Raw genomic sequence first — 144179 nt, forward strand, 5'->3', positions numbered from 1 at the left:
CTACTGTGAATGTGTTTCTTCTCAGGACAGCAGGAAACAACCAAGCAAGCCCTGAAAAAACTATTGGTAATTTTTGTAATATCTAACTGATAATCCAATACAGCAGTGTTGTATTCTTTCAGACAGATTCTTTTTTCATATTATATGAAACTACATGTTACCACTATGAACAAATGACCTTTTAATAGAGAGAACAAAACTAGGAGGAATTATTTATCTATGCAAGATGTTCCATCATTTAAAAACTACACAGATAGGTAAAAATGGAGAAAGGTCATAGCTGCTACATAACTTATCTGACCAAACACGGAAGTATGTAGCCTGATAATCAGACTGAATTGTTTCATTTCATTATTTGGATCACCAGAAAAATCAGAGATGTGCGTAGCAATTTAGAGATCTGGAACCACACCTGGAGGGATGATGTATCTTGGCATTGTGTTGTGGATTTTAAAAAATCCCTGACAGACTTTAAGAGAGTGTTGTCAAAATAAAGTAGGTTACAGAGTTTCTATATTCTAATGCCGTGTGCACCATTTCATTGGCCAAACATTTCCTGACTTATAAATCTTTGAACAGTGCTTATATGGTATTTGTAAGCAACAAATTACATGAAGTCATAGTACACATTGGGGACATTTGTTCAACTCTGGTGCTAATTTATTTTAAAAAATATGTTGAATTATATCTGCACATGCAGACTTTTTTAAATATAACAAACCCAACATAAACATTGCATTTTGAACCAAAAAATATTTGGGCATCAACCCAAAATTGACTGCATCCTGTGACGGAGATTGCATGTTTATTGTTCACTAACTTTTGCAACTGTGCTGATTAGACCTCTCAGATGGGGGGCTAAATTTTGGTCTCACACCTAAAACAGTTTTTTTTTTTTTTTTTTAATCATCTCTTGACAGAGCACCCTTGACAGTTATGACGTCCCCAACCCATGGCACTTACTTAAGATTACAGACCACTGTTAAAATTCATGGCCGGTGTAGCGGCACCAACCCAAAGTTATGTAATTTACTTATATCAACAACCCATCCATGTCCCTTTGCCTCTTAAAAGATCCTACAGTCCCAAAGTGTACACACACACACAAACACACACACACACACTCACACATACCTCACATGCTCCCTCAGAGAGATGGATGGCATGCATTCCCATCGCTCTCCTAGGCCAACATCCAGGTGCGCAACAGCTGGGGAAGCCAGGGGGAGGGTGTTGGATAAGGAGGGATGGGAGAGATGAGAGAAGTGGGGCCAAGGGGTGTAAAGGATGCACAGGAATAAGCTATAAATTTCCTCAGGAGTGCTCTGGGTGTCTTCTTCTCTGTCCGGACAGCAGTGCTAATCTATGGTGTTGCTGTTGAGGTGAGCCCAGTTGTATCCTGCTGTCACATCCAGCCTGATCAGGCACACATGGTCACTGTTACTCTTTTTACATCTGCTCAGAAATTCTACTCTGTCTTTTTACTGTCTCTTGATAGACAGGAATAGATGTTAGGGTGAAGAAAGAAAGCAGGATGTCAGCTGTAGACAGAAGAGAGAATAAAAAAGAACAAAAAGCTGGAGATTTAGAGAGTGTTGGGTTAAGAAAAAAGTAACTACTGAAGTAACTACGTGCCTGCCTTGGTGTTTCATTTAGGTTTGGAAACGATACAGGTACTAAATGCTCAGATACTCTCTGCATGTTCAATGTGGTGAACAGTGAGTGACGTTCACTTTTTGATATATGACTGTGATTTTGCCCAAAGTATGCAACTTATGTTTGATAGTGTATTCTATGTGCCTCCAACGCCGTGAAGAATGAGTTATTGGCTCAAAGGCCCATTTTCAAAGAAACACAACACCATCCTTTTTGTGTTACATAAATGGACAGGTTTATTTATTGCTGTTCAGAATGCAGACAGAAAGATTAAATGTAGTGAATAATGTCTAGAGCAAAAGAAAATACTTCTAGAGGTCACAGACAGTGAAAACAACCCACAACTGAACTTTCTTAATCTTTATCATGGCATATATTGATTATTTTCTGGACACAACTGATAATTCTGTAATAATAATAATAGTATTCACTCCAATTTATGTAGGGCATCTGAACAATATCATAATAATTTATGTTTGTGTACAATACAAAGTTTATCACTTGTACGTTTGACATCATGCACAAATATCTCAGTCAAGGTTAGGCTGCAAATACGTACTCATTAATCACTGATCAAACTAACCTGGAAGATAAAATACAATTTCCCGTCCATCCATATGTTGCTGGGTTTATACGAGGCCTCATGCAGTGTCTATAGGAGAAGTCTGCTTGATATTTGAATGGTATGGGATGGATCCACTGTGCAGGAAACAGTGGGGTTCGAGATGACTGATGGAGTGTGATGTCCCACTGCGTGTCATGGTAAACTGTTTTTGGATGTGATTTGGCTCGGTGGGTTTAAAGTGGAACAGAATGGCTTGTGAGAGAAAATACAACATGAGAGAAAAGCTCTAAAGTTACTGTAAGGATTGTAAAGAAAGCAGGCTAACGTCAGCGGTTTCCACGGTCAGAGTAAAATGTATTACCTGGTAAATGAAGGACATACTCATACACATATAAAGCAGTAATACCCGAAATATTTCCATATCAATATGCACGTCTTACACTAACACTTTCCACACATAGCAGTACATCCACATACTTATACTTGGAACACTATCATGTGTATGTGTTGGTCCGGTATCTCAGCGTGTCATCCATCATGTGGTAAAGCCACAGTAGGCAGTATGCAGTGTGTTTGGCCCCAACTCCTCATTCAGCCCTCATTAGCCATCAATCATCTCCTCTCCACTGGCTGCCTGCATGGGAAGAGACCTCCTGACTTCACGTCCTACCAAGATGTTCACCCACACCCAAACACACACACACACACACACACACACAGAGGTGAAAACATATACTTGCCCGTGCCATGAATTCAATGTCAAATACGGAGGTTGAGAGAAATACTTACTTACAGAGAGGTTAGTCGCTGTGAGATGCAGCACTGATTATTTGTGATTTGATGGTCTGCCAGTTCTTGTTTATCGTGTACAGTTTGATGAGAATTTGAAAATGTCAAGGGGAGTCCTTAGTCACCGCTATAAGCACCGCAAAAGGGCAGCATTTTCCGTTTTAAAATCATTTCAGAGCTGTAGTTCATCGTGAAATCTATCTGAGTTCAGAGGAGCAGGATTTATTGTTTGCTTTGTATGGGAAATTCTTCATATAATTTATGCCATATCTCTGAGAAAATGTACTTACATGTGAAAGTATGTTTGAGATCCAAATGTGATCTTAACTCACAGCCCTGTTGGAGGATTATTCCTCCAAATTGAACAAGCATGTGTGCGTGTGTGACCGTGTATGCTTGAATGTGCATTTCCATCAGTCTGAAACAACTGTGGCTGTTTCAACTAGAACAACTGCACGGTGGATTACAGGATGCCGCCAAGGCTAAGGGTGAGATTGGAGGAGGTGGGAGGGAGGGAGTGGAGTTTAAAAGAAAAAGGAAAGATTCCCCCCCCCCCCCCTGTTGAATCCTCTCGGTGAGTTTTCACTGTTCCCCAGGGGTGTAAGGAAATGTTGTGTATTTTTCTCTCCACTCACCTGCTGGGCCGTGTATGGAGGCCATTACTTGACATTGATAGCTGCATGGGATTTTGTCCTTGGCCTGTATATGTCAAAGCTGAATACAATGTGCAGTTGAGGAGACGTGAGGTTAGGGCATTTCCTCACATAGCAAGCTACAGAGTGTGTGTGTGTGTGCAGTAATTGAATGCTGTTATTGCATGGTATCCCATTCTGTTGATCTCTGCTGTATATTGACAAATAATGAAGATCTAACTAACTAACTACCCCTAATGCAACCTTCTTCAGATGAGTAGGGAATCAAAGTGGTTTAGTAGGTCACAATTCTCCATAAACAAGTGTTTGTCATGTGCTTTCACCTACTCATAAATCATTTTGAACTTTGATATTTGCGGCATTTTTTAACAAATGCTACTGCTACTGAAAAAAAGCATATATCCTTTACCCCTGACTTCTTCACTCTTTCGCTCCGTCTCCCCTTCCTTGCTGTCTCTCTCTCTCTCAGCCTGGTACTTATCTCTTCCTTCAGCTCTCCTCATCCATCTCTGCCCCCTCCCTGTGTCTTTTGCTGTTTTTCTTTTCCTCTCTACTGTTCCCTCTATGCGTGTGAGAGAGAGACGGATAGAGAGAGACAGAGAGAGGCCTGACACATGGGCCCAGTTCCTTAATAATGTCATTCGGTGTGAACGCTATTAGCAGATTACCCTTGGCCCAGGGCAGCCTAGCCATGTGCAGGAACTAGATAACCTTGTGTTCGGTAATTTAATATCAACACTTCCCCTCTTTTCTTACCACGCTTTACAACACACAAATAGGCTACCCTGCTTGTCCCCTCCGGTCCTATTTCTTGAAGAGAGAGAGGAAGAGAGAGAGAGAGAAAGAGAGAGAGAAAGAGAGAGTGAGAGAGAACGGATTACAAGATAGTGACTTCTTGAAGATTCCTTTCCTCCGCTGAGAAGTGTGGCAAATCGCCCCTTGTCCATGGATGTGAGAAAATACATAAACAGGCTTATAGTGAAAATTCCATCAGATTTAATGCAGTGAATTTAGCTCAGCGCAACATCAAAGGAGCCGCCCATCTTTTAAAAAGCTCTAGATGGGGTAATGTCATTTTCCCCCTCCTTCTAGTTTTCCTCCTTGCGGGCTATCATAGGCCTAACATTTACCACATATCAGGCCAATGTGAAAAGCGCAGAGGAAATTTTCCTGTCACACAGTTTGAGTTTGTAAGAGTGGATGGGAGAGAGAGAGAGAGAGAGAGAGAGAGAGAAAGAGAGAGAGAGAGATAGAGAGAGAGAGATCTACCACTTAAAGGAGCAAGCCGTTATGGAATCAGATCCCACGCTTTATCCCCCACAAGCTGAATCACAATCCTGCATTAGCTGCTATATCACACTTAGTCCTGCTGCTGCTCTTTCTCCCGTCGCCCGTGAGCCAAGCGGGAGCGAGAGGGCCAGACGGCACGGCCCTATCACTCACCGGCACTCTCTCACACCGGCATTACCACGCCTTTATCTCATCTCCTGCAGCCCGGCACGGCCGGCCGCCTCTCGGCCCTCCAGGCTACTTTACTAATAACCTATTCCTTATCAGTCACCGTGCACCTCTGCCTGTGATCAAAGAGCCAATTAATGGAGCGGGGAAAGGTGAAGCATTCAAATAATGGAGACAGCTGTTTTTCTCTGTTTGAGAAAATCCATTTTGTATTGTTATCGGCTCCAAGCAGCTCCCCCCCGACCAGCGCTTAATTCAAGTCGCTGTCTGCTTCTGCCTGGCTTGATAAGAGAGAGTGAGAAAAGACAGGGGAAGAGAGAGGGAGATGAGGGGGAGAAGAAAAGAGACCTGGTCACAATGAACTTTATGTAGAAGAATGTGGCAGGAATATCACAGCAGTCCAACTCATCCCTGAGCTTTATCAACTCCAAAGTGGTTCAACACAAAGATAAAGATGGGGGGAGGGGGTTATAAAAAGGCAGAGCTTCCAGAGCTGACAAGCTGCTTTATGGCTTCACTGTCATTCATTTTGAAAGGGGGCAGCTGATTGCAGCTCTTTGAGGTCCAACACAATCTTGTCAGGCAAAAACCTGAGGTTAGTTAGGAGGTTAATTGTACTGGTGTTGGAGCAGCATATAAATAGCTCCATCAGATGCTCACATCTGAACAGCTTTATTGTAATGTACTGTATATCACTCTCCTTCATTTTAACAATGCCTTTAACCTCGTCACTGTGCTTTGTGACATTTTAAGACATAGGGTAAGGTTGTTGCCCTAATCATCTTTCTAGGATTCTACTTGGAAATACAGTAGACTATCTCACATACTGCAGTCAGTAATGTTGAGTTGAGCTCATAGGACTTGGTTTTACAATCCCGTATTGTAATCAGCAATCATCTCTTGAGTGGGGGTAAGGGTAAACGCTTCACTGGGGTCATCAGGTGGGCACCCTCCTTCCTTGGTGTTTCACTGATAAGCCCACGCAGCAACAGAACTTCAAGACCATTTGTCAAGTCTGGGTTTCTTCTGTCAATGATTCAGTCTAGTTTATGCAGACTGTAAATCATCATCAGCAGCAACAGGTCTTCAGGAGGATCCATCAGGTCCAGGTTTCTTCTGTCAATGACTCAGTCTTGTTTATGCAGACTGTAAATCATAATCAGCAGCAACAGAACTTCAGGAGGATTCATCGAGTCCAGGTTTCTTCTGTCAATGATTCAGTCCTGTTTATGTGGACTGTAAATCATCACCAGTAGCAACAGAACTTCAGGAGGATCAGTCAAGTTCAGGTTTCTGCTGTCAATGATTCAGTCCTGTTTATGTGGACTGCAAATCATCACCAGTAGCAACTGAACTTCAGGAGGATCAGATGATTCGGCTTATTTGGTTCTGATATTAGTGAATTTATTAGTCATGCTTCTCCTGGAAACATATTAATGAAAAGACAATCACTGGCTACCTGTTGTTATTGTGCTGACCAGTTCAATACATCCCCACATCACTGTTGGGTCATGAGCCCACTCAGAGATGGACATACTATTTTAGAGACTAATGCATGTGACTTTAAATGGTCAATCAGACATGGTCATGAAGTTTAAAGATGTTCTGAAATGTGCTACTGTCTTATGCCACATTTATGTAACTCAAGAGTTAACCTAATTACCATTTTCCCACCATTTCACATCAACATTTAAGTCATAATTACAACTGGAAAATATAGACTTTTCTGAGAGCTCTGATTTATCTGACATTGCACTTAATAATACAGAAATACCTGAAAAAGCTAACACATATGAAGTCTTTGAGTCACCCATTCAAGGTAAATATGCCCAAACGTAACGGATATAGTGCTGTATTGTCAATGCACACTATTCTGAACCCTCACACAACCAACTCTGTAATATGAATACTCTCATGTTGTAAACACAGGAATCTTCTCCACTGCTACCTTTCACCTCACATGACTGATCTGTTTTTTATTATCTCTGAGGCTGATCTTTTTTATAAAATTTTAATAACTCAAAGTCCTTCCCTTATTCTTTTAGTATTTTCACATCTGTTTGGCAGGCTCACTTTTAACATTTTCCAAACTGGACCTTATCTTATAAATATGGCAAAGAATCAGTTTGTATAATGTCATCTCTGTCGGGATCAGTTCTGTGGACAGTGTGTGACAGGATGAGAGAAACAGGCAGTCTGTCACAGGGATTCAAGGAGTCATGGGAAGGAGAGAGAAGAAGTACATTTAAAGTCCACAATTATCCTGTTACAGTTTCACAGATTAAAAGCTCCTCTGTAACTACTGATGCATTTCAGATATTCTTCTTCGTCTACTTTTGACTGCTCCCATTAGGGGTCACCACAGCGGATCATCTGTGTCCATCTCTTCCTGTCCTCTGTGTCTTCCTCTGGTGTGCCATCGACCTGCATGTCTTCCCTCACCATATCCATAAACCTCCTCTTTGACCTTCCTCTCTTCCTCTTGCCTGGCAGCTCCATCCTTCTCCCAATATAACCAACATCTTGCCTCTGCACATGTCCAAACCATCTCAATCTCTCCTCTCTCACTTTGTCTCCAAACCGTCCACCCTGAGCTGTCCCTCAAATATACTCATTCTTATACTCATTCTTATACTAAATCTTAGCATCTTCAACTCTGCCACCTCCAGCCCTGCCTCCTGTCTTTTTGTCGGTGCCACTGCCACCAAACCATCCAACATAGCTGGTCCCACTACCTTCTTGTGAACCTTCCCTTTCACTCTTGCTGGTACCCTTCTGTTGCGAATCACTTCTGACACTCTTCTCCACCCCATCCACGCTGACTGCACTCTCTTCTTCACCTCTATTTTGCACTCTCCATTACTTTGAACAGTTTACCCCAAGTATTTAAACTCATCCACCTTTGCCACCTCTGTTCCTTGCATCCTCACAATACTGCTGTCCTCCCTCCCATCCATGCACATGTATTCCATCTTGCCCCTACTGACTTTCATTCCTCTTCACTCCAGTGCAGACCTCCACCTCTCCAGCCTCTCCTCAGTCTGCTCACCACTCTCACTACAGATCACAATGTCATCTGCAAACATCATAGTCCACGGAGACTCCTGCCTGATCTCGTCTGTCAACCTGTCCATCACCATTGCAAACAAGAAAGGGCTCAGAGCCGATCCTTGATGTAATCCCACCTCCACCTCGAACCCATCTGTCACTCCAACCTCACACCTCACCCCTGTCACACTGCCCTCATACATACCCTGCACCACTCTTACATATTTCTCTGCCACTCCTGACTTCCTCATTCAATACTACACCTCCTCTCTCGGCACCCTGTCAAATGCTTTCTCCAGATCCACAAACACACAATGCAACTCCTTCTGACCTTGTCTATACTTCTCCATCAACATTCTTAAAGCAAACATCGCATCTGTAGTACTCTTTCCTGACATGAAACCATTCTGCTGCTCACTAATCATCACCTCTCCTCTTAACCTAGCTTCCTCTACTCTTTCCCATAACTTCATGCTGTGGCTGACCAACTTTATACCTCTGTAGTTACTACAGCTCTGCAGATTATTCTTGAAAATTGGTACCAGTACACTTCTTCTCCACTCCTCAGGCATCCTCACACTTTCCAAGGTTGTGTTAAACAATCTAGTTAAGAACTCCACTGCCATCTCTCCTTAACATCCATGCCTCCGCAGGTGTGTCATCTGGACCAACCACCTTTCCACTCTTCATCTTCGTCATAGCTGCGCTCATTTCATCCTTGCTAATCTACCGCATTTCCTGATTCACTATCCCCACATCATCCAACCTTCTCTCTTTCTCATTTTCTTCATTCATCAGCCCCTCAAAGTACTCTTTCCACCTTCTTAACACACGCTCCTCGCTAGTCAGCACATTTCCATCTCTATCCTTCATCACCCTTACCTGCTGCATGTCCTTTCTAGCTCAATCCCTCTGTTTAGCCAATCAGTACAAGTCCTTTTCTTTCATCACCTCTCTCTTCGCCTTACACTGCACCTCCTTGTGCTCCTGTTTACTTTCTTCATCTCTCTGGCTATCCCACTTCTTCTTCACCAACCTCTTCCTCCCTATACTTTCCTGTACTTCCTCATTCCACCACCAAGTCTTCTTGTCTTCCTTCCTCTGTCGGGATGACACACCAAGTACGTTCCTAGCTGTCTCCCTCACCACTTCTGCAGTAGTTACCCAGCCAACTCCTCACTACCACCCATTGCCTGTTTTCCTACCTGAACTCCACACAACAGTCTTCCTTCTTCAACTTCCACCATTTGACCCTTGGCTCTACCTTCATTCTCTTCATCTTCTTGGTCTCCAACATCATCCTACAGACCACCATTGGATGCTATTGCAATCTCCAATCTCTTTCAGATTGCACCTCCTGCTGCATAGTCTGTTCACCTTCCTCCACTCTTATATGTTACCCTGTGCTCCTCCCTCTTCTTGAAATACATATTCACCACAGCCATTTCCATCCTCTTCATAAAATCCATCTCACACCCAACATACGGGGCAGATGCGCTGAAAACATTCATCATCACACCTTCAGTTTCCAGCTTCATACTCATCACTCTGTCTGACACTCTCTTCACCTCAAGCACACTCTTGACACACTCTTCCTTCAGGATAACCCCTATATCCTCCCATCCACACCATGGTAGTGCAGTTTAAACCCACCTCCGATGCTCTTGGCCTTACTTCCCTTCTACCTGGTCTCTTGCACACAGTATATCTACCTTTCTTCTCTCCATCATATCAGCCAGCTCTCTCCCTTTACCAGTCATAGTGCCGACATTCATAGTTCCAACTCTTACCTCCACACACCGGACATGCCTTCCCCATCTCCTTCTCCTTTACCCAACAGTAGCATAGTTCCCACTGGTACCCTGCTGGTCAACAGCACTGATGGCGGCTGTTGGTAACCCAGACCTCGACTGATCCGGTATGGAAATCTGATTTATGATCCATATTTGATTTGACATAGGTTTTCAATCAATCAATCAATCAATTTTTATTTATATAGCGCCATATCACAACAGAAGTCATCTCAAGGCACTTTTCACATAGAGCAGGTCAAGACCGTACTCTTTAATATACAGAGACCCAACAATTCCCCCGGAATTACGCTGGATGCCCTTCCTGATGCAGCCCTCTCCATTTATCCAGGCTTGGGACCGGCACTAAGAATGCATTGGCTTGTGCACCCCCAGTGGTTGGATTCACATATCCTACATCTATGTATTTGTTTTTTTAGATGTATGCTCTTACTTCCAAGCTATCAACAAAAAAACATAGCAGGTGCACATGTCCAAACTTAAACTGAAAGATGGACGACCAGCCATAACAGTTTCTTAAGATACTGCAACAGTAGGCAGGTAATTACATTTTTGCCCTGATTAAAAGTTACTGTACAAATAGCACCGTCCCTCAGTGAAAAAAAAAGTGAGGTCCAAAGCATGGAAACAGGAAGAATAGCCAACAATATGGAAAAATGAAAAAGCTGTGTATGTACTTAGCAGTCATACTTTGGGTTTCACTTATACAGCCTTCATCAGTGTCAACTGATTTTCCGCTTCTTACTGTCTGGATGTTCACTCTATTAAAGGAGCAGCTGAACCAATTCAACATCTGGCACATGTGTGTACAGTACCTATATGTTGCATTAGCTAACGGAGTGGACAGAAAGTCGGAAGCTCTGAAAAACAGCAGGGACAGATATGCGCTGGCATACGGTTTCCTCCTAAACCTTTTATTTCTTGGAGCAACTTCAGCTTTATAATTACACCCTTGACCACTTCAATCCACCTTTTGCCCTACCTTTGAAGGAATCAGCTCTAAAAAAAAGTGCTTTTTCAACATGGGTCCAAGACCTCATTTGACCTTCCTCTTTTAGAGTATATATCTAGCTTAAGCCACAAGGACATGGATGTTAATTTTGGCTGTGTCGATACTCATCTGGATACTGTTGCCAATCTCGGATACTGCTGCTGTAATGAAAGAACATCAGTCTCAAGTCTCCGAGGCAGGTATTAACATATTTATTACACCGTAAAGAGAACAACAATACCAGAATTATACTGCAAAGTTTCACAGACTGACAGACCATAGTTTACAGCCCCAAAAGAATTAAAAATAAAGAAATAAAAGAAATAAAATCAACAAGAAACCACAGTTCTGACATAGTAGACTGGAAAGCTCTCTAGAGGACACTGACTCTAAGCGATGGAAAGACCGCCCAGTGTCAGCCTACCACTAACCTGTGGTTTTCATGTCTCAATTAAGTATTGCACAACAACTTCAAATCATTTGAGCTCTTTTTTTCACAATAAATTTTCTCAAGAGAACGCAAAAAAACCCCTCCCACCCCCGAAGATCAACTCACTCCCCCAGAATAATGCTACGGCCTTTGCTATTCACTGTTGGCCCCACATACCTCCCCAATGTTTGTTGATAAGTAGGAAATTGAAATAACATTTCCCCCTATTGTGAAAAACAGGCATGCCTAAATTCATAGCCTTAAGTGTTTTTAGTTTTTTACAAGCTTTGCCTTTTGTATATCCACCCTTTTGAATTGATCCCAGCTGACAAGTCGACAAGCACTTTAGCATGTCTTCACAACAGAGAAGAGAAGACGAGAAAAAGGTTGAGGGGGAACAAGGGAGAAAAAAGAGCAAGAGAGAAACAACATTTCTTTATCTGTGACCTTAGCTTGTATCATCGAAAGAGGAATCGACAACACTTTTCTTTAAAATTAGCACAATTTTTAAAATCTGTTCAAACAATTCAAACTCTTGATGCACTCTAGAAACGCCACAGGCATAAAGGAACATAACAAAAGTTTTTTTCAGTTTTTTTTTTCTCATTTCTATTCATTTATGTTTCATTTATTTATGAGGTCTGCATTGTTACCAAGTAGTGATATGGTTTTGCAGCTGTATGAGCTTCGACTTTGGATTTTTTATTTTCCTGTTCTCTTGTGCCCATTTGGTTTCGACTAGACCAGTATCAGCGCCGCGACTGATGCTCTTATCGTGCTGTAAGAGGTAGAGTGAGACTTGTTTGCCACCGAGGAATTTGTAGCAAAACACACATAGAGGAGGGAAGAAAGAAAAAAATAGAGCTTCTCAAAGAATTATTGAGCGATAATGTTTGTCTTAGTATTTTTTTTCTTTTTTTTTAAGCCAGGTTTGCCCTGATAATGATGAACACACATGTTATTTGTTGTATACTTTCAAATACACTAAAAACAGCTTGGCTGTTTCTTCACAGCTTCTGAGGAGTCGCTAGTAGGGTGTCAGACACCTTTTTGGATTGTTTAACCCTTTAGAGTCAAGAATGCAGGTGTGTTTTTTTATTTAGACAAGAGGGATGAGGAAGTACAGAGGGAGCAAACTGCCCAGAACCTTTGTGGGCCTCCACTCGTTCCTTGAGGTCAGAATTTGTAACGCGCTTCTGTGTAGCACCAAGGTGTTTGGGTGTTTGGGGTGAAGAGCCTTTGTGTGCGTCAGGGTAAGTGCTCTCTTACTGCGAATGAGAGGTTTGTTTGATTTACATTGAAGGTTTACAACAAAGCTGCGACTGATTTATTTGTGCCAAAAGAAAAAAAATGACATACACTGATATAAATAAATATAAAACAACTGCAAAATGGCATTGGTGTGAAAGCCCAGTCTCACATTCACCTCTTTAAGAATCAAAAACTTAACTGCTTAAAGCTGAAATGGGCACTAAATCCAACATTGGTGTAATGAGAAAATGCGCAAACAAGAATAAAATCTTTGAAAATATCTCAAAAATTTCTTTGAAAATGCTTACAGAAGTTATCAGTGTTCATGTCTCATTGGTTATTATTGCTCCAGTTCAAATGTAACACTGCTGTGAAATGTTCGTTGTGTTTAATTCACACCTTCTCATTTCACAATGCAAGATGAGTGCCACTGGTTTTGCTCCTTCCAGAACAGATTAAAATAAATGACTTTTATGACATTTAAATTGGTTTGTTCCATGAATGCGTGAACAAAACCACAGAAATAAATAACCAAATGTTTGTGAGAATAAACCTCTTTTGAAAATTGTTTAAATCAGGATTTTGGTCCTTGGTGTCAGTCTTTGGCTGTTTTTGGTGTTTTTTTGTTTATCACTTGTGTTAATACTGTGTGTTACCTGGTGCTTTGCAGTGTTAAAGCTGTCAATCGGAGTCTACACCTCTGCATTTGGAAAGTTAGTTTGTTAGAATATTTTCTTTTTTTTTTTTTTTAGTTTTTTTTTGGTTGTTTTTCAGTTTTTCTAAAAAATAACAAATATTTAACAAACGTTCAGTAATGTGCATGCACTGTCTGCAACTACTAAAAAAATGTTATGGCCGCTTTTGCTAGCATGTTGAAAAGAAAAAAAAAAGTAAGTGGGTTTGGTGATTTTACATTTTTCCAACCCCCCCACCCCCAAAAATGTTAAAACAGATAATGCTATCACTACATACAAAATGGTTGATGAATTATGGCTCTATACTGACAACACAAGTATGCTGAAAAGAAGCATGCCGAAATAACCTCTGTGACAGTGCAAATACATTTATGTATGTCCCTTGTACAAAACATTTAGGTTAGCATTCCGCGCAACATGCTAGTTCTCAGAAAAGATCTGGGTCGGACTCAAGTAGCAGCTCTGAGATATAGCTTGTGTCTTTTCTTGAGGACGAAGGGAAGTAAAACTTATAGAACTACGGGTGATCTACCACTTACACACAGAATAGAAAAGCAGCTTGGAAAAATGATAACTTCTTTTTTTTTTATCTCTTTTTGCACCAGCTAGAGAGAGAAAGAGAGAGAGAGAGAGTTATGAAGGACTTAGAGTTGTGACTGGTTGAAGTACTATGCATTGTCACAATTGTCCAACACATATACAATAAATAACCATTGGTGACATCACAGGACAGAAGTCTTTAACACCATGACATCTACAGAAAAAGAATAAGAACATGAAGAAAGATGAAAATGTTTGTCAGAGTTGAGACAGGATGGGGCGCTGAATGAGCTTCCTACTGAGTTCTCCATACTGTAGGTTTCAGCTCTGAGTGACCCAACGGCTGCTGTCCTGGTGATTTGACAGTCTCACCAGTGGGGATGATGACTTCACTTCCTGTTTGATAGCTTCTGTGACCCACCAAGCATGCATGTGTGAATTGTAGCCAGTACATACTCCACATGTGCAGTGGGCAAAGTTTTGTATCTTGTCCAAGAATTCTTCCTTTATCATCCTTCAGGGAGACGGATTTGTATTTCCCAGCCCACTGACCTGGATATTATTACAAGTGAGAGGGAAATAACATTGGTTGAACAGCTGGCTCTGCTTGCAATCTGCTGCACATCTGCCCATTTCATGGCAGTCGGTCTGTGGGCCAGAGATTCAGTCCATTCCTCTCCCCTCTCCAGGCAGAAAACTTATTTATCTATCCATCCGTCATCTCGTTCAGGGTATTTAAATCTGATATCTTTCTTTACAAAGAATATTGATGATGTCAGTCTTTCTGCTAGCTAGTTATGTTCCCTTGGTATGTTGTTTGGTAAAATGTTTTCTTGAGGTCAACTAGTCTCGTGTCCAAGGTACAGGAAGGAAATAAGCATTAATTCAAGGATGGGAAATAAAAACGTTTTAAAAAGGGGAGGTCAGATATACTTGTCTCGAGTTCACGGCTATCTCTGCTCAGTCTCTTTATATTTACAAGAAAAAATAAGATAAGCTACAATGACAACAACATTAACAACAACAGGCACAACGACAAACGGACAACGAGAATAGCAAGTGTAACGATAAAAGGATGTCAATATTTAAATTCATTCATTCAAAACAAAGAATATCTTTGTGTTTCTTTAAAGTCATGGCAAGTCAATATGACCTGATTATGGACCTCCTCCTCCTCTTTCTATGACTACGCTGCAAGATAGACAGAAGCATTGCCATCTCTTTCTGTTAGCCACGTTAGCTTAGTATCTTTGCAAGGCAATGTAGACAGTCATGCTGTTTGTGGGGTCGAGGGCTGGCTGTTACGCCCCGGAGGCCTTTGCCCTCATCCTCCATGTTAGTCTCTTAGCGCGGTGTGCCATCCAGGGCAGAGGAGGACGGGGTGCTTGGGGTGGATGAGCGAGGGGTAGCAGCAGGCGGGGTAGCAGCCGGACTCCCAGTCCCGCTGCTTGGGGTGCAGGCGGAGGAACTGATGGGAGCAGGGGTCTCTGACCCTGGTACGCCTCCCTGCTGCTGACTGGCCTGCTGCTGCTGGGCCTGGAGGGTCTGACCGCAAACATGGTGGTGCTTCTCCCAGTCCTTATGCTGGCAGAAGGAGCCGCAGTAGCGTGCCGTGTTGCAACCGCTGCAGGTCTCACTGGCCTTGCGACCACAGTTCCAGCAGCTCTGACAGACAGAAAGAGACAAAGTTAACTAATACAAATCAATAATGCAGTAACAGGATTCACAATCAGATGGACAATTTGCCAGTTAAGCTGATGAACTTCTTATAATTGATAAAACTGTTTGGACCCTTTGTTTTATTTTATGCGTCTATTGACACAAAAGATAATCATGTATTTGATGACTGAATCAAACAGAGAACTACAGTAGCAAACACAGCGTGAAGATTAGCAACAGATATCAGTGCACCAGTCTGCACATTAACTGAACAAGCCTCTGCTTTTACAACACTTCAGCTGAAAACAAATCACAGACAGATCAAAAACCCATCTTTTATTACACTTAGGGCCTCTTATATATCTTGGAAACCGCAGGGAGAGAATGTCAGGGCAGCTGCATATCCACAGGAAACAGAAGAACAAGGTTACAAACAGCTTTTGAAAATTCTCCTCCGGGGTGATTCTCTCTCATAAACATCACCCCTGCAATTAATGTCAGATGTGAGCCATATTTCTCTCTCACTTAACTGATTAAACGCCAAGGTCTCCAATGGTGATTAGCAAATGAAAGCTCCTTCCCTTATTTCCGCTCAGCTGAATTGGTAACACCTTTCTAAACATGGTAGCTACTCTGTCGGAAAAGAAGAGGAAGGAGGAAAGCAAGGCTAATAGATACTTTGCTTTATTTTGCTCTCCATCCTGACTATAACGTCACTTCTAGTTAGAGGACCATGTTCTTTGTAGGAGCTGGCAACAAAAGTGACAGCAAGGCAAGATACAATACCATAACTACCAAACAAAGCAATGAAGATGACAGTGTGTGTCTATGTTCCTACCTCGCTGGAGTCCTCCTGTTGGTTGATTATGGAGAGTGCGTCCTCGGCTGCCTGCCGTTTGGCCTCAGCTACCGTACGCTCCATCTTGGCCCGTTCACTGCTGATCATCTCATGAGCCTTACGCTCTGCCTCCGACACGGCTTTCTGCAGCTCTGACATGGCCTGTCGCTTCACCTCATTTACTGCCTCCTCTGGAAAGAGTGTGGAGACAGAGGAAGTCAAGCCTCCCGTACCTGCAATGTAGTTTGCAATATGTTATCCTGCCTTTGGGGATTTATTTTCAAAGACAATACTGGTAAGTTCCTTCATGTTTTCACTTTTGTTGTTACTATTCAGAGAAAATCTTGATATTTCAATGTTGGCTCTTTCTCTTTAATATTTACATCGCAATAGAATTCAAAACCCTTTATTCTTTTTTAAAACTACTGTATCATTAAAAATGTGCAGTTGCCATTCTAAACACTTTAAGAACTTTTCTTTTCTGAAAAAAACAAAAAATTTCCAAACGACAACAGCAGAAGCTAAGAATGTTTTTCCCTAAAGATTCATTTTAAAGGCTGTTGCTTTCACTCAGTTTTAGAGACACAAGCTAAAAAAATATCCTCTCTAGTTCTGGAGATAATGAGAAGTATTTCACATGGCAAAGAAGTCAGACAGACATCAGATCTAAATGTTGTAAAGAGTATACTTGGTACATCAACACAAGACTCTCAAGCTGCTTTCGTTAAATTATTTGGGAGGAAATATTTATCAACCCATCACGTTTGTGAACCACACTCTTTTGATAGTAATTGTGGCATGTTTAATTAGTAAGATCCTCTAATGGGTCAATGTGTGATGTTCTCATTTAAAAAAAAATCTGAATTGATCTTATCTGAAGATGAGCAAACAAAATATATCTTTTTAATTTAAAAAAAATATCCTCGAGACAACAGTGTGAGCCAATTAATCCCAGGTAATCACCCAGAAAATGTGCTTTTGAGATGTGTTATTTTATACTTGTTTTGTGGAATGAATAACCTTGCAGTGCGGGTGTTAAGCGGTGGAATTCCAAGCGAACGTCAAAGCAAAAGGAGGGCTTTTTGTTTGCTCCCATCAAGCCTGTAACTTGACTAATTGTGTATGCAAATCAGGCAATTTATATTTAAATTATGCATTTCCATTGTGATCCCAGAGGCCCACGCGGTGAGGGGGAAGTGGGAAACCGGTAGGACACCGTGCAAGGTGCTTGAATATTTATCACCAACTGTAAACATTTTGCCCATTTCAAACAGATGTATTCACCGCCGCACTCCATTGTGTTAAAAATCCTATTTTGCAATCCTCCCTGGGTCACATTTAAATCAGTCTCTCCTCAGCCAGAATATATGCGACTGAAGTGAAAAGGATAGTGAATATATGGAGAAGAATGCAAAATAGCTGGCACCATTTATCCTACAGACAAAAGATAAATACAGCTTTATATTCGGAAAATATGCTTCACTTTACTTCATTTCTTTTGTACACATTACACTTGTATTACAAATGTAAAATTGTGATTTCAATGTCAGAAAGAATGTGTGCATTTCTAAAGACAGAGACATTTTCTCTCTGTTGTGATTGAGCTAAATTTTTAAACCAGGGTGGTTTTGTCTTTAACCTACTGTGCTGTTGAAGTCATGGAAATTGCCCTGGTGCCGTGTGATACACGCCTTGTGCATGGAATTGTGATTACACACCAAATGCCTCAGATGGAAGATCGATCAAAGCTGGTGAGGGGAGGAGAATAGTGGAGAGCAGGCAGTGTCCCGATGGTGATACTCAATTCAATTTAAATGCATATTACTTGTTCTGAGTATCTCACACATCATGCTTGGTCAAGCAAGGGGACCATTTCTTTTCTCCAAGGGGTTTAAAAAGCAGATATACTGTATCACTGACGGTGAATACAAAGTGGATTCCTCGAGCACTGAACCCTCAATGGAAAATTCTTTCAGTTTTTCAGGGCAGCGATAATGGTGATTGCAGTTGTGCTCATGACTTTAAAGAATGCTCTTTGTGTACACTAAAAAATGTAATAGCAGCTAATGAAAACTGTTAAAGCAGCAAATTAGTTTCAATACTTGATCTTAACTGGTTCTACAAATTTCCACGACAGTTTTACTACAGTTTCGTTAAATGGAATATCTGCAATTTCTGTTGCTCTGTTGGATTACAAAAGTGCCAAAAGCAAAGAGATATCAAATGTTGCTACTGTACTTTTAACAGCAGAACCACTGAAGCAGCTGTAAAAGCTACTTATGTCCCTTATTTGACTGGTGCAATAAAATTATTTTATGATCTGACATCATATTTGGAGCGTGCACAATGTTGTGGTGACACTCATATTTTTTAAACTTCCTACTGTATCGAATAAGACACATTAATTCAAATCTAAAAGGGAAGAAGGATGCAGACAGTAGACTATATTGGAAGGAGAGGGGGGAATGCGGTTTAAAGGAGCGTTTCTTATCCACTTCCAGCTCTGAGTCATCTGGGTGAGAAAGATGGCCTTGACTTTTACAAAGCAAAATGGCTTAAAAAACTGCAGAGAGATCATGAGAAAGAGAGAAAAGATTTGTGTGTGTGTGTGTGAAGATGGCAGGCGTGGAAGTGCCGCTCACCAGCTTTCTTCCAGATCTCTTCTGGGACGTAGCCAGAGACAGGCCGGTGCAGCAGCTCCCTGTGAATTTCTGGGGAAACACAAAGACACAGCCTCAGCAATCAGAGATCAACTAATGTTTTGTATGACAACGGTGCAGAAGACTGCAGAGCAAATCAACATGTTGTTAAACCTGTTGGTTTCTCTGACGATTCTTCAAAATGGTTGAAGAAATTAAAGCAAAGTATGCAGTTTATTTGGCACTAATACAGTGACTTAACATGGCTCAGGGTTCCAGGTATACAACTGACTGTCATTAGTATAATTATGATAACATATATTGTGTCTCTAGATGATATGTCCTTGTGGCAGCATATACAAACATAGCAGCAGGAGACCAAGAATTAACCCCTGGGGGACTCCACATTCAATACCTGCCTTTCTAGACTTGCTGACAGAGAGAAACACCGTCACTTTCATGTAGGATTCATCATAGGGTTGAAAAATGACAGATTGTATTTACAGTAGTTAAAAATGTGGTGGGAAGAGGATCAAAGAAGTAGGTGGAATTAATATTTCAAACAAAGTTTGACAGATGTTCAATTTAATATGTAAAACCATCAAGAAAGACTAAAAGTAGTGGAAATCCCAGTGGAGAATTGTAAAACAATTTTCTTGAAAAGGCTTGAAATGAAAGTCTTTACTAAGTTTGACAAAACTCAATATTATTTATATATATTTGTTGAAATCACCATAAGTCTGTCACTGAAACATATGGGATTGTGACCATTAAGCAGCCTTGTAAACACACAGATGCCAATTTCTTTGCCACTATGACTTATAATATGTGTTATACTCTACCTGGTGTTGCGTTGTCCTGTGCTGCAGGGCTCTGTTGCCTTGACTGCCCACTAGCGGCACCCTTTTTCAACTCTTCAGCGTCACTGTATCGTCGGATCCAGTAGTTGAGCTCCTCACGATCGGCCTCCTGGCACCGCCGCAGTACCGTCAGCGAGCGCCTTGTCTTCTCCACCATGTCCATGATACAGTTCAGCAGCTGGAGGAGACAGGGAGCGGACAAGGCGCTGAGTTTACACATAGACATTGATGGATCGATAAATGAAATTCAGCGAGGTTATAGTGGTGGAGGGAGGGATTCTGAATTGAAGTCATTTGTATTTATCATTGGGTGATGGAATTTAATAATCAAACACAAGGTGTATTTACACTCTCTGGTTTGTCAAGTCGCACCTATCATGGATGATGCTAGTGCCTCTGACTTCATCATTTCAATCAAAAGTATATTTGTGTTCACATTACATCATCGCTTGATCGATCTTCACTGCATACCAACAACACTGAGGTGAAATAGCATCACAAACTTGACACTAAAGAGTGCAGGTTTGAAGGGACAAATAAAGCCAAATTTATTTTAGTAACAGTTATCTCCTTCAAAATGTCACCTCTACTCACTCATCTAGATGAAACAAATGGAGGCTGAGTACACATATAACAATTTATGTTGTATTTATATTATACTTGCAAGCATGCGCACACACATCTCCACTCTATAACTGTATGAACAACCTATTATTGTTTTTTATTATTGACCATTAGTGTTGTATGCATTATCTCATTTTTAAAGGTTATGTCCACAAAACCACTAAACTTATTTTGTATACAGAAATGAATAAAAACAAAGTTTCTGTTAACAGTAGATCTATAGTGTAACAAAGAATTTTAGTACAAAGTTAGATATTACAATTTAATAGAACTAAAATTAAAATTCATCCAATCTCTATTATTTACAGACAGAACTGAGGGGTATAGTAATATAAAAATGTTATTACTTTTCTTACATGGTCAAGGTGCTTCCACTCCTCAGCCCACTCTCTGTCTGTCAGCCTGTGGTCAATCACTTCTTCCTGCCTGGTCCCTGCATGCATACCTAATGAAAGAAAGAAAGAGAGGAAGAAAGACAGATAGATAGACAGACAGATAGAAAGATAAACAAAGGGCAAGTCAGTATGACAAAGAGGATCAATGTAACATTACTCCATCATTCCCTTACTCTCCTCTTCATCTATCCTTTATTTGGTCTTTGTTTGACACTCTCTCCCCATCCATTTCTTTCTCCTCCTCCCTCACTCCCCCTTTTTCTTTGCTCTCTCCCATCCTGAGGGCAGGACTCAAATGACTGAGCTTCTGGTCCAATAAACATCCATCACAAGGCGAGACATGGTAAATGTCTCTCCTATTTTTAGAACAGAGCAAAGTCGTCATTATACAGCTTTATCAAGGCTTAGTCCTGAGGTCTCAACTTCAGTTTGTGCTCTCTGGGGCAGCAGGATGGTTGAATGTGCTCTGAAAGACGGTCTGTCAACTTGCTGTACCAACAAGCATCTACCAGGCTGAAGTTGACACTGTTTGATGATCATTATTATTAAAATTACTGATCTTAGTGGTATATAAAGAGCTCAGAAGCCTGAGAAGTGATGTAAAAATGATGTAACTGTTGTAACTGTTTACTTTTTATATGAAATCCTCTTGATGTTTCTCTTAGTACTACTGCAGAGTAAAAGCTCTGACAGTATGCCATTTAGTGGGATGGGTTTGTGTGTCAGTATCCAAATGTATGCACACACACATGCCCATATACTGCCAATGTCCTCACCAATGGGTCTGGCTCTCTCGCGGATCTCCCGATGATTGGAGGCGGGGTGTCTGTAGGTGTCCCGGTAGTGATGGGCGATGGCCATGTCATCCAGCCTGTAGTGCTGCGGAGGGAGCGGGCCCGGGTGAGGCAGGCCGTTGGGTTGGTAGGAGAGCCCATTGGATGGGCTGAAGCGCTGGGCGGGGCTTATGGTGCAGGGCCGCTTATTGGGGTGAACATCTGGGTGCAGGGCACCATCTCGCTCAAAGCCGTTCTCTTTGGTTCTGGGTGGAAACAGAGAGAGAGAGTTTGTAGTTCATTGTCACTGCATCTAGCACTGTATGTTAAAAGGTTCTTTTTCCAGTGAGGTGAGATAGTTTTCATCTGTTTTTAATGGAAATCAACTGTTTGCAAGGATCTCAAGTGACAAAACATTATGAACAAAGGTGAACTATTTCACACTTCTGAATTCAGGCCAATCATCCAAATGTTTTTTTTTTTTTTTTTTGTAGTGTTGTTACCAGACTTGACCACATTCTTGTTACAGTTACAGCAGATAACAATGGGACTGGTGAGGCACAAAGAGTGGATCAGGAAAAAAGAGACAAGGAAATAAGTGGCGGAGAAAGGAGAGAGTACACAAGCTCAAATCACTATGATGGCAACATCAAGGTTCACTTCTTGGAACCCAGTTATTTTGTAAAAATACCTGAATCCAAAACTGTTTGTAGCAGTTGTTACATACAAGCCAAACTTGAAATATATCATCACAACAATAGTTCCCCCCTTTCATGAAGTAAAGGCTTGAGTTGACCTGCTAACAGACAAAGGAACTGCCATGAAAGACTGTTTTGCCGGGAATCATCTTGAAATTCTTTCATTATAAACATACAAATGCGCACAAACAGTAAAGCTTGAGCGCGTGTGCTCATACAAATTACAGACACACACATACAGTACTCACACAAGTAGCTTCCAGGGGATCATGTGGATTTTTGTTAGCCTGCTTCTGAAGATTAATGTAGCCAGGTGTGTCTGTGTGTGCGCATGCTTGCACATGTGTGTCTGTGTGTGTGTTCTGAGCTTTGTCAGTTCACAGTTAAATCTTGCCAACCTCCCCCCTTCAGTTTCCTCTCTCTCTCTCTCTCTCTCTCTCTCTCTCTCTCTCTCTCTCTCTCTCTCTCTCTCTCTCTCTCTCTCTCCCCATCTCTCTTTCCGATGAACAGATTGAACTTCTTAATGAGCTGTTTTTATGGGCTCCTAATGCTCATCTACAGCTCTCCATATGCTCTATCCCTCCATCCGTCCGTCTCTCCCTGCCTCCCTCGACTCATCCATCCATTCTTGTCCCCCCCCCCCCCCCCCCTCCCCAACCACAGTCTTATCTCCCCAGCCTTCCTGCTGCAACAATGTTTATATCTACAGGCACTGGAGTACACACATGCACACATGTTCACAGTCACTTATACAACACACTGATGTGAACACACATATTGTAATTTATCAACTGTAGATACAAATATGCCCAATTTGCATCCACATTCCAGCCCATGCCCTCAAATTTGAATACATTTTTATTCACATATAGTGGCAAACATAAATACTGAATTATGAAAACTTTGTCTGGACCCCTGCTCTGTCATTATAAACACACACACACACTATGTCAAGATTTCAGAAAGTGGGTTCATATCTGTGTTTGGTAATGTGATAACAACATGACTGCAGGAGCATCTCACAATGAAGAACATTTGTATACAAATAAAGTAATTTCTCAAAGAGTGAATGGGAACTTTTTATTTTTTTCCGCTTAACTGAGAAAGGAATCAGGTCTTTATTTGAGACTGGCTGTTATATGAGGCCGACATTTTATTCCTTATATCTCTTGTTTTACAAGTAAATTTGATCAAATTTTAGTAGAAAGCCTCCCCGTTTCCCTGTTTTTGTGTCCTGCTTCCCTTTTCTGATTTATATACTCATTTTCTCTATCTGTTTCACAGTAAAAGCCTTCCAGCAGGTCAAGGGTCAACTTTCATTTCCTTGGAAGAATTTCATTGTGAAACATCTGCAATTGTTGACAAATGCTGACTTTCATTTCAAATAGCTTAACATCAAGACAGAATGACAGAGTGGAATTGATTGGAATTAAATTAGTGAGAGAGAAGAGTTTTTAAGAAAGGGTTAACAGAGCTTTGAGTATGATGTGATTATGTTGTTGCATGTAAGAAAATATTTAATGGCTTAATTTGCCATGCGAGCCATTACAGTACCGATACTGATAATTTTGCACCTCTGGTTATTATTTAAATATTAGCTTTTGTGAGAGAATTAGTGGTTTACATTTGTTTTTTCTCTTGTGCCTTTTGTACTTTGATATTCCTGGTCTGACTCCTGCAAACCATGGTATTAATCAGGACCAATTTATAGCGTATCGTTTGTAATTAAGGATTCCCATTCAAATTCCAATATTCTGACATAGAGCTCCAATAAGAGGAAATGCAGAGCAGAGGTAAGCAGAAACGAGAGGTGCTTAGCCAGCCGTATAGGTGCTGGAGCCTCATCTGTATGTGTTATCAGCCCATCTCCCTAGACACACACACACACACACACACACGCACGCTTTCACACTGGATAGAGGATCATGTCTACACACATGCACACACACACACATTCACACAAACATACTACATTTTCTCATTGAATACAGATGCCTACTTACTTTTTCTTTCTCTCCACATACTCTCTCCCTCTCTCACACATTTACACACACACACACAGACACGCACACACCTTTTCCCCTAAGCTCACTCCCCTATGCACCAGACAGCCTGCAAATATGCAGGTATTACAGAAAAAAGTCTGCCTATCTGACTGTTGGGGGAAAAGAGAGGTGAGAATTATTAATATTGCATTTGGCATTTTTGTCCCTCAGCAAATATAAAAAGTACATTTTCCACCCTCCCCTGCCTGTATTAAAAATTTCTGACCCTTAGGAATTACTCTTTATTTCAAAGGACCACATTGTACTCGAAGCACAGGCACAAACTCACAACAAAGCACAAACAAAAAACACTCCCAAATTTCTTTCCAATAAGTTAAAAATGCTTAATGATGTGTAATGACAGATTGTTTGCATGGATCTGTGAGTATTTACTCCAACTCTACTATTTAAAATGTACTTTATTGAGTTAGGAATCAACCGCAGACTCAAACATGCACGCGCTTGCTGTCGGCCTAGACGGGTTTCATTCTTGTTTCCGTTTCTGCTGCTTTGGGCTGAGACTCTTGGAAAGAGAGGCTTTTACAGTGCTGTGTGTTCGTGGACAGCACGTCTCAGTGCTTGTCCATTAGAGCAGGGAACATTGAGTCATTACCGAAGTCTGTGACAACAAATGGATGTAATGATTTGGCTGGCTGTGGTGGGGGAGTTGTACTGATGCAGAGAGAGAGACACACACACACTCAGAGACATACTGTGTACTACTTACACACCCAATCAAGCATGGAGGTAAATAATAACCCACGCATCAAAAACATACACAGCAGAAGTATTTGAACACATTCATCGACACTTTTCATGAAGGCACAGCTTTCTTCCTTCTTTTTTTCTATCTTCAGGATATGTGTGTGTGTTTATGTGTGTGTGTCTGAGTGTAGCCAGGTCTACTTTTCCCATCAGTTCCTCTCCTCAATTCTGGCCCATTAAAAGCCGGGAACTGAGATGTCCAATGGAGCACGTCACGAGGCCTGGTGGCGCACTGACAGACACTTCCCCATACATATATTAACACATCACACTATTGCCTTGCATTGGCTCAGCTTGTGTCTGTGGAGTAGTGTATGAGTTCATGGGGATGCCGGCAGACTCAAAGGGATTTATGCATGAGATCAGATAATAGAGGAGTAAAAAGCCTCAGCTGCTTTAATGTTTGGAGCTGGTAAATGTATAAACTCAACATTTCCGCCCCGTAATCATGTAATGATCCAAACTCAATTTAAGACTCACAAAATATTAAAGTCCTAATTTCAATTTGGTCCCCACTTTCTGATTGATGTACCTGTCTGGCGTCCTTCTCTTGCCGTTCTCGTTGACATCCAGCAGGAGTTCGGAGGAGTCCACTGGGGAGGTGGTGCTGGTGTCCAGGAGCAGCTGCTCATGCTGGGCCAGGTACTGTGCTGGGTTCTGCTTCGCCAGCCTTGCACAGTGAAGGAGTTCCCTCTGAAGGAGTGGCAGGTTGGCCTACAGAAGGAAACAGCGAAGGAATTTTAACAAATGTGTGCTTTAGACAACACTGACAACCATTTGTTGTATCCTGGGAAGAAAAGCAAGAATATAAATATTTCATCCCCCTTTTTGCATTTCAAAAAAATGTAAAACAATAAAAGTCACTTGCTTAGTCACTCACTCCTCTTTCTAAGAAGCTCTTAGCATTTTTGCTAATTTGAGAAACAGTGACAATAATCTGTCAGATTCTGAGCTGAGCTGTTTATATTAAAATGTTTTAAACATGTGTCTTGAAGTGGAGCTTTGGAAGTGCAAAAAACAGAAAAATGCAAAAGCAGTTGTGTCTGAGCTGCATTAAAGGTAATCTTTATATATAGATATCTGCATATGAATGCAGAATCTGTAGATTCTGCATTCATTACAAGATTTTGGTACCGGAAGTGTTCTGGTTTCCGTTTGTAGTCCAGGTAGTATTGACCAATCATGTTTGAGCAGGCTTTGATTGCATGCAGGTACACAGTCTGTGTGGAGAGCAAAAGAGGTGGAACGCATTGGCCAAAACCAATCTTGGAACCCATCGGCTATTTTCTGATGACGATTTAACTTTTCTTAAGCTTGTTATAAAAAAAATTTATCTGCATTCATTCTGTTTATAGACATTAGCTGAAATGTCCTCTGGACTGTCTCAAGTTGCTAATTTGACTGTAAATGTCGACCGGCGCACGGAAGAGGAAGTCTTGGCCTGGACATCCATTATCCGGATATCTACTTGCTACATTGGAACTGTGACTCCCTACGTCCTGCGTCACACAGAGCGTTGTGTGCCTGATGCGTGTTCTCGTCAGCTCGCATTGTGTTGTCTCGTCACTTTTTGGATAAGCTAGCAAAACCGTAACTTAAAAAGTTGTTTATTAGCCCAATCTTTGCCTTAACCGCAACATCACCGCAAGATGTCACTAAATCTTACACACTGGTCCTTTAAAGGTAATCAGAGTCAATTTAGGCTCTAAAAAAATGATATATGCAATTGCCATATACAAATTATACTCTCTCTATCTCTGTGATTTGGAACAAAATGTAAATCTCAATAAATTTGGACTGACATCAAGCTTGTTATATAGATATATCTCATAACACATAAACATTTACTATCCTTCAGAGAGAACAGAAAGCCTCAAACTCAAAAATAAAAATGTAATGTTATAATGAAAGTTTCTTCTCACTGCCTTAGATTTCCAAAAACACCAATTTGAGGTAACAAGAGATCCATTTCTTCCTCCGTTTGCTCATTACCACTGAACCACTGCCACTTCCTGTGACCCAGAGTGCATTAACACCCAAAAGAATTTCTCTGTGGCATATACATTTTACATATTTTTTAAAGAAACAACAGCTATTTTGAATCTCTTTGACATAACAAGGGGGTCTGCTTTCTTGTGCAGAGTTACAGGGTCATGCAGGTATGTGAGGATCGACTTCAAAGACATCTGATGGGTTGCATTTTGAAGCAAGAAGATGAAAGTGTTGCGTCAGTAAGGTTCAGAATGAGAGTGGGGGCTATTTTGGCGAGGTACATCACAGGAGCCTTTGGAGGGGCCATCTTTGCAAGTTTTCAGTCTCTTAATCTTTGTTTTGTCCTCAACTTAATCTCTCTCTAAGTCTCTTGCTTTGTTTTTTCTTTCCTAATTTCTTTCCATTCTTATAATCTTCTTCATGATTTTATTCACTCCATCCTTTTTTTCCTCTCCCTGTACTGCATAAGTTGTCGGATTTGCTTCTTTTTCTTTGACCATTCGATCTTGTCTTTGCCAACTGCATAAAGACTTAATACCCGTAAAACACAACTATGAGTTTTTAAGGAGTATTTATGTTTCATAATCATATGAATATCCCTCTCCAGTAGCTGGCTGTAGTAAAAGAAATGCCAAGCGCTGGCCTTCAATTTACCTGCCCGAGTTAATGGTCCGTTAATAGTTTATGATCGTAATTACCCTCTGAAAAAAGAGCATTAAATAGATTGCTTTGACCCTGGTGAACTCATCTTTCATTTATTAGAGGTCATCCTAATTGCTGGAGATGTGGGATGCATTAACAAAAAGACTGAGTCAAGAAATGCCGACCACTGAAGAGACTGGATCATTTTTCATATGATAAAGTGTGGCGATTTGCCTCTGTGTAGTTACGGTAACCAACATCTGCACTTGCATAAAAGGAAAATTTCAAGTAGTTTTTCAGCAGCCACAGCTAAAATCCAGCCAGGATGATTTATTATGAAAATACTGGATCTGTCATTTTGTCAAACAGTGCCAAAAAACAATTCACAATGTGCCACGTTCAGGATATGCTGCACTTCATCAACTTTCTGTTTCTGTGTAATTTTCCGTTGGTGGAGAATCTAGGTGACTTATTTTTTGCACGTCTGTATTGTCCTATTTCAATTATTTCCTATCACAACTCTCTGTCTGCTTAGCTAAATGTGTTTATTCCTGTGGCTGCGACTCGCAACACGCCTGTCACTTCAGCACAACACAAGAAAAACAAAACACTTGACAGCTAAGAGGAGAGCAAACTTAAAAAAAGCACACCTTTAACTTGAAACCAGAGAAACATTGTTACTTTGTAAGCCTGTTGTCTCGTGTGGCGGGCGTCCTGCCAACACATCACGTCACTGGCGCTGTGTGGTTTATGATTGCCTCCTTCCAGTAAAGAGTCCCAACCAATTTGCGGTTTAGTATTAAGAGAAGGGGAAAGGAGTTGAGTGGGTTTGGGTAGGGGTGGGGGTGGGGGTTTGAAGGGGTCGGCTTGATCTAACATTAGCGTAATGAAAAACTCTGAGCCCTGACGCGCATTGTTGCAGCTGCGCTTCTACGCACCTATAAAAGCTCCCCCACACCTCCAACAGCTCTCTGCTACCATATGGTAGCTGGCATTAAAGGCCCCGCAGTGGGAAGACACTAAAATTAGACTGGGGAGAGCGAGAGGCAGAGAAGTAGCGATGGAGGGAGAAAAAAAAAAACAAAACAGTTGCATCTTTGATTCCGCAGCCATCCCGGTGATACACTAACCATCTGGCGAGGAGAGGAGAAGGGAAGGAGGGACTGGAGGATGGATGGATGAATGGAGAATGGTAGATAAACAGAGACAGGAAAGGGATAAAGATATGAAGGGAGATCAAATGAAAAGAGAGAAAGAGGAAGAATACTTAAGAATAAAGGAGGGGTGTAAGGAAAAAAAGAGGGAGGACACAAAATCCCTGTTTGTGTTGTTAACAGCCATTTACGGCTGTTCTAGTGGGACCAATTTCTACCGCCCACATCCACGCAGGACATCAGTGGATTGGATAGGCTTGTGAATGTCAGTTCACACATGCAAACATCTGCAAATGCACACATGCATGCGCACACAGACAGAGTAAAGTGAGATGATATCGTGTTCAGGGAGAACCAACTGTCTTGTTTTCATAAATAACATTTAGCCTACCTCATACCTGTCACTCAGATTCAAATAGAAGACGTAGAGAGAGAAATAGATGAGGACTGAGGGGGGAAAGAGGAAAAAAAAACGGGTGGAAAGAAAGTGAAAAAGTGAAAGAGAGTCTTTCCAGAGGTGTGTAATAGAAACAAATGAGCTTTGTGTTAAATGTTAGGCTCGTCTCTGCTCTTTCAATACAGTGCTGATATTGATCTCAGCTTCACCAAGACCCCATAACATGATCTGAACTGCAAGCGGGCAGTACATCCCTCAATATAAACCCAAGTCCCATTTGTCATCTTTGACTAGCAAAACAAATCATAACACCACCACCACTACTCTCACTATGAGACTGCTTTAACTCACCAAATCCTGCAGACATTCAGAATATGCACCTATCTAACACAAACAGTCCAAATGCACATAAATGGATACTGTTTCATGTGGAGTTACAAACAGAAAAAAACGCCATCCCTCTTCATTTTTATCTCCCAGACTGGAATAAAGAGACGTAAGGTACGCTGTTGTGACTGAAACAAGATGACCGGTGACAAATGGGCTGAAGCAAAGGCACGGCTGGGTGCTTAAGAGAGCGCTCCTTCCACTAGTAATACCATGCTAATAGCTGAAAATGGGAAATACTTGCTGAAGATGTGGCTTTGCGGGATGAACAATCAATGACAAAACAAGCCTAAGAGAAGAAAGAGGAGGAGGCTGGAAAGGAGTGTATGAAAGGGGACGTTGTTCATGTAGAGAGGCACAAAACCACACTCATTTTGCTCTGTTCCAGCACACGTTAAGCAAGTTTCTTAAAAAAAAAACAACAAAAAAAACTTTTTTCCAGTTCAAATATTACAAAGACACATATTCTGTACAAGGTTGCTGGTTAAAAAGAGTGAACTAAAAAGAGGAAGATCAACCTCAGCACTGAAATGACTTATGCTCTGTTTAATTTGTCGGAGGGAGAAACAGACATATTGAGCAAGAGAGAGGGAAAAAACAGATGATGTGAGAGACAGAATGAGAGCGACAATGTGTTGTGAAACTGCAGAAAAACTGAGTGAGGAGCAAGAAAGAAACAGGTGAAGATTAGATACAAGACAGAGATGCAAAGAGACTGTACAAAAATAGGGAGAAATATCATGAACATAAGTATGCACATCTGGGTCTGGGCTTGCTAAATGTTTTCCAGATTTGGTCAGATCAGACAGGCAGGCAGGCAAACCTTATGTTGTAATTGCATATACACAAATATCTACCTTCAGAAAGGGTATGACAAAAGGTCGCAGAGGGAAGTTGGTGGCTTCTTGGAGCTTGGAGTGAAATTCTTCGATGGTTAGTGTGGAATTCTGGAGGAGAGGGAGAGACAGAGAGAAAACACATGAATCCATGTGGAAGGCATTAAGTGATAATATTACTTATTGGAAGCTAAGCTATATCCTGGCCTGGAGTGAATGTTTCGGGTTTTGTAATAGGAAGCATATGGTGCAGGCCACAGTGAAAGACCCACAGAAAACAAAGACACACATCTCCCTCAATTAACAAAACAAATACACATGCAGGAGTTTGAGTCACATCATCAAGGAAAAAAAAAATGCTGCGTGAGGGACAAATGTGTTTAATATTTTACCAGGTGTGCTCTTTTTGAACATGGTTGTGAATATGAGTGTCAGTGGACATTAATACATGAATATGATGATTATTGGATTATTTTAATAACCAGCTACCCACATATGTATCTAAACAGTTGAGTTGTTTGAAGACATTTCAGTCTATTTTTTATACAAACATACATAGAAGTCTGCTTATTTGTTATTCTCAGTAGTGGCTGAAAAAACTCAAGATTGGTGAATTTTTGCTGTGTTAATTCATTTCCAGTAATATAATACATGTTTTGCACATGATATTGAGAAATTTCTCCCGAAACTCCTGTTTGTGTAACTGAACTTTGTTTGGAAGGATCAAAGGGACCAAAATACATTACAGTAGCATGTGGTGGACCAGGCAAATATGCAGTAGACAGGAAGTGGGGAGTATATTTACTGTGAGTGGGTATTTGTATGTTTTCTATGGTTGCAAACAGAAGGTGTGTATGAGTGTGTGGTTGGAGCTGTGGGGGGTCAAAAGTGGGTTATGTATTCCAGTTTATCAACCTTCCACACCCAAAACCAAGTCTAGTTTCTGTCTCTCCTTCTTCTAACTCGCATTGATGACATGACAAGACACCAGTGACACTATTTTTAATTTTCAACATGAAGTATTCCCAAGATGCAGAGAAGAGCGAAAGAGTGAAAAACAGGGAGAAAGAGGTGAGAGGTGCACATGGGAGAAGGATCTGCTATATAACAAGCAAAAATACAAACAAGAAAAAAAAAAAAAAAAATCAAGCGAGACGGAGAACATAAAAAAAACAGAAGATATTATTTTTCCTCCCCACACTCTCTGTGTTATTTCCCAGACCTGAATTTTGTTACATTCAGCCTTACATCTGTTCGCCCAGATTGCGTAGGGGCTGTTCTTGACAGCTAGTGAAACCTCCTGAGTCTCCCTCTGTCCCTCTCCCCAGCACACAACTAGCTAATTAACGGTGTCACTCTTTTCAATAAGGCAGGGGGAGGGACAGAGAGACAGTGAGCGAGAGAGGAGAGGAAGGGGGGGGAGGGTGGGGGGATGTGGGAGGGAGGTATGCAAGCCAAAAGGACACAGGAGAGGCATGTGCATATGCAGACGGTGAGAAAAATAAACATAGTGAAGCCAAAAGGAGGCTATGCTCTGTGTGGCTAATTAAAAAAATTCCTCCCTCCATCTCCTCCGCCTCCTCCTCCTCCTTGCTGCACAACATTCAATCACTATTTCTGTATTCCCCTGCTTGTTATGCTCAAAATTTCTCTGATCACATAGACGTGTGGTAAATCTTTAGATTTGCACATGTATTTTATACCAAATGCTCTCGATGATATAGCCTTGATATAACCATGTCAGCTAAGCTGGAGAAACGCATCTGTCTTATCAAATCTCTCTTGGATGAATGTATTTTGATGTTTGTGGGCTTGATTTGTATTTTGCAGTATTAGTAATGCTGAATCTCAGGTGAAGAAAATGTTTTTTTTTTCTCACTTTTTTATAGTTTCAGTTTTGTTGTGTTGTATGTTATGTTGTTTATGTAAAACAAATCATAACATGAGTCTGGTGTTAAAATAAGAGGTCTAATCCTTATTGCTCCGTGCCTCTAGTTTTCCATGTTGCTGCATACACTATGTGTTATTTTATATAAATAAATGTAATGTAATTAAATCTATAGTGGATCAGGTGCATAAAGACAGTAGTCTCCTGGTTTGAACATAATACCATGGTTTCATTAGGCACTGTGTTACACTCAGTAATGGGCCGTAAAGTACTGATGGATGTCAATCTAGAGGCAGAGATTTGAAAATCTCTCTAAGTGTTTATTTTACACTAATGTCTAAAGGACCAGGTGGGTGAGGTTTCTGACATAAGGAAATAAAAGGCTTAAAAAATCCCCAAGGAGGTTTCATAATCGGTGATACTTCAAAGTCGTGCTTCCCTGTGACTGACAACTAACCTGACACTATTTAAACTTCTGTGATTCAGTAAACCTCTTCCATCTGGCACTGCAGGCATGCTGAACACATTTTTCTCAAATAACCTGCTAATTGATTCACTTACTGTATTGCTGCTAACTTAAGGCCTGGTGTCAACTTTCACTCTATGAGCCCTTTGATCTAAAGCTCACATACAGAGCAGCTACTCACCACTAGTCCCAGCACTAGCGTGCGGACCCGCTCGCCGATTTCAGGTGAGATGTCGTTGCCAAACTGTTGTAGGGTTGTGAGGAAACGCTTGAGCTTACTAAGCTGCCGGGCGCCGCAGGCTGGTGGCAGCTGCTGGTTGGCCAGCGAGGATGAGGAGGAGGAGCTTGGACCGTTACTGTAGCCGTTGGGAGGTGACGGAGCGCCGTTGAGCGCCGTAGGAGAGTGGCTACTGCCATTGGTTACTGGTTGAGAGAAAGACAAAGAATACAGCAAAATGAAAAATATTGATACTTTAAAAGTTGTTCAAAATCATAAGTTGGTGAATATCATTTCCATAGAAACACAGTGTTGTGCAGAAGTAATACTGCCTTCTCTCTCTTTTGCTATATATAAATAACCAAAAATAACATAAAATCCAGAATGTGCCTTTAACACCAACAAAGGAAACAACATAGGTCAGCTTCATGGAGACCTAACCACTGATTTGAAATGATTTACATTCCCCCGAAAACATTTGCAATCCTCAACATTTGTTTCCAATCATCGCAGTGTGTTTGATCCTTTGCGGCATCCTCCCATAAAAAAACATATTTCTGCATTTGGAGACATGTTGCCTCTCTGCACCTCCTCACTTTCCCTCCCTCCCTGCAGTCTAAACAAGCAGGGACAGTGTGACCCCCGTCGTGCCAGAGCACAGGAGCTCTGTGTGTGTGTGTGTGTCTGTGCGTCTATGTGTGTGTTGGGGGAGTTGGTGTACAAAGAGATACAAGGCGGCATAAAGCTTTCTCTCTAATGAGATTAGGTTTTGACTAGCGATCCACTCACTCCCCTTCTGGCCGCCGTCCAAAGCCGCCACTGTAAAGAGAGGAGAGAGACGAGATACTCAAACTGCATCTGGTAACAATTACGTCGGGTGGAAATCAAAGCATACTGCTTTGTTAAAACCTTCGGCATGTGTAATGAGAGAGCTGGGCCTTTCCTCCCTCATCGCACGGAAGCCCCGACGTTAATTGTGGAGTGTGAGTGTTTGCAAGAAAGAGAGAGAGAGAGAGACAGATACAAAGAGAAATGGAGAAAGTAAATACTAGAGACTAAGAAAGGGAGAGCAAGTGATTGAACGAGAACAAAATGATGCCTCTGTTGAAGAGAACCCGCACTACTAACACAGACTTGAGGGCTCTGAGTATTTTGAACGGCAGGGCCTTTGATTATTTGATTCTAGTGCTCTCCATGCAAGTGGTTAAGTATGCACTTCTAAGTGAATACTAGGGTGTAATTTGCTCGTCACAGACTATGTGCACGTCATGGCAAAGCTCCAATGGTTTGTTAGCGTGGGTGTTAATGAATTTGTTGGGGGGAGTTGTTGGGAATGACTGCAATTTGAAAAGGCTCAATGCAACTTGTTAAGCAGGTCTTGTGATGCTAATGGTGCTTTTTTTTTAGGTTAGTGTTTACTAATGTGTCTTCCCATGTGGGAGCGCAGGTGTATCTGATCAGTTTTAGTGTGTGCTGCTGTATGTTTTCCATGTGTGATTTAAGGTGGAGTTTATGCAGTCTGATATACAGCATCCCACCTTCACCTTAGAATTGATTTATGGTTCAGCCTCACATGGCACCTGCTGACTACCACCGTTGTATTATATGTAGGGATGCACATACAGTATCTTTAACTTTTTCTCTCCTGATACAGATTCCAATACCACAGTGCAGTGTCTACTGATACTGAGCATCAATCAATACTCGTGCTCTCTCTTCCCACATTTAAAATGTGTATTATTTACTGAGTGGAACTCCAAGGAATGATTATATAAGGTAACCTAAGGTCAGGGATGCTGAGTTGGTGGTCTGTTTTTAGTAAATCAGTGTAACTATTAGTGGAAACACTGACGTTTATGTTGTTGTTGAACACAGAAACTGTATTTAATGGTTGGTTTAATGATTGGTTATGTCATCCACTTTATAAAGTCAGATCAGTCTGTCCCTAATTACCGTATATGGATGCATAGTACATTATCAGTTCATATCATGTTTTAATTACATGATGTGTGTTACTGTATGCAGAAGATTACTGTGCCTTTCCACAACTTGTTTGATGTTGCTTTCACCAATGGAGACTTTTACTGTAGGAGACGACATGAGTAACCCAAGCTGACTAATCACAGTTTTTCCAGCCTTCCAGGATGTCTCTGTTGCTGCCATAACCTCTTAATGCAGAGCTGTAAATCTTGCTTTACTCACATGTGGTGGGGGTGTAGGAGCTGTTGCGGGGTGCTCCTTGTGTGCTGGGTGGGGGCGGCATGGTAGGGGGGGTCAACCTGGACTGTGTCTTGACGTCCGCAGGTGAGTCGGGCATGGTGGAGCGCTTCCCAGTGCGATCTGAAAGGAAGACAAAGAAGACAAGGGGAAGATTATAGCAACATAACAAACATAACACGCTCGTATAGCTTAACACAGGAAATGAACTGCAGTTCAGGGAAACACATTCCAAATCTGTGAGCCTAGAAAGGAACGATGTCATAATTTGCACGTTAACAGCAGCAGGATTTAATTTGATAACAAAGCGCCTGTGAGGTACAACAGACAGACTAGATCTGGAAATAGATGGCTCAGGCTCACCACATCATATGTCTGCGTGTCTGGCCACATTGACACTGATGCATATGCTCAGACTGTCAAATGAGAAATGAGAAGAGAGAAAGGAGAGATTCACAGACAAACAGGAGCATAAATCTGCAGCGAGTACGGGTCTCATTCCACCACCATCTGTGCCATCCTGCATGCCCGCTGTACAGAACGGCAACACAGCAAACCCCCCTCCCCTGCTAACGACTGCAGTGCTCATTACACACACACACACACTCACATTCTCCCAATGCTTGTATTCCTGGATACTATACTCACATCTGTTGAGGACGGTAACAGCAGACAACCAACTAGTCAATGAGCTAATTTGAGATTGCAGAAACACAAGCTAACATGCAACTCTTGTTTTATTCGTAACTTCTTAACTTCAAATTAATCCACGCTTGAAAATTAAAGCACCACGGATCATGAGAAATTTAAAACATTATCAAAACATAATATTTATTTTATGATATGCCTGTTTGGACCTAATTCAGTTGCTTTGTGTTCAGCAGATAACTGACCATATCAAATGTCTGTTAACAACAACAAAGACGTTATCAGAGTCTTGCACTGGTGCGAGGGCTGAGCCCATAGAGTGCAGGATAAGATACACAGCTTCTCTCAGCAACAGTAGAAACAAACCAACAGTATCGCAGAGTCAACAGACTGTCATCGACTGTCTCTGTGGCACATTGTGAAGGATTATAAAAAAAAAGGGCAAAGAGGGGAAAGAGGGTGCAGACAAGAGAGAGGAGGGAAGGGAGGAGCCGCTAGAGAAACAAAAGCACTGTCTGTGACACTGGGAACACGTAGCTGTATCATGGAGTGAATCCATGTGCCTTGACTCAAAGCACAGTAAAAGCACATATTCTCTGTAATCAGGGTTTTAAGGGTACATGTATCAGAAACGCACATTCTTCTCATGATAGAGACACCAAACACCCTAATGTGTTTGTGTGAGTGTGTGTGCATTTTTGCATGATGAATATGCATGCTGTTACGTAATCTTATATTTTACATGCATCTACGTCTATTTGCATATTTTCCCTCAGTGTTTGTGTATTAAATGTGTAAATTATATGCACTAGAAAGCACATAAATATTAAATGTTACTCTGTGCCGACTGTTTGGATCCATAGTGTTAAGTTTAGGTGAAATGAAAGAGAAATACTGATGTGAAAGAGACAGGATGGCCTAAGCCTGTTAGCTAGGCCTGAGCCTCAGTAACACTCTGCCTCGCTGCTGCCGAGGTGCACTGTGACTAAGTATTTTAGTCACGCTAGCTTGGCTTTAGTAGGCAGGCGAGTGAGAGATGGAAATGTCACTGAAATTCTAAATACAGGGCGCCCCATAACTCTATTTCCAGAACGTTTGGGTCACTTTTGTTTATTCTACATTTTGACCCTTTAAGAAATAAGCAGAAAGAATATGGTGTAACTGAATGAAACAATCAGTCTTGTCACAGGAAGTATACAAGATATAAATACACAGTGATTACACCGTGAAACTTCATGGCTATGACATTCTCTAAGCTTTAAAGGTTTACTGTGAGGTACTGAGACATGCAACAAAGTGAGGATTAATTTCTTGAAACTATTTTCTGAGAAAACACTAGTTGCCTCTTGAGGCTTTACTGCTCTTTCCATAACCAATTTGAGGTGATTTGAACTAGTTTGAGCACCAGTATGCTATTACCAGGATACTTCCTTGTTGTGAAATGGTGATAAATAGTGAAATTTGGAGTCTGGGCAAAAATGCGCCCTCCCCAGACAGAAGTCACACTTCTCCCTACAAACCATTGAAGACTGTCCCTAACTAACATGCACTCTTTGGAGTTGTTTTAGCAGGAGTCGACTGATACAGTCACTGGGAAGATTGGATTTATCTGGCTCCCAGTACGCTGGCACAAAAATGAAAGGACTGGTAGGATGAACTGGGAGATGTAGACCAGGACTAGGAATCAAGATGCAACAAGGCTCGAAGCTAGACCCTTTTAGACTTAATTGATAGATCCAGTTTCGACTAAACTTCTCAAATTTGTTTGATTTGTTTGGTTTGACTGCAAGAATTGATCAATTTAAGTTTATCATCACCATACAATAAAATAAGCTTTTGCTTGGCAAGAGAGGATTGAACTAAAATGCAGAGAAAAACTGGATAAATTGCAGGAGAGCAGCATGAATGGATACACAGTAGAGACTAGTGGAAAAAAGCTGAGTGATTAGGAAAGCAGAGAATGGAGGAATGGAGGTGAAAGAAGAGTCAATATGAAAAGAAGACAGAGAGAACAGAGAGACTGTCCAAACCTTTAACTGTCTATTCATTGTGGCTAATCTTTTGGTAACTTGCTCTTTCCCTCTCTACCTATTTCCTCACACACACAAACACCCCCCCCCCCCACTCCCCCCCTCCTCACCCCCACCCCCAACCTGGCCAGAAAAAGAAAGGTTTACTACTCTAATTTCACCACAGTAAAAAGTCTGGATTGGACTATTTATTTTATAAACTCAGGATATAGCAGAGTAGCTTGTGGAAACATATAGTCTTACCTCTGCCTGCCAGCTATCATATCCTGTATGCCTGCCTAAAATATGATGTATGAAAATACAAGGTCATTAAAAAAAAGACGGCCGAGTGACAGGACCCAAGGTAATTCATCATTTTCCAGTCAAACACAAAGACCTTACATGTATATAGTTAACGAGCCCAAGTTAAATAGAGAGAAGTCACCATATCACACATGGTTGTACTTAAATTGTTTCACTCTTTCCAAATTTTTGTATATTGGCTTTTCTAATTGTGTGGTAATTTTTGGCGCAGTTCACTTAATCTATTGTTAGATACTTGGACACCAAATTAGGACCCAAATCATCTTATAATTACCTTCATCTTTGTGACTAGGTAAGGAAATGGGTAGAGTAAATGACTCACATCACCACAATGTAATTTGGAATCAGATACTGACCTCTAGCAGCCCCCAGAGTGCAAGGAATACAATGTAATTCTTTTTTTTCAATTTACATCAAAGTGGGGTGTTTTAATGGGAGGCTGGAGCGTCACTTATTAGGCTACATCGCATTTTAAAAGGAACTAAAACATTTGTTCACAATAAGAACTTAAAAAGTCTATTTTAAGCATAATGTAAAACATGTAAAGTGGGGGAAAAAAAGCACAAAAGTCTGGACTCAATATCCACCTTTACGTCTGCATGGTATTGAAGGCCCTACAGCGGTGTGAAAAGATGAGTTTGGTTATAGGCTTGTAATTGGGGATTAACACCTGGGTCAGTGCTATGATTGGATGGTAGTTGTCGGGTGGAGATGAGGGAAACATAAACCCTGGAAGCATCTGAAACTCATCCGCAGTCCCTCAGGTGAAGAAGATGAAGGATAAATAATTAATTAGTGTGAAATCCATGCACACAGTAAATACACACGCATCATGGCCTTTCTCTCTCTGTCTCTCTCACACACACACACACACAAATACACACACACTTTTGTGATTTCTAAGCAACATCTTCTCTGTTTTGGATTTGATTGAGAGCCCTGTAAAGCATATAAGCAGAATGAAATCAATGGCTTCATACTAACCAACAAGGGCTGCACCCAGCCATTCACTCAGCAATTACTATGCCACTTGAATCAATAGCAATACTCCCTCCACAAGGTAATTTACCCTGTCTTTGGGAAAAATAAAAATACATCTTACAACTGAAGCACATTATTGAAAACAGCTCACAGCATATGACTGCGTGCCATCCATCTTCATGAGCGGATACGGCATGTATATTTTCAAATAAGAAATGCATGTGCAGACAGCAGTCAGACAAGCCCTCATTTTATTACAGCAATAGAGCAAGACTGAACAATAGCAAGCTACTTCATGCATAATTCAATTCAAAAAGCACCACCTGAACAAGCATCCTTAAACAACCTTGAAAACAAAGTTGAGCCTCTCCTCCAGCCTAATACATCTGTTAAAACTTAATGGCTGAACTTAATGCACATGTATTGTCCATTTATTAGCCCTGTTACTGCCCCGCCAGTTGCGTATTGTGGGCAAAGCAGTGGATGGACGATATTCCAGGACTGGACAGGTATTGATGTGCGGAGCTTTAATGGAAAGGAGTGATGAGTGCTCTGACTTTCCCTAACTCACTTTATGACTTCTCAGAAGTGCTGTTGTCCAGGATATAATGGATTGAAGAGGATGAGGACGGTTGTTGAAGAGCCCAGCCATTAGCTATAAAGGAAGAGAGGAGCCTCTCAAATGTGTGTTGATTCACTCGTGCACTCCATGCAGGCAGAGGTGCCAAAACTATTGATGATCATGCTCATGAATGACAGTGATTAACATCTCACAACAGCCACTTGGTGTGCGGTTTTATCTAAAGCATCATACAGAGCTCTCAGTGCAAATATTTGTAATACGGATGGCCTGAAACCCATGAGAGAATCAGAGCTGTAGTGGTACTTCATTAAATGTATTGGGTGTATTGTTACCCAGACATCATATCATTCTGTATGTGTCAGAGGTAATTACACTGATATCTGAGTGAATTATAAGCTCCCTGGAGAGGCGAGGTTGTATTTGCTTTGACTACATAAAGTCAGGATTACACTAACAGCAGCAACTCTGTGCAGAGAGAAATCTTTTGCTATAAACCACCAAATTCTAGGCTTTACTCCATGTACTTTTTGTTAATATTTGAGACTAAAACATTAGAATTTGAACACACTAACCTCTCTCACATCTCCAAACAGACGTTCAAAAGCTCCCTGTTAAAATAACAAAGCGAAAGTTGAATTGCAGTTGTTTGTAACGCCTTTAATCTCTAAACAATCTATCTCTCAGACTCAGAATGCAATCCTAGAAATGAGACAGAAGCCCAGACAACTACCTGCCACTCACAAAGATGTCTTCACACTTACATCAGCCGTTTGCATCGTCCGTGATTACGTGATCCTCAATGTTTGCAAAATCTCTTTTTTTTTTCCTTCGCCTTTCTCTCTCTCCCGCTCTTGCTTATATACCTTCTTTCAGCCAAGCTCAAAGAAAGGAGATTTTTATCCCCCCGCTGACTTGTGATACACGCCTTTTCTAAGGTTACATGCAAGTTACATCACTCGCCTAAAACAAGGTTGTTGCAATGAATGATATCTAGAAGGGAACGTGGTCCCTGAGAAACAGTTCAATATGTTACAGAAAAGGACTTTGCTAACCCACAACTCAAGGCAAAAAAATACAATGATATATCAAAAGCATATACATTTCATCATCACACAAAAACCATGGGGTCATTTGACATTCAAATCACAGGGAAACGGGGACAACACCGCCTAACCTTGATATTTTAGATTATTCACAGAGGCTACAATGACTTCAAAGTCTATCATCAGGAGACAGAGTCAAACAATCTCTATTACACACTTCATAAGCTAGAATTGCCTCTGTGCGTACGCGTGTGTTTGCATGCGTGTATGTATGCGCTGTGATCGTACAGTTGGAGACCCAGAAAATGATGTGATAACAGTGGCAGTAATATGCCACTCGAGAGTACTTCACACAGGCAAATCCCATTCTTCAAAACGACAATGGATTTCAATCACGCTGGGTGAATTTTCGAGAGTTGGCGGCTGTGACATAAACAATTTACGGTGTGCTGGCGCCTGTGTGAGCACAAGATTGTATTAGTCAGACATAAGATATCATCATTATGGAGTTAAATGGAAAAATGCATATAGACTGACCCACTTATGCCCTGCACACACACAGGCAAACATATAATCTAGACAGCACACACATTGATATGTAGGTGGTGAAGTGAAAACCGTGAGGCGCAGAAGCCGTGGGAAGCCTGTGAATCGAGCACTAATGTCCACAACATGCCAATGTCTGTGCAAAATGGTGCCTCTGGGTGTGTTATACTAACACACACACACACACACACACACACACAGTACACAATAATGTGTGAGGAGAGGGAGCGGGACAGATAGGTAATGGAATAGATGAAGCGATACAGAGATGGTGTGATAGTGGCTTGTGGTGATTGCTCTGTGTGCTGGGTACAAATGTTGGAGAGAGGGAGCAGGGGACAGACATGAGAGAGAGATTAAAATGGAGAGAACGAGAGGACCGATGTGTTGAGGGACAGGTGAAAAGATTGAGATTCAGGCCGAGTACACAGAGAAACAAGAGAAATCTATCGGTATGCAAGTGAAGTAACCCCTCTTCTCTTTCCATCATCCCCCTCCTATGGACCCTGCATACACACACAAACACACACAAACACACACACACACACAGAGTCATCGGCAGCCAGATGGAGCAGTATGCAGAGCATGTCCCATCAAACTCCACCCGCTTGTCAAGAAGATGTATGGATGCAACGCCCTACCGCAAGCCCACAAACACACAAATACACACACAAACACACAGCTGCAAGGACAACACAACTCTCTCTCTCACACACTCACACTCTCTCTATCAGACACACACACACACACAGATCTGATTTCCATCATCTTATTTTTTTTCCCCCTCCCCAGCAGATGCAGGATGCAGAGGAGAGCAGTACCACCATCATGTGTCTCTTTGGACTTCTCTCTCTCCTTCTCATTACTGCTCTTCCTTACTACATTCCTCCCATCTCTCTCTTTCTCTATCTTTCTCTCTCATTTTCTCCATGTCTGTCCCGCCCTTTTTCTTTTTTTCCCTCTCAGTTTCTTCACTTATTCCTTCCATGAACACACATTCTTCCAGTATAGGTTCCTGTTCACTGGTGGCTGCTGCCTCATCTCGTCTCCCAGCAACATTAAATGATGCGAGGACTTTGGGCACAGTGTGGTTTTCCCTTGCCAGTAATGGTCTTGTTATACAAGAAGTCAGCATATACAGCACAGTAGCTATTACTCATTACGCATTCAATACTAATATCATTACTTTACATGTTGCTCCATGGGATCAGTATTTTGCTCAACTAGTTATCTGTTTGTTTGTTTTTTTTAATCACACATCAAATGGTCTCCATCCTTCAAAATTTAGCTCTCTCTGTTGTATTCCATTCTAGTTCCTGTTGTCCTAATGGTCTATTAAATCAAAGTGGCTAAAAATGAATTCTACTGGGAAAAAATAAACAAAGTTTGCCATTTTTAAAACTTATCTAGGACGGGGACATATGGAAAGCTTTTGTACTAGCAAAACATTTTTTTTGTGATTTGTGATATTGACAAAGTAATTTGTCACATTACGGGGGAAAAAAAAAAAAAAAAAAACATTTCCTGAACTGGTACCACCTGATGTTGTCTTGACTGGCCAGCTGGCAGAGTGGTTCAAGATTTAAAATGCTGACAATCTGAATTAAGTTACATTTTCCTCTCCAGCCATATTGTCATATTGTAGAAATCTGGGAATTTGATTATCTGAAAAATGCTTGCTAGCAGTTTCCAACTTGAGACCAATTAAGAGCAGAGGAATGTTGGGGTTAAAGGTCACTGTGATAGCTTGAGATGGATTTTTTTTTTATCATGACAAAAAGGCATAAGTCAGCATGTAACATCTTTGATTAAACAACTCTGCATAACAATAACAATATAACAACACAAAAAACATAAATATATTCAGGGAAACTGCAGTATCCAGAAAAGGCGTTTCCCCTTACTAAATGTTGTGAGTTTGAAGTTGTAGTTTGCTGTTACTCCAGCTAATTATGACACTATCTTGCCCTAATATCATAAATACATAGACTGTATTGTATGTATATGATGAGTAAACTAGTGAAAAAGTGATGATACAATACAGCACTAGAGCATTGAAAACAGATCTGCTCCTGATCTGTGCTGACAGTCCTTTGCATCTTCCACCATATCTGCATTTTTCTCTCAGTGTAACATCGTGTGTTTACACTTTTTCAAGCCAGCAAAGACATAAGGAGATTTCTCAATCGCACACAAAGGTCTGAACACCATCTGTTCCATCACACAAACATTAACACACGCATGCAAACACAAAAATTACACCAACGAAACACACCTCAGACTACACACACACACACACATATGTACACACCGGACAATAAAACATATGCCGTGTATAACATTAGAAGTCCTTCACTCTTTTTCAAAAAGATAGATTTATAGTAATGTCTGTTTTACCCATCTGTTGAAATAAAGTCTCTCTTGCAGAGAGAAGGGGGAAGAAAGTGTTAAGGAACAATAAAAATGATTCACAGTGCCCGTTACGCGTCCCCTCAAATCGAACCGATTCCTGCCACATCTTGTTGCCAGGCAAAAGTGAACTGTGGGGTCTTGTGAAAGGAAGAGTGGAGGAGGGAAAGAAGAGGGTTCAGGGAGAAGTAAAGGTAGAGAAAACTTGAGGATATGTACAGTTTTTTCATCACTATAAGACTACAGTGGGAACATGTATCAACCAAATATTTTTCCATCGCTGGGCTCAGTGCTGCTCAACATGTTGTAATAGAAAACACTATCGAAAGCATTGTATTAATGTAAAACTGGCCTGTCATTGCCATCCGTTAACATGACGTCAATATCATGATATAAATGTTGCGTTTTGGGGAAAAAATAGAGCAATATAAATCAGACGTAAGCCTTGGTGAGCTCTGTTTGGCCATTTGATGGAAGCCAGCCTACTGAAAATTGCTTTCTGTATACAGTTTGGTTCATTTCTGATGCCACGCTGACACAGGGCCAAGTGAACCCAATGGATCTGGGTGTTTTCCCAGGCAGGACTCTACGCCAGCAGAGAAAGACTCACACAAAACACTCGACACACATCCTCATGCTGTGGATACTGACGACACATGGCTTTATTTTCCTACACTTCACACACAGCCAGTGGGTTACCGTTTTTTGATGCAGTTCAAAATAAATGCGTTACATGTCTGATGATTCATACTGCTGCAGCACATTTAAGATAAAATTGTACAGTAAGCAACAACAACCTCACTATGGGAGTCTCATTGTAAGACATGTACTGTATCTTTGTATCTGTGGGTTTTATAAAACACAAAGCTGTCTTTTTGCTGTCTGTGCCAGCATACAGTATACTGTGCAGACACATGCACAAACACTCTATGAACTGCTTGACCTTTGTAGCACAAGTACAATTTAAAATCAGTGATGCATCCACTGCATCTCTAAACACAAACACATTGATACACACTGGTACACACACAGCCAAGTGGCAATTTGTATCTTTTTGCCTTTACTGTATGTCCCCCCCAAGCTAGATGGAAACCTCTCTCTGCAGCCAATTTGTATGTGTGAGTGTGTGTGTGTGTGTCCATGCTAAAAGGAATCATATCCCTGTCTTCGGGAGCAAAATCAATTTTCAACAGACAGTAAAGGCTCTCATGTTTTACATGACAGTTATCTTTTACTATGTGTAGAGACAGAGAGGCACAGAGAGAGAGAAGGATGGAGGAAGGGTGGGTGGATGGAGTGATATATAATGCTGGCTAAGTGAGAGTGCAGTACTATGTGTGTGATGGGTAGGAAAACAGACAGGGTGAAAGCTTAAGGAAACATATGTGGAAAACAGAGTTTTAAGAGAGGAGGAGAAAGAAGAAAAGGATAAGAAAGGAGAGGTGGAGATACGGAGAAAGAAAGATGGATGACCACAGACAACAAGAGACTGAGAACCAGAGATAACATTAAGCGCCTATGAGAGACAGATGGGGAAATCAAACGCGAGAGGCAGAGGACGAGCGCAGAAAAAAAAAAGAGGGTAGAGGCTAACAGTAAGGGAGGGGGGTTCCTGGGGGGACAGTGGGGGAGGGAACCAGTCCGTCAGCCTGGTGTTTTCAAAATATCACATGACGGCCGCCATGTGTTGGAAATTACTGCCGGTTAACTATCTTCCCCAAAACCGCTCCGAAAAAATATGTCTGCAATTTATGAAATGTGTTCCAGGGCCTGCTAAGTAGAACCAGATTTGCAAAACAGAAAAAAACCCCTTTACCCCTTACCTCCCCTTCTCTGAAAACCGCTACTCTCTTTTCTCTTTACGCTCCCTCTCCCTCCTCTCCACCCCTCCCTCTCCTCTCCCCTGCAGGAGAAGATGTTTAAAACGGGGTCTTAGTCACATCTGGTGAGCAGGGAGCCAGAGAATGGTGGTTGGTGTGACCTCGTATCAGGGCATTTCCAGGCTTACGTAGTGTGTGTGTGTGTGTGTGTGTGTGTGTGTGTGTGTGTGTGTGTGTGTGGGTGTGTGTGTGTGTGTGTGTGTGTGTGTGTGTGTGTACCTGTGCGTTTGTGTGTGATATGGTGACCGTGGTTTGCTAATGGCTTTGAGAGGCTGAGTATGGCTGGAGGTGAAAGAGGCACACACACACGCACACACACATGCGGTACCACCACGACCACTCCAGGTCAGCAATGTGTATTTGTCTCCTTTCATCTAACCATTACACGCTTTCTCTTCAGCTCTTTCCTCTGATCGTTTCACCTCTCACTGTCTCACCTCCCTGTCAGCCGACCGACAGCCATCTGAGTCACTGTCAAATAAGAAGAGAGGATCTCAAAATGGGCAAGAATACCAGTTCACAACAAAGCTTTGACATACACTGACCTCTGAAACATCAGTGACAGACAAGTTGACAACAGAGTTGCTGCCTGGGTTCAAGAGTTCTGTGCACTACATACAGTATAGGTGGTATATAGGACTCATCTGTTTTATTTCTAAAATTTAAATATGAAAATACCTGAGAACATCAGATACAACATTGATAATTCAAAAAACAGGGTGAAAATCAGGTTTTAGACACACAACTTGCTGCTCAAATATCGTAGTTTAACAATTTACCTGTATTACTTTCAGGTGCTCTGATATATTGTAATATCAGCAGCTCATTTGGATTTTCCTGTCATTTTTTCTCTTCACTCTCTATCAGCTAAAGTACTTACTGAGCCATCATACTGGCAGCAGGACCTCCTTTACTGTAAAGTGCGGAGAAAGTGTTGTCTGCCAGCAGGAAATACAACAGCTTTTGAAACATAACATTAACATTTTCAACACAAAATCCAGAGAAAAACTGATCTGGTCCTTTTAAATACTACAGGTATTTTTCAGTGAAAATCAGTTCACACTGAAACAGATGAGCCTTTTGTATACAGCATGATGTATACAGGAAATGATCTCAACAATTATTTACATCTCAAATTTGTTAACAAACTAAGAGATTGCATATCACTAATGGTACCATCATTTATCTAATTTGTGTAAAACCAGTTGTTTTTCTTGTCTGGTTTCTAATTAGCCACAATCCTCAACAATGAACAGTAAAACTTTGCTCAAAACTAATGAAAGTTAACTCTGTCTTACAGGAAACATGTTGCAGTCTTTGTTCTGCAGGAGGCGCATCAGATTACTGTCCTTCCCACATCCACCTCCACAAACAGCAGCAGCTTTTTAACCAGCACAACTCTGAACTCTGTCCCCACACCCACCACTGACACCACTATTAGCATCATCACGACAATCCCACTGTTTTTTGTTTTTTCTGTGGCATAAACACGAATTCATGCGCACACACACACACAAACTCACACAGACTCAGACACACAGCCTAACCGCTCTCCAGTGCTACAGATGGATGCCACCACTCTCTCTGGAGCGTTGCCAGCGCCAGCTAGTGAACAGCTTGCCTGGCACAGTGCTCTGTGTGTGTGTGTGACTGATTGTGTGTGTGCCCGCAGAAACAGTAGCGAAATAGCCTAGCACAGATGGGTGGCCAAAATACACCCCCCCCCACACACACACGTACATCCCCCCAGCCCCAGCATACACACAAACACGCAACAACACGGACACACACACATGCACACACATATGCTCCAGAATAGAGACGCGCACACACACAGTGTCTCGGTTCTGCTTAAGTGTTCCCGACCTGGCACAAGCTGCCGCTTGCACAGCTGCTTCCTCAGAGGCACGCACACTTATAGGCACTCACACACACAGTGTACACACAGCGGAGGATTGCAGTTACACACGCAAATACATCTGTGCTTAGTTTACACTTCCTGTTTAAGGCATGGGAAGTATAAAGTCCACACTCCACACCCACACACACACACACATGCAGCGCCACCACCACCACTCCCACATCACCACACACACAAGCCCACACACAGACAGACATAAGCATTCCTGTGCATCTGCCACACGCACACACACACACACACACACACTATTATGGCGCTTTATCCTCGGTAGCTATTCAACCTTGTATGTATCTGCTTGTTTTCTCGACACACAGAGAGAAAACATCAAGGCGTCGAGTTGGAAACCCTCCAGTGTTGGCAACCTGCCAGCAGAGGCCTATAGATCAGCATGATCATAGGAATGTGTTAAGACACATCACTCTTTAATGATTTGACAATAAAATTAAGACATGAAAGCTTTTGCTGGAACAATAGAATCAACAGAGTGTAATTAGAATGCAGCTGTGCACAGTTGAAACCGTTTAAAATGCTCAAGGTGTGATGTGAATTCTTGTGACAGGCAATCTGATGTTGCTTCATGCCTTGACTCTGTTCTTTCGTGAGATGCAGCTGTAACAGATTCATGAAGTGCTGCTTCTGAACAATGAGTTCCTGGAAGCAGGAGGTTTCGTATTCATTTAAGGTGAAAGGATGCTCTCTTAGGATCAAACAAAGACAGAGAAACTTCACCAACATGAATAAGTCAGTCGGTAGACAGCCTGCCAGTCAGTCAATGAGCTTATGCGGCTGGCAGCAGGTACCCTCGCCCCGGTACATAGGGGAGAGCATGGTGGCTGGCGGTGCCAACTGTGCACTGGGTAGCTGTGCCAACTCTGCCAGCCTTGCAGTGTCTGTTTGCCAGTGCCATCTGGGAAGAACAGCTATGCGCACATACAGTACCTCTTCCCCTGCTCAGAGGGCACAGACACACACACACACACACACACATGCATGGATGCACACAAGAAAGCAAGGGCAGACATGAGCTCCACATACATGGCAGCACACACAAATATGCATGGTATGAATACCGCACACACACATAAAGGCACACACACACACACACACACACGCACGCACGCACGCAGTCGGACACTGACAGCTCACCATCTGTGCGCTGCCTCTGACTTCTCCCTCTGCTTCATTCTCTGCCCTTGTTTTTGCTTTCATAAACTCTCAGTCCCTCTCCTCCCCTTCCACACATTCTCTCATCATGTCTCATCTTATTTGATGAGTTTCCAAGCTACGGATTCCTGCGTTATGTCATGACCACCTGTGTATTGATGCTTTATATACATTTTTTATATCTTGGCGTATCAGATTAAGATGTGTCATTATTTGACAAGTCTTTTTTCTTTTTTGAACAAGACAGACACAGAGCCCACAGAGTCTTTCCTCTAAACCTCCTCTCCTCTTTCGCTCGGTCTCTCTATCCCATGTACAGCTGTGTTCTTAAGTGATATATTGTGCATGCACGAATATGCAGTACTTAAGCTTGCACATGCACACAAACACATCAGCTGAGCTGGAATATGTCACACAAAACTGAGTGAAACTAAAAAGAAAGATGAAAAAAATATGGAACAAAAGATAGAAAAACAGTGAAGAGAGAAGAAAAAAAAATATCCCTCCATCTCAGTCATCTGACACACTGAGAGCGAAAATGGGAACAAGAGTGAGAAGCCAATATAGAGAGAAGAACAGAGTGACAACAGCAGTTTGAATTTATGAAAGTAAAGAGGAGAGGAGACGAGAGGAGAGGAGATAGGAAAATAAAAAGGAGGAGGAGAAGAGAAGTGGGAAGGTAATATGAGTTCAGAACCGTGGAATTCACATCAAAGAAAAGCTAAAACAGGTCACTGTCTTTACCCGAGTTTAGCCTTGGGTGAAGCTCTCTTGCATATGTTTCTCATTTAAACCCTCTGAACCACTGTTTGAAAAGGAAGGCCAAGGAAAGACACAAGTACTATACATGCAGCCAGTATCCTTTTTTTTTTTTTGTAGTGCTTGAGTATGTTCGAATGCAATTAGCTCATTTGCTAAGCGTATGCATTGAAAAAGGATAAGACATGGCTATTCTTTTCCATATGCTGTTCCATTTATCCTAGTATTTTTATTTCGACATCGCTGTGTAAAAGCCTGAGTTTTTGAATACCACCAAGCTATTACTTTGCTCCTCTACAACACAACAGCTGTATTATTTTCAATCACAAATCTCCCCTCTCTTCCTATTCCTCGCTCCATTTATTTCCTTTCCCTCTCACTGGCCACCACTACCTGCAATAAATGATTGTTTCTCCCACCATCTATCCTTTCCTCCTCCTCCTCCTCCTCCTCCTCCCATTCTCCCTCGCTCATCCCTCCTCCCTCTGCGTAACACCATCAGAAAGATCTACGATTTAACACTATTCCACTCCTATTATTATTACTCTCCACAGCCTCTTTCTCACTCGTCTTTTTTCATTCAGTCGCCTACCTCCTCCCAGCGCTCCCCTCTTCCTGCTTTCTCTTTACCACTTCCAACTGTTTTCACCTCTCAACTTCCTCTATCTCTCTACTCTTCTCTGTCCTTCTCCCCATCCCACCCCCTCACCCCCACCACCACCACCCCACACCGCATACTATGGCAGCAGCAGAAGAAGTAGCCTCATTACAAACAAGGAAAATCCATTTGGAGCAGCCGTCTGCTGCTTCTCTGGCCCCCTCTGAACCCTCTTGAGTAGCAATGCCCCACATCTCTCCTCTTTCCAGCACTGTTCTTCTCTCCTCTCCCTCATGGATTTCCCCTCTTTCTAATTATTTCTATCTATTTTTCTTTTTTGCTGTCTTATCTTTTTTTCGCTTTTTTTTTCTTCCCCGCCTCTGTACTTCTTTCAAATTTGTTCTCTCTATCATTAAGGCCTAATATCACAATACACCTGGCACCTACATGGGAAATCATGTAATTTTATGCCAAATTATCATGAAACATAATCATGGATTACATCAGAAATGCATAATCTATCTTAATAATAGATTTATAGTAATTATAATAATAAATCTTATCTTTTTTTAAGAATTTAATTACAGTTTGCTTGTAATCATTGATTTAGACACCATAATTTTGTAAAATGATAAGACAATATCATCACAATACATTTTCACTGAAAGTTGATAAATATTGAATAAGGTTAATATATATGATACTTATATCATATAAGATTTTGCTCTCAGGCTAAAACAAGGTACCAAAGTCATAAAAATTTGAAATACCTACTTTTATCCATACCCTGTGTATGGATAATGTATCCTGTACCTATAGGAAACGTTTATCATTTTTGCTCAGTGACCTCAAACTTATAGTGTAGATCCATTCAGTTAAACTAATGGATTGGATCAATTCTCAGCAGTGGTTTTTGCAGTTATAAAATGAATCACCACACCACTTCCTGTCATTTTCTCTGTTCTCCTCCTCATTTCTTCCCTCCACATCCCTCTCCTCTTCATCCTCCGCGGTTGCCTTTTCTCTCTCTCTCTCTCTCTCCCTCTCTCTCTCATTTAAAAGCTCCTCGTTTCTTTTCACCCCTCATTCCTCCCTCCACTGCTCTCTCTGCCTCTCTCACTCTCTCCTTCTGCTCTGCCATCATCACAACATCTGATTAACATATGTCTGGGCTTTCACTCCTTGTCAGCTTGCAGGCATCTGCACACATGCACACCCACACAAGCGCACACATTCACACAATCTCATGCGCCATGTCTCAGGTTCAGGAGGGTAGAGGACAAAAAAAAAAAAAAAAAAAAGGCACAGAAATCCCTCCGATTCTCCTTTTAAATGCATTTACCTCCCTTTATGTTTATGCGCCTGTGTTTGTGTGTGTGCCCATAACAGTGATGATGAGAGACAAAGCATCTTAACATTATTGCAAGCCAACAAGCCACATGTTCCCTAGTGAGCTGCTTAAAATGCCAATAATGGAGGAGAGAGAGAAAGGGATAAAGAAATATAATAAGACAGAGAGAGACAGAGAGCGAGGGAGAGAGACAAGATAGAGACAGATGAGAGAGAGAATATGTGTGTGGTGTGCTGATAAACAACAGCAGTAGCTCAACCAGCTCCCCTGAGACTTGTGGCCCCTAAAATTACTCACATACACATAGTCTCTCTTTAAGCTCATATTTCCTTTCAGAAGCAGACATTGATACAATGGATTTAGTTTATTCAATAAACATCAGTCGGGAGCTTAACTTCATATCCCACCTTCCAGTTAATGTAATCAGAGATCTGTTATTGATTATTTTCAACACTGGTGCCAGGAAGGCCTGCCATGCTAACCAGTACCAGCCGACACAGTCAAGCTATACGCCATCAGTGGTGGAAGCTTTTTTACCTGATATGGATTTATTGGCTCGCAGCACCAATGAAATCATTTCATATGTGTGGAAAGCACAGTGTTTCTGGATGCTCAAGCCTCTTTTCAAGTCATTTGTTCTCACTCCTCTGTCCCAGATTGCCTGGAATCAGTCCCACTTTCACCATCTCATCCGCAACAAAAACATGTAATAACAGCAACAGACGTCAGGAAACCAAACAAATACTTTAGCGAGCGTCTTGCCAAAACACATAATCCAACTTACAGCAACAAAAGCTTCGCAAAACTCTGCGGCCAAATAGTGATGATTGTTTGCATTGGTTTATGTTTTGTAATACCTATAATTTTTTACCTGTTTGTTATAATGGCATTCAATGCCATTTGAACACTTTTGTTAAAAAGGGGAGCAGTAACAGGACAAATACATCTGAAGCACTCGCACTGCAAATACCACATTTACAATTGTGCGGGATATGAGTCTTGCTGTGTTAAATTACTCTCTCTCTGTGTGAGTGAGTCTGTGAATGAGCATCAAGGGCTTACTTTATTCAAATATTAAACAAGTCAACTTGTCAAGATGCTGCAAACACTGTGGCTTTAAGCAAGCTTGCTGCATCCCAAACATAGATCTCCCTCTTCTCGTCTCCTCTCCTGCCTCCTAAACCCCCCACCCCGCCTCCTATTCAGGCTATTAAAGAGTCATTCTCAATATATAGGTTAATATATGTGCTTAAATTCAAAACAGTCAAATAAAAGGCTTTCTTCATACAGGCGCATTAACAAACTGAATAGTCACACAATGCTGATGAGGAGAAAACGTTTTGCTAAGGGGATTTCAATGGAGCACAGAGGCTGTTTTGTGTGGGACGGAGCCATCTCGTGTGTGTCAGTGCATGTGTGTGTACGGGGGGTAGATGGCTTCACTAAAAAAAGAATGGGAGTGACTTTTTTTGTGGAAGACTTGATAAACTCAATAGGGCTTTGGAGAGCCCACTCAATGATGAGTCAATGAGGTGGACTTGAATAGTGGGGGTGATGGAGTGAGACACACAAAATGCACACACACACACACACACACACACACACACACTGGAGTCCCAGGAGACAGCCTCTGGCCATTTGACATGTGTAGGTTTTAATGGCACCGAGGGATGTGTGTGTGAGAGAGAAACAAGGAATGGAAGCAGGACGAGAGTTAGCTATATGCAAAAAGAGGAGATGCAAAAGGATGTAAATACAGGGTTATGTTTGGTCTCACACGGCAGCACACCACCTCACCACACACCCAAACATGTCTGCCTCCTTCCCTCTACTCCCTTTCTTGTCTCTTTGCCCACTAACCCCTGCTTGTGTGCTGTCTAAAATTGATGTGTGGGTGTCTGTGTGTGTGTGTGTGTGTGTGCGCGCAGCCTACAGAATACACAACCCCACACAGTTTACACCCCAGTGGAGACCATTAGTGATTTTCTACCAGACACACAGGGAAGACATCGTCTGAGAGAGACACAGGAAAAGAGGCAGAAGTGCATAGAGGAGAGCGAGAGGGGGAGAGGGATGGATAGGGAGACAGAATCAGAGAAGAAGGATGAAAAACAGAGTTAGTGACTGACTGACAGACTGATTTACAGACACACACAGATGGGAAGATACATTAACAGATATTCTGGCAGCACCCCACAATACTGAGAGAAAAGGAAAGGGAACATCGGGGCAAATGTCAGTACACTTCCTCTCTGTGACTTTCTCTCTCTCTCTCTCTCTCTCTTTCTCCTCTTTCTCAGTCAAAGGATCGACCAAAGATGGCCTCAGCTTTAGTGCAATCTGATGTAACTTGCCAGAAACAGAGTCTCAACACTGCATATCAAACGTAGTCATAGCCCAGCCATCAAACTGAAGAAGGAGGCTATTTGAAATCTGTCCAAAGTGTGTCAAACTTTATGGTGGACAGTTAGTATATCCAACAAACTCCAGTACAGGTAAGTCATTGATTAAGGGTGGTATCACTTCAGTGATTGTATGATTCATAGTAAGAGAGGAGAAGAGGAGGAAAACGGGGCTTAAAAGTGGCAGCGATAGAAAAAGGAGGGTCAAACGACAAGGTGGAAGGTAGAAGGATGGATGAAGAGACAGGAGGAGTTGGTTAAAAGAGACACATAGGAAGACAGAAAGAAACCAGCTTGTGTGAAAGTGCAATGGGCCACATCAGGCGCTTCACCGGGCTGCACTCAACTGCTCTCTGCCTCCTGGTCACACATTGCCTGCAAGGCTATATGTGTGTGGGTGTGCGCATGTGCACAAGGGCTGCATGTGAACAACAACTCCTGAAGAAGGGAGGTTACATATGGGCTTGGCCTTTGTGTGTGTGTGTGTGTGTGTGTGTCTGTGTTGATGGAAGTGAGAAAAAGAGGGAGCTGCAGAAAGAGAGCAAGTGAAAGTGAGTGTAGTCGAAACGGTGCAATCAGCGGAGGAAAAAAAAAAAAAGAGCGAGAGACTCCCCCCATGTGCGGCAGGTCCCCAGCCATCTGGACACTCTCCCCCCCCCCCCCTCCGCTCTCCTCCCACCTCCTTCTCCTCTCCTCTCCTCTGCCGACTGGTGTGCTATTCATGGCGGACCCATTTCACCTTTCAGTGTGTTACGCCCGCTCACCACAATACATGCTAATGAGGTAGAACAAATGACTTTTTTGCGAGGGGTGCATGCATGTGTGCGGGCCTCTGTGTGTGTGTGTGTGTGTGTGTGTGTGTGTGTGTGTGTGCATTTGTGTGTGTGTGTGTGTCTGTATGTGAGTGGGTGGATGGGTTGCTGAATTCTTCCAATCTCAGCGGCTCACTACCAAACCACTCGCTTAACTGCTGTAAGATGTGTTAATGATTATGCAGAAACCATTTTTGTTTTCTCACCTGAAGGCACTAAATAGCTGCAGATTACTGGCACATGATCTGATATCTCTTCACACAGATGCTTGATTCCTGTGGCGCTAAAAACAGTAAACTCTCTGCAATATCAATATGTCCAGTAACCCTTTTTATACAACAACTAGGGAACTATAATTTGAATGCACTTACCCTGTTCTCTAAAGGATCTATGGCAAATAAACCATATAATCACAATAGGACACTACCTTATTTCATTTCAGCTTGGGCAACCTCAACTAGCTCTATAAATCCTCACTCATGGCCACCTTCCATTTCCAATCTGATCTGCTCGGCAATGATAAAGTGGAGAGGTGGCTGTCAGTGGAGACAGAGGAGAGGGGAGAGCGCACATCTCCAGTCCTCTGTAACACAGATGACACGAGAAGAATGGAGCGTTTGATTTGTCGCAACAGTACACAAGACAGCACAACTGACATTGGCAAGAAAAGTGGCGACAGCAAGGGAAAAAAAAACAAAAAAAAAACAACAAAAAAAAAAACAAGCAGGCAAGAAAGGGGAGTGCCAGGGTGTTGAAAGATTGAGGTGCAAGATTGAAACCGGAGAGAAGGGGAGGAAAGCAGAAAGGAAACATTTGAGAGGAATAGATAGAGGTGGTTGAGAACAAGAAAAGGAGGAGAAAGGCAGCAAGAAAAATGTGTAGCAATACAGACAGAATGACATACAGTTTGTCAAAATCAACTCCCCTTCAAGTCTATCTTAAGGAGGAGTTACTATTCTTTTCCTTCTGTCTCACTAGGTGGCGCTAATGATACATCTGTACACCTGCCAACTCTCTCTCCTTCCCCTCTTCCTCTCTCTCTCTCTCTTTCTCGCTATCTCCTTTCATAGTGAATCACTGTGACAGCCTGACTTGGCACTCATAATTAACAGAGTACACTAGCACTCCATGCAACACATCACAGTGAGCCAGTAGTCTAAAAGGGAGAAACTCACAAGGCACAAAGTGGACTGAACTCCCAGTTAGAGTTGCCGCAAGGTAAGATGGTCTTGTGTGTGTGTTCCTTTATACCAGATGCTGCACACTCGGTGCAGACATCTGAAGGACACATGCATGCACTAAATTCTGTGTGTTCATCAGATTGTGTACTCAGTGACTCAGTGGCGGCTGCTGTATTTTGAGAGTAGTATTATCTTTTAAAAAAATTGAAAAAACATCTGACATTGCTAGATTTGTATGAAAATGTACCTGCTTCTCTGTTGATCTATATTCCCTGTCTGTCATTGCAGGACAGAAGAAAGCCATCCATTTTTGGGCCATATTTTCTACATGTAAAACACTTTTTTTTTTCTTGCAACATATGTGAAACCAAATGTGTTATTAAGATATTTAAACACCCAAGGCATCCGATTAAACGGTACTCCAAAAGCAAAGGAAACAACTTACTTATGGATGTAGCTGTTTCCACAAAAATAGCCCTAAAATCAGTATCAAAGCAGTTATGATGGACTAATGGAAATGGTGCCACAGTTCCTTTAACTAGTACAGCAACAGGAACCAGGCCATTCCTGGCTCCCCTCCCGGCCCCCGGGGCCCAGGGCCCAGCCCAACTCGCCACACAATGGGCCGGCAGAATGAGAGGAACCGCTGGCCATCCAGAGATAGCCCTGCTGGTCAGGAACCAGAAAGGGAACCAGAAGGAACCTCGGGGGTTGAGGGGGGTGGGGGTGTGCGTGTGACACAAGAGGATGGGAGCGAGGGAGAAGAGAAGGGCGGGGATGGTTGGCTGGTCGGGGTCAGGATGTGTGTGAAGGGGACAGTTTTGTGTGTCTCATGCAAACAAACGCTCCAACACAGCAGCACACACACACATTATAGACTAATTCACTAGTCCTCTCTCTCCGGGGCCAGGATGTTTTTGCTTGTTTTCATGTAACTAAAGTTGGAACAGCAATTGTGAGATGGCAGATGGAGGATAGTTGATGGAGGAGGGAAGGGAGGTTGGAAGGTGGCAGTGGGACCGTTAGCCCTGGGCTTGACCCCACAGTCCTGGCTCCCGCCCTGGGTAAGCGGACTGTCCTATCTGGCTTCCTCAGACACTGCCTAGGGCATCAAACAGTGAGTCAAAACACAGTCTCTGAATGGAGTCCCTTATTAATAGGAGGGAGAGGGAGACAGACACTAAAAAATGGAAGAAGTGAATTAAGCAAGAGACAGACAGATTGTGGCCCTGCACGGTCCTCCTGACCAAACCTGCTCCCTGCTCTATTTTGGGGGTCTCCAGTGAAACACACATACATACACACAGTGCCCCCTGTTTCCATGACAACAAGTGCAGCAGACATGGTCTCCAAACTGTCAAAGGACACACACAGGTATGCGCACAGAGTGCATAGCGAGGGTGAGAACTAAAAAAGTGCTAAAAAAGCCTGCTGTCATCGCTGGAGTGATGGAGAGAGAAAAAAAGAGAAACAGAAAGAAACAAGGTTGTTATGATTGCAGGGACCGTTATCTCTTGAAGAAAATCGGAGTTACCTTTTAATAAGATGTATGTGCCTCCATTATTTAAGCATCTCCCCTCTCAGTAACTTTTGTTCTTCACCTCTCTTGCCCTGAACCAGACTAGTCATGACAGTATCGGGCTGGTAAAAAAAAACACTGTGTCCTTGCCTTTTCCTCTGGCATAAGTGCACCATTACTGCTGCTCTCAGACACTGGAGAGAGAGAGAGAGAGAGAGAGAGACTGTACGACCGTTCCTGAATCAAAACCACTTAGCAGTATCAGAATTGATGATTTTCGGGGCGCGCAGGGATGTTAGATTGTGTATGTGCTTGTGCATATGAATTTATCTTGTACAGGCATTACCTGTGTATTATGTAGGGATTTGAAATATCAACGCTGTCTTTTCTGAATTAGATTTAGTTCTGTATTAGTATAGCAGCATATACATTCAGGGAAATTGATCAAATTACGAATCTCATTTCATTTTCTGTAAATTTACTATTTAAGCACTGTGAATTCATGAATTGAATATAGCTTACCTACTGTAAAGTGCCACATTTATATTCCAGTCCATATTCTGATTTAATTTGCAGGGTGTGAATGAAAACACTGGCGCATTTCAAATGAGAAGAAGGAATACATTGAAAATTGCTCCCCTTGCAGCACACACACACATGCAGGAGTTGCTTTGTCTTTGCTGTCTTATTTTAAAAAAAAAAAACAACTGTATGCCTCTCTATCCATCTTCATGAAATGAGAAAGCCTCACACCAGCAATCAACTGAAAAGCAAGAAGTTCTTGTAGCTGCAGGCTATGTCACATATTACAAGCTTTCTTCCACATACCATGAATACAGCATTTTTCCCAACCTCTTAATCCTCAGTTGCACTATAATTTTCTATTACAGTAGAGCAACTATATATAGTGTATACTGTGGCTGGCATGTAGCTGTGGTTAAGACTCGCTGTGTGAACTCCTTGACATGGACTAGTTAAATATAGGTTGACTGATTTCATATGTTATTTTTCCCCAAATGCTGAAATGCCTCCAGCTAAGAAGCAGTTTAGCATTAGTGGCTGGATAAAAGAGAGACAGAAAATCTCAAAAATACATTAGAGGTCTGAAAGCTGAAGCTTGTATCCGAGCTCAGAAATTTGGAAAGTCATAAATGTTGTTTAACATCTTGTACGAGGTATGTCCCTCTCTTTTTTTCTGTTGTCTGTCACTACCTCCGTCTCTGTTGCTCGACTCTGTGGCTTCTGGCGTTGGTCTCCAGTGGTTTTTAGTCTCTCACAAATGTGTCCCACTTGCTTTTTCTCTCTGTATCCCACTTTCTCTATTTTGCAGGCTCTTGTTCTCCAACTGGCACAGGCAAACTGGCTTACATCAGAGCCACAAACACACAACCTCACTCACCCGGCCTAATAATCTGGCTTTCATTCCAAAACACAAGAATCTCATTTTGGACAGTTCCCACGGGTCTCACTCAAAACTGGTTCCTAAAGTCTGACAGTCTGTTCAGTCTACAAGAATTAAATGTCAAATCAATAGCAGACCCGCATCATCTAATGTTAAACCGATCTCCAGATTATCGCTCGAAAATCTATATTAAATATTTCATACATGCAGATAGTATGTCAAACAAGTTGACAATGCAATATAGATAGATATAGAAGTTTGGATTTTTGTTCAGTGACTTTGGCAATGTCTGCATCCTTTACCAACATGATGGATCTCTTAATTTTGTACCAATCTTCATCTCCTCCCTCATCTCCCTTTGTAATCACAATCTAATCCTTTGCAATCAATTCAAATCAATTGGCATAAACATGAATCGATGTACACACACACACACACACACACACACACACACACACACACACACACACACACACACACACACACACACTCAATGCAGTGAGTAAATGTAGGTCTACAAAACACAAAAGCAGCCAACATCAGGGTCAGTCCTCACCTCAACACACTAATATTACCCACAAAGAAACTTCCCTTCTGATTTTTGGTAACATGGTGGTTACACACATATAGATACACTGAACACTTGAACAAAAACCACTTAAATTAATGACATATTCAAACATTTCAGGCTGAAATAGAGAGATCTATGGAAACAGACAACAGGTAAATGTGTCCTTTCAGGGGGCTGTACTCAATTATTAAAACCAACTGAATAGATTTAGCCACAAGTGTAATCCTTTTCATATGGTAATGGTAAACAAACATGGGATCAGGATAAACACACACAGACACACACACATGTGCTCAGACCAGCGTGTGTGTGTGTGTGCGTGTCCTGCACCCTTGATCAGCTGGTGACTTGGTCTTGTTATTGTCCTACCAGGCAAAAGCCCGGGGGCAGTGCACGACTAATGCATTAGTGTCTTTGGCAGTTAGGGGCATCTGTCACGTGTGGGTACATGTTTTTGTGTGATTGTGTCTTGTAGCCTTGGGCAAAGAGGCAAAACCAAAGACTCTTGTTTTATCCAAAGAGCCTGTGTGTGTATGTGTGTGTAGTATAACTGAAACACAGGTTCGTCTCCAAACATTTTGTGCACAGTTTTGTCTGCTTAGGTATGATGAAAACCATATCCTAACATTAACTTTTAGTTTAGTCGTCTGATGTAAATGTAGTTGCATATAGCGCAATTTTTACTTGCTTAAACTTAATGTTTAACCATTCACATTGATGAACTGGTGAAAACTGTACATGCTGTTTTCTTAAAATGTATTTGACGTTGCATTTTAGTGTTAAAACAAGATTCTATGAGACTGTGTTGTATTACAGTGATTTAATAGAACATAAGTAGTGAGAATAAGATCAGCATGCCTTTGTAAAGTGGCTAAATGAAAAAAACGTAGGACAAGGGTATGTGGTGGAATGATGATGAATGTTGTTTCCGTGCATATAAGGAACAGACACAGAAATCAAGGGAATATTTTGTGTGTGTATGTGCATATCTGTGTTAATGCAACATGCTATATAAATGCTGTTCTCTCTATCAAACACACACACCAGGAACATTGTACACCATCTTACATGGCACACTCAAAGCACACTCGGCATGCTTTCATTTTAGACCGACAACCCTGCCATATGGTGCTGAGCTGCGTGTCTTTGTCTGCATATTCAACTTCTTACTGTAATGTCTGTGAGCATGTGAGAGAGCAATTTGGTGAGCGCACACCTGTGTGTTTGTGTGTGTGAGCGTGTTTGTAGATGTGTGTGTGTGTACGTGCAGTTCAGCTCTGTGTGTGAGATGGTTGAATTCGCAAACATAAAGTTGCAGCTGCGCCACAATACGCAATCCCTGTGCAGCTGTGAATTATTATGTGGACAATTTAATACTGCCAAAGAGGAAATGGCAAATTAAGATCTTAGTTTTGCTGTACAGCTAAAGTGTGCAACGAAATGTTTTTGTGTATTCATTTCAAAGACAGAATCCCAAATAAACGTGTCCCCGTCCAACGAGTGAATTGATGCGACGTGTCTCTGATTCTAGCCCGAGTAGCAGCTTTATGTTCTTCACTCCTCAATGGGTTGTAGAGGTGCAGACAGTGACCCAAGGGTCCAACTCAAATGGTTAAAGGGAAGGGGCTTTCCTCTCACTAAAGCATCCTCAAACTAACATCTAGGCAGTAATTTGTCCTCTCACAGGGGAGGCATAAAAACCAGAACCCAAAAATTCTTTGCAGTTATGGAAAAAGTGAAGAGAGAACAAAAAAGCAAAATACTTTATCTCCCCCTCTAACTGAAAGTTATTACATTTTCTGAATGGTATGACTTTCTAATGGTTAGCATATGTGAATATGTGTGCACAGAGAGAGAGCAGTAGTTGAGGCTAAGTTAATAGCACAAGCAGAGGGGGAACTGGGAACCCTTGGCTTATAAAGGATACTTGTTTCCCTGCCGCACCGAAAACCAGATGTTGATAAAGAGACATAGGGGGAGGAGAGAAGACAGATGGGCAAGAAATTACCATCACTTGGGCCAAACATCTTGAAACATCAGCTTGAAAAAAATTTTGGACCTTACAAGGGGAGATGGATTTATGCTCTCTCCTGGATTTTTATTGCTCCGTGAGAGCCATTCTCCCTCGTCTGTTCTAACCTACTCTCAGTGTTACCAGGACTAAAGAGTTTGCCGCAATCTGGAGCTGTTTAAATCCTGGAAAAAGCCTGGATTCTTCCACAAATGGCTTTATCATGTAGAGAAGACAAACACATCCATACACTGTTGGAACCATAAAACTTCAGAGAGTGCCGCAGTATCGAGTCTGCATGAGTTCACTATCACGCCGACCGACTCGATATGAAACACTATAAATGTCAAGGTACATTGCAATACAGACACCAGGGTGTGTAGACATCCTTGTATGTGTGGGACCAAAACAATTATTCATATCATATTTCTAAAAGAGGAGTTTGGTTACCATGGAGACACATCATCTACGCTACTATGAAACGCGCAGTTGAGGATGACATGTCCATATGGTGAGAGTACGACAGAGGGGAAGAACAGATGCTTTGATGAAAGGGCTGTCAATCGCAAATCCATAAGAGCAGCTGGGGTCATGAATGTATATAAGATGACACTACAGATACAGACAGATAGATAGATAGATAGATAGATAGATAGATAGATAGATAGATAGATAGATAGATAGATAGATAGAAACACACACACATATACACATCTGAGGAGAGGCCCCTCTTGAGATCTCTATCTATTCATTGATTCTGGGCGGGGGGTTTGTGAGGAGGGAAATACTAGGGGACAGGATGCACCAGAAGTTAAACAAAATAGGGCTTTTACTTGGCCCCATTTCCAGAAAATGGACCATCTCCCTCCATTTCTTTATGTAACCCCCACTGTCTCCTCTGCCACTCTCCCTCTCTCTCTCTCTCTTTCTCTTTGAACCAATTTCAATAATGGCCCTTCCTCGAAATAATTGACACTTGGCGTTTATCATTTGAGGCACCTGCTGTCGGTTTGACAACAAGACAATCGGACGGAGCGAGCGACCGTCGTCCCATTGTGCCATCCCCCTGTTTGTCTGTGACACTAACTGACAACAGCTGGAAGCCCTCTCTTCCTACAACACCCATCATGCAAGTCAAATTCAGCCACAAAAGAAAAGGGCCCTCATTATTTGGCTGTAGTGGTGTGATTTTAACCAGCAAAGAGAGGAAACAATGATTTGGTTGTATGGATAAAAGGCTTGAAGCAACTGGAAATCCTAAAACAACAGTGCATGTGTCTGTTCTGCACTTGTCGGCTGTATTTTATTAGGAATTATTAAAGAAACACATCTTAAACGCAGATGTGTGTTGGCTGTTTGCACCTCCTCACACATATACACGCACACATAGTGACACGTAGGGTGTAGACGCTCACAGTATGTGAACACACGCATGTGCCCATCTTTTAACACACATATATGAACACACAGCCTCCTACATCCCCATCTCTTCTTTTCTCTCCTTCTTCTCTCTCTAGCTGTAATTGACTGAACACGTCAATACTCTGAGAGAAAAAAAACAGAGGGTCCACTGTCTGCATCTATTGATCCGTGCCTCTCTCTTTCTCTCTCTCCCTGTCTGCTGATCTTAATTACACTTCTTTTTACCAGGCTAGCCGGGGCTCCACTCCAGCGGCTGCCCTTTTCATAAAGTGTACCTTCCAAATCCATACATCAAAATTAATGAGAGAGAACGGAGCTGTAAATCAAATATTGGGGGTATCCAAGCTGATAAGTTGGGATGGAGATCGTAAATTATGTCCTTTTAAAAAAAAAACCACACACACACACAGAGAAAGAGAAGGGTAGAAAGAGAATTATTTTCACATGCTCATACAGGTCAGCGTTGGCAATGTAGAATTTTTATGGAGGAAACAATCTCGGTTTAGGTGATTAAAACTGCTAAAGCGTGACAGGGCTGAGGTGAGGTTTCTCCCAGCCCTCACCCTCCCTCCTTCTCATCTACTTCCTCTTTCTTTGTGTCTTTCTTTGTCAATTTGTCTGATTTTCTGCCTGCCTGTTTGTTTGTTTTTAAGAGCTGTCTGTCTGTGCCCACCCCTTCACCTCTTTCTCTCTCTCTCTCTCTCTCTCTCTCTCTCACGCACACACACACACACACACACACACACAAAGGACAAAAATAAATTTTATGGTCGGGTTTTATGGACTGGTATCAAAGCAAGTTAGTCTATTCTTCATCAATTGTCCTCTCATGAACTAGCGAGAAAAAAAAAGCCTCCTAATCGCACAGTTTCACAGCTCATACTCGCCATCAATCAAACCTGTCTGCGTGTCTTCGGCATTTGTGTGAGCGTGTGTGTGAGCGTGTGTGTGTGTGTGTGTGCAAAACCTCTCCTGAATCACAAAACAAAAGCTATAAGATATGGCAGTGCAGTAATCTCCTTTCACGTGTGCCCACACACGTACACACTTTTCCTTTTGGTACCAACCTTCACAAAAGACATGTAAATACATGTATATATACACACATCCACACACATCCACACACACACACACACACACACACACACATCCCCTACCATCCCTGAATTCCCTTCCCTTCCTCTGTCTAATCTTTAAATGTAAATTGGGTGACAGGTGAATATCGAGGAGGTGAGCGATAACGGCTAACATCTTCACTTGGCCACACTATCGCTTCTCCACATCACTAAGAAGCGCCTATTCAATATCTTTACCTTTGGCAAAGTGCAGGGAGAAACACACTTTTGTGTGTGTTCTTTTGTATTCATTAGACATACTGTATAGACACCTGCATGTGCACTTACACTCACACACACACAGCCACAGAATCACATCCAGTGGCTTATCTTTTGGAATAAGAAAAGGGGCTTGTCAGGATGGCACATTGTATGTATGTGTGTTTGTGTGTGTGAGTGTGTGTGTGTGTGTGTGTGTGTGTGTGTGAGAGAGAGAGAGAGAGAGGGAAAGGCAATGTGCATTAGGGCGATTACAATATCAGCAGACTCCAGATGGAGGCAGGAAAATAAACAGTGGGAGAGAGAGAGAGAAAGAGAGAGAGAGAGCAAGGGGACAGATATCATGAGTAGGAGCCTAAGAGAGAGATTCTGTATGTGTGTGTGTGTGTGTGTGTGTGTGTTTGTGTGTGTGTGTGTGTGTGTGTGTGTGTGTGTGTGTGTGTGTGTGGCAGACTGCCTGTGTGCGATACAGTTAGAGAAAGTGAAGTTAATTAGCAACTCAATCCCAGTCTATATGAGGATAGGCAGAGCAGTGTATGTGTGAAAGTGTGTGTGTGTTTTGTCCTGAATGTCTATAAGTGTTTGCTTTAACCCAAGAGCACTGAACTATGTGGTAGATACAGTTAACCCTCTATCTAAACAACTGACAAACTACATCACCCAGCTGCCTGTCTTTAATATGGACATATTTATATTAGAAGAAGTTGGATTCGGTCATATTCAGGAACCGATAAATTATCAATATGATTTCCCATTTGTATCCTAAATGGCTTGAAATATTGGGATAAAAACCTATGAAGAATTAACTGCAACCATGAAACTTGATGAATTGTCAGACTCTGCCCTACTGGCCTCTTCTTCACTTGTCCTATAAATCTCATATTATCTGAAGTAAAAGCACGAACAAGGCCAATAAAATCAGTTTGCAGTGCTCACTGTTGACTCTGACATTAAATAAGCTGGTGTAAAGGCCAACTTGCAACTACAATAAAACAAAGACGTCTTGCTTTTGTGAGCATACACACACACAACACAAACAAATGCAGAAAGTCACACACATACCTGCCTTTTATACCACTGCTGCTCTTTCATGAGTGATGAAATTCAATAAGCAGTGAAGAGAACTGCCCTCTCGCTGATAACCATCAATGGGCCTATCGATCGACAAGGGCATGTGTGTGTATGTATGTAAGTGTGCGCGAACACACGCCCTGATTCCATCTATAATTCACTCTGAGACTAGGTAACAGACGGCTCTGAATAATCAGAACAGATCTATACATCTTGAAGGAGTGCATGGAACAGTGGTTTTAGTATCCAATTCTACATCTGACATTTGCCCCCCTGACAGCCCCTTAAATTAAATTTGAAAAAAATGAAGTTTTCCTTGCTCGTCCTTGAAGAGGATAGCAACAAACCACTCTAGACTGGATTCAACTCCTGGACATTAGCCACCTGAAACACTTTTAAAGCTCACCTTTTCCAAGTGCTGAAGTAAATAAACAAACAACAAAAAGTGGTCCAACCATTGAGAAGAATCATTTTGTGCCATGAGCACTTTCTAATTACCTTTGCTAAAAACGAAATGGGCACACTGAAACAATACAGATGATGCAACTTTTCTGGTTATCAGGGAAATTTTCCTGCTGCATCATCCAGCCTAACAGGCTCGAGCAGGAGAATATTTCACATATACAGTATGTATACTGTAGCTAAAAGAGAGTAAAGCCTTACAGCTGAGGTGGAAATACACAAGGGGGCTTCATGATGTAGCCAGCATATTAACTCTGTTGAGTCATCATCACTTATTCACCGTATAGCAAACCTGGATCGCATCCAAGCGTCTGTGTGTCATACTTAAAAGAAGTGCTTTGTAATTACATCACAGCACTAGAGCCTCAATATGACTCCGATGCTAAAGGGGAAATCAGAGTTTTTCTCCCTCTCTGAAATAATAGTAATTCATTGTTTGAGTCTGTGATCTAAAAGCTGTGTTTGGATGCAATATAAACCACTAAAAAGCCATTAGCTGTGGTTAGCATAAAACAACACCTTGGCTGCATAAAGGAAAGACTGCAAATAATCAAACCAAATTGAGTCTGTTAGTGTGCATGTTTGTGTCACTGTGCAGATGGCACACCTACAAAGTCTTTTTCTGTATCAGTTGTTCAACCTGCCAACCAGAGGTATATAAGTGTTTGTGTGTGTTTCTGTATCTGTGTGTATGTGTGTGTGTGTGTGTGTGTGTGAAGGCGAGAATAAAATGGCTGCCATCATTTTTGCAAGGCCACGTCCGTGTCTGTGAGCAGCGGTCTGATGCATTTGACCCTGTAGCCTGAGAGCTGGGAGGAGGAGGAGGAGGTGGGAGAGGGGGGTGAGGGAGGGTGGGAGAACAGGTGTGAGGCAGGCTGGTGGCTGGGCAGATGGCCCCTGGAAGTGCTAGCTGATGCTGTGGAGCCTGGACCACAGAGAGTTAGCAACTAACATTAATACAAGCCTGTTTATACAGTGTGCACAGACGTGCATGCGGATGCACCAAAAACACACACACACACACACACAAACAGAGTGATAACCTGCAAACAGCACTTATCATTTACCCTCCCCTCATCACCAGCTTTGTTTACCTTTCATTTACTCCTTCTCTCTCTCTGTCTCTCTCTCTCTCTTTATCTCTGTAAACACACACACTCCAGGTAATGGTCTTTTCAGTCAAGTCACTACTTTAATGGAAGTCCCAGTGGTTAAAGAATGGAAAGAAAACAACAGATGACACAGAAAATGACAGTCGGGGTAACCAATCGGACCAGTATGATCACTGCAATCAATAATACAACTATAGATAATGATGATATTAAAAAACTCTTGACAATACTGAATCTTAATTTTGATTTCTTATATTGGCCTATTGTTATACAAATATAGGTTAGATAGGCATAATTACATCCTTAATGAAAATAAGGTCTTTGATTTACAGAAGATAATATATATATTTTTAAATACTCTTCTTTTCTTTTTGGTATACATTGCACATATCAATGTAATATACGCATATTTTATTACTTTTTACTCACTCAGCAAATGTTACATCTGCAGTGGGTCACGCTTTTACAGTAAGAGGACTTAACAATCACCCTCTTGGATGTCTACAAAGCTTTGCATGGGACTATTTGGCATGCGTAAAAAATGTCCAAAACCCTGTGGGTTTCCAGGAGATATTTTCCTTCCTCTCTAATCCGAGCCGTGAGAACAGTCGGGCATCGACAGCAGGTTGTGCCCCAGCAGCCTCCCTCCCAAACCCGCATGTCTCCTCTTTTCCCAGTCGGTGGAAAAGATTCCCACTTGGAGTAAAATATAGCCCGAACCCTTTAATTTAAACCCTACGGAACTCCATTAAAAAAAAAGAATCAGTTTTTTGTTTTTTGTGTTTTTCGGTTATGTTATGATGACAAAGTCGCAGCGGGTGGAGATGGAAAGTTCTCATGGATTTGAGGAGATGCGTTTGACAGTTGTGACAGGGCTCTGGAGAATGTTTTCAAATGCAAACTCTGAAATGCAAAGTCTCTCTAAATGCTTTCCAGGACGCCCGAGCAGAGGAGAGGAGAGGAGAGAAGAGAGGAGAGGAGAGGAGAGGAGAGGAAAGGAAAGGAGAGGAGAGGCGAGGAGTGGAGAGGAGAGGAGAGGAGAAGCGAGGAGAGGAGAGGAGAGGAGAGGCAGGGGCGGATTCCAAAGTAGCTGCATCCAAAAATCTTTCCACCAAAACTGAAAACATCCACAACCACAGTTTCTTGGAACAGAATGAATTATGACAAAATAATATTTTGTTGAGCTGCTTTAATAATGTGTTAACCTTGGTCAGGAAATTTTGGAATATTGGTTCTGTTCATTCAGCGAGAAGGGACTAGTAATTAGTGAAATCATGTGTGATTTTGATTTTTTTTTTTTTTTTTTTTAAACCTGCCTCAGCAGGGGCACAACATTGTCTGACCCGGGCTGAGGAGTGGCGACATACGCCTTCCTACATATAACTGATAATGTCTGTGCCTTCTGGGGTTTGTCAGCTGATGTGAGGTCTAATTCACTTAGAAATGGGTCGTAACAAGTCGACAGGGAGTCACTAAACTTGATCCGTGAACTTAAGTTGCCTGTTGCCCAAGAACAACTCTCCATCCAGGGCTCAATCCCATGAATTCATATCTGTTTTTATGGAGACAGCGACAGCTGCAAGTTGGTGTCCATATTCAAACAAACTGAGCCGGTAATTTCTACGAAGGCAAATGTTCTTTTTATAATATAAACATGAATAGTTCCTCTTAAAAAGTGTCCTTAGACACAATGATTAGTATTAGTTGATTTTGTTATTGCTGTTTTAAGCAAGAGGATGTTAGTTGCGTAATGTTATAGAGCCAATATGCAACTTAAATTTCTTTAATGGCAGTAAATTCATAAAACAAAAATTAATTTTCACTGGTTTTCCTGAATCTCCCACTAGAATAGAATGTGTTTGTAACCATAACATACACATTATATATATTATGCAAACAGTGGCACGCATTGTTCGCTTGTGCGATAGATTTGTCATCGCAGGTCATAAAAACAAAATAAAAATATTTGATTAAATATTTCATGAGATGAGAATGTGATTGTTGGAAATATGACTCGTGTGTTTTTATACCGATAACTCCACATCTGGAGCGCCACAAATGCTTACTTCACATTAAAATATATGAAAGAAAAGCACAAATCGAAAGTGTGAAATTCTTGTAAAGCCCAGCGGACATTTCATGTATTTTTATTATTTTTAGCACACACATGTCTATATGCGGTCACAAAACACTCAGCCAAGACGAAATTGGTAGATATAGTCAATATGGCAAGAGGGCAGTTAAAAAAGACCACTTACACTGAAAGGAGTCAGAAATTCCCACCATGCGGTATGTTGATGTGAGAGGGATAAATAATTTCCAGTCTTTTTGACTCCGCGCAAGGTCCCCTCGATGATCCGCTTGTGTCGGGAACACGAAAGCTACAGAGTCCAGCCAGCTCTCAGGGGCTCTGGCGGTATACTTCCAGCAGCTCGGAAATGTGGTTCAAACTCCGACAAAAGAAAAAGGGCAGCTCACGGCTTGCAATAAGTGATCAGTCACTGGGGAAATTCAGGATGAGGGAGCCAGGAGTCTTGTAAAAGCGCAGAGGCAGAGAAGGAGGAAAGATGAGAAAGAGATGGAGAGGGGAGGATGCTGTAGCGCGCAGGACAGCCGTCTGATTTCTACCCGTCTTTCACACTTTCCTCCAGAATCCTTTAAGCGTCGAGTCGATCTAGATTGTAGAAATCATTTTTTTTTAATATGAGAAGATTCACGCACACACCCTCGGTCTCAGCTCCTTGTTTTCTGCTTCTCCGTTGGCGTGGGGAAGAGGAGTAGCGGCACTCTGCCTCCAGTCGGCGATGCGCAGCAGAGCCAGGTGGCGGTGGGCGGGACTGAAGCGCTGCTGAGGAGGAGGAGGAGGAGGAGGAGGCGACTGGGCAGCAGCCAGCATCTGTATGTCCTAAAACAGGTTGGAAAAAGCAGGGTCAGGTCAAGTCGAAGTGTTTTCTGCTGTACCAGCGGCTAACGAAGCTTTTCGCGTCAAGGCCTTCCAGGGATTTTTTTTTTTACCAAAGGGCACAAGCGTATCATAACATATGATTTCGTTAAGAATTAGTATATTTTTGCTTTATCTGTTGAGTCATTAGTCGTTGGACCGCGCTTTGAAAGCCACTCACATAGACAGCAGTGGAGTGTCATGGACAAGAACCAACCGAGTGCTTGAGGACCTGTTTGGCTGTTGTGTGTATGTGTGCAAAAAAAAAAAAAAAGGACTGCGTGATGCATGTCTGCACTTACACACACACACACACTCACACTGTATCTCTATCTCTCTCTCAGCTGAAAAAGGCACAGGCAGGCTGGCCTGCAGTAACCTAAGGCAAACACTTTCCCTGGACCATCTGGAAGTCATCTCGCCTGCAGAGCCAGTGAAAGCACAGAGCAGAAGCTACGTTTACAACTCGGTGATAACAACCGGTCCACTTGAACTGCATGGTTGAACAATTCATGCACCATAGCTTGTTCATAACATCTCATAAATGAAAAAAAAAAACGATTCTATTTTTCTCTGCAATACCCATATACATGTTGACCCTTTGGCTAAAGCAAATTAACATTATGGTGGTGGTAGCAGCTATGACTAAACTTCACTTAAAAACACACAGAATGAGATGATTTTCACGTGTGCCCTCTGTGAAGCCTGGAAATTAACTGCTAATATCAGCGGTTGGTTATTTTCATGAAAATGTGTCATCAAATCAGAAATGTTCATCGAAAACACATTATGCAATCAATGAAAAAAATGAATTCGTTTTTAAATGCACTTCATACCGCTTATGGAGAATTGTCAAAACTCAAGTAGCATCTACTGCTTCTGTCTGTCATGTACTGTATGTAAAACATTCAGTGAATTATCAGCGTACCATCACCGTAGAGCTCATTGTTCCCCCAGTATGATCTCTGTGGGGAAAAGATGATGCCATTAATGGCAATTGTTTGCAACAGTGCCATTGTGCATTTCTCTCTTTCACTTCATCTTTCTCTCTCTATATCTCTCCCTTGTCATCTGGAGTGCTTCAGCGGTGGGTTGCATTGTATTCTCAAAGGGAATATGGATGGATACAGTCTCTGGCACTCTCGCAAGCATAGAGCAAGGACTCTGTGCTCTACCTCCATTTTCCAGTCTGGATCCTTTTGTCAATCTCTGACAAAGGCAGTGGGCTACCCAGGATGTGTGAATAGATATGGGGAGAAAGGGTGAGGGATGGAAAGGCAGGGAGCAAACGCTGAATGATAAGAAGAGAGGAAAATGAGGCATGACCAGATTAAAAGTTTTTAGTGTATGTGAGTCAGAGGAAGGTCTGAATCAGTCATGAGAAAGGTCAGGATGGGTGCAGATGTAAAGAGACCACTCTTAACTCTCAGCAATCCAAGGTGGTTGAAAAAAGCAGCGTGGCTGTGAGGTTGCAGTCACTCCTCGCCTATTTGTGTCCTTTGGTTTGTTCCCGGAGAGCAAGTTCTCTCATGACAATCACAGCGAAACATCTTGACGGCCGGAGGCACAAGGATAGGCGTTGAGGAAACCTGCAAGGGAAAAGAGAATAGGGCAATGATCCGTGTATGTGTGTGTGTGTCCTGTGATAACGGTGCGTGAGAGCAGGAAACACACAGTGCCTGTTTTTGCTGCAGGGGTTCCTGGAAGTCAGCCGCCCAGTGTGATCGGCGACATACATACACACTCACATGTGAGGACACACACACACACAGGATACCTCGCCTCTGAAAGGGAAAAACATGCTGCGTCTGATACATGTGCACACAGACAAGCAGACTTCCTGCATTTTCCCACCTACTGGGCGGCCACCTGTAACACGGTCACACACAAACGCACACACGCACACGCACACACTCATATTATATTCATGGGGACAAAGACAGAATGAGACAAATATAAGTTGGGAGTTGACAGTAAACAAGTGCCATTCGAACCCCCGTAATTATCTGGCATTGGATCAACGTTGCCTAAGGCCATGTAGCTACTATCAACATCATCAATACCACTGACAAAAGGAAAGAGGATAAGAAGAGAAACAAAGTAGAGCTACTTAGTACTGCATTTTCTGATTTGTATGGACAGTTAAGATAAACAGGTCAAGATTGAAGGAAAGGATTTTAAAGTGATAAATGTTTGCATGGCCTTGTTCTTCCCAATTGAATCCCTTTTAAATCTTTTGAACTTTTGGAGCTAGAGATTCTTGGGTCACCAGTTTGTAAATATAATGATCTCTGAATGAATTTTACAATATCTGTAGCGCTTTGGTCTCCAAAATGGCCAGCGAAGCAAAGTGTTTGTCTTGTCTGTTTATTATAATAGCATTTATATTTTAATGGGGAAGTATAATGCACATTTTCAGGTCCATATTTATATTCTGGTGCTCTACTGGGATATCTTTGCATGATTTACATTTACCTTATTTATCTTATAATGGCTCTTCATGCAACCCCTCAGTTCAGCCTCTGTCTGAAACAGGCTGTTTTAGTTCCTGTTTTTTTAAAGCCCCCTTCCTGATGAGCCCATTGTGTTCTGATTGGTTAGCTTCTGGAAACCTCTCAAATTCATCCGTACATGTTCAAGGCCGAATCCAATCTGAGATATGCCAGTGGACAAGGGGGTAGGGATGGTTGGATGGGTGTGTGGCCAATTCTTCTTTAACATAGGAGCCCAGATTTTGCACCCATTACCACAAATGACGACCTTCCAGTTCCTTATGAGACTGAAAACACCCCGTCAATTAGTCTGCATTGTGTAAATGTCATGTTTTTGGAATAGAGGACATTCATTTCTGAATGGTAAAATTCCTCTGCAGACTGAAATGTGGTGGACAACTAATTAATAAGAGAAAATTGGGGTGCAACAGCAAGTATCATGTTCAAGGTAGCAGTAACTTTTGGAGTTGTCCTCAAGTGATTCAGCAGGGACTGAATACTTGATGAATCTGTGATAGAAAAAAAAAATGAAAGTAGCATTGATGGAGACAGGGAGTGCCAGTCTGTCAAGGGAAAAACGTGGCTTTTATTGAATGCCCTCAAAAGGTTAATTGGTTAGTATGTGCACTTTGAAAGAGGCAGGGAATTTTTTTTAACTGCCTCAAATTTAATATCTGAAATATTGGGGGGGATTTTTGTTTAACCTTAGATATTTCTGCCACATGGCATGACTCCTTGATTCTATCATCAACATGCCATTAAATTTATATATATGTTAAATTATGGCTCAATATTCTACAACTCATGAAGGAAGGAAGTGTTAGTAGAAAAAATTAAACAAATCAAACAAAATCCCAAACCGCCCTTTGATAGAGATAGAAAGAGATTGTGGGAGGGAGGAATAGAGACAGAGCTGCATGATGGGATAGCAGCTGCAGTGCAGCATCTTATGCAGGTATAGTGTCTGGAGAGGGATCTTACTCACTCACTGGGGGATTTTGGAATTCAACCCACCGTCTGGCTCTTAGCAAAGGAGAAGAACTAAGTGGGCGAAAACTGACAACCTTGCCTTCTTCCACAAGAATGTAAATTAGTCTCTCCAACTTCTGCAGAAGACTGGCTAAATTTCCTGACAGCATGCAGACATGCAAGACAATAACTTTTAAATCACAGTGCAGACTAGTGATATCTTATTATGTCATGGTAAATTAAAGGACAAACTCCATATCTACTTAACAAACAGATAGGTTGTCATATTAACTAATATTAAAATTTGATGTAGGGAATGTTTTCATATGTGAATAAAAAGTGTGCGGATGAAAGAAAAGATAGGGATATCCCCACTGTATTGTCTTTTGGTACATCAAACCCCAAAATGGCAGATATATACGTCTGTCATTGCTCCTCTACTGGAGCCTGGAGGGTATCCCACAGTCCTTTGAGGTGCTATAGTTTTCCATGTGCATTTGATGTGAACACGTGAAAAATACATCTCCCCGCTTGCCACCTCACCGCCTCTCCCTTCCCTTCTCATCATTCCTGTGCTCCCTCTGGTCGTAGAATGAGAAAAAAGAAAGAAAAATTGACAAGATGCAAGAAGTGTTCTGTTGCTTTCCTCGTCAGTCGGTCTGACAGAAAGTCTGTTTTTTTTTTTTCGAAGTGAGCGGAACCTCTGAAAGTTGAGTCCTGATTTTACACCAGGGATGATGGAATGAATTAATTTGCCAGGACGGGACCATGTTTTAACAACTGGAAGTGTACTCAGTCAATGAGACCTTTACAACACATCTCGGGAGGGTTTTCCAATTGCGTGGGCAAATTAAGAAGCCAGATATACTTTACATTACATATCCTTGGGATTTTTATACACACAGAAACTCAGTACAACTCATGCACACAAATATGTGGGCATGAAATATTAACTGTTCATAGACATAGCCTACTTAGACATGTACCGAAGCTCCCATCTTACCCATATTGTTCATCCAATACGCAGTATCTCATTTATGGATATGCAATATAGGTATTTCCTTTTCTGTGAAGGTTTTGCCCTTTGTAATTCCTACCCTCATAGCTTCCTTTCGACAGCTGTGCTAATCCCTTTGTTATAATGTCACTCGGTTGATGAATCATCTTGTGAGCCTCTTGATGTTGGCGAAACAAATGTACAGTGGAATTCAATTGATGAAACTACTCGTCAGCTCAGAAAGTAATTAACCACCTAACATTACTCCTTTGTCTTGGGAAACAGAAGTGTGTTCTTGACGCGGTTTTCCACAGACTCAAGAACACACTTTCACTGTTTATGCACAAGGACACATTTAATGCCTTTAGGTGTATGAGCAATATAATGAAAAACATTACATTCATTAACATTTCACAAGATTGCCACGGCAGTGGTGACAGAAATGTTTTTCTTTTCACGATTGATTCATTTCTTTTATTTTTGTCGGTGATACTGATAACTGCATTATATATGATTCCACAATAGGTAGCAGCACAGGTCCACAGTATATGCAAATTGTCTACTATGAGTCTTTGTACTATCTAGGTTCAAATTAAAATTGACAGTGACTCACTTTACTGAGGCATTGCTTCCTTCGCTATTAGCTAATGGACAAAAAGTCAGTGTCCTGATTGTTGCTACTGTCTCCTCACTCTGTCTAACCAAATAAGACTTCTTCTGTGGGAGCCTGTATTTATCAAACTTCATGTCAAGTTGTCGAGGGAATAAGCGCACCCCAGGTATTGAATCTACAATGTTGTACCGCAGAATGCGATTTTGTATTCTTTTGCTTGGATTGAGAACAACAAATGCACTGTGCAGACAGGATGAAATGGATGAAAGGATGAAATGTGATAGGAAAGATAAAGGGCAGAAAGGGGGAAAAGGATGATTGTGAGGAGAAAAGAGAGGAGATGACTGACTCAGAGAGGGGGTGAGGAATGTGTACACACAAATAAATATTAAGACAGTGCACCAAACAGCATGTGTCTACAGTAGTCATGCCTGCATACTTATGTGGTTGTGAGGCAGTTCCTCTACACATGTATGTATAATAGCTGCCAAAGGTTGCTGTGATTGGCAGCGATGCCCCTGGCCCCATCCATCATCATCACCCACCTTGCTATACCTCGCTTGCGGACCCGACTTCCCAACTTCCCCCAAATCATTGACCAGATGGCCCTCGCCGATGCTTGCCCGCTTTACACACCTGATATGAAGCTATCCGTCATCTGATAATGACCAAGCTTTGGCGGTCCCCCAGCTGGGGCCTCTGTTGCAGCACTGGGCACTGGCGGGTATCGGGGATGGGTGGTGGTGGTGCACAGCCTGACTGCCCCTCTGATGGATTAGTGCCAGGTAGTGTGGCTGGGGAGGGGCTGGGGGTGCTGAGGGGTGTCCCCTAATAGGATTCACAGTCATCCAGTGGACCATGGAACAGGTGGAAGCAGAGAGAAGGACAATGGAGAGAAACAGAGGTGTGTATGGTAGGACGCAGTACAAAGAGATGGACGTTAATCAGAGGAACGGCAGAAATGTAAAGAGGAGGAAATGGAGGTTGAACCACTGCAATACACCAAAACCTGAGGAAAGACAAAAGGGGACCATCCTTCAAAGAAAAATGACAGCATCAGTCATTTCAGCAGATGCCCCAAAATGACATGTTTACATTCAAGTGACAAAGACATCCAGCAGCTGTAGGAGTTATGACTGTTGTAAGTTATGTGGACTAACTTGTCTCCAGTACACCATTTGTGCACTCCATTTCCAATTGGTGACAATATAAGAAGCATATTATTATTACATAGTAATAAATTCTGTCATTTAAATACTTTTTTAAAGGATCTTGTCCTTATGTCTGGCATGATAACTTGATTAAACTGTTCAATGGATGTAAAAATAGATCAACTAAGATATAATTAATTATTTTTGAAGCTGGAAGTTTGATTGTATGATGGAAGTATGATTGACAAAAATGTGCAGGACTGTGATTGTCTCCATATTCAGGTCAATCACACAGTAACCAAAACAGACAGAGAACTTCCCAATTTTAATAGCTTGTGGTATGGATGTACATCCCAAGCAAACATCAGTCCCATATTGTGCCTAACTATAGATTATGTAAAACATATTCAGTATTATACCAGCCTGTTATCCCATACAGTATGTTTCCAAATATTCACTAAAGTTAATGGGTATAAAATTCACATATAAGTCAAAACTGTTATACTAGCCCAACCTAGCTGTGGATGAGATATTTGCCAGCAAGAATATTTCTGTTAGCACTGAAGTCATTTTTATGCCTTAACCATAGTGGTGTCAGGTCAGAAAACAGTTTCAATTTTGCAATAGTTATTTGTAAAAGTTTTGGAAGGCACTGATACCACCGGTATTAGATTAGATAATGCATGTGTTGTTCTGGAGGTCAGTTACAAACAAGGTATTTTGTGGTTTGATTTTGAAGACTTGATGGATCCTGTACATGTTTGCATGACTGAAACAAAGCGATTGAATGTGAATGAAGATGCAATGAGAGGACAGAGAAGAGGGGTAATTTCCTATATGATGACAACCACACTAAAGCTGACGCAGTAAAATAATTTTACCTGCTGTGCAAATGAGGCCAAAATACCTTCAGTTTGCTAAAATGATTGTTGTCCAGACATAGTAAGGATTGTGTTTGGCTGTAAATAATGGCTTTTCAAACAGTCACATACAATAGTTTACTTGTTAACAATATCTCGGTGTTGGGGTGATTGACAGGAGAAAAATGCCTTAATGGCTTATGTTGAGCCTAATGTAGCAGTGTTTCCGTCTTTACACATGCCAGTGCACAGTGAGGGAGGCTAGCAGCATAAATACAGTATACACACATGCACACATACAGTACACATACTACTGCTCACACACACAGACACACACACACACACACTCAAAGACCGGCAGTTCTCATTAGTGGAGTCAGTGTGCTCTAGGCAGGCAGGGTCCCTGCAGCAGTCTTCGGGAGTCAGAGGAGCTATTTGTCAGTGGAAAACAATTAGCGGGGAATGATCCGTTCCATTGGTTTTAATGAGTACAGCCGGGTCACTCTGCTCACAGCAGCAACACGCAAAGGTCATCAAAGGCTGAGAGCGACGCACACCCAAGTCACATTTATACGTAGGCACACAAACACACAGGGCCCACACACATACATACACACTTCTATTCATTTTCACCTCTTTCGGCTGCTTCCAATGTGCAACATGCACATACTTGTGCTCACACAGTGATGCAACCATAAACTGACAAATGGACACACCTAGCCACCTCACCCCACACCCATCTATTTCCCATCCATATCAAGTAATCCATTTCCCTTCACATCGCTGCTGGCAATGAAAAGTCATTATGGTATGTGAAGTCTTGTAGGTGGTTATTGTGCATATATGTGACCTTGGACAGTACCAATGCCTTAATGATATATGTAATGCATACACAATGTTAGTGTGGATGGTTAGCTGCAATATGGTAGCTATAGTAACATATGGAAGAGCTATACACCTTTATTTTCCATTTCAAAGGAGAAAAACAGCATATGATAAAAGCATGTCAGTAATGTGCAACACAACCTCATAATGAAACGACCAGATAGGTTGATTGTACTTGTACTCCAGAACCACCCATAGTAGTGTTTTTTAATATGATGTCTCTATTGGCAGTAATCATGAAAAATAATTATGTTTTATGATATGACAATGCTGTGGTTATGGTCTGGTTAGGTTTAGGCACAATAACCACTTGGTTAGGGAAAGATCATGGTTTGGGTTAAAATGATCCCTGGAAACATGGTGTGGGTTAAAGTTACTTCCTTAAAGTTACGCAACCTTTGTCATCATGGCAACAGTAAACACCATGATGATCGAAGTTACATGTTTTTACAAAAACTGTCCCGACTCACAATGGAAACATGACACTCACGGTTGGAAATGGGAAGCAAACAGCAGTAATAATAATTAAATTTTGTCACCTTATACAGTACTGACGTCATCTGAACAGCATCACTTTGCTGGATCATAATTACTACAGCTGCTAGATGGCGCAAACGTAACTATAGGTCGTTTCTGACAGCCGAACTTTTGACCTATACTGTTGTTTTTCTTGTGAGAATGGGCTGTAATGGGAATGCATGAATGTCGACTAGCCAACTGCTGACAATATAGAATACACTACGCTCTGGTCTATGAATAAAGGTTATCTGTTGTATATCTAAAGTTTGTACCACTATACAGGGGCAATGGGGTAACAAGTTAAGATGTATGTTGGAGACTTTATTAAAGACTAACCTTGAAATATAATTTACAAATTAATTTGATTTAACTGTTTCATGGCTGTTAAAGACAGACTAACAGAGATAATTAGTTACTTTGGAAAAATTGAATCTGTTTGTCTGCAGGTCAAACATGACTGATCACAACATGCAGGACTGACTCCACATTTAGGTCAATCATACATGACCACAGGCACATGAACCAAAACAGAGAGAGGACTGCCTCGTTTTTAAGACATTGATTAGCCAAACCACACATTTTAATTATAATTTAACACACATAAACCAAACTGGCTTTTGCATTTTGAAAGCTAAACACACACAAATGCAATAAAATCCCCCTCCACTCAAATGTTTGACCTTAACTGTGCAGAATGATGTATTTGCAGAGTTTGACACTAGAAGGCTGTTTTCACAGTCATCTGTTGATAGGGGAGAGTCTTTCTGTGCTCACCTTAAATCTAAGTTCAAGGCATGTGCTTACGAGCACAATTTGTGACATCACAACGATTGTGGTCTAGTATGCAACTTACACAAGTGTGTTGTGGAGACTTGTAATCTCATGTGCACAAACACTGAGAATGGACTTTTCATTGAAGTAGGAGGCATCTTACATCCAGCAGTTAAACTTTTAAATTGAAAAATATAGTATTTGCATATTTATATAGTAGATTCTGGATTTCTCAATGAGGGAGACGGAGTAGATGTAATTTTAAGAATTACAAACCAGGCAATATGACTGTTTTATGGAAAAACTACATCAGACATAAATTATTATTCAAAGCAGAATATTATATATGTCTTATAACATCTCTGGAGGGGATGCTTAAGATTTAAATACTATAAATATTAAACTAACTTAATATACACATGCAGTGTATTTCAATAACACATATTTTAACATCCTTAATTGAGGAGATCTATAACAGGCTATAGTGTCAATTCAGTTGTTGAACTGGGCTGATATAGACCCATTTGAAGACAGGCTTTGTTTAATGCAACCATGTATTAATTTTACATGAGGTGCATTACTTAGCATTTAGCTTACATATTAAATCACTCTAAGTGCTCTGAGGCACTGACCTTCAATTTTGCCCACACAAAACATGAAAAGACCGTTCTTTCTGTCTGCTGATTTTCTGCTCCTCCTGATTTCCCTCTCAATACAAAATACTCAAACCCTCATTTAGGTTTTTTCCATCTGCCCCCTTCCCACCACGCACAGATGTATATGTGTATGTGTGTGTGTACATACTGTATAGTGTGTATATTCTACTTTAAAACATCCCTTAAAGTGTCACAAAGATTTTTTTTTCATTTAATATATGATCTTAAATGCCTCCATCTCCTCTGCGCACCACTACATAAAACAACCACAGTTTGCTCTGTAATGGCATTTCAGACACTGGGGAAATGCAAAATGTTGAAGAGTTATGTACATTACAGTATAACAGGACTCTCACAGTCAGTGTGTATTAGCTTTGGTTTGAAGAGGAAAAGAGACAGAAAGAGCAGCAGAGTAAAAGAAATGGATACCACCAATGGAAACACACCAGGGTTCATACAGTGTTCACACAGGAAAGGGTTGTCCATCAATATTGCCACTTCACTGCATTTAATGGGCACATTAAATGAGCAACGGCCATTTAGCAAAGAGCCCACCTGATGGAACCGCAGTCCCGAGCCCTTCCCCCCATCCCACACTGAAACCAGTGGAAAAGACCTCATAATGGCTTGTGAACGCTGTGACAAGTAAAATGGGGTGGTGGTGGGATTTGGGGTGTTTAAAAGGGAAAGATCAGCCCAAGCTTTTTGTAGTTATTTCTTAATACAGTGAAGCTCAGTTTCATTTTTTGAATGTTAATGTCTCACCTTAAGCTAAACAGTAAAAAACACACAGAGTGCAGTGATGTCATGGAGAGAAATCCTGGAGCTTGTTTGTAGACAGTAATTAATAATAATTCATAAAAAACAAATTTAAATAGGAGAGGAGGATAATGCCACCTGTTTTTTATTATTAATGTAGCAAAAACATATTTATGTTATTTATATTCTCTGCCAACTCATAAAATTAATATTGATCATTTCCTTTGTTTTCCTACAATATCCATTCCTTGTAGTTATTTTTGTGGTGCGGCAACTCAAAACACAAATTAAGGGAAACACTTTCCACATGATAGAGAGAGTGTACTGTACTGTAAATCCCTGATTCCAAAAAGTACAGTTCAGCAATTGCCAGGTGGAACGTGAAAAGATTGTGGAGCAGCTCAGCCCACATACTTGTGTTGTAGGAGAAATTACAGGGAAATAAACATAGAAATAGGCTCACAAATTGGTGTGAGGCAAATCTTCAATACATTTATTGTCACTGTAATTAATTAACTACCACCAACCTGAGTCACTAGTAACACCTTAACACCATGTACTGCCATTGAGAGTGTGTGAAAACTAGTAGATAAATAGCGCTATCTAAAAGTACTGGATAAATGGTTAAGATGTGCAGAGTCTGATAAGTGGTAATAGTAGAATTACAACCTGACCAAACCTACTGAAAAAAATCTAAACATCCACATTTCCTGGATCACTATGTTTTGTGTGTATAATATTGTAACAATACATACTTTTATATAATTAAGAGTGTTAAATATAATCCAGTTTGAAGTCCATTCAAAAGAACAAAATTGAAACATGACGTGTTAATGAAGGGTGTACTTTCATCATCCATCTGACATAGCTGCAATGGCAAGTCAGACAAAAAAGGTTAAGAACCACCGGCGTAATATTACGTTTAAGGTTAGGCAGTTTTGGATAAAAATGATGGTATTGATTAAATACCAAAAAAATTCACCATGAGACAGGATGCTATTGGTTTGCTAAGGACATGACACTATATACTGGATCAGAATTATGTTAATAATATGACCAGCATTATATTACCTTTAAAAGATATTCATTGCTACAAATTATACAGATTCAAAGCAAAGCTTGAAAAGTTCCTTGCCAGCATTGATGCTGCTACTTTGGTAACGCTAGCGGACATTTGCTAACATCCTAAAGCTACATTAATGTTCAGTTCTAGCTACATAAAGTAGCCATCTTGAACTTGAAAACATGCATTTGGACAACTGTGTTGCCTTACAATAACAGCAAAGCAACTGCAAGCTAAATACACAACACATTAAATGTTTACCATTGTTATCTACAGCATCCTCAAGTACAATTAAACCCACCTGGATCATGGGAAAGCTTACACCGTCGTCATCTTAAAAATCAACTAGACTGTTCAGGACCGTAAATGTTGCATCAGAGGGACCAAATCAGCCAGAGGGACCAACTCTCACAAGTGCAGTTAGGGTTAAGGTTAGGATTAGGGTTAGGCATACAATGAAGAAACACAATGCCTACAAATCTTGAGTTTCGCAAATCGTCCCTCCAGCTGATCCAATCTACAGTAGTACCAACCATTCAGGACCTGCATGGAGAATGAACACAGGACAACCACCTGCCCTCTGATTGGACAGTTTGACTCTACGTTTGACCAATCGGATTCAGCTGTAAAAACAGGGTCAAAATCTGTACTCGTAACTTCAGTGTCACACACAGTGTAGGAACTTTGAGCACTGAGTTTCACACACAGTTCTTTGCTTTGAATCTGTAGGGAGGTGTAGACAAAAGCACTTTGATTTTCATAATGTCTTTGTGGAACCTCACCACGGATATAATTTGTTCAAAGATTTTTTTTTTTTACAAAAAATAATCAAACATATTGACAAACTTGAATTTCTCATGCAGATTTTTTTCACAGGTTTAAAGGTTGATTTATAGCTACAAACTTTGGAATTGTGTGTGAGCATCACTTTACAAGCTCAAATTCTTATCGACCTTGATTTGATCCCATATCTACAGAGTCACTATTTCACAGTAGTAGTAAGACCATTTCCAGACGTAAGCTGCTCACTTCAGCTATTGTCGCTTTAATTCTTTGTTTGTTGATACTCTTTTATGATGAATGTGTGTCTGATGGCATCAGTGGTTTTGTGGTGCTGTCCTCTTTCTTTCTTGCTCTTTCTCTACTTTTTTTCTTGCTCACATACACATACACCCGCAAAGTGCATCAGTGAATGAAAGGATGTGTCACGGCAATTGGAACAATATAATTAGAAGTGCTAGAGAGGTGGAAAGTGCTTTATGGTGATAATGTGGCACAGTAATTAAGGGGAAATATCATGACCCTAGTGCCCACGGCATTTTAAAAAAGAGTCATTTAAGCCCGAGATTACACAGTGATTGTCAAATCAATGGAGGAGAAGGAGGGGGGAAAGAAAGTGGAAAATGAACCTGTCGTGATGGGGTGCATCGGTGATGAAAGAGGCAGGTTCAGTATGCATGTACACATTTGCATGTGTGTGTGAACGTGACAGTAAATGGACTTGCTGATATGTGTGCAGGTACATGGATTTATATCATTGATTGTATTTTTCTTGCACTTTATAACTGAATACAATAATCATAAATGACCAGATTTTCTGCACTTCTGCTCAAGTTTTGTTTTACTATATGAGGAAATGTTGGACTGTATTTAAAAAAAAACTACAGCACAGATGCAGAGTGAGATTACTTACAGACTTGCAAATATATTTTTTTCCATATCATTTAATATTTTAAAACAAATGACAGTTTACTGTATATGTGTTGTGTTATTGCACTAATATTTTGACATGCCAAGCTGCAATTGCAGAACAACCACAACTAGCAGACAAAGGAGAGAGGGGAAAGAGTTAGACAAAGGGAACAAGGGAAAATAGAAGGGGAGAGATCTTGGTAATGACAAGCACTTCACAGTTAGATCCGACCTCCCTCCACCCACGCACCCCGATGAGATAATTCTTCCTCCAAATTGCAATCAAAGCTCAGAAAAACACTTGAGGAGCAGGAGCCCTTTCAGCCATTAACTCGCCAGGTCCTGGGGTGCTGCTTTTTAAATATTACATTTCTTTGAATGTGTTTTGTGAATATTGTTTTTTTTTCTTCTTAATTAGTATTCCTTTTTCTTTTTCTCCTCACCTCATCATCAGTGCTGTTTGGGAATTATTAATATTCAAGCTGAGCAACTGCATTGACAAAAGAATAATAAAAAGTTTATGCACTTAATCACCCTTTTTTCCCCCCAATCCCTTTGCATGACCTCACTTGGCAATGTTAGACAAAAGACCACATTCACAAGAAGGCTGCTACTTTGGTCATTTTCTTCTGGTTACTGTCTCACACTGAAAAGGACACTGTGAACAACAACAAATGATGTATGTTCATTAGACTGTAGGAAATACAAGTGGGACCAAATACAACCAGCCCAGACAGCTAATGTCATTAAGGACACACCTTAAAGGAGTCACCACTGTTGTATGCAACAGTGGGAAATCATATCCAGTCAAAGAAATGGCTTAGTTTACAACCATCTTCTGTATTATTTCATACATCCTGGCTCCAATTTGAGAGCTTAGCAAGACTCTGGCAACATAATATAACCGATGTCCATTAACCAGTGTGGTCATCCAGCTCTTCAGGACATGTAGGCGTGCTGATGAGGAACATCATGAACATCAAGCATAATCTGTCCAGAGGAAATGGTGGTGTTTCAGTGAAAACACTGTGTGTGGTTACATGGAGGAGATGTCTGATATAATGTTTTCATGTATAGGTAAAATGTGAACAACAGGTCAGTGCCTTTAAATCGCTGCAGAAATAAACAGTATTCGTTCAGGATAATGCAGTGACCCATTTTGACGTTTTCATGACTCACGCATTGATCCCCAAACAGGACTTGAAAGACCCTGAATGGCAGACAAAAGAAAGCTCAGACCTCTGCTTTAGATTTGGTGTCAAGTGGCTCTATTTGTCATAATTATGTGGTTGTAAAAGGAAAGTCTAGAAAGGTCTAATCAATCTGATTTAATTAAGTGCAGTCAGTCATTTGAAATGCGCAGAATAGAATTAATAAGCACATTGTAAATTTGCATTTATACCCATGTAATTATGCCAATTCAGTAGCCTCACAAGCACATTCAGTTTTTTTTCAAAAGAGCAGCAAAGCGACACAATTTCTCTCTTTCTTTATTTGATTCTGAATCGATATGCAGTGAGAGGAGTGAGAGTGGCTTAAATAATAAAGATAGCATGTGTAGTTTACTGTATGAAAACCATTGTGGACATGTCTGTTGCACTGATGCTAGTGGGTAGGACACTGTACTGGCATATTAGCATGTCTGTCAATATGCCAGTATCAGCCATCCCAAATAATGTCCCAAAAGGGCAGAGCTTTTGAATGATTAAGTTTGACAAACATCATTATTTTATGAGCAATTATATAATTTCCAAGTTAACTGTTCAAATCTTACTAAATCAGTGCTTCAAATATTCATATTTTTTAAGATTTTCAGCAATATTTAATAAAAAAAAGCAACTTAGATATCAGTAGCTGTGTCTGCAATGTACGGCTATAGATATACCACATCTGGATCTGGTCTGGCTTGCATTGTGATGATTGGATCTCATCTGGATATAAATGCAATTCTTATAGCATGACCACAGTCTTATAAAAAATATGCCTACTGTAAGTTGAAAAGTCACCAAAAACTACACCATAAGCACAGTGGCTACCTTTGTAGTCTTACCTAGTAACAAGTGATTTAAAAATGAATGAAGCCCATACATGTCATCATACAGATAATGTATCCACAATACAGATCATATGTTGATATTAAATGTAAATGTGCTCATAAAAAAGTGTTTGCCACTAGATTGGAGCAAAAACATGTTTCCTAAATAGAGTAAGAATACAGAAATCATTCTGACCAGCCGATGAAGAGTCTTGGGGAGTCGGGGGAGGGGAGGGGGAGGTCCTGACCTGAACTCCACCAAGCATTAGTAAGTGGAGGAGACACTGGATCATTACAGGTCTATGAAGCTCAGTTGGTGTTGCGGGAGTTTGGGGAGGAGGGGGGGGGCACCTCAGAGGGAAAGAGAACGATCAGTGACTGGCACGCTGGATAGATGGATGACTGGGTAGTGGACTGGATGGTGAACTGGCTATACTGGCTCACTGACTGATTGACAAGGTGACTGACAAGGTGACTGTTTATGTGGGTCTTGCATGGATGACTCTCTGAGATTCACTGAAGCATTTCCTCTGGAGAGTGGCCGGCATGTGGAAAACTTCCTCGACTTTCCCTTTGACCTGTTTTTATTAGAATACGCTTTGCAGAAAACATCGAGAAACTCTCGGTTACGGAAGACAAATGGCCTCTTGAGAACTTTAAAATAAATAAATAAAACACCTCTACATTTTAACCCAAGTCTGTCTCTGTTTAAACACTCCTGCTAATACAATCTAGTAGTGGATTTTCTCACAGTCCAACTTTGCCTTTAGTACTGATTTTTTTTACACCTTTTTTTTTCATGGATATTTTTTGAAAGCATGTCAAACATAATTTTACATGCTGCGCAGAGAAATAATGGCACACAAATAAACATCACAGCCTTGCCGATACAGCTTACCTGCCATGGAAACAGCTGAAATTAACTACCTCCCACAAGCCTTTGTTCTATTTATGTGTCAAATTCTGCTTGAGCAACTCCTCCTCTCCCACTGAATACCATATGGGCATGATGCAGGCCCCTGCTCTAAACAGATATTACACTTTCCGTCACAAGTAGTGCTGCACATCTGTCATTTAACAAAGAAACAGCTGAAAAGTGTGTGTTTGTGTGTGTGTGTGCGCGCGCGCTTGTGACAGAGATAAAGAGATTCGTTGTTGAGAGAAAGAGAGAGAGAGAGGGGGAAGTAACAGTTGTTGAAAAGATGCCTACGAGGATTTACTGTATCTTACACATCTATGTTTTTTTCTTTCTCCTTGATATCAGAACGCTGCCTCGCACTCCCAAGATTTCCCAAGCGGCGTCGAGTCATTTCCAAGCGGCTTCCTCCATCTTGCCGCTAATCAACAAAGTTAATTTGTTTCCCCATTTATTTTTATGAATCCTCAAGCTACCACACTTTGGTTTCTGCTGTTCCACAATATATTTCTCCAGCTAACTGGCAAAAGCTCTCTTCATTTATCAGATCTACACAGCCGGCTTATTACAAGAGTTCTCTTATCTGTCATATTTCCTTCCAGTAGCGCTGCAGTGGTTACAAATGGGACTTAGTCTATCTGGCTTGGAGCTGATGAGGGGGGAAATGAAATTATTGCGATTAGATCTGACCCATATGCTGGAGCGCTCGGAGTGTGTGTTGATGTGTGTGTGTGTGCGTGTGTGTAGTGTTGGCAGAGGTAGTTTATTGTGTTTGTGTGTCTCACACTGTGGTGGGTGGCAGTGGCTAGCAGCTAGATTAAGGCATTAGGCGGTGCTTGCCCCAGTGAAGGTGGGTGATAATGAGAAGCAGATCTTTTTCAATTGGTAATATCAGGTGATGCTCTGAATTGCTCTGTTTCACGTCTTTCTTCTTTTTTCTTTATTTCTCTTTCCCTGGTTCTCTCACTCATTTTTTCCCCTAGTTTCTTCTTCTCATACACACACACGTACACAGAGACACACACTCCCCCTTTCTTTCTTTCTTTCTTTCTCTTTCTGTGAATAATTGAACAGCTAGCCTGGGCCAAGGTTTAGCGCTATCATCCAGTGTGCCATCTGACTGCCAATCAGTTGACTCATCTACTCTTGTGGAGAAAACAAACAGGAGGGCACTGATGCAAGCCAACAGGCGGCACTCCAAATCCTGAACCAACAGAATGAATAGTATGCTGTTATCTGGAGCAATCCGAGCACAATGGGAGAAAGAAATGCATTCAATAGATAGTAATAAATAGATTCAGGTTTTTCTTAGACATAAACAAGTCAATGGAGATCTGACTCATAAGTATTCCAACAGTGATGATTAAGTTAAGAAGAGATTCTCCACGGGGAAAAAAAGAAATTGCTTTAAATGAAAACCCTTCTTGTTGGAGGATTAGTTATGATTTGACGTGAACCAGTAGTTGTACTGAATAATACAGAGCTTTGAGACTGAGCTTCTGGTTCCACTTTCCACCATATATCAAGCCATTTTTAAATCTGTTCCACAATATACAATATTCCAGACATACCTGTGTGACCCTCGCACTCCCTGCACAATTAGCCAGGATGAATAAGGAACTATTCATTGCTCTGGGTAAAGCAGGACAGGGGAAGTTTGTCCCTGTTTTAGTTATTAGTTATAAGTAGCTGCATGACCCTGCTTTAAATCAAAAGATGTGATATTGGGGGAAGGAAAGTTTCAGAGGACTCTGGCTTGAGACATTGTAGTGAAAGGAAAGAGAGCCAGACTGAGAACTGCTGCAAATGTAACACCAACAACACCATACTAATAATAGTAACAGTAAAAACAAGATAATTCATAGTAAGATAAATAAATTACCTACCTGAAATGTACAATGATATGAGTATGTTTTAAAGGAACACTTTAACCAAAAACTGCAGTACATCAGTCCAACAATCTTCAATACTGAATGAACAAAACTCAACCTTGAGCTCATTGCAGTAAATGTTGAGCGCCACAGTTGCCTTTGTGAGCCACTGATCAGGACGGAACAAACCAAAAACTGATTTCAGGTTTCAAGTGCAGGCACAGGCCTGTGATACCATCCTTCTAAGGGAACTGATAATTGTCATGATAATTTAGAAAAAATAAACACTGACTATATTTGTAGCAGAAATGGGTAACACTTTTTGAAGCTCAGTGGAGCTCAGCAGAGAGAAATGTGTGCACACGTATGCAAACACACGCACACACACATACACACCCACAGCTGTGCACTTCTATATGAGACTATCAAACACATGCAATCCTACACAACCCATTCAAAACATGTCTTTGCACCTCAAACCCCCAAATATTCAACTATGTCCACACGCAGCCTCACACCAGAACACCTCCCTCCCTTCATCTCTCTGTCTCCCCTCAGAAAAGATCAAGGCACTGCACCACCACTCAAGCTGTCACCTTAAGGTGCCCTCTCCATACTTAACATGGCCCGATCAATAATCATTGGCCGGGAGGACACAAGGGCGAATAATGAGCAACAGGCCCAGGGGATGGACACACACACACACACACACACACACACACACACACACACACATACACACACACAGACAGACAGACGTGCGAGTATCAGTTTTTCCCCTTGATATCAATTTGTTGTTCTCTACTTATTATTTCAAAGCCGCTCTATTGCTCCACCCATTCACCCCTATATATACATTGATGTGTCGGTTTACATGTGTGACCCCCAATACACACACACACACACACGTGTGCACACACACATGCACATGCAGATAGACAGAGAGCAATTTCTTTGGCTTACGCAAAGAACTGCATTCTGAATCAGAACCAAGTATTGAATCATTGGTGCAGTTTTACGGCATAAAACAGATATTACTGATATCAGATCAAATCAAAATGTTTCTGAAATGTCAAATATTTTATAGTAATAACAACAAGAAACTTAAAAAGCCTTGCAGGATGAGATAAAAGGGTGTTATCTGTTTATAGTCAATAGTATATAATCAATTAGTTGACTATATATAGTCATATATATCATATAGTCAATTAATTGATTAGTTGATCATTTGAAAATGAATTGTCAACAATTTTGATAATAGTTTAAATCATTTATTAGAGTAAAATGCCAAACATTGTCTTGTTCCAGCTTCTCCAATTTGGTTATTTTCTGCATTTCTGTTTTTATTTCTTTTTAAAGTGAATATTTACTGTTGATTGGACAAAACAAAACATTTCAAGACATAACCTTAGGCGCTCTGATGGACATTTTTTCGATTAAAAGATTAAACATAAAAGTAAAACAGATGAATTGAATGAAAATAATCAGCATCTCAGGCCCCAATTCTATTCTATTCTACGTATTAATTTCTTCTATTTTCCCTTGAAGCAACATGAAGTAAATTTAGAGGTTTGTATCATATTAAAGGTCAAAATTGTAAAAGTGGATGTGCTGCAGATGAATAAAGCCTGTTTCTAAGCCTGTCCACTGCTTGTTACAGTGACAACTGTTCACAAAACATACATGGGAATTGGATTCCTATGCCTGGTTGTGCCCATATTTTATTTCTCTGTAATGGCCTTAATGCAAGTGGTTCAATGCTGCCGTTCCCTGCTCATTTCATTTGCATCAAGTCCTTGGACAAGACCGTCCGCAGTCTCTCCAAAGCAGCTTGTTTCTATCATAATGGGCTACGAGGCATGTAAGTAGCGAACAGAGGAAACATCAATATTTGAAACCATTTTGAAAACCATTAGGCTTGTTGAGTGCATGCGCATGTGTGTGTTTTATTCTGGCCATTGAGTAGTGAGAGGTTAGCGACTGTTAAGTAAATAAAATGCAGCAGGGAGTTTTCGTACCAAAAATCCTTGATGCAGAGGGAAGGCAGTGTTGTTTTGTTAGTCTGTCTGTATGAGAGTCAGTTCTGGAAATCTAAGTAGGTTTGGTGCATTTTTTTTTCTGTGTTTCTTTGGTTTTATATTCATGAACAGTCCTGCCTCTATGAGTGTGTATGTGATTTTCTTTCTGAAAATATGGGCTTATGTAAATGTGTATGCTCACTTCCATGCTTCTGTGTGTGTGTGTGTGTGTGTGTGTGTGTGTGCATGGCGAGGCAGATTAGCGTTTCTTGGCCTCTAAGTGAGCACATCTGCAGTGAAGGCTTGACATCTGGATCTCACATTTTCTCCCAATGCCACTGCTCCCATTGAAAATGAGCGCACAGGAGAGAAAATAGGAGAAGGAGTGAGGGGAGGAAGTGCTACTCAAGCAGAGAGATAACAAGTGTTCCTTTTAAAAGGACAGACCACTTTCTATACTTAAAGCCATCTTTCCTCAGAGCTCTCACTGCCCTCTTTCCCTCCATTCAGACACATTTTATTGTTCATATTCAAATTGTAATAGTTATGGTTTCATATAATCATGTGAACAAATATGTGGACATTTATTTTACCACAACCTGTCTGGGCTGAGAAGAAAAATGTGTCTGTGAGAACAAATAAGCCACCTCACAATTTTTTTTTAGAAGATACAATATAGATTGCTGACAAAACATTCTCACCTCAAAGTCCTTTCAGTAGCTGCTCTCATTTTATATGAAGCTTTCAGTCATATAATATGATCTTTATCAGCAAATGAAGTTTGCCAGTTGTCACTGTAGATGTTCGAATTTCTTTAAAGATCCCATCCAGACATTTAAGATATATAAAAACAGATGTAGGTTTTCCACAAAAATGTTAAGTCAGCTAGTTAAAAATGCTTAAAATTACATCTACTCATTCTTTCTGGTTAAAAAATCTAGAATTCATGAATATGCAAATATGTTTTGTTTTCATGAACTGCTGGATGTCTCCTACTTCACTGAATCCATTCTTGAAATTTCATTGTACCTCAATTGGGTCCAAATAAGTGATGTCACAAATCATTCTCGCCTTAGACTCAAACATCACAGTCGAGTAACAGTAAGAAAAACAAATGTTTGAGTGGACTTCAAGGATTTCTCATCCATGTTGGCTTAACGTTGAGATCCAGAGTCATTCTTCACCTTGGAAACAGCAGTTGACAAAACAAGCCAATCTCAAGGTCCATTCAGTAGCTGTTTTGGAGCTTTCGATCATATTGAATGATTTGCAGAAAGAAGAATGAAGATGAACATCATGTGATATCATAAGCTCCCAAACAGCTATTAAATACAATATATTTCCTCAGTAACTGTCTTGTTCTACAGTATGTGGCAGCAGTTAAAGAAACCTTTACTTCAGTTTTCTCATTTATTTATTGATACAGACATCCACTATTTTTGTGCTGAAATTGTTTCTTTCATTTGTTTTATTCCCTTATGCCATGGCTGTCACACTTCATCATCACATCCTCCACTAATATTAATCTGTATCACACACACAAACTTGTAATACTACACTTGTGAAGACTCTAACATATCCTATATTGTAACCTTCACCATAACCGCTGCATCTCTAACCCTTACCCTAACTTTAAATGCTTTATTTGCAGGAAGTGATGTAAGTCTCTCTTTTATGATGGCGTGAACAGAATTCTGCCCCCACAAAATGATGATAAAACACATAAAAATATAACACACGCACACACACACATACACACACACACACACACACACATGGCATGGCAGCTTTTCAGCTGGGCTGATTTAGTGGTTACAGAGTCAAGCTCTCTTCGCTCTGGGACAGACAGTTGGTCACAGAGCCCATCCAAGACCCATTTAGCCCTCTCACCCAAAACAGATGTCAGAACACAGGCCACAGATACTCCCTCTCTCTCTCTCTCTCACACACACACACACAGTCTGACCTCACAGCCATATGAGATACCTGGGGGATACTTCCACTTGATGTACAGTGAAACTGTGCTTCACACAAACATGCAGTAATATAGTAAAACATCAGTTTTAGCAAATTACTGGCTAAATTAAAACATTTGAGACATTTAAATATATGTCTGTTTACTTTAATATAAAGCTGTTTAGGCACCTGGAATAACATTGATTGCATTGTATGAGTACTTGATATTTTCATATTTGCAGCACATTTTCTCAATGATTTAACAAAGAAAAATGTAAAAAACCAATGACATTTGGAAGACTAAGTTATAAATGTTTGGTAAAGTTTAACTTAACTTCAACTCTGGTTGAAAAAAGTCTGAAGGGCAAGAGGTTCTCTGTCTTTTTCCTTCCCGTCTTCCTCTCTCCGCTTTTCTTTGATCACGATACAAGTATATTCACTTCAAAAAGTCCCCAGGCCTTCTCTCCGTTTCCCCTCTCTCTCTTTTGTCAACCCCCCCCCCCCCCCCCCCCCCCTCCTCCCACCTCTCCATTCCTCTCTTGCCACCATCCATTAGATGACAAGGGACCAGTTCAGAGTCCGTATCAATGCCCATCTGGGTTTGAAGTCTGTCTTTCTCTGCCTTCCAGTCATCCTCTGGAGTTGGTGTACAGCCGTCCATGACCGCCCCACTCCCAGTCCCCTTGACTTAGGAAGGTTTCTGGGACTGCAACAGCCTCAAGGTGGGTGGGTGGCTAGATAGAGCATGACCTGACTCCATGCTGGTCAACTTCATTATGAGGCTGCTATTGGCAAAAAATCTAGGTAGTGATGTGGAGAAGGAAATGGCTTCATAAGGTGCATTTATGTTTTCTAAACACAATACTTTAATCCCAATGTGCTGTACTAATATATCAACATATTGTACATTATTATTATTCTTATAATGCCAATGATGGTCATATAAAATCATATAGTTCATGTCCTATCTACAACACAAGCACTGTGATATATAATCCATGCAGACGATTTAACTTATACAGGTGAGTCTGTTACTTTTTGTGCGCTAGCATACGTATGTGCTTATGTGCACATATGTAATGTCAACCACTCACTTATTCCTTTGGCTTTCTGGATCGTGAGTTCACATTAAAATGGATTAGATTGTGTATTGGTTTTGACAAATCTCCTCAAATGGGAGAAAGCAGCTGTGACTCTATGAGGCAGATAAAGCCCAGAATGGCAATGTTTTCCATGTGGGAAGCAGACACTCTAGAGGGTACACACACACACACACACACACACACTCACAATATACACACATATCTCACAGCCTCTACACCACATTCATTCTTGTCATCCTGCCCATATCCAATCACCAATCACTATCTTGAATGTTTACAAAAACAAAAGATATATTTTTTCACAAGCTACGGTCAGATAGATGGAAGTTGTCATCGTCTGGACGGAGAGATACAAATATCACGCTGCTGTCTGGTTGTTACTTCTGTAACGAAAAGAAAAGTCTCTCCTACTTTTATGCTTCCTCAGTCACACAAACTAGACTTTTGTGAAATTGTTGAATCTATCCTTGTAATCTCTTATATGAGCTCATTTTACAACATCACATACAATATAGGAATTATGGGATGGAGTCACAGTATGTCTTCCCTCATGCATGCACTGACACTTTCTCCCATAACTGCAAACCACATTTTACTGTCTTGCTGTGACACCATCACAATACCCCTTGTCTTCTCCCCCTGAGTTCGCACACACATCATACACTTATTAAAATATTAACTAGATGCGTCTTTTAGCGCTGCCAGCCCCGCTGAAATATAGCTGATGGATTTATAGTTTCACACAACCACTCCAGTGAAAGGACCCGCAACGCCCCCGCCTTCTTTGGTGCTTTTTTTTTTCTTCTCAGTAGCCCCTCTGCGACCTTCCTCCAGCTGTTTAAAGTACAGCTCCATCTGAGGAAAGGGGTGGAGGAGGGAGGTATGGAGGCCCACTTACTCCCTCCCAATTCCCCTGCCACACACACTCACATAGCCCCCCTTCTCCATGCCAAATGTCTTCACCTGAAGCCCCAGCTAATATGCTAATAGCTAATAAGGGTCTTGTGCCGAACGCAATAATAGTGGAATGGGCTTGCATAGTTAAAAGATTGATGAATTATGCAGATTTTTTTTTTTTTACATCTTCAACAGTAGCTCTATGCTTTTCTTATGTAGAGAGTATAATGATTAGAAGAATGGCCTTCTATGGACAACCTGTATCACAATTTAATGACTTCTCTGGGCTCTCCTTTCATATTTGTATGTACTGTACGTACTCTTTACCTCTCTTGTCACATTCCAATGAGTTTGACAGAATCACTGTTACCGTCATGCTTACACAACACAAACTCATGACCTCTGTCAGCATGGGAAGAAATGCCAAAAGAAGACAGATGTCTGCTTTTGTGGAAATGACACAGAACAGCTACTTTCTCCTCATACCTATTCCCTTTTAAGGCTCTGGTGGCTGTGAGCAGCTCAGCTACATATAAATTCAGTTTGCTCCACCTCCATTCTTGGTCTCATTTTCAACCCAGGGGTTCCTGGCAATGCGCTTATTGATGACAAGACCATTCCTAGGTGGCTTTCAAGTGGTGGATGGAGTGAGTGTAATTGATCATTGGCATCTGTGACAAGAATAGGTTAGTGTGCCAGAGAAGCTGTAAAAGAGGCAGAAAACTGCGAGCGGAGACTCACCTAAACATAAATCCTAATCCTCATTCTTTTCCCAAACCTCAACTCTAAATCTAAGCGAACAGCTTCACCACTGAATCAACATGCTTTTTAAAAGAGATGCTTTTTTGTCAGTCCTAATATAATGAATGGTTTTAGCAACCTTAACATGAACTCCAGCTAGAAATTACTGCACAGTAAGGGCATACAGTAAAGTGAGAAAAGTTCAAGTTGAGAATTCACAGAGGAGCGAGGCATGAGTTTAACCGCAAATGATCTCATTCAAACACTTCACAACTGCGAGAGATCATAGATAAGCATGCAGTCAGTTCAGCACCAGAATGTCTTGACACTGTGGCAAAATCAAAACACTGAGACCTTTGAGTTGCCTGAGTGATCACTGTGGCTTTGAGATGTGGGAGTTACTTGTCAAATCAGACAGGTAGATAGGATGCTGACAGGCAGCAAGGTAAAGACGCAGGGGAGTGCAGACCAGCAATTAGTGCAGATTGATTTAGGTTGAGGAGCCACCCACGTCCGTCTTGGCAGGAGCAAAGTCGGGGCCAGCAGCTGTGAGAAGCACCCGGTTAATTAGCGGTGTGTAGATCTGTTCAAGTGTGTGTGCTGTGTGCTAATATAACTCTCTTCTCCCTTCTGGTCTATATGACCAGATGTATGCTAAATCACACACATTACCAATGCCATCCCCCTGCAGACAAAATCCCCCATGGGTTCGCATACATGAAAACACATACAGACTCATAGGACTACAGAGAAAGTAGCAAAACAGCTGGCACCATCATGCTCCACCATTGGTTGATTAGAATGACTCCGCCTCAGTGTCAGAAATGGCCTGTATATGGAGAGACAAAGATAAGACACAAACACAACCCTATAATCACAAATGTGTGCTAAAGTGTGTGTGCATTCATCATTTTGACTCTCTCTCTCTCCATAATGCCTGACTTCTCATCCCTGGCAATTAAAAGGTACCAATTGTGGTTGTCATTAATCAGCATGTCTGCATGGCAGTCTCCAATTCATATCTGTCAAATGCAATGGGCAGAAAGTAATAGGTCACCAATTATACACAGGGAGTCTCATAAGCCTTTGGAGACAGTGGGTTTAAACAGAGCACACACTGAGTCACTTGGAAACACATGTATACGCACGACTGAGTAGACATGAGTGCGCTTAGAGACGTGCACACACACAGAAACACATGCACAAACATAGAAAACACACTTAAAAACACACACCTCACCATGGAGCCGCACACCTTCCATTTCTAACCCGGTGAGAGGTTTGACAGGACCTGAGGTGAGGAGAAGGGGAGAGAGGGAAAGAGAGGATGGTGAGCGAGCGGCGATAAGATGAGAGAGTGAGTGTTCCAAGTCCTTAAACAACAGAGCGGCTAAAATGAAACAAGATGTTTTCCCTCGATGGCCAAGCTCTGTTTTAGTGAAGACGGGAAGCAGCTGTTGAACTGGAGCCCCAGAAGAAGAGAAGCCACAATCGAAACCATTGCCATTTTTCTGAAACCCACTCCTCATGCAGTTCTGTGATAAAAGCTAATGGAAAAATTGTTGACCCAAAGGAGAACACGAATTGGCATTCTCAGTCAAGCAAATGCCAAGGGTCAAAGACTCATCTCTCGGGGACAGAAAACTGTAAAATATGATTTAGGGGATTTGAAATCAGTTGTAAACTAATAAGTCAAAAATCTGACTTCTCTGAACTGACAACATGTTTTGTTTGCGGATCACAAGTAAAACCTTGTAGTAAGTCATGTAGAACACACGCACCCACACACATACAGTACAACACAAACACACACACACACACTCTCTGATGTGATGCAACTCCCACATATGAGTTGAATTCAGCATGTGGGATTGAGAGCTGAATGATATAATTGCCACCAGATGTAATGGCCTGTCGAGAAGCAAGTTCGGGTTTCTAAATAAACAGGCTTTTATGACTCATAGCCTCATAGTGGTGATGGAGCTCCGGTTTCCCCTGTTGAAACACAAATAAATAATCAAGCGCACCCCCTCAACGTTCCACCATTACCATTTTGTTCTTGGCGAGCTGTCGCGGGGGACTGTATGGTTTGTATTAGCCTGAAAGGAAAGAGTGAAATGTTCATCCGATTTCAATATGGATCTGTGTATTGTTTTATTTTTTGGCAGACTTTTGCAGATATGCAAACACAGCGAACACACGCTCCTGCATACATCAATAGGCTGTGCATCAGTGCACAAGATTCCGAGGTTTCTGCAGTATCTCGCTTTTTCCACCACTTTTTCTTTAACGTGTTTTATGTGTATTTTACGTGTGTCACATGATGCAATGAAAATGCAAAACTTGAAAAAAACACGTCATCCAAAAGTACAACAACTAACCCCAAGTTCACAAATTCATGTGTAGCAGGCTGCAGATTCTCTCAAGGTGGAGCTTGTCTGTCATTATTAAACCAACTCTACTCATGCTGATCTATAAGAAAAGAAAGTAATATTTGAAGCGATTTAAATCTGTAGCTTCACGTGTTGATGTTGCCTCCTACAGGCAAAGAGTGTAATTACTACTGTAATTTTGCTCCATCTGCAGGCAATGAGTGTTACAGCAGCATTTTCTTTCTGTTTTGTAGCTGTTGTTATGAGTTACTTTTGTTGTCTTTAGGTAGAAAAGTGGAACTGAAGGTATCAATGACATATCATGACACTGCGTTTTTTTAAAGGAAAAATTCACTGCTGTGAATATGATGATTTCTTAAAACTAGGTCACCTATGTAGTAGAAATGTGCATTACTTTTTTAAATTGGTGCCCCATAGAAAACTGAGAAAAAGGCTATAGAGTCCAGATAGCACTCTTAAGGGGGAATCCTACAACAACCAGAATGCATTGCACGTGTCTCGTCCAATCAGCAACTGACTGATTCGAGTGGCGGTCTGTTCATGGTCAGTGTAGCACCAAGGACAAAGTTAGCAGAGACAAAGCAGCATTATCTCTCTTTACTGAGGCTTATTTTCATTTACAAAACGTTTTTCCTCCTCGAGTCTGGATAAAGCGAAACCTGTTTTCTAAGGATCATAAAACAAACCAGTGCGCTGGAGTCAGTTATTTTATTTGGATCAACGTACCGAATGCTGCACAGTGCTGCTGGATGTAGCTGCAAATACAGATAACACAGTCGCTGTTCGCTGTTGTGTAGTCAGAGTTGGTAAAGTCTGATATAATATTCTGTCAGAAAACAAAGTCAGATTCACCAAAGTACCGCCAAGTTTGTTGCAGCACAGTCTGTCTCCCTGACGATCAACACCGGGCACCGGTGTTCAGGCTGTAGGCGTGTCTCTCTTGGCTGATGCTGTTACAGCTCCTGTGGTCTCACTCTCCTCCACACTCTGTTTTGTCTGATTCCACAGCACTATATTCAGCCTCAAATTGTAATAGTGGCGCCATATCTCTGCTCCGACATTATATTTTAAAGCTAGTTGTTTATTTGTGTTTGTGTTATGACAGAGAAACTCAGCAGCTGAAGTTTGCGTGTCAGGCTGCGGTTGTAATGTAGCTGTGGTTGTCGCTTTCTCCTCCAGTCCACACTCTGTTGTGTCTGATTCAACAGTGCAACATTTGGCCTTGTATCATTAAACTAGTTTTCTTCCAAATATACTGATATTTTAAAATATTTAGTAGTATGATATTTTAGTGTCTGCTTTTCCCTATTGCTATTATATTTTGGAAGAAACATATTTGACCGTCCTTGAAGGCACCACTACTGAAAATGCATTTCCAGCAGACTTTTGCCTGCAAATAAGCAGGGAGCTCTGGGTGCAGGCAACATGGAGGTAAGTTAAACATTGTTCATTTGCATATACTCCCCTTATTGTAATGATACAATGCTGGTTGAAGTTTCCCTTTAAATATCAAGGCTCCATTAAGATATGCAGCATATGAAATCACTATCTTGTCCCATTTATAGAGACAGAACTGGTCGCCAATTTATTGGCTTACCATTACAACATTTGTATTGTTAAGCAAACGGCAGCCCTTCATTTTCATCCACGCCTCTCATTGCATATACAATTATCCACTCAGTGTGCTGGGCCCAGTGTCAAACCTGCAGTACCCAGGACATCACCTTCACATTAGCCCGTGTGTGTGTATGTGTTAGCAGTCAGTCCTTTTGGGTTCCAGAAATGAATGCTGGGGACCTTTTGCCTCTCCAAGTGCCAGCAGGTAGAACTTTAATAACTGACGGCCAAATTATAGAGATTCTGAAGAAAGCAGACAGGTTAATAGCCTGCGTGGAAGAAGAAATGTGTGTGTGTGTGTGTATCTGAAAAGCATGTGCACATACTGTACAACTGCATGCGAAAGACAGAAGTTAAGAATCATATATGTAGCAGGAGAAACTGCATAAAATATAGTGTTCTTCATTTTCGAAGGCAATAAAGCCGACTCAGTCCCTGCATTTAAAGAGAGCTGCGTCCCTTGATCTCACTAATTGTGAGAGGTTAGCCATGCATTACACTGATGAGCTGAGTGGGGGGCCCATTTACCATTAGTGCCTCTATGCATCTAAATGAGGAGATACATTTTAATAAAGCAGTGACACAAAATGGAGATGAGACGATGTATTTTGTAAGGTTAGAAAGGAACACAAATATAAAAGGACACATTTAGAAGTAGATTTTTGGGTCTGTGTGTGCACTTACAGTATATGTGACTTATATTGTATATTGATGTGAATGAATGTGTGTAAGTACTGTATGTGTCAAAGCATATGAGTGTATATAATGTTATCCTCTTGGCCAAACCACAGCGATTATTCAAACACATTTTTAAACCCTTTATGTATCCATAAAGGGTTGATGGAGTGCACGTGCTCTTTTTCAACAACACACAACAGTTACACACACTTTCAACTTCTGCTCAGTACAGCCGTCCGACAGTTGGCTGCTCAACAACTCTGACCAATATCCATCTATTTGCCTTGCATATCTTGAAGTGTGCAAATTTTTTTTTTACCTTGCATTAGAATAGTAAAAAAAAAAATCTCCTATATCCTTACAGTTTTATTGTACTTTAAATGCGAGTGAAAACACAAATGACACAAAAAGAAGACAAATATTAGTCTGCCACGGACTGTGATGAAATCCAAAACAAGATGATTTCTGTTTTTCCTCAAAAACATACACAAACACACCTTTTCTCTGACTACAAAAGACTGTCGGCATTATCAGTATTGACAGATTCAGAAACATGCCTACAAAACATAACGATAGTCATATCTACTTTCTATGCATTGGGTGCAATCCACAACATTGCCGCAGCATTTTCTATGCATGGGTAACAGCCAGGAAGCAATCTTTACTGGTGTTGTCGATGCACAGTAGTCAAAGGAGAGAAAATCATTCAGAGTTGAGACCAAAAAGCAAGACTCTGGCTGGGTGCTGAATATAATTCTAAAGTCCATGAAACTCCAGGAGTTGGGAACAACAACAGTTTGAATCGAGCAACAGTATTGTGTATTGTATTGTATTAATGATTTATTGGTGTGACCCAGTCAAAAACTGTAATGCAGATTTTAAAAGATGCTTTCTTACATGATATATGTCATTACTTTTTCTGTTTGGAGGGAAGATGTGCCATCAGGGATCTTTGCAATGGCTACCCAGTTTTGTCTGCTCAGCTTGTAAATTGCTTCATTTTAGCCTTTTGACTGTGAAATGAAACATCTCAAATGAATTGCCTCTTCATGAAAAAGCTTGGTTTTGATTCTGACACATGCAGTCGCATTAAGAGTGCACTATACTTTCCACCTGTTCAGTTCCTATTCAAGCCTGTCAATTTGGCAAATTTCAAAAGCCTGTTGATTTCAGCATAAGCAACGCCCCTCCCTCTCTCTCCCCCCCTCTAAAATTGCCACTTACCTATCAAGCAAGTCTAGAAAGTGGTAAAAAAAAAGAAAAAAACATACAAAGATACACATTCACACACAGAAACCACAGATCATTGCTTGGATAAAAGAACCAGCTACAACAGAAGGTGTTAAAAAAATGGACAAGGAAATGATGTAAAAAGGATGCCAGTGATGGAAGTCAAATGTATTGAAGCCACTTATTCATCAAATATATTTTTCTTTGGAAACTCAAGGCAATCTTTTCAATTTGACTTTTCTTGTGTACTTTGTCGAGCAAAAAATGTTTTTCAGAGCTTATTGTTAAGTGATGAAAGAATGTGAATCACTATTGGCTTAAATGTTGCAGTTTTAAAGGAGAAATCATTTCAACATTAAATGGACTGTTTGTTCATTTGATTTCAAAAATGACAAATAACAAAATAGAAAATAAAAAGTTGCTTGTTTTGTAAATATTAATCTGTTTGTCACCACACAAAAACAGGCTAATGTTTAGATCTCACAAAATTGCTATTGCACGAGGGCATACAGTGCTCAATGCAAGAATATTCAGCATACAATATCTTAATGTCTTTAACTCCAGTTCATGCATATCCTACAAAACAAAAAGTAACACCTCTTATATTGGCAACATTCCAACCAAAATTACCTCTAATAATTTGTGTTTAATATGTTTTTTCCACATAAAAACAACCTTTACCTCATTAAAACCTTTTAAATTATACTCTTTCTCCCTCCAGAATCCAGAATCTATGAATATGTAAATATTGTTCATCTCAAAAGTTAACTCCTACCTCACTGAAAAGTCCATTCTCAGTGTTGCATATTGGACCACAATTGGCTCCCAACTAGTTGTTAGGTCACAAGCCATGCTTGTGGGTCCACCCCCTTAAACTCAGATTTTAGGTGAGCACAGAGAAACTTTTCACTTTTAGCAGATGAATGAGAAAACAAACTCTGCACATATGCTATTCTCCACAGTGAAGCTCAAACATCCAAGTGAAGGAACAAGAAGAAAAACACATTTTTGAGTGGAGGAAGACTTTTGTTCAGCGTTTATGGATAAATAATTATATTTGATGGAAATGAACACCCGGGTGTAACCCATGTCTTGCCAAGTGGATGTAGGGATACTGTGGATTGCTGCCACCTGCAAACCTGGATAAGTGAGTATAGACAACAGATGGATGGATGGATGGATGGATAGTTGTTGTATGGTTAAGGTTAGATCATGGATTTGCTGGTTGAAAGACATATCAGACAAAAAAGGAACATTTTAAATTGAGTTGTACAAATAAGTACGATTTTGAACCAGTGAGATCTGACAACATACATACAGTGCATGTATGTAAGGATGCATGCATGTTGGATTGGTTAAATTCAAGATAAGAGACAGGGGAAGTCGTGGGTGCACATACCGGAGATACATAGTTTTTCCTATCAGTGGTATAATTCCTCCTCATAAATCCAACCTGGGGATCCACTATGTCCTCACTACACTCCTGCATGACTACTTTAACCTTCCCCTCATCCCTCTTGTTTCCCACCTCTGATAGCTTCTTACCTCCCCGTCCTCCCTGCCTCCCCTCCTGTCCTCTCTCTGATACACAAACAGTACAACAGCTGGAAGTGGATTGCTTCATCCAGGCTTGGCTAGCCACCAACTTTCTCTCTCTGCTATTTTAAGCTCCTACCTCCTTTTCTCTCTGTTTCTCTCTCAATTTAGTAGAAAGCATAACAGACACTGACAGATGTTGAATCCCCGCTTTACTCCTTACCTCCCCCCCCCTCTCTCTGTTTGACTCTCTCCTTTCCCCTTGCTCTGTTTTATTGGTGAAAATTTGTGCAACAGCCATTGACACAGATGTTGAATTTTGTTCGCAGGGCCCAATTCTCTCTCCTCCTTTCACCCTCTCTTTCTCTCTCTCTCTCTCTCTCTCTCTCTCTCTCTCTCTCTCTCTCTCTCTCAGTCTGCACCTGTGCAGAGTCGGTGCCAAGCTCCTGTTGAGTCTAAATGGGAGGTCCAAACATTCCCGGAGATTAGCTCATGAAAGCAAATCTCCCATTATTATACACTGTATTATGGGCTGTCACTGGGGCAGCCCTGTTTGGAGAGTCACCAGCAACTAAATGATGCGAGAGGTCATTGGTACGCAAAAGCATGTAAATACCCACAAGCGTGTGTTAAGTATTACATACATATGCACAGATGTGCAGGCATGGTAGACTGTATAACTCTGAACTGTAATTATTGATGACATGCATCTGTTTAGAGATTCCTGTTCTATTCTTCATAAAAGCTTTAAGTGTTATTTGCAAATTATGGTTGTTATCCATGTACAGTAGCAGACCAGCTCTGCAAGGTTTGATAATTATGTCTGTTCTGTTGCTCTTCTGTTTCATATAATTAAAAAACAATAAAATGAATGAATGAATCTATTTATTAAACTTTAATGTGCCTCCACGACCTTTCCATTTTCTCTGCTGAGAAATTTTAAGCTTTCCCGAAAACACTCCATCTTAAAATTAACTACAAACATCTCCACCAGCAGTACACAGGCGAAATGAGTTTCAGGTGTTCAACAGAAGGATTTTTTTTTAGGGCAGTTATGCACAGCTGTGCCTGTTTTAGTTGGCAGGAATCAAATGTTGCTCTTCTTTTCCTTCTTTGACCAATAATTTTATGAGGTTGCTCTTTTGTTTTGATTTTGAATACTTGGTGGGGTGTTAACGCTAAAGCAAGCAGAAATTTGTAACCATTAATATGCAGTATGAGTGTGAAATTAAATGTGACACTAATTATAAAAAGACGTGACTATAATCAAGGTAAGAGGCAGTCACTGTCTCTCATGAGTGGTATGTCAGATACTTTACTTTAAGTCCCCCTATTTAGCATCTATAGGCAGTATCCAACACTTAATAAATGGTTTGTAATATAACATAATAAGTTATAACTTATAATAGATGTAATTGAAGGCTGGTGTATAAATGGATATGAATGACAGCAGTTGTAGTAATATAAAATATGTCTTCATAGTAAAACTTAATTTATGTAGCATATTCATGGGAGAAGTTATAATTGCTGACAAATACTGTACATTAATACACACTTAAAAATGTGCTTATACAGTATAGTTTATAAACCATTTGTTAAATGCTTGCATACAAATGCTAAATAGGGGGACTTAAAAGTGTTACTGTTAAATACATATTCACTGCAAAAAAAACCAAGAAAGAAAAATCTCCAAAGAGTCCCTAAAGTTTTTGTGAGAGCAAGATCTTGTGGGAACATAAAACTATATTGTTGGAAAAAGTTACAAGATAAATTGCATATTGTGGGAAGTTATAATATAAATTGATCTTTTCGCCAATACCTACTCTGTGAACTATAATCTCTTGTTAATAGGTGATAATAACTTGTTTGCACAGTATGTCACCTGTCTTTTTAAGTCGTCCAGCTGAATAATGTTTTATGTCAACACATATTTTCTTCTTTATGATGCATTTAAGACTCATTTTGTAGTTATACTGGTATTATTATAATACTACATGTAGTACCTTTTAGAAAATTACAAGAAGGATGTCACTTTCCAGGAATTGCTCTTTATTGTACTGACTTGTACAAAAGTGTAATATTTTATATGTAAGATTGATGGTTGCCATTGTTTTCTGCAGGTAGTGGTTATTTAATATGTCAAACTCTAAAGTAAATAACAGATGGAAGTCGAGAGGAAAATTAACCATGGAGGGTAAGAGGATAGGTAGGTGGGATGGAACAAGTTGAGGATGAAAATGAGAAAAATGTAATGTGTGTACCAGGAGAGATGAGTATGGGGAGAGAGAGGGAGGAAGAGATAGAGAGGAGCGAGATAGCTGAAAATGAGTGTGAAACAGATCGGAGGCTGTGTGCAGAAGCAGCAGATGGACTGGGGAGCAGCAGAGCGAGGCGGAGGAACACAGCCTTTGTTCTCCCTGCTGTCTGTCTGCCTGCTTTTTTTTTGTCTGTCTGTCTGTCTGTCTGTCTGTCTGTCTGCTTGTCAGTTTGTTTGGAAATGTTTTAATGCTCACCAGTATGCTCCTGCTCTCCTCATGTCATCCTCTCTCCTCTCCTCCTCTCTCAGTTACTCAAACTTAACAACTCATATGTCCTCTCTTGTTTTACCTCCTTGTCACTTCTCCCCTCTTCTGTTTCTCCTTTTCTCTCCTTTAACAATTCCATTAACCTACTTTTCCCTCTCTCTTAACCTCTATCTCACCTTCCCTCCATTTCTCTTACTTCAACCTCCAAATTACCTTTTGAAAATGCCCCTTTGTTCTATTTCTTGTTCTCTCTTTCTACTTTTTTAAATCAACAATCCCACTATCACCTTTCCTCTTACATCCACAGCACTTATTCTCCCTGGAGACCTCATCTCTCTCTCTCTCTCTTTCTCCTCTCTCCCTCCTCTGGCTGCCCATAGCCCAGATGTTATGGCACATGCCATTACACCTACACGCCATTACTCCTAATTTCTCACCGGGGTGAAAGCGTGCACTTGGCAGAGCTCATCTGTGACAACTCCTCTCAGACAGTAACACACACACATGCACACACACTCATGCAGGTGTAGAGTAGATTGAAAGGCCACAGATATCATATACACAAAGCTGTGCATCCTCACACACACTGAGAAACGGAGGGAGATTTCATCTGAAACATTCATTATGATTCAGTCTTTGCTCATTTTGCTTTCACGTGGATATTTTCAAGTTCTTTGATTCAAGATAATATTCCTCACATTCACTTGTAACTCACACAATTAATCATGTATCATGTAGCAATCAATGTAACTGTAATATTTTGTTTGGGCTATTTATAGTATGTGTTTGATTTTCAGTACAAACTCTGAAGTGGGAGTTTCAAGTTAAATTTTCTCGATTGTTGCGTAAGCCCTTCAAACATGTACTGTATGTATGATTCTGTCTGAGGCACCCTCCAAAGATCATCGCAGCTCTCCTCACAGCGGGGGAGTGCAGTGGCATACCATGAACAAAGGATTAGGAGGAGACAGTGTGTGTGTGTGTGTGTGTGACTGCACACATAACCCTATATCCTCGGGGCTGACTGCTGCCTAGGCTCTATTCTCTTACCATCCATCTCTTATTGTGTGTGCCCGTGAGTGCGTGTACACGCGTGCGCATCATCATATTAACATAGATGACAATCTGGCGCGAAGGTGCTGATCAAAGATAAATTTCCCTCCCTGGCTCGCCTCCCGTTAATTACGCCATCTGTGTAGGAACGTAGCGTCCCGAGTGTGGGGGAGGCCGATCCGTCAAACGCTCCCACTCTCCGGCGCCGACAGGAATTCACCAGAGACTGATCGCCTCCAACCCTCAGATAGGTTACGCACACATGGCCGCAAGGGCACAACACACATTCATTGCTCAGTAACATATATTCACAGACATATCCCTCTACAGTCTTCTTAACAGTTTTTTTGCTGTAAAAACTCAAATCCATCCCACGCACACACACAAACACAGATACATGCATACACACTCAACTTTTTGCTCACCTCTCACCACCAACCACACACATTTCAACACCTCTCATAGAGCATTTAGCTCAAATCTCTGTGACAAGTTGCCATTTGGCCAGTGTCAGACACAGCTTTCAGAGACTTTAAATCCTTAAGTTGTTGTTGGTATAAACCCAGTGGAGCAGTAGCAGTAGTTCATGTTGCACGTCTGAACTAAGAAAACTACAGCACAGTACAGAGTAATCAATCCCGTCTCCTGATAATCACATGGAATAGTAAATATGGCTCTTCAATTCTGTGTTTTATGGTAACAACAAGACAACATTTATACTGAATAATACGCAAACTGTACTGTCAACGCATTTAATGTATTTTCCGCTAGTGTAAGCACTATTTCCACATTTATGGCTCTGTTTAAGCAAATCAAAGCACTCGGTTAAGGTTAGAGAATGATAGTCATAGTTAAATACCGAAAAAGTCAACACTGAACTTCAAGGCAGGAAATTTTTTTAATATGTAACCAAAACCATTATCTTATCCTATCCTTAACCAAATGTTTTAAATAGCTTCAACCTAACACACAGGAAATCTTATGTTTTGCTTACCCAACCATTAACCCCAAGCTCTTCCCTTCCCAACGTCACACTTCCTGAACTGGAAAAAAACATTGCCAGTGAATGTGATCCTGGCAGTAATTACATTTCCTCCAAAACATATTTGCCAGATTAGTACTATATAAACATGTTTTGTGGGAGATAGAGTTGGAATCAGCTAATTGCAGTAGCTTTGGTGAAGACATGCTGAGCCAGGCAATACAACCAAAACTAAAAAAAATATACTTGTTCGTATTCATTTGTATTCAGTATGAGAGTAATCCTATCAGTGACTAACAAGGTAATTGTATTACTGTGTACATGAGGGTAACATGAAACACCATTCCCAATAGATCAGTTACTGAGTGCTTTAATTGACAGATATTCATCTGGTGAACACAAAGGAACCATGTAGAAGTATGTTATATCACATGGTCATCTCAGAAGTACAGATAAAATAAACTACTAGTAAAACTACTACTACAAACTAGGCTACTACACATATTCTCCACCAGTATCAGGTTCTCTTACAGTAGTATAAACACAGTGTAGCAGTGCCAAGAGGAACTTCCTCCCTCCAGAGAACGAGTGAAACAGAGACAGAGAGGGATTGGGGCCCCATGCCCTGCGTTTCTGCCAGATGTGTGGGGTGTGCTTTATGAGGGGGCGCTTGGCACAAAGTGCCACTGTGACGAAGAGGCACACGCCATTAATCTCCTACCTCTGGGATGCCTATATGCTGCTATGCTTTAAGAGTCCTCCATCCCCCCTTCTCTCTACCCTTCTATCCTCATTGCCTCCGCTCTCCCATCATTCCATCAATCCTCCCATCTGTTACGCTGTAAACCAGAGACTTTTCTATTCCTCTACACTTTTCTAAATGAAATCTCAAGCTTCCATGCATGCATATATGTTCACTCACTCCATCACTTACTCATCCATCCATCCATCCATTCATCCATCCATTCATCCATCCATCCATCCATCCATATCCCTCCAACTATCCATCACTTAATCTCATTTCACTACGAATCTCTCATCTTTCCCTCTTCCTCCTCCCTCCCCTCTCTCCCACCAGTCAAATGAAGCAGTCACAGCTGTGCAGCCATTTCACGGGGGGCCGCACTGATCACACCATTACGATTATTGACTATATTAGGCAAAGATGGCGGGGGGGCTGGTTGTAACATTGACCACAGTGCTGCATGATCAATACACCCTTTGAGGGAAAGAGGGAGATGAAAGAGTAGACTTAATATTTAACACATCAGTAGTTTGAGTTGGGTATCTTTGAAAGGACAAATAAACAGACATACATCTCATACAAACACTAAGACAATGCACAGGTCCTACTACTGCTCATAATCTAAAAGTTATGAGCAATGAAAGTGCTTTCACATATATGTTCTGTTTTTGATGTCTCCATGGTGTGAAATCTATTTGGCATCATCCAGTTTAAGACTGAGTGTTTCCTTTGAATTCAGAGGTCAGACAAACCAAATCAGCTTTAACTATCAAGGCAAAATAAACACAAACAACCAGTTGGCTTAATACACAGCTTCTAAAAGAAGGTTTACATCTTCACTGAGTAATTAATTACAATATCCACCACCCACTGGTATCCTTGGAGACGTTATTGGACAACCAAACTTTAGTCGTTTATGTGCAGGGGCCTTTATACATGAGTGAGAAACATTGATGTGCACTCTACTCCCCGCTGAAGCATTTGATTCACACAAGAATCAAGGTCATCATTAAAATTTCAAAGACTTCAAAGCAATACAGTTTTAAGCACTGCTCAAATTGACCATTAAGAGAAAAAAATTGAGTTCGGCATCTTAAAAATTCTCTTTCATCTCTTGAATCATTTTCATGTGATAAACCTATTGAGGAAAGGTTTTGTGGGGGGAAGCTATAGGCAAACATAACCAGAGTGCTCTGAGTAACCAAAGTCAGGACTGTAAGTTTTGGTCACTGATGTTTTCAAAGTGAATGAACCATGACTCTTCTTTTTTTATCTGTTTATATCAAATATTTTACCTTATTTTACAGTCTTTATATTGAATAGTGTATTTATGGTAAACTTACAGTGCTGAATTAGTTAAGCTAAAGCTTTTTATGTATGGAGGTTTGTAACTTTCAGTACTAGTGTGGAACTGTTTGTGTCTGGTTCTGCATTTGTGTTTATGATTATGGTGCATTCAGGTCCCAGGCCCCACTGATGAGCGCCAGGCTCTCCCAACATCCTCCTGGAGCTTTCCCAGATGGCCTGTAGAACTCCTACCCGTCTCTGGACTGGCATCGCTGCCAGGCCTGCGCTCACTTGCAGGGCACACAGACTGGGGACTTGGCACATCGCTATCTCCCAGGACAAAGGAGCAACTTTTGGAGGTCATCTCAGTGTTCTTGGACCAGCTGCACTTTTACCAAACTGGTGCTTTACATTTGTCAATTTCAAAGATTTGGCAAGATGTAGACAGATATGGAAAGCATATTTTAAGCATTTACCATCTTCCAGTGTGCAACAATAAAATAAGCTGACTGTCCGACAGCATTAAATATTACAAGCAACCAAACAGTGAGTATGTAAAGCGAGATTTACAGCAAAGGCACACATGCCTGTAATGAAGTCACAGTCAAGGACACTAGTGTTACGGCTTTTATTGAGACATTCCAGACCAGTGAAATGAAGATCAGTTAATGCAGAGATGTAAACAGCAGCAGTATTTCTAAGAGGCCAAAATCTATGATGGTCCCTTTTATCTATTTGTGTGTACTAACCAAACTGATCGTTTTGACAAAGGGTGCAGTTCAAGTGACTCTGAAACATTGCTATGAATTGTGGGAAAACTAATCAACAACTAAAGACACTATGTGTAACTGTGATTGTGAGTGAAAAGAAAGATGTTTACTTTACAAGTCCATACTCCACTTTATTAATCCATACTTTACTGTTTAGGTCTACCAGCTTGCTGCCATATGACTAAAAGTGAACAATTATACGTTATAAAAAAACGCCCTCTCATACCAAGGTGACATTCAGTGGTCATTTGGCATGACATGTGAATTTGCATGAACCCATTCCACCTCTACAAACCATGCAATGTGTGTCTTTGGCAACTTTTTCAGTCGAGTTCTTCTTTATCAGAACTCCAAATGTGGCGTCAGGAGAAAAATGGGGGGTGATGAAGATAGGGAGCAGAATTAAATGATACGGAAATTAGAGTAGGCGTAAATGACTCGGCGAGGGTGAAGGACGGAATAAATTGGATTGGACTGATTCTGGAGCCAGCCGATAAAATCCAGCAGGGATAAAAGAGGACCATCTAGGCTGTCACATGGAACAAGATGTGCATGTGTGTGTGTGTGCATGCACATGTGTGTGTATGAATGTGCACCCATATAAACAAAATTCATTAATTTGTTCATTATTAATAGATTCACCCTCTTTTGCACCCTCTTTCTCTCTGTCTTTCTCTCTTTCTCTCTCTCTCTCTCTCTCTCTCTCTCTCACACACACACACATACACACACACACAGGCTTACAAGAATGTCCTAACATTTTGGCATGCTAATCACCTTGTTGTCCTGGACTTTTTTTCCTGTTGTTGTTTTCATATGAGAAGCTCAGGGAGGAGGGTTGGAAGCTGTGCAAGCATTGGTGTGTGTGTACTGTTGGCAGTTGTAGCGAGGTTAAGTGAGGATGTTGCAGGATGTGTTGCTGGGATGAAAGACATTCCTGCATGGTGCCATCTCTGGGAACTGCTGCCCTATCATCATGGTCTTCCAGCTGGAAGTGTTGGAGTCTTAAGCCAGGCGTCTTCCAGTTGCACCTGTTGAGGCCTCAACTGACTGTGTATGTGTGTGTCCATCTCCAGAAATACTGTTTATCCCCAAGGTATAACATGCCAAAAGAGTGTGAAGAAGGGGGGCAAGACAGAGGAAAAAACAGAAAGAGCAGTTGAGAAGGAATAGGATAGGAGGAGGCAAAAGAAAGAGAAAAAAATTAAGACAAAAAAAAATGCAAAAAAGAGAATGAGAGAGAATCATAGAGGGGTCCAGATCAAGAAGACTACTGGAAAAGCATCCAGGGACACACTCAAAGGCAAGCCCCGAGGGGAGTAGAGAGAGAGAGAGAGAGAGGAAGACAGACAGTGTGTGAGAGGGGTGAATAATCCTTTCCCCCAGAGAATTTAAAGAGCTCCTGACCACAGACAAAGAAAATGACTTCCACCCACACAACCAAAATGACAACTGTTGATAGAGAAAGAGAGCGAGAGAGAGGGAGAGGGAGTCTGTGTGTGTGTGTGTGTGTGTGTGTGTGTGTGTGTGTGTGTGTGTGTGTGTGTGGAGATGTGTGGAGTGTGTTTTACAAGGAGGTGATTGGCACAGAGTGCGTGAGCAGGGAAAGGGAAGTTTGAGCAGCAGGGAAATATGAGAAAACAGAAACAATGGATAACGGTTCTGTCTCCAAATGGCTCTTCCCTGCTGAAGTGCCCTTGAGCAACACATTTAATTTCTACCTTGACCTCTGACCTCTGAGGGGGACAAATGTAAGAGATATAGATGAACTATCATATATGTTTAAGTAAAAGACAACTTGGGACCTGAACTGGGAGCGATACATCTAAAATCGTGAGGAAAACATATCCATGCACCTAAACTATGCCTGTAACATTATGCAAAAGCCTTTTTATATGGTTTGTACATACCACAGTATTGAGTATGATAAGAATTATGGAAAAAATTGTGATATGTGCTGCACACCAGTGAACCCCCTTTATAAAGTTGGAATGAAGTCAAAGTCAGATGACCTCTTTGCCTCCTGTTAAAAGCTACAAGCTCTTTAACTTACCCCTAGGTACTGAGACCTCCAGAGCGAAGCGAGAATGGCGCCTGGTGAGTTGCTTTAATTACTTCTCTCCCTCCCTCGCTGCTAATACCTTTATTTTATTAGGCCTGATCTGATTCATATGCATAGGGCAGACATAATTTTGATTTGAAATTCTTTCTTATCTGCGGTGGCTGGGACTACCCCTGCATGACTGCATCCAAAATCAATTACCTTGCTTGGTCCCCTGGCGAGCCTCTGGCGAGGAACAGAGTGGCACAGTGTGCACGGCTCTATCACAAACTTTCAACCTTAAAGACAACGTTGTTTTCCACTTTGAAGGACATCTCTGATACCAGGGTGATGCAGTGTTTTATGGATGAGGAGATTGTCGTATCACTTCAAAACACTCCCTCATTCAAATCACTCACTGTGAAAGCCGGTTAGAAGGAGTGATTTTGTCATGTCAGTCAGGTTGGAGCAGAGACAACAAGTGAATGCAAAACTTGACTTTTAAAGCCTCGAGTTGCCATCCCACCTCACTGACTCCTCATGAGAACTGTGCAGACAGAAAAGCTGTCTCCTTCCCACACACACTCACACACACACACACACACACCTACAGTACCTCTGTTTGACAACTTACCTTGTAATACAGCACTCACCATGATATTTACAGAGGGGCAACACCTGTGTTAAAAGAAAAAAAAACCTCCTCAACTCAAAGATGTTTGGCAATTCATTTGCAGCAACTTCTCGTTATAGATCCATTATGGAAAGAGCCCAATGGACCGGCGTGTAATGACACAGGCAATGCTTGCTGTAAAACAGTGGCATATGGCTAAACTACACAACATTAAACATTTTGGAGACTGTGCCTCCCTGGTGCCTAAATAGCACAGTGCTTTGGCAAATAAACCATTACACAGTGTGAATGACTTATGCACTCGCATGCCAAGCTGAGCTTCTTAAACACGTTTTACTGTGACAAACACAGCAGCACACAGAGTGAGAGCAATCTACATTACAAGATTAGGCAAAAACACACACACGCCGCATGTGAGTTAACTTAAAAGTATAATAACAATACATAATTAAGCTACATGAACATACAGTATATGCTTACATACATCATCCATCTATCCAGCTACAGTATTCAACAATCCATTTTTGGCTGCTCATCACAACTGCACAGCTTGCTTCTGCATCTGTGTCTACTTTTCTGGGCCAGACATGCACAATGGTGATAGACTGCACAAAGTATCCCAAAAATCCTTTATCCCAACTACATCCTCCAGCTTCTGTTCGGTTATCCCGAGGTGTTCCCAGCCCAGCAGGGACATATATAATCCCTGCCATCCTGTCTTGACTCTGCCCCGGGGTCCTCACCCAATTGGGAGTTATTGAAATATCTCCACGGGGTTCAGTGTTCAGGACACATTGTAATCAGATGCTCAAATCACCTCAACTGGCTCCTTTTGATGTGGCAGTTCTTCTCTGAGCTCCTCACTCTTATCTATTACTACCCCTGCCCAGCAAACTCTTTTGCTGTCAGTCATTTCCCAAAGCTTAAAGCCACTTTTGAGGACTGTAGACGAACTATAAAATCAAAAGTTTCACCTTCAGCCTTAGAATCTTCTTCATTTTGACAGCCTAGAGAAACACTTAACCTGCTGTTTATCTCTTACTCCATTTTACACTTCTTTTCGAACAAGATGTCAAGATATTTCCCCCTGGCACCGTATGCCACTGCCAACTTATAGAGGACAATTGAGGAAAATTTAATTGCAGCTACTGCAAGCAGAGGGTCACATTCTGACAAAGCCTACAGGACTATCCCTCCTGCCAAATGTAGAAATGCAAACCTGAGTGCATCAAACAGGATGCTCACCAATCCTTATAATCATTTCCATAAAAAAAACAAGTCAAGCTCATTCTCAGGGGTTGTTGGACACTCACAGCATAAAAAGGTCTCACGAAACTTCTAGATAGACCTGCACTGGTAGCCTAAACATATGTAATGTGAGCCTTTCTAACATATACATGCATGTGATCACACACAGACACACAGTCTGCAGGTAATCATCGACTGGCATCACAACTACACATTTTGCTGTAAGCTTAAGTGGCCTCACAGCCTGCCTCTGCATCTGCATCTACTTCTCTGTGCCAGGCATGTAAACCCCCTCAGTCATGCAGTTCCAGCCATTTCTTTGTGATTGATGTGAGTGCTTAGCTGGGCGACAGAGGTCACAGTGCCTGGGAGATTGTTTTAGCCCTACCTGCTCCTCTTTTCCACTTCCATCTCTTTTCTGTTTCTCTTCCCCCCCTCTCTCTTTCTCTGTTTCTCTCTCTCTACCCACCTGGAGTGTCGTGAACCCTCTCCACACTCCACCACCTAATTATATCCTGGACGTGTAAATGTATTCATATTCATGAAGGCACAGATGCTAAATTAACTGTGGCAGGGACACGTCGCACTGTGCCGACTGCACAATCTGCTTCCTCCACTTACAGAAAGGAGGGAGGGAGGGAGGGAAGGGGCGTTGTAGCTGGAGGAGAGAGCACTGAGGGGAGAGAGAGAGTTAAACAAAGAAGGGAAGAAGAGGAGGAAGAAGAAGAAGAGATAAGCAGATAAAAATGACGGTAGGGGAGGAGGTAGAGAGAATAACGAAGGAAGAGGAAAGGGAAGGGGAAAGTTGGATCAGCGGTGTCAGGAGGTGACATCCATGGCTACAGCTGGTCAAAGTCACTTATTAAACCTCAGCACTGCCTTGAGTCACCTGAGATGTCACCATCCCTGATCCCGCCAAATGCCCCCACCATCCTGGGGTGAGCACGCTCAGCTGGTCACATGGGCCTACTGTAGGCGGCGATGAGTGACAAATCAAAAAGCCAGAGTGCATAAAAACTTGGAGCCGATGGCGGCAGAACGGCACGCAGGGAACTCAGGGGCAGATGGAGGGAGGTGCAGCGGTGCGCAGCGAACAGATGGCCGTTCCGAACTTGATATATGAAATTAATAACGTTTCTCAAATAGAATTCAGAAACAGGAATACATTACCTGAATTTTAATAACTGACTTTCTCTTTTTTTGAGGAGTGGGGGCAGAGGGGAGCATTTGCATGTCAATGAGAGATATGTGGGGGTAAACAAATATGCAATGTGTCCAATTCTAATGGTTGTTTTTTTCTCCAATGGAAAAGCATACAATAGAGGGTAAATGATGGCAGCTGAATTGTTCAGGAAAGTCAGTTCAAATCATGGTCATATCCTTTTGTGGTTGCTACAATTACATTCATATGGTAAATTTCTTCAAGCTAGAAGCTTATTTTATTTTCAGCTTAATATTTGTAATTTATATTATTACAATTTTCAATTATAAAAAAATAAGTGAGTTTGAGAACACTAACAAGTGGTTGAACTTTACAGTAACCTTTTCCTCTGCTGCCTGAATGATGAAAAAAAAAGAGCCTTGAACCTAATGTTGACTGGCTGACTTTCACATTTCTGTTTGAGGTCTTTCATTCACGTGGTTTCAAAAATTGAATTTTTGTGAGAGGTTTGGCTCATTCAACAAAGAGTGTTATTCACTGTTGCTTGGATTTGCTCCCACCAAAAACAGAGCCATGCATATTCACAGGCTTACAGTACTATGGAGTACGACTTTCTGACACATTGGTTATTCAGGGGCCGAAGCTATTCAATTTCATATAAGAGTTTCTTTCCCTTTGTTGCTGAACTCAGTAAGACTGTGATGACAGAAAAATGATACTGGAATTAAAAATCAACCATAAAGTCATTTTGCAGAATGAATTAAAGCAAAACATTTCTGTCAATCAATACTTTATTGACACTCAAAAGGCTACATATATAGTATGTTTACAAATGATTTCATGAAGGTTTGTATTTTATACCTGTCATTTACTTTTTATTACTCAATCCAGCTAGTGGTCATATAATCACATGCAGGAGGGGAAGGACAACAGCAGTTTCTGAAAGTTTGAAAGTTACTGTTGGTATGAATTTTCTTCTATATATCTGAGTATATTTGTTAGCTTTAGGATGCTGTGCATTTTGCACCACATAGAGCAGTTCTGTGTATCTTCATGTCTACTTTGATTTGCATGTATACTGCTCCAAAATTTCACTTCACTTTGTATATTACCGCTGATTTAAAAAAAAAACAAACAACGACACATTGTGGCTTTACAAGGGTATTGTGTGCAGGTCTATTTCTTAGTTGTGCATAGTGACTTCCTGGTATCTTGTCATCACTGTGAGGTTCAGGAAGTTACTGTAACGTTGGGTGCATATCCTCCTGTAAACCCATAACTTGCTGTCTTTACACTTATGTTGTTTTTTTTTACAAATTAAACAAAGGAGGTATAATGTGTTTATTACTAACCTGTAGAGGTCCTGGTAGGTAGATTTTGTTAGCTAGCTGTTTCCAGTCTTTATGTGAAGATAAGCTAACTAACTGCTGGTTTAAGCTGCATATTTACGATACAGACTCATCTAACTGTTGGCAAAAAAAGCAAGTGTGTCTCCCAAAATGTTAAACAATTCCTTTAACTCATTTGCGAAGAAATGAACTGGAACAGCTTCTCTCTTGCATCGAGTGAATAGCATCAATAAGAAAACCTGAAGAATGCTTTGTGTGGAGAAGTTGCTCTACTGACATAGACGTCCCTTAACTACCCATTAAGTCTAAAAATCAGACTGAAATATTTCTTTAAAACATCTGTGGTTTAAAAAAGGAATGAATTAAAAGCCTAGATTTGAAGTGAGTTGTAGATATAAAGATGTCGAAATACTAGGGCTAGATCAAACTGTGCTTTGAAGTTACAAAAAAAATATCACATCAAGAGAAAACAGTGCAGTACCTACACTTTAATGATGTTAGGTCTTATAATTCATAAACATAAACTTAAATTCTAAGCCAATATCTCAATAATGCAAGGCTATGATTTCAGGGTTTCCTTTAGCTGGGTGGAATAGGGCCAGAGGAGGACTCAGTTCAAATAATAGGCTTCAAGTAACATAAAATTAAGCTTAAAATGTTTGGTAGCAGAACTGTGTATTTTCATAGCCTCAAAATGACACCAGTATATCCAAGGAATTGTGGAACCCACACACAGCGTTTGTGTGAGACTATATGGGCTTAATGCCACATTTATGACCAAAACTTTTCCTCTCTCTCTCTCTTCTTTCCAGATTTCAAGCAGGAAACTATAGCTCGAGGATAAATAAAATGAACAGCATATGTTTGTCAGTCTTCCTCACCTCACTGTGCTGGTGAGATGCATTAATGAACAGAAATTTTTGCTCTACACATAATGGCAGAGAGGATTCAAACAAGCACATGACTGTAAGATGGACACATATGGCTATTTATATACAGAGGTGTTGCTGCCTTCCACACTACACTTTTGATTTAACCACATTGTAGTTTTGTAATTCTCGTCTATCTCATTCCTTACTCTGGATAATACTCATACTAAAGTCAGGCATATTCGGCATGTTTCAGTATTCCAATGTGTGTCACATGATTATATTTTGGGGCAATTTGTGAGGAAGCCATCCATGCTGATGGTAGAACTGACAAACTGCTGAAACTGATGAATATGCAGCAAAGCTGGTGACAATGATACTGTACCCTTGCAATATGTAGTGGGAGTGGTAGCATAAGAAACTTGGAACTGGTTCAGGCACACAGTCTGTTCACCTTCATGGGTAGAATGACAGATGGCCCGGGTAGCTTTCTGCAGTAGAGCATAGCAGAGCAAAGCTACCATGTCATGAAGAAGAAGTTTGCATGTGTGGGAGTTTTGACAAGCTCTGGTCTACAGCAATCTGTGCATGCACAGACATTTACACCTGTGCATGCATTCACGCACCGACATTGAGTAAAACCTCTATAGAAACTGTTTGATTTCCCTCCCAAACCGATCGCTAACACAAAATCCATTACCATGGCAGCGTCATTATCAGTGGCGGTGGGGCAAGTCAGGAGCTTCAAGGTACGTCTCAATCCACGGGGGTACACGTTCCCTCCAAAAACAGAAGGTAGAAGTTGGCGAGGCGTTGTGCACATGGAGAGTGTTACTTACTGGTTATTGTGGTGGTCATACTGTGTCCCGTATGGCAGTGTATAAACGAACAGCATGCAAACACCTTCTGTCCAAACATCTGCGACAGGCACATTTTTAGGCTGCCTTCCAAAAACTAAAAAAAGATGAGAGGCAGAAGAAAAAAATCTCTGGAGCTGCTTGGCTTGCCTGAACCTGCTCTCTAAAATCATTGTGCGACATGCAATGCATACAGGGCATTGTTTACACTGATCAGCATTTGTAACTTCAGTGGTTTACAGTTGATTTGTGCTGCAATACAAAATCAGACCTAGATATCATTCCTGTTTATCTTTGAACTACATTCCTATGAAGCTATCTAAGGCATGTCCTAATGAGTTTACATTGACAAAATGTTACAAGTGTAGCATTTTGTGATTATTAGTGATTATAATAATAAACAAATAAGTAAGATATACTGTAATGTATCAATCTGGGTCTGTATGAGAACCCGTGGCTTTTAAATCATATTTGGGATACTTTTGTTATGTTCCAGCATGTGGCCAGCAGTGAGCTCAATTGTGGTATCCCAGTAGCAACAATAGCAAGTAGTAAGAATCAAATTTTTTTAAAGAGCATCTGTAACTTTTTGAATATCTGTGGTGGTTTTATGGATGCAGATTTTTTCAAGCTAGAGTCAAAAAGAACAGCCCAGCTCTGGAGTGTGAACTCAATCAACTATGGAGGATTTGGGGTTGAAGATACACTACCCGCCTAGAGGCAAAAGCTTAAAGGAAGATCCGAGTTAAATGGCCTTTAAACAAATCTTTAAGAAACGTTGTAATTAATTACCCCAATGTAATAGAATTAAAAACTTTTCTTAGGTAATTTCCTCTAGCTCCAGCATAAAACAGCATGTAGTTCCTCTGCAATTCTATGTTTTCTCCAGTCACTGAACCTATCCTGGCAATGATGTTTTTCATCTACAAGTTACATGACCTGGCCAACACTGTGTACACAAGTACTTGGCACGACCATACATAGCTGGCCAAGGAGGCGCCTGTTATAAAAATACACAAGTGGAAGCTCGGCTGGAGAGACTCTGCTGCTCCTTCTCAAGGCATCACGTCATGCATTCCTTCTGTTTTCACTCATTTTCCAGCATTTTTGCCGCCGAAGCTTTGCCCCCTGAACACGACTTATAAAAGACATCCAGTGTCAGCCAATTATTTTGGACTTTGATGGTCATAAATCAAGGCTGACCAATAAAAATGAAGACAGCCAAGTATAATGTTCGTGTGTGACTCCAACTGGATTGTAAATGAAGCCAGATGGGCTGGGAGAGTGCCACTGAACAGAGCTGGATCCCATCACTAAATGGCTGTGTGTGTTTTCCCCTCGTGCACAAATTACGGCATCACCTCATTCAGCGGCATAAATCAAAGCCCAAGCTGTGATATGCGCAGGGCATCTCTCCATCTCATTACTAAAATAAATTCTCTGGCAGCCTTGGATGTGTGAGCCCTGTTCGAATGGTTGATATTACCACAATCGGTACTTTTGTAGCTGCTTTTATTTTTAAGCAATTTTGGAGCCATTCATGTGATTTCAAGCAAGCCGAGACATGCATGGAGATGAAACAGACCCTGGGAGTGTTACCTCATAGGAGACCTCTGGACACTTATTGAGAGGGACTGACATGCTTGGATCTGGGAGAGTGGAGAGATAGAGGGAGGAAGAGTCAGGTAGTGTGAGAAGCAAAGAGAAGAGAGTGGGAAGCAGCAATACAGCTCATAAAAAGCACAACCACTTCTGATGGTGCTGCTCTGCTTGCAACCTGGCCACGTGGTATGCTGCATTTGTTTGTTCGTTTGTGTTTGATATTGTCTGACTAAGTCCCCTAAGTGTTACTTTAATGTTGAACAAACGTGCTAAGTTCACATGGCAATGATTACTCAATCCGTCTGCCTGGCGCTGATCATATGGGTTTTTGTACATGTGCCAAACATCACCGGCGTGCATGGAGGCTCAGCTACCTGTCACCTACACCCGAGACGCACTGCTAGCACTTCGTCTGCTGAATAGATTCCAGTGGATCTGCCCAAAATTGTGAGGCTGCAACCTGAATGCAACAGGCGGTTGTGGAAAAGAGGCAGGCTAGGTGGAGCACAGCAGCATCTACGAAAACAGGGACACAGACCTCCCTTGCCCTCCATGATACTGTGTAATATGAAATCACTGCAAAATAGAGGAACTCTGTGTCAACACCAAGGGATGTTATGATGGTGTAAACCTGGCTACACCAGGACATCCCCCATTCAGTGGTTGAAGTCAAGGGGTTCTTTCTCGTCCAAGAGGATAGGAACCAACTATCAGGGAAAAACAGAGGTGGCAGCATGGCTGTGTTTGTGAGTAACAACTGGTACAAACAGTGCACAGTTAAAGAAACAATCTGCTGCCCTGATGTTGAGGTCTTATGTATGAGCTTGAGCGTTTTACCTTCCGAGGTATTCTAGGTGATTTTATCCACTGTAGACTTGAAATGTTACCCATGGGTTCAAACAATATGTCAAGTGAGGAACACAGGATGATAGAACTCTAGATAAGTGCTATGGAAACATCAAAACTGATGTTGCCAGATCCAACCCTCTCCCCTGGCTAACTTTGACCACAACACCATCCACTTAATTCCCACATACAAAACTACACTCAAACGCAGCAAGCCACAGCTTAAAACGGGGACTGTGTAGTCAGAAGATGACATAGAAAAACTGAAAGGACTAAAAAGGACATAATTGTGTATATAATACAACTCAAGAGCTAAAGGACTGCATTAATAGGTAAAAGGCAGCATTTAGAAATAAGGACCAGGAGGACAACAGACGTACATTACTGAACAACATTCCACCACTATGGACTTTGAAAAATTTGGTATTCAATGAAAACCATCACCAACATGGAATCAAGTAAAAGACATATTTCTACTACTGATGACTTACAGAAAGCTAATGAACTGAATGACCTCAAGTTCCAAACCCATGATTTTTCCAATCAATGCAATACTGTTCGCACTGATTCTCTCAAGGACGACTCAAGCATATGGCCTGAGGTGGATAGCTATAAAGTGTAGTCAATGTTCTGTTGGTTATGCACTAAAGAATCCAGTGGACTGGACGGGTTTTCTGCCTGCCTCTTAAAAACCTGCGCTGAAGAACTTAGTCCAGCTCGGCGTCCACTCTTTCAGCGCTCACTGGACTTGCACAATGTCCCTGCACCATGGAAAAAAACTGTTGTCACTCCAGTTCCAAAGAAATCTTGCCCAGTTGAGAACAATAATTATGGGCTTGTAGCATTGACCTCAATTGTGATGAAGTGTTTTGAGAAATAAAGTGTCTTTACTGAAAACTGAGGTAAACCCAGAGTTATACCCTTGGCAGTTTGCTTATAGACAAGGAAGCAGCATTGATGATACATTTAATATCACCCACTTTGTCCTTAGACACTTGGAGGACACTAAGGAATATGCACATTTTCTTTTCATTGATTTTAGTTCAGCTTTTAATCCTCTTCAGCCTTATTTATTATCGGACAAACTGAAACAGATGAATGTAAATTCTTTCATTATCAAATGATATTTTTCTCGACACTCAGCACCCTATTGTGAATGTGAGACACAATCTGAACCTAAAATTCAAGGTGTTGCCTTCAGGCTGATGGTTCAGAATGTACCAATACAATCCATCCTCCATCACGATATTAAATAGCAACAAGTAGTAGTACTATGTGATTTTATTTGGGGACTAAGATATTGTGATTTGATTATTTATTATCTGGTTTGATTAAATCTGGTTTTATTATTTTAAACTATTGTCTTTATATTACCTTTTTAAGCATGTTTATACATGAGTGTATGTATGTATGATCTATGTACTATGCATGTATGTGCACTGTGACGTTGTTGGCAAGTGTGTTGTGTGATGCAGCTGCTTGGAGCCCAAGACAAATTTCCCTGCGGGACAATAAAGTATATCTTATCTTAATAGGCAGAGTCGGACAGTGACAGGGAAAAGGAACAGGAGTGACAGATATGAATAGACAGATGTATGTGGGCAGACAGACACGCAGGCAGACAGTGATGGAGTTATTTGGAAGCAGTCGGAGGCAGACTTACAGTACTGAGCTCTGTATTTTCCAGACACAATGCTGACCTTCATTCGTTTGCTGTGACTTCCATTGTTGAGCGAAGAAACAGACCCTCTGAGAACCTGGCTTTCTCATTCAGTGATAAGACAGGTTACCCCTTCAACAAAGAGTGGCTTCTCTGCAACTCTCTCTTCATCGTTCAAAAATTTACAAGGGTAGGTTATAATATTTTTGCTGTACTTGCTGCAGCTCAAAGAGAGTACGACAAAAATAACAGTTCTGAGTGGATTTACGGTATATGAAAGAGTTTTACATATGGTATTCATGAATTTCCGTAGTCAGGGAGACTTGGCCAAGGTAAACAAGATTCCCCACTTCACGAGGCTAGACTACTTCATCAGCCGGTAATGAAACAACACAAGGGTTGAAAGATCGTCCTTTCTGCAGAGAATGATTCATGGGAGCAGTGAACAGCCTGACCTGTTATGCTTTCTGCATTATGCTTTCTGAAGGGGAAATACTCTGAGACTGGCACTTGATAAAAGGAAGCTTTCAGTCGATATTTTGGTCTGGCGTTTGAAATTGAAGGTCATTGATATGGGTCTGTGAAAGATGTAGAAGTGGCGAGCACTTGCAAGGCTGCTGACAAAGTTGGTCAGCTGTCAGTCAAAGCCAGCAAAAACAGATCTATAACATTATGCAGTCAGTGGATGGCAAGAGAGCGGCAGTGCTGCCGCAGGCAACTTTCACTCTGTCTCCATCTCACTTTGCTCAGATGTACTTTCTTTCCTCCGGGAACTGATTAGTGAATATACAGCTGATTGGTTGGAGCCTGCATGTGAACAGTAAACCAATCAGTCGGTCCAATTTCAAATCAATATACAGAATGACACAACAATATCTATTAGTTAGGGCCAATATATTTACTGTGGTCTTATCGGATGTGCAAGTCTTCAAATTGTTCGGAAACCTGCTCTTATTAAATAAAAGATTGGTGATTCTCTTTCGGTTTAATTAGTGTGATGCCCAATCATAACAGAACTGAAAAACTCAAAAGTTCTGAAGTAATGCAGATGTTAGCCGAACACAGAGAGTAAGCAGAACATTGAGAAGTTGAATAACGCAGATATAACCTGGTATGCAGCATCATCCTTATCAGTTAACAGAATAACCTTTTCTCGCTTATGCAGGATGGTCTGCCTGATGTTGTGTGGGTAATCCTCTTGCAACCCACATAGCCATGAGCCATACCAGGCATGCACAATACACACGTCATCTGTTACACACTCGAGGAATTGTCAAGGTGCACAACAGCAGGCGTCAAGCTGCAGACAAGTGATACGTCTTCTGTGTTTCACTTGGAGGAAGTGGTGGGGGCAGCGGACAAAATCTGTTTGCCTGTGTTGGTATTTGTGTGTGCGTGTGTGTGTGTTTCAGGCATGTTTTCACCTTCATCTGAAAGTGTGCATGAGTGTATTAGTATACCCATATACATCGATGTCTGCCAACAGTCATCCCAGCGTTTCAAACAAAAGATCCCATTGGTTCATATGGAAAAAGGAGGACTTAAAGAGATGAGGACCTGGATCTTATCATTCAGTGGTTTAACACTAGCCAGACCACTGCTCGCTAACTCCAGGCAGCAAATTAGGAGCTGGGAGCTGCCGACTGTGCTTGTGACAGGGATGTGATGGAGAGCAGACAGGCTGGGCTACTTCACAGCTTGCATGGACCATGATAGGAGAGGAATGCTCTCTTTGTGTAGCCAGAATAAGTAGTAAAGAAATGTACGTTCATATTGGTGCTTTTGCGTCACAAAAGTGCTTTTCGAAATTATGCGCACACTGTATTTGAACAATTGGAAACTTTGTTAATATATGATACTCATTTGCCAGCCATCTGTTGCATCAGCATGTATATAAGAGGCTGAATAGAACCTAATTCAAAATTGAACAGGAACTTAAAAATCTGGCATACACACTGGTGAAACCATATAGAAATTGTGCGTGTTTTTCACACATCTATTTCAGTACAGTGAGTAAAAACTGTTTTTTGGTGGTGTTTGAGGGTGAATTTCATTGGGAGCGGCATTTCCTGCTGACTACTTATAAATTTTTAAAGACAGAAACTCTACAGTTTTGACTGGAGGAAATTCTGCCAAAAACTCTACATTTATTGTAAATGATTGTCCGTGTTTATACTGCATATAACCTGTTTTTTTCTATTCCCTTTATTTTTGCTTTTTCTGATTGTAATAGATAATTGAAAACACTGAAGAAAACATCTTCGCAACGTTGACAACTCATACATCACATTAAGAAAAACAATACTGCAAATAAATAAAAGAAAAACAGAGAAACACAGTCACACATTGACAATGAGAAGTGGTTGACGTATCAGTCAATTTTCAGTGTCCTTCTGAGTTTTTCCATTGTGTTGTGTTACTGTATGTTGGAGTTGCAGCTTTTCTCCATTTGCTTCTTTTTTCCCTTTTAGCAGCACATTCTTTATGCCGCATATTTATCAATCTGGCGAATGTGTTTCTTTATTTGGTGCCTGTTTGTTGTCAAAGTGGTGTAGAGGTATTTTCTTCATTTGCTTGTGGTTTTGTCTATTTTCATGTGTTCTCTTAAGTTGCATTGGGCTCTGTGGGCCACCATATCTTTATCTCTTTTTTTTTATTAAAGAGTCAGGGCAGAATTTAAATCAATTGTGTTTTCCTGAAATTCAAAAACTGCTGATCTGAGTAGAATATAATACAATAACATGTTTGCGATTATTGTAATCTTTAAGATATAACTGTTAAACACACATATAATTGAAGTAAGACACTGACATACAATACAGTATAAATACATATTAGCATAGTTTTATTAGTGTTTAAGTGCAAAGGGTTTTTTTCCATTTGTATGTGGGTGATTGAAAGGTGCACGCATGTGGTTTCACTACTTTGCATTGGCACTTAAATTTGAACTACTAAATAATCCCCTCACAAGATGCTAGCCATCATTGTGTGTGTGTGTTTGCACTGTGTTCAGTCTATACTGTATCTTTCTATGTTTGGAAATAAAGGCTGCAGCTGGAGGATTGGCTCCAGACCATGGCCCTGTGAGTAAAGTTCACAGCTGTACTCACCCTGCCCTGCCTGGTGGTCATGCTAAGAGAAACCACCCAAGTAGTAACAGTACACACATTCATAGATACAAACAAAGCACTTAAACATATAACAGTAGCCTGCATGGACATATTGTATATACATAGATACACACTAACCCTGCTACCTTCTTTGCCATGACAGTCTGGCCACCTGTCGACACCCATTTTTCTTGCTAGTGCCTCGACTCTCAGGTTATTTTCCTCCTCCTGCCTCCATTTTTGCTGTTTTTAACTTTCTCTCAGTTTCCCCTTCACTCGCACACATACGCGCGCGCACACACACACACACACACTAACACACACACATACTCATACACACACATATACGGTATTGGGGCCATGGCATTTACTGCAAGAGACATCTGAGTCACTCTGTTTGTTTTGGACATGTGTCAGGTTATAATACATGCACTAGTTGTCTGCAAAACACCTTGGCTAGACGGAGGACTTTGGTAAGTTGCCACCATCTTTTTTCCACTTGCTGGTTCTAGTTTAAAGAATTATGGTCATGGCAATACTCTCTCTCTTTAAGCCTTCCTCAGATTTCATTTTGATTTTATTTTCCATTCAGTGTTGCCATATTTAGGAAATAATTCTTTATTGTCAGTTTGCATTTCTGAGGAATCACCTTACTATTAATCATTTGCTATTTGAAACCAGTTGTCTCTGTTGAAATATTTTTGAAATGAGAATTTTTTCTTTGAAAATAGAGACAGGCCTACACCCGTGCGCTGCACAGCACAAGTCTGGGCCCAAGAAAAATCGAGACGTTAACTTCCTGCATGCCAAGAAGAATAAAAATGCTCAAGGGGTCTTTTGCACTCACAAAACGTTTGCACGTCCAACACGGTGATCCTGAAGTTGTATTTCACACAATAAAATGTGATTTTGCTTTTGTAGTTTTCATCTGGTAACCCACTTTTATTTTAACAGCTTGTTCTCAAATAAGTCAGATGTACCTCAAGAGATCTCACACAAACATACACTCCAATACCCTCCAATACACATGAGTAGGAAGAGTACTAAAATGTTCTACTTAAGTTCTGCTACTTGATTAAATGTTACGGGAAGGTGTTTTTAGAATTACTTCATCTACTTAAACAAAAATTAAAAAATAGCAAATTCAAATTTTCTTTCAGTAAAGTTCACTGACTTAGGGGGATAAACAATAATTCTGCACATACCAGAAATTATAAAATAATACAGTATATGCTGTACATCTTTAAAACTTTTTTTTTCAAAAAAACACCATAACAAGATAAAATTACAAAGTTGAGCTTGTGATGAATTGATCACATTTTAATGACAGTCTGCACAAATAGAAACATTTATTCATACACTTTATTAAATTGATTGTATTTGGCTTTTTTGGTTGTGTGTTTTGTTTTTGGTTTTTTTGCAACACTTTTTCATCAAATTAGTGAAATTCAAATGAAATACTCAGTCTTAAACCAGATGCCATTTTCACAGAATTATCCAAAATTTACTCACTACGGCATTAGAAAAACAAGACAAATATTGTAATGAATGAAAAATAATTGCCAATTCTCTTCATTCAATCAGATACTGTAAACTTATTGTAAGTTAATTCATTACTAATGTTTGCTAAACTAGCCAGCAAAACTAGCAATCTAGAAACTGGTTAAAATTGGTCAGATAACACAATAATGCCAGTAAATCTGCAGGCTGGGAACCGTCATGGATGTATTTTAATTTCAGTGGCAACACATACAGAATGTGTTGAGACTTAGAAGTTAAGCATTTACAGTAAAATGTAGTGAAGTATAATAACTGAAATTAAAAGTTACTGTTTTAAACTTACAAAACAACCTTGTTACTGTAATAAGTTATAAGTTACTTTCAACCCCTGCTATACTTTAGGTACAATTTCCAGCAACATTGCTATTTTGCTAATAAGAAATAACCAGTTTTACATTATGGAGATGAAGATGAATGACTTTTTTTTTCTTCTAGAACATAAATCCAGTGTTTCTATATACAGCATATGGCACACATTTTGTGTGACACTCCTGTACAGTTTATATATATATGTATATATGTGTGTGTGTGTGTGTGTGTGTGTCTCATGTCTGTTTACTCAGTTAAGCAGGCTTGAAGCCAGCCGTCCCTCATGTGATTCTCTGTCTCCATTCCTTATCAACAGCACTTTGTCGTCCCTGCCTCCCTGTCAGTGCTGTGTGTCTGCACCACCTCTCTGCCTGATAGCCAACAGCAGCCTAAATACACCTGCACTCTGTCACACTGCCGCTGCTCTCCCCCTCCTCACAACCCAACGGACCCTTGTTTCAGGCCTTACCACCTCCATGGCTTTTACAAATATTTACATACATTCCCAAATAATTTATTAGGGAATCTGATTGATTTTAATAACATATCAAAATTAAATTAGTGGTTTACCAAAACTGAATGTGATTACAGTGTTTTACTGGTATAAATACAGTTAGATATAGCTCATAAAAAGATTATTTGGAGAAAATAAGCATTGCTGCTTGTTTCTCTGTTCTAGTTGCAACGGGATTGTGATGAGGAAAACAGAAAAAACAATTACACTAAATTTGCATGCAATACTTTAAAAGCTGTTTTTCTTCTTCTGGCTGCAAACAAGTGAAATTGAAAAAAATGTGTGACGGCCACTGCGGTTAGATTTGTGTGTAAACTGTAATGATGTCTTTAAAGCACTAAGATAATCCATGTAACATCCATCCTTGCTCCTGTTGGCCATTACAAACAGTAACATGAAAGATCAAGAGTGTCCTGCTGTAAGCTTCCCAAATCCATCCCACTCCACTCCACTCTACTTTACTCCAAGTCTCTGAATGTTTATCACATTGCTTCTCATATTTCCTTCTACTGTACCCATTGCTCTTATCCATTCCAACACTCCTCTCTTTCATACAGTGCACTGTATATCTTTTCTCTCCATCCCTTCATCCCACTAGTGCTTTACCTTTCAGCTCCAGACTCTGTCTGGTTTTCATCAAGTAAGCCCACTGGCACCATATTGACGCCCACCAGGCGTGCTACAAGTCAGGCCTGCCCTGAGGATGCCCTTTTCCGTAACCAAACAAACTCCTTTTCTCGTAGCCTCAATTAGAGCAGAACAGAACAGATCAGACTGCAATGGTGAAAAAAAATATCTTTGGAAAAAAAGGAAAAATTTTACTATTTCAGTTATAGCACATAAACATGTAAACAAGGCAGCACAGCTGTCCTTCAATTAGAGGACTTGAGGTCAAGACCAGCCGGCTCTGCATAAATGTCTTTGGGCAAGACATTTGATCTCTACCAGCTGTTCATAGGTGCTGTGTCATAGCTGGTCTGAGGGAAAGCCAAAAAAGCAAATGAAATGAGTCAATGAAGTGGCACAGTACAGAATCCTAACTGCAACACATACATTTTTTTGTTTGTAGGCCTCACGGTGCCCAACCTGGTGACAAACGTGGTATTGCCAGTTAAGAGTGACAGCCGCCGATGACGGCAACAGACAGTACAGCGCCATGGGGGCTATTAACAGGCTGTATGCTGTCATGAGTGAAGTGGTGATGGAGTGTTGTGTGTGTGTGTGTGTGTGTGTGTGTGTGTGTTTGCACAAAGAACAAATAAACCCTCGGGCAGGGTCAGGTACGTTGGAATGAAATTAAGGTCTAAAAGCAATTGCCTTAAAATTGCCGCAGGCTGCTTTCTGATGTTGCATATACAATGACAAAAGCAATATGTAAACTAGTTGAGGACCAATTTTAAAAAGTTGTATAATTTTACCCAGCTTTTCTTCTATGCCTTCAAAACCTTTCATTGTCTTTGCACTTAAGTTCTGCAATAATGATGGACAACCAACAAACCTCTAGAAGCCACTGACAACATAATACACCTAAAACGCTTTCCACAACTCAGCATCTCTTTAAAATCAATAATCTGCCACAAATCACTGTCTCATGCTTTTCCCATCAACATTAGGTCCAACTATTTGTCATTCTCTCATGCAAAACCCTTCACTATATAACACCACAGACAGACCTGAATAGAAGCATACACAGGAGAGTTGTGTAAGTACTTTAACAGAGTTGGTGGAACAATGGTGTGGTGTCCGGGATGCTGCACTTTGCCCTTCACCGGCAAATAGAAAAGGGGAGTGAGATACAATAAGTGGTTTAAGATGTGTGAGGTGAGATGTGAGAGGAGCGCACATCTGTGTGTGAGCGGGAAGGAAAGATAATCTAAGTGTGTTGTGGAGGATGGTTGCATGCACGAGTATTTGTTTACATTCATTTCTGTGTATGTGGAAGTGTGCTTGTGTCTGTCTGACTATGCCAACATATATGAACACGTCTGCCCACGCACACACGCATGCCTGTGTGTGGGTTTGTGTGTGTAAGCAAGTGAGTGGCTTACGTTGTGTTGGCTCTGTACCAGCTGTGTGGGCCATGTGGAGGAGGATGTATCAAGGGGTCAGGAGCTGGCAGCTGGCAGGGAGGGAGGGAGTCCAGTGCTGTGTCTAGAGGCCCAGACATTAGGAGCTGCTTTAACACTCTGCACCGAGTGTATGTGTGTGTGTGTCAGAGGGGAGTTTTGTGCGTGCTTGGCGAGTAAAAGAGAAAGAGAGAGGGTGCATGAGCGTGTTGCGCAAGCATCCATGTCTATTAAATCAGATAAGCACATTAACACATTAACAACAATGAAAACATACACTCCCACCTCATAAGTTCCTCCTCACTGTTGATAGTTGTCCCCCAGAGTCACCGTGCTCAGCATCAAAACACTCTGTGTTGAGTTTGTGGCTGAGCAGACATTAACACCTTCAGCAGGCGTCTGGTTTTCCTCTGACATCACTGATGGTTTTGACCTCTGGAGTGTAGGGGTCACACATGTTGTTTCCAGGGGTCACAAAACATCCCCACAACATGTCTCACAGAGGATATGGCAGAGCAAAGCTTCTGTTGTCCAAGTTATCTGACAGGTACAATGTTTTGAGATGCACGCGATGCAGAATGACCGGATGATTCTGGTTTAAGGATCTGGTTTATTACAGCTTGAGTCTTATTTTAATAGTTTTGTCCATCATTTTTATTGTTTGTTATTAAATCATACTCACCAAAATATTTTCTGAGACCTGAGAATATGGCAAAATTACTACATGTACAACAAAGTCTGACAGGGCAAAAAAACAACAAAAACAAACAAACATGAGTGGCCAGACTTGCCCTGACTTCTTTTTTAGTGATGCTGCCACATTCCCAGTTTTCAGCCATTAGATTGATGAGTGCAGTTATTACTACTGGTAAGAATGATGACCAAAACTATGAAAAGCAACAACCAAGTTATTAAAAAAAAAATTAATCATCCTTTAATAATCATTAAACTAGCCAAATTGCTTCACAAAATAGCTGCCCTCAGCATTAACTTAGTATAAGGCAGTTTCTGTCCTGTCTTTATTTCCTCAAAAGATAAACAAAAGGTAAAAAAAAAAAAAAAAAGCAAGACTATTTACTATAGCTAACTGCCTACTCCAATGACTAGACTAAATAACACCAATAATAGGGGTATTTCCCCCTTGAAGTCACAAAATCTGTTATTAGCCAGTTATGATAATTGGAAAACTTTTTCAACACAATATTATCCACAGTAGCTGTATTTCTTATGTGTTATCCAATATCCTGTATTTTTTAAACCTCACAAACCAAAGGCCATTCCAATCACACCGCCTCTAATCATTACTGTCAGTGACTCCCTGAGGTGGATGTAATGTGTCTTGCTCCCTGATAAAGCTTCTGTGTGCTGGCAGGTCTAGAAATATGCTAACATAACATCTGTGAAGCTACTTCGCGTCCTAACGTTTCACTGTGCTCCCAGCTAAAGCAAACAAGGGGAAACATATTGGGAAGGAATTAAGGGCAGATTTGAGACAGGCTGTATTGTTAAGCCTTCACCAGTGACATGTCTGTTTCAGTCAATGTCTACAAACGGCCTGACCTGGCAACCACTTTATGGACCTGGCAACCCCAGCCAAGATTTGTGAGGTACTGATTTGCAAGGTCTGGAGGTTTAAAATGTACATCTATTGGGGAGTGTACTTTTTCATGGAGACTTTTCAAACTGTAAAATAATGGAGAGTAATAAAAGAGAGAATAAATGTGAAAGCTCTTGTCAGCTGAGATTTTGCTGCTTTACCTGCCTAATGACTGTGCACCGTTCATCATGTGCACTTCATGCTTTCCATCCCATCCCATCAGATCACACATGAGACAATCACCACCAGTCCTCTCACTTTCCTACACACACGTGCAAACATACACACACACACACACACACAGACCAGCAGACAGACGGACACCCGCTCATTTGTTCATTTGCGAGCTGAAAAACTGAACAGATGATGGCTTCTCCTTTCGGCGCGGTGCCGGTCGTGGTGGCGGTAGCGGTGGTTGGCGGCAGTGGGCTCATCATTCCACAAAACCCCAGCCAGATGTCCCCGAGCCTGGGAGGCAGGTGGGCTGGGGCCCCCCTCTGCCGCACCGCGACAGGGCTGGCAGCTCTTCAAACCTGCTGGGTATAACCTTTAATTCACATGCTTTTCCTGGCACGGTGGGCCGAGGGGCTGCCATCTGCCCAGCCTGTTGTGGTATACATAGAGATACTGAGAGAGAGGAAGGAAATGAGAGAGAGAGACAGAGAGAGAGAGAGAGAGAGAGAGTGTGTGTGTGTGTGTGTGTGTGCGAGTGGTGGGGTAGCACAGTGAAGTTACCAAGAGGCCACTTTTCAGAATATTGTTCTGATGGTCCATCAGTTTGGGAGACAACCTTCTTGGCCCTTGTGACACACAAACACACACACACACAAACACACATACACACACACACACACACACACACACACACACACACGCACGCACGCACGCATGCACACACACACAGTGACTCTTCAAAGCATAAAGGCAGATGGCTATATTTATAAAAACATATTTACTATTCTGTGACTCATCAAGATCACACACACTAACTTGTGACGACTAATCCAGACAGAATAACACTTCTGAATTTAAAATATGCCCTAATAATGACCTAGCACATTATTGCACCAAATATCAACACCTTGTGTAGCAAACAAATTACTGGCCTCTTCATACAGATGCTCACCAGATGCAGGGATTTCCACTTGAGTCAAACACAACTTAGATTATTTTACAGTGTCCCTTTCATCTCTTTGCTAGAAGAACCTTTATTGCCTTTCTGTACACTCTATCATGGAGGAAGGGCTGTGCTGTTTTTGTTCAGAACAGATGTCATTAATAATCCCCAACATAATGAAACGCAGCTGATCCCTAAGTCATGATACAGTCAACAAACATGGCAACGCTCACCCCGGAGGTGAGCGGGAAAATGGGTCTGCTTGAGTCATAAACACGGGAAAAAATCTTATTACATTGTTGGGAATTATTGCCCAGACTAAATTAACTGATAAGATCAAGAGAAGAGTGGAAAGCAAATTGAAAGTGTCTTATCTCTTGATGTGGGGTAAATCTCAAAGAATTGTTTTTGCACCAAGTTGCCATTTTCATTTTTGTAAATCCTTGTTGTTGAAATGTTTTTAAATCATATAAAGAGGTGTGATTTAAGGCGCTTGACAAATCATGTGAGTTTCTACACTTAAAGTGAGAATGTCTTTTGAAATATACAGTATTATTAGTCATTTATGAAAGCCTTATGAATGTGTTTGACATCACATTAAAAACAAACAAAATACCTTTTCCATAATTTACTCCTTCAGACAACGAGGTAACAGAATAAACAGCTAATATACTATACATCATTGTATTTGTAGCTGTAGAGCAAAATTATATGATCATAAATGTCAACTATAATTACGCAGCCACTGTCTTAAAGACAAAATACAAAACTTGAATTTGTAGCAGCTGAAATTTGACACCACACCGCACAAACACCACCGTACATGTTCTATTGTGTCCATTAATAATAACAGTTGTGCTAAAAACATTACTGCTGGAAGATAACATAATTAATGGCTGAATGACGATTCAGAAATTGTTGCAAACGTCATCACACGCTTCTAAAGCTGCACGGTGGCATATTGGCATTTGAGTATGCAAATCCATGTCTGGGTCTGATCTGGCACAAGACAGTTTAAAGTAATTCTTGTCCCATCCCTACTTTTTCCAGCTTCAGAGGAAATTAGAGATAAAAAAGGAGCATGTGTGTGTGTCAGAGCAGCAGAGAGAGAGGGGAAAAAGAGAAAAATGAAGACAGAGAGGAAAAATAGAGTCAGATCCAAGGAATTAAATAAAGAGAAAGAATGATAAAGACAGAGAAAGAGGGGAAGGCAGAGTGAGAGAGGAGAAGAGAAGATAGATGGTGAGCAATACACAGCACATGCAAAGAGATAATGAATAGAAAGAAAATGCCAGAAATAGAAAAAGAGGAAAAACTAGGGAAAATGGAGAAAAGAGTGAGAGAGAAAGAGAGGGGTGCTGCGGAGAGGCAGCCACAGGCCTGCTGTGCGGTGCATGGCGGAGGCTCATCATTCAGCTAATTATGATCAGGCTTTTCCCTGCAGGCACAGCAGCGCTGGAAATGGAAAGTCTTTGTTCTCACACACCCCAATGGAAGCGATGGGGCATGGCGCCATGCAGATGAGATGTGTGTACACACGCGTACACACGTAGGCACACACACACACACACAAACACAAGCAAGCGTGCTGCCTCATTAACACTACATGCGTGCTCTGTGCTTACCCCACGCACGAACATTCTTGTGTACAGAGCTCAGAAGACACACACACACACTCACACACACACACACACACACACACACACACACACACACACACACACACACACACACACACACACACACACACACACACACAATCACCATTCACACAGCACTTCTCTCTTAATGCAGGTTGCCACGTTCCCCCTCACACAAACACACACCTCTCTCCCTCACCCTCACTCATAATCATGCAGTGCCACACACGTGCACACACAAATAAATATGGACACGGGGGATTGCACACACACATCCCAACACACACAACAAAGTAAATACACATGCACACACACACACACCAAAAACTGTACACAGACAAATCAGATTTCAGCTTTTCACTGAGAATGCATCTATAAGGACAATATGATGCCACTATAATTTAAGTTTGTACCAAGTGGGCCAAGTTATCCATCTCTTTTAAAGACAAATGAAGAAAACAGGGGACAACTGCAACTTGAACAAAAAAAAAAAGGACTAATGAGACCCCAAAAAGATAGAAATTCCAGCTCCCATGATCAGGCCTTTTTGTGCCAAGTTTGAGCAGTCAGGATGAATGCATGCACACAAATGCTCTTAAGCAGATTTGTGAGGTCAAACATCAAACCAAATGATTCATAATGGCAACAACTACCTGTCAGGACCACGCTGTGAAGTTCATGGCCACTGAGCAGCTCTTATTAATTGAAATTTATGGGTATTTCAAACGCTTAATTACAAAAAAGGGCAAATGATTGCTTTATTAATAAATAAAGCAAAAGAGAAAGCCTGCCAAGAAATCAGCAATGGACTGAATGCATAAGTACCCACCTTGATTCAAATATTTCATAATAGTTTGAGAGGGCCTGATCAAATCTCAGGCAAAATCCAAACAACAAATATCCGTGAACAGAAAATCTGTTATAAAAATGTTATATAAAATGTAAACATGGCAAACATGAGCAAACAACAAACATGAAATCAGGATGTAAAAGTATACATTTTCACTCTCTTTATGTCAATAGTTACTGGGAGATGGAAAAGAATAAAATATCTTTGTGATTGTGAAACACTTTGAAAGAACTTGAGGGGTGGGGAAACAAACAGCAGGAGCCGAAAACAAAACACAAAAGTATTGTAGAAACTTGTAATTGGAAACATTTTCAACAGGCTAGCAAATGATTACCATGTAATCGCCTTGATGTATCATAACTGATACATCAATGAATATAAGAGATTATAACCGACTGATCTCATCTGTTCTTGTTGCAACAAGGAAAGTGAGTACCTGTGTATTATCAGAATGACATAGAGAGCAACAAAACAACATCAAAGATTGATCAAAGTCAGCTTCTATGTCTTTTAACATAGCTGAGAGTTTCATAGTGAGTAGTAACTCCTGCATGTATTGTGTGGTTGGGTGTTCACGTTGCGCAAGACAGCTTAAGGACCCTCTCAGACTGACACCTGTGGTTTCAGTGAGTTAGTGTTGACTGCTGCATAACACACAAAGCTTGGAATATAAATTAACATCTTCTGTTCGCGCGGGATGTAAAAATGTGAAGCCTGTGAAGATAAATGTTTAATTAAATCAGGGGAGACACCACAATCCAGTATTTTAATATTTTAAAAAGTGATCATATACAGTAAAGTGAATCCATCTCAGTGACTGTTTGCAATTGGTGATGTGGAGCAAAACAGCAAACACCACAGTGACAGCAAAAAGATTTAACAGTTTAAAGTAAACTTGTTTAAATACCCCTCAGTTACCTTGACCCAAGTGAGTTTACTAGAGAATAAATGAAAGGCAGAGACCCTGGGCGATGATTAAAATGATATAAATTAGAATGTATCTGCTTACATTTACTCTAGAGTTTAATTTAAGACACTTAATGTAAAGATTTAAACACAAAACTAAGCTTGGAACTCTGCTACTTTCATGGTCCTGGAAAATTCAGTCCATTAAGTCCTTATCTACTGATAAGATGGCGATATTGTGGAGCACAAGGCTGGCAATAATGATGTTTCATGCTCTTTGTGGGCTCAAATTCAAGTGGTTCATACACTCAATGAGCAACTTCCTGTGCCACCATGAAGAGGTGCAGGGCTGGCTGGCAAAACCCTTGTCTCCCAACAACATTCATGCACGTACACAGAAAAACTAGCTATTCTTTCCAATGAGATGTAAATAGCTACAGTTTGGAAAAATGCTGTAATATTTCACATTGCCATAATATAAGTGGGTTGTGCATCTCGTGCCTGTTAGTGGAAAAAGAAAGAGGTCAGAAAAATCCTGCAGTGATGGACTGAGCCAGCGTTTGTCTACATACTGAAGATGAAGCAATCTGCATCACTAAGCATTTAAAGGAAAAGGATAAATGTGGAATGTGGAAACACTGGAATAATATAGGCCAAGAGAGAAGGAAATAGCTTCAGGAGAGATGCGATTAACTACATTTTGAACTGGGGAGAGCAATAACTAGGTCTACTCTATTCAAAGGTTCTGATAAACAGCACATTGCTGCAATTACCTTTTGGGTAGAAGGAGGACACAACCTATTTCAGAGTGAAATCTTATTGTAGAGCAGCCTACAAAAGCATTATGTCAATTAGTAGAACCATATCTGCACAATGAAACTGTAGAATGATTTACGATTGTTTTTGTGGGGGTGAATGAATGGTTTGTACGGACACAGTTGCAGTCAAGTGCCTTTATAACATTTAGGGAAGCTGAAAAAGGAAAGGATTAACATTGGGCTAGAGTGAACACCTTCCACATTATTACAGAATTTCAAAAGTTTGCCAATTAGACTCATCCTAGAACTCTTAAATTCCATGAAAAAGTTTGTTTGCTTTACACAGAAAGGAATATAGTTGATGTGATACAGTCTTCAGATGTGTGCCACTGGCAAACACTGCCAAAGAATTACATAAACATGTATTGTTGTGTTTTCATGCAAAGCATTGTTCCTGTCCATATTTTTTCATGAAGTCTAGCATTGCAGCCCCCCTGGCAGCCAGAGAGGATCTCTTGGCATGGCTCTACACAGCTCTCAGTCTCCCCTCTCTTGTTTACAGTACAAACACATCTGCCTTTCACGCATAAGTGGTTCCTCAGAGTTGTGCAATGGTAAACGATCTCCCCCTGCTCCCAGATAGAGGTGTGCATCGCAGAATATTGTCCCCAAACCTGAAAGGACTTGGCAAAAACACACAGGTTGTTTTAATGAGCTGCTTATCATTGGGTGGGTGCCTAGTGTGTGTGTGTGTGTGTGTGTAGTCATAGACATACGTAGTCACACAAATGCAACCAAGGCTTTAAAGGACTAGTGTGTAAGATTTAGTGGCATCTAGCGGAATGGACATGGCATAAATGGAATATAATATTCATAAGTATGTTTTAATTAGTGTATAATCACCTGTAAATAAGAATCATTGTGTTTTCGTTACCTTAGAATGAGCCCTTCATATCTACTTAGGCAGTAGGTCCTCTTCCATGGAGGCCGCCATGATGCACTACCATGTTTCTACAGTAGCCCAGAATGGACAAACCAAACACTGGCTCTAGAGAGGGCCTTTCGTATTTTTCACGAGTTTTGCAGAAAATGTAGGTTCTCCTATATGTTTGGAAGGGAAGGGGGAGGGGTATTCATTTGGTTGCAATCTGCAACCTCACAGCTAGATGCCACTAAATCTTACACACTGGTCCTTTAAGCATGTATAGCTGCTGTGACTGGGCTGTTTTTAACCGGGTTTGAGCAATCAGCTGATTTCATCAATAGCTCATTTTAATGGTGTCAACTGCTCTTAGTGTCAACAATTCCATCTTGTCTCTCAAGAGAAGGAGGAGCTATGTTTTTTGTACCACATGCAAGTCATACAAGGGTGTTCAGGCCTACAAGCTGCAGGACTTTGACATTGGAAACCGGGCTTTGCATCCTGAGTCTTCATGCTTCAAGTCACTGTGTACTTTTTCTAGACCTTCCTAACTTTTACCAAGTATTGTAAGTCACATCTTTGAGGAATGGCTTGAAGTGGAGAAGGCAAAATTATCCAAAAACTCACATTAAAAACAGAATTTATTCCAACTGATGGAAATAGAATCAGTTGGGATAAAAATGGACTATTGTAATATCAAAGGAAGTGAAAGAATTTGAATGTGTGTTATATTTATTAGTTCACTTCAGAAATAGTTCATGTTGCTAAGCAGAGTTTTAATCACCATAGGTAGTTATGTACATACACAAATTTATACAAAAACATTAACAAACAAAAGCATTTATTTTCTAAACCATTACTGATTCTAGTAGCACACAGCACTGCCTGTAACCTTTGTGAAACTTCTTGCTGCCCACACTCTCATTATAGCTGAATCAATATGCCACAGAATGGGACACCTCTGAGAGGAATCTTGATGGGGGAAATTATGTGCCATTACCAGGCAAATGCCTTTTGCGTAATTATTACGTGCCGGACGTGGTTACAAGCCATTATATAAGTGCCCCATTCAAACTGTGCATGCAAATTGATGCAGCTATACAGGCATATTCATATACTGAAACCCAAGTTGTTGATGGCCAGGTGATGCTTTACGTTTGATCCTGCATGGAAGCAATGATGCTAATATGCAAAAATACAAAAATAATATATATATACTGTATATATATACAATGAATATGTACAATTTATTCCTCTTTCTGTTTTTAAGTCATTTAGGTCACTGTGGATGGCACTGACTAAACCTAAGATATTATGAATTCAAATGATGTGAAGTGCTACAATATATGAAGTGATAGCAGAAATGTCGGGGTCATCAGCTGCATAATTAAACAGTTAAATTAACTGAGGAAGATTGCACACAGTCAAACCATTGTTGATACTGAGCAGGCCACTTTATTATTTATCATTACATACCAAATGATTACTTCAATTTAACTAAAATATGCTGCTTTTAATTAGTATAAGCAATAGAGAATATCAGGTCTTGGCCCTAAATGCACCAGTGTGTGTTTCAGGACAAAATACATGATTGCCAGCTAATAGGAATAGCAATGAGTAGATGGGTCTCTGAAATGTTCCTCATGGTTCTCTTTAAGTACTAAAACTTGAACTTTTGATAAACTGCCATGACAATTTGCAATTATGCGCGTCAAAATGAATTGAACTCTAACAGTAAGTAACAGTCTGCTTCTTACTGTACTCTCTTAATGTCCTTCTCTAATTCCCCTCCCCCTGAACTATACTCACTTCAGTCCCATGAACCAGCAGCTATCCAACAGAGCATGTAGTGATGGTAAGAAGTTACAGTCAACTTTTCTCATTTGGCAGGCTACGTCAGTACAGTTTCCTTGGTTACTCAGCTCCGCTGGAAATTAATTAATCACAGTATGCAAGCACTGTATTCGTGAACTTAAATGCAAGTACTTCCCCACAAAGTCTAAGAAGTGCTATTTCACAAGCACATAAAATCCTGTAGCTCATTGTGGCTTTAACAATGATGTGAAATCAACACCGCTATGCATCAAGAAACAAAAGCGGGGCACTAACAATTCCATATGCTACTGAAAAACAATCACAGGAGTAAGCTTGGCTTTAGTCAAGCATTTCCAAACAAATGCAGCCGACGGTGTCATTGTGCAGCAGCTATACTAAGACTATGAGTCAGTCAGTGTAGAACAACAACAGCTAAACCTAAGAGCAACACTCTGAAATTATGCATCTCTTTAATTTGGAAGAGAACACTGGTATGTTGGAGAAGCGGCCACTGTGGTTGAGCATAGGGTTTGAGGTTGTGATGGAAAACTCAGATACAAACACACAGAGTCTCTGTTTGCTGTTTCTCTTTCTCAGAGTTCCTCCTTCCTCTGCCATACCTCAATGCCTGACAGACCTAGTCAGAGGCATGCAAGGAATGATGGACAGCCAAACTGTAAGGCAACTCCCCAACAATCCAACTAACCAGATGAAGTAGATCAAGTAGCCAGAAGTAGCTGACCTCGGAGCCAACCAGCCAGTCAGCCAGCCAATGCAGCTAAGTGTCTCCTTCATGCTGCCAGCTCTCTGTTTCCTCCCAGTAGCTACAATGTGGGATTGTTTACAGCTCTTTTTATAGTCCAGTGAATAAGACCTTATTTTCTCCCAATCTACCCCTGCTGGGAGAGCCAGCCCAGACAGTGGGAAGTGGCCCTGGGAAGTCGTAATTATATTTGGCAATGTGTGCAGAGCCCAACACACACACTCACACACACACACAAACACACACACACAAGTGTTTAAACGCCATCACTTACACTTATGCAAACTCACCTGTGAAAAAAGGTGTACTTAAAGGTACCCACACAGTGCTTGTGCAGGGTTAATACACATCAGCACATATGCAACATTGCACATGCAATTCTACACTTTTTAAAACAACACACACACACACACACACACACACACACACACAGAAAAGCCAGCATGCACATCCATAAAGGACCTGATACTCCTCCGCAGCCTCACTGCTTTGCTTGAACTCACCTCCCTCTCTGCCTGAAACATATGTTTAACAAGCATTCTGGCTCATTTGGCTGACTCCCTCCAAGACATAAGGGGACAGTGAAAGATCATTGGATGTGTGACGACTGCATATCTATTGCCTGATTTGGCATATTGCCTTCCCACTAACCAAACTGCTTTATATAAAAAAAAGACTTTTTATATATCCTTTGAAAACGCTTGCATGTTTCAATCAAGTACATGTGTTCTTTTTAGTACAGTAAAATGTTACATGTTGTACACTTTCCTGCTTTCACACAAGCTAAGTATTAGCAAAAGTTTATTTGCAAGACAATAAATATAAGAAATATATTGTGTAATGAGCTATGTAATGTATAACTTAACATGTTCCTCTGATCTGTGAATACTATCATTGTCGCCAAAAGTGATCACACACCTCAGTGATATAATAATGCAGCAGGTATACAGTTCATATCAGTGTGGGAAAGTATGTTTGCTTCTATGAGTCATTTTTCATGTATTATTTTTTTCCTTAGATGCCTGAAAGACCATTTCCTCTTGGGGAGCGGCAATGTGCAAGTGAAGACAATTAACAGTCAAGTGTTGATGTCTGCACCTGTGCATATGCTCCTGCACAATCTATGTTACTGCGACTGGAGATTAAACTGATTTGTAAGAAGTAATCTGGGTGTCAAACTCTCAAGCGAGGGTCACAGCGAAATAATAGGAACAGTGGGTGTAATCGTTTTGCCTTTTCCTCTAGCGGCAGTTCCAGGGGTCCTCTTAAGTGCTCTTTGTGTGTGCAACATGTGTGATTACGCCGTAATCCATTCCTTTTCACAAATGCAATTCAGCCTTTCAGAGTAACAACATTAAATGAGATGAATAGGCCATCAATTGTGCCAGAGAAAATTTGCAATGTGGGGCAGCGCACGGCTCCAGTTGAAAATTGTACTGAACTGCAGCTGGGTTAAAATGGTTTATATTCTCCTTCTCCATCTTACCTTCCCTACTTTGCACTTTCATTTTTTAACAAAGAGGCTATGGTTAACGTTAAGCCATAGTAAATAAAATGCTAGAAGCAACAAATTCAAAGAGTCTTTTCATATTCAGCTGAATTCACAGCACAATAGCTATGGGCGGAGGATGAATTGGATCATAGCGCTGCAAAGAAACCATTGGAGCACCACAGGAATCCTATTTGTTTGTGGCACTCAAATTTTGTTATCATAGCAATGTCTTCTTCTGCAAATCTGAGTTTGTGCAACCAAGCATGATTTACTTTTTCTTTAAACTGTCAATGCTTCAACAGGTCATGATGGAAAAGAAAAGGCATTAAAGCAGTATAAGAAATATGCCTCCTGCTTTAATTGGACAGGTCACTATGTTACAAAATATTACTGGACTGTAAAGACTGTGCAACTGTATCCTTGAAATAATCAATGTAAACAACAACACCAAGCTTCCATAACAGCTCTCACATTTGAATGGAAATAAAGCTGACTTAATCCAGAAAGACAGCCGTGAGAGGCAAGCATGAAAACACCCACTGTCTGCTCTTTGTCTTCACTAGCGCAACTGTTGCCAAGATTGCCAGTTACCATCAATCAGGGCAACAAAGGGTCAAGCTAAATGGTATCTTATCTGTGTCAACTGATTAGTGCCTGATTTCAGCATGATGTGGATGGATTGTACATGACATTGTCAGCTCAGCAACTCCTGAGAGTATCTCAATCCTGCAAGCAAACACGACACTGAAGACATACTGTACTGTTTTTTTTTGGTTATTTCCATTAAAACAAATGTATGTATATTTATATATTATATAAATATATTTTCCACAGTATGTACTGAACATTTAAACAGCTTTGAGAGTTCCCTTTAGTAATTCTATATGATGATTTAATTTGATTCCAGGGAACAAAGCAGGGGTCATTTCAGGGAGCAAAAGCTTTTTGTATTTATATGTAATGAGGCACTATCTGACACATTATGTCAAGTTGATTTTATTTGTATCCAATATCACAAATCAAAAATTTGCCTCACAGGGTTTTACAGTCGGTACAGCGATACAACATCCTCTGTCCTTAGACCCACGATTCAAATAAGGAAAAACTCCCTAAAAAACCCTTTAACTGGAGAAAAAAATGCTCAGAAACCTCTGGAAGAGCAACAGAGGAGGGATCCCTCTCCCAGGACAGACAGGCATGCAATAGATTATTTAAAATTGTGAAATTGTTTAGAAAATATTTTTAAACTTCTAACCTTAAGTATTACTATTTGAGATGATTCTAATTAACAATTTTATCAATTTCATTGGACAATAGCAGACAAAGTGTGTGCTTTTAATTTTATACAGACAGGGTGACACTACAAAGATGGCAATGATTAAAAAAAATGTGTGAAACCTGTAAATTAGCAGTGGGTGCTAATTAAAATATTCCTCCATATGCTCTGATATTAATATTTGTTTGTAGTTTTGCATCTTATTATCATTTATGACAAAAAAAGACATTCATATGAAAAGTATGAGAAAGACAAAAGTAGAAAATATCAGATTTTATGACAAAACAAAAATGAAACCCATATCAAAGCTTTATAAAACTGTCACACAAAGAGGTTATAGTGAGTGGTGATATCAAGGAAAACAAACAAAATGGCCAGAAGGAAAAACAGAAGGGAGACAGAAAGGATGGGAGACAGAGAGAAAGAGATTTAAAAAAAAGAACAAAAGCTTTGCAAAAGCAAAAAGGGAAACGAAGAGCGACGCTCAAAGGTGAGACAGACGAGCTAGCGAGGAGGGTCGGTGTGTGTGTGTGGGAGAAAGCAGAGGGAGAGCTGTATGAGCTCACCCCAGGCTGGCTGGTGAGTCAGGGGGCAAGTATGCAGGGGATGCTCCCTGATTCACCCTGGTACTGGCTTGTGTCGAGGCCTGGGATCTGTCTGACTCACCCCCATTTTACACTATCTGTTGTGGAGGGAGGAGAGGTTGGGTCAGGGCTAGGTGCGTGTGTGTGTGTGTATCTTTGTGTACGTTGTTGGGGGCAGTTAGTGTTAGGGCTGAGAGCTGTGGGGTGGGGTAAAGTGGGAAGGAGGCAGAATATGATGGCAAATAACGTGTATGTGCATTAGGGTTAGAAGGGCAGAGGCGAGAGATTACCTAAGAAACTCACTGAGGAAAAAAAAAAACCCACAAGCTTCTGCCTTAATAAGTCACAGGCGGCAGACACACATACACACACACACTAGACAAGTCTATTTAGACAACCCGTCAACACCTGTAAATGATTTGCAGAAACCCCTTTGCTCCTTATTTCTCTCCGGTCAAGGTGATGGAATGATGAGCACAAGGTGTGAGGAAGGCTAATCATTGTTATTGAGCCTGTGAGAGTTTACTGTGGGATACATTTCATATTAAATCATGTGAAAACACTGGTTGTTGTCAGCTTGAACATAATGATTTGTAAGACTATGAGCAGCTTTGTTTATGTTCGGAGAGAAGAGTGGAGGGGTGACAGTGACACAAAGCTGAATTCAATTTAGCTGCTTCAGTTTCAGGGTCCTGATATTGTGCATACTGGCTCACTGTCTCTATACATTTTCATATTAACATTTTTTGTACTGCTTTCACCATCAGTCTGTATGGGTGTTCACAGACATCACTATTTGTGAATTTAATCTGTACTGAAACATGACAATTGCTTGCTTTTTTACTTGTATTCAGGTGAAACTGGAGGCAGGAATGCTTTGTTCTGTTTGTTTTTTGTTATTGACAATATTCTGTTAGTATGTTGATGCATTAAAGTCATTGTTCAACAATTAAAGAATACAATCATGGATGCAACAGTATAACAATAACAGTTTTTAATACAAGGAGCTGTCAAACC

General features: G+C 41.0%; 1 protein-coding gene across 4 annotated transcripts; it reads right to left on the reverse strand.

The window, feature by feature from the left end:
* Window positions 1-11161: 11161 nt before the first annotated feature.
* runx1t1 (RUNX1 partner transcriptional co-repressor 1) lies at window positions 11162-69704 on the reverse strand. Of its 4 annotated transcripts, none has more exons than XM_044336278.1 (11): window positions 69153-69704; window positions 35365-35502; window positions 33127-33368; window positions 30613-30702; window positions 25716-25897; window positions 21679-21941; window positions 20864-20952; window positions 19866-20061; window positions 19027-19095; window positions 16385-16575; window positions 11162-15552 (listed from the first exon to the last, which is right to left on the reverse strand). In XM_044336278.1, exons 1-11 carry the CDS (start codon window positions 69178-69180, stop codon window positions 15232-15234), a joined length of 1809 nt encoding a protein of 602 aa, XP_044192213.1. In that variant the 5' UTR covers window positions 69181-69704; the 3' UTR covers window positions 11162-15231. The 4 variants fall into 4 exon arrangements, with proteins under 4 accessions (XP_044192213.1, XP_044192211.1, XP_044192212.1 ...); XM_044336276.1 differs by having other exon boundaries at window positions 16385-16617; XM_044336277.1 differs by having other exon boundaries at window positions 20855-20952.
* Window positions 69705-144179: the final 74475 nt, after the last annotated feature.

This window comes from Thunnus albacares, chromosome 19 (genome assembly GCF_914725855.1).
Source record: "Thunnus albacares chromosome 19, fThuAlb1.1, whole genome shotgun sequence".
In the NCBI taxonomy this organism is placed as follows: domain Eukaryota; kingdom Metazoa; phylum Chordata; class Actinopteri; order Scombriformes; family Scombridae; genus Thunnus; species Thunnus albacares.

Coding starts and splice junctions, on each gene's coding strand:
- runx1t1 (XM_044336275.1), bottom strand. CDS start 69,180: ATGGTGGGAATTTCTGACTCCTTTCAGT. Junction 25,898..30,612: donor TTGTCATACCCTTTCTGAAG/GTAGATATTTGT, acceptor TTCCTTCTGTAG/GCCAACCTGCCACTCCTTCA. Junction 19,096..19,865: donor ACAGGACAACGCAACACCAG/GTAGAGTATAAC, acceptor GTGTTTCCCCAG/AAATTCACAGGGAGCTGCTG.